The sequence below is a fragment of the Callorhinus ursinus genome, unplaced genomic scaffold, assembly GCF_003265705.2.
Source record: "Callorhinus ursinus isolate GAN/ISIS: 27379988/994484 unplaced genomic scaffold, GSC_fseal_2.0 scaffold7, whole genome shotgun sequence".
Classification (NCBI taxonomy): Eukaryota; Metazoa; Chordata; class Mammalia; order Carnivora; family Otariidae; genus Callorhinus; species Callorhinus ursinus.
The window spans coordinates 23631568-23775746 of record NW_027397069.1 but is presented as its reverse complement, the minus strand read 5'-3'; the positions used below and the strand labels follow the sequence as shown (position 1 = coordinate 23775746).

The following is a 144179-nucleotide window of genomic DNA, read 5'->3' as shown; positions in this document are numbered from 1 at the left end:
ATTTTTTATTCTTTACCCTAACAAATATAATTTTGTTTTGGTGTTTCTGGTGTTTTAATCATCAGTGACATTATCAGCACAATAGACCTTGTACTCTGGTATTTGTGCACAGGGTAGATGTATAGAGTAATGTGATTGCATCTACAAGTTGGACTCACCTCCCCCCTGAAAATTTGTCACTGGGCTATACCTATATTTTCTATAAACCAAGTAGGAGTTCACAGATTATCTACACAATTGAGCTTGACCATTCAATTATTAAACCCATCTATGAGGATAGATGTGAAAATGTAACATTCAGCATCTCCCATTCTTCTGAATGATCAAGCTGATTGTGCACATTAAAATACAACCAACCACAAAACTGCAGCTCAACCTCAAAAGATGGCCAATTAAGTTAGTGTAAAAATAAAGCCACTTCCCCTTTACCTATAGTTAGCCATGTTAACAAAGAAAAGCTTTCAAATCTTCCTCTAGTTTGCTTCCTTTCCAGTGGCAATTGGACTTGCTTCACTTCACTGAGAATTAAGTTAGGGACAGTAAGTAGGCCTTTTTCCTTTAGTCATGTGGACGTGAGAGGTAAAAAGAGAAGTTTCCTCTCTTGGGGCTTAAGAGTTTAGAAGTGGCCTAGAACAACATTGCAAATAACACTGTAACTAGTTAAATACCTAATAAGACAGAAGAGCTCATTTGGTCCATTTCCCTCTATCCCAACAAGAATGTTTTAAACAGGGCGCCTGGGTGGCTCAGATGGTTAAGCGTCTGCCTTCCGCTCAGGTCATGATCCCAGGGTCCCGGGATTGAGCCCCACATCGGGCTCCCTGCTAGGCAGGGAGCCTGCCTCTTTCTCTCTCTCTGACTCTCATGAATAAATAAATAAAACATTAAAAAATGTTTTAAACAGTCCCAAAAGATTGTAATCATTTACAAGAGTCTTCAAATCCTCAGAAGAGATACACTTAATCTCTTTCAGAAACTTTTCAGCCAAGGCGCCCATGGCTAAAGTTTCAACTAACTCTGAAGGACACTCTCTAAGAATCAATGAGCTCATTTTCCAGAGTTGTTGCACCAGTCTGCATTCCTGCCAACAGAGCAAGAGGGTTCCCCTTTCTCTACATCCTTGCCAACATCTGTTGCTTCCTGTGTTAATTTTAGCCATTCTGTTTATAGCAGCTTTATCAACAATAGCCAAATTATAGAAAGAGCCCAAATGTCCATCAACTGACCAATGGATAAAGAATATGTGGTATGTGTATATATATATTTGGTGTGTGTGTATTTTGGGATATATATATATATATATATATACACACACACATAAAATGGAATATTGCTAAGCCATGAAGAAGAATGAAATCTTGCCATTTGCAATGACATGGATGGAGCTAGAGAGTATTATGCTAAAAGAAGTCAGTCAATTAGAGAAAGACAATACCATGTGATTTCACTCATATGTACAATTTAAGAAACAAAACAGATGAACATGGGGGAAAAAAGAGAGAGAGGCAAACCAGAAAATAGACTCAGCCACAGAGAACAAACTGAGGGTTGCTGGAGGGAGGTGGGCAGGGGGTTGGGTTAAATGGGTGATAGGTATTAAGGAGGGCACTTATGATGCGCACTTAGTGTTGTATGTTAAGTGATGAGTCACTAAATTCTATACCTGAAACTAATATTACACTGTATGTTAACTAACTGGAATTTAAGTAAAAACTTGAAGAAAAAAGAATCAATGAGCTCATTATTTTCAGTCTTTTCTCAGTTTTCTCTTGTATCAGAGTCCATTGTCAGAGTTTTCCAAGTCCTGCCCATGAACGCTGTCCCAGCTCTTCACAGTCTGGCTGCATGAGTGACTCTTCACCAGAAGTCCCAATTGGATGAGCGTGATTTTAAGGGGGTTCCAAAAGGTCCACCTCCCTGCTTACCTAGGGCCTAAGTGTTCAATAAATGTCTATTAAATCAATGTATAACTAAATACACCTCAGATATAAACAAACTGGACTGAAAACCTTGCATTTAGAATCCAAAATGGTGGGACTCCTGGTGCCTCAGTCAGTTAAACGGCTGCCTTCGGCTCAGGCCATGATCCTAGGGTCCCAGGATGGAGCCCCACATCGGGCTCTCCCTGCTTAGCAAGGGAATCTGCTTCTCCCCTTCTCCCTGCTCATGCTCTTTCTCTCACTTTCTCTCTTTCAAATAAATAAGTAAAATCTTTAAAAAAAACAGAATCCAAAATGGTTTAGACCAAACAGGTGAAAATATTGTCACCTACATCAGAGCAGATCTACTTCATGGGGTTACTGTAAGCATTAAATGAGATTTCTGTGGGTATGCACCTCTAATAGGCAGTATCTAGAAGCAAAGAACCTTAGAGAATACCAAGACAATAAAACAGAATCACAGAAAATTGAAGCAGCTTGTGCAAGCCATCTGGCTCATGGGGAGAAGCAGTGTTAGAACTCATGGAGCTTCCTAGGCCAGTGCTCCACACTTGAGAATGTCACCACAGAACTCTAGAAATTCCATGGGACTTTCTAATAAATCAAAGACCTTCAGGGTAGTGAGCGACAACATGGACACATTTCAGTGGGGGATGAAGTGTGAGGAAAATAAAGCAAGAAAGAGCAAACCTGCAATGTACAAGACTTTTGTGCTAAATGTTTCCTTGCTTGTTTTCTCAATTCCCCAACATTCCTGATGTGTGCATTTTTAGCTTCATAAGGTAACTGAGGTTCGGAAAAATTAAGTGATGTGTGAAGGCAGAGAATTATGGTCTTCTGACTCCAAGTTCAGGGCTATTTCTGCTCCGTAGCCATACCAAGCTTGGGATGGCAGCAGGCAGTGAGCAACAGGAGTGGGTCAGGCTGGGAGAGGCCATACAGGGTGACTGGGCCTGGGAAGGAAGGTCCTTGGGAAAGGATAACACAAAGACAACGTCACCTGTATCACAGTGGGAAAGGCCCTTCTGAAACGAAAGCACGGAATGCAGCAACTTGGCAGTTGTTCTGTACAGGTCACCACATCTGTCCAGTGGCTCAGGCCAGAGAACTTGGTGTCATCCTTGATTCCTCTCTTTCTCATCCCCTGCAGCCAATCTGCTAGTAAATTCTCATGTCTCTCCCTCCAAATTATATCCAGACTCAAAACCCTATTCGCACCCCCAGAAGTACCCCTCCTCTCCAAGCCACTACCTATTCCCCTGCCTTATTGTCCTGGCCTCCAAATGGGCTCCCTGCTCTGCCATCAGCTTCTCCTCAGACCATCAACTCAGAATGAATCTTTCTCCCCCAACATTTTATTATGAACATTTTCAAACAAAGAAAAAATTTTTACAGTGAACCCATATATCCACAACCTTAGTTCTATCATGATTATACTTGCTTTTTCATGTTGTCTATCTCTCTTGATTCTTTCAAAATCTAACTCAGACAGATTATGTTGCTTCTCCCCCACAAGAACCTCCAATAGCTTCCTGTCTCCTTCAGAGGAAAAGCCAAACCCTTGTCATGACCAACAAGGGCCCAAATGATCTGCACCATCCCACCTTCTCTGCCTTCATATACTACTGCTTCTTGCCTGCTCCCCCCCGACATACACAGCCAGCTCTTTCCTCCCCAGCCAGAATTAGTTTAAGATACACCAGTCTCTGCACTGGCCGTTCCTGGCCTGGAATTCTCTTCCTACAGATTTCTATGTGACTCATTCCCTCACTGCTTTCATGGCTCTCTTCACATGCCATATTCTGGTAAGGCCTTCACTGCTCACTGTATTTAAAATTGCGAACCACCCCTTCCTTTACCTTCCTTCTTTCCCTACTTTTTATTTCCTCAGTAGCCTTTATTACCACAGCACTCCACATTTTAGTTATTAGTCTTGTCTGTCTCTCCCCATTATAATTTATTATTGTATGCGACATACAGAACACCACATTAGGCATTTTATGTTATGTTGACCTCATTTGATTTGCATAATGCCTCTCTGAAATAGAGATTCTTATCCTCTTGTAATAATAAGGAAACAGACTCAAGGAGCCTGAATAACTTGCCCAAGAGTGCCCATATATGCTGGAGCAAGAATTACAACCTAGGTCTGTCAATATCTGAGGTCCATTCTTTTTCACCATATGATATGGACTGTTTTGGTGAGACAGGTGGGGACCCCAGGCAGGCACCCTAGCCAGAGGCCACGGTCACATCCATTCCTCATTTTGTATTTAAATGGTTGTTTCTTTAAGATGTACCTACTGAAATTCTAACCCTGCAAGAGTAGAAATCTCACATCAGGAGTAATCAATACTTCTTTGGGGGTAGATTAGATGACAAATAAAAAGAGAACCTGCGCCACAAACATGGTATTTAAGGCAGGGGCCTGGAGTGTATACAATAGAAAAATCAAGGATTACAGAAATGCCCAGGGCACTGAGGGACACAAATACATGCATCACAACCTTCTCATTTCTCCCAGAAACAAACTAGAACTAATTCAAGGAAAACTATGCATACACCCCTGCTTCATTCCTCAATTATAGAATTTATCACATGACATAATAATATATCTATTGATACACTATTGTTTCTTTCCCTAGACTGTGAGCCTCTTGAATCCTGGGAATGCAATTTATTCATCTTTGAACCCCCAATGCTTAGCACAGTTTTTGGCACATAATGGAATCTTAATAGATTTTTGTCAAATTAGTTAATCAAGTGAGTGAGTGAATGAATGAATGAATGAATAATGATAAAAGACCTAGGAGCAAATGACAAAGGAAACTCTACTCAGCAGTGGCTGACTTTTTAAAGAATGCAAACTTTTTAAAGAACCTTTTATCTTTTCTCCTGGCTTCAAACACAAAAAGCGTCACCTTGAGTAACACAACTGCAATTTGAAAGTGATTATTACATATCACAATAACTAATGTTCCAATTTAGAGCCATGGGTGATTGGTTCAATACTGAAACAAGTGCATGAAATCCAATAGCTTATTGGTTAAATATTGGTTTAATCTAAATCTGAACCTTAGTCCATGCACAAGTTCCCCTTCCCCTTGCAACCCCTTTCTAGTTCTAGTATGAAAAGAAGAAGCTTCTAGCAAGGATAGTTATTAGAAATCTAGCTGAACCAAGGTGAAGAGATGTTTAGTTTATTAGAGAGGAATGAAAAATTTTTAGGTGTCTAGTATGACAGTATTTGTATCTGTGTCTGGGTACTATAGTATACCATAAATTCTTAAAATCAGAAACCATGGCTTATTCCTACAACTAAAAGAGCAATACTTTGAAGACAGTGGGCATTCGCACAATATTATTAAAAACTAATAGTTAGGGGCGCCTGGGTGGCTCAGTCATTAAGTGTCTGACTTCGGCTCAGGTCGTGATCCCAGGGTTCTGGGATTGGGCCCCACATCGGGCTCCTTGCTCAGCGGGGAGCCTGCTTCTCCCTCTCCCACTCCCCCTGCTTGTGTTCCTTCTCTTGCTTTGTCTCTCTCGGTCAAATAAATAAATAAAATCTTTAAAAAACAAAAACAAAAACAAAAACAAAACTAATAGTTAGATTTACTGTCTTTCCACCCTCTCCCAACTAGAGTGAGTGAGAATAGGCTTTACTACAAGTCAATTGGGATTACTAGTTCAAGCACATATCAGGGCAGACAGGCTACCAGTCGCATGGCTTCAGAAAGATCACATCAGACATACCACAAGACAATCTAAGGGGCCATGTACAAGAAAACAATTATCACTATTAATTATAATATGACATTAATTAGTATTGACATTTGCTATATGTCAGAATTCGTACTAATGTATTTATATACTTCAGCTCACTTAGTCCCCACAAAATTCATTATGTACAACTATTACCCCTCATTTACTGAATGAGCAAATTAAGCTATGGAGATATTGAGCAAATTTCCTAGGGTCATCCTAAGTGTGGAAGCAGGGAATGAGCAGGTTTGTATGGGCTCAAGGGTTCTACAGATCTATAATTTTAGCATTATTTTGATTGCTCTACTTGGAGTTTGGCTTTTGTGGGGGGTTTTTTGTCTCATTTTCATTTGATTTCTTTTTTATTTCATCAGGGTGTTCTTTAGACTTATACAGATTGTCTTCAAGTATAGGATCTGTAACATTTTCAGAGAGCCTATGGACCTTTGTAGGAGTTGAGAGAGTTGATTTCTTGATTACCCTGCACTGTTCTATCACTTACAGTAATAATTACAGAAGTAAAAGTGTAATAAAATGGGAGGTTTTAACCCATATTTTATGAGTCACAAATGGGCTCTTAAAAGCTGCCATTTTATTATTTCCTTTAGAGATACTTAATAGGTAATGTCAGTAGTAAAACTTAGTGCCCAACCAGCAATTAATACTCCATGCCTCCAGAATTATCAACCCTCCTTAAAGGAAGAATAATCAAAAGAGGTTTGCTGTGTGCGTGTGTGTATGTGAATCTAGTTTTATACCATCTAGGTTAATAACTCAAATGTAAAGGAGCAAGAATCAAAGAGCTACCATAAACTAGATGAGGCAATGAAAAAAAGTGGGAAAATAACCAAAAATGAGAATATTATCCAGAAAATTAAAATTGTATGTGGCTATACATATAGCATATACCACCTGGAAGAAATAGCCTTAAATTGTAGACACAGCATGAAACAGCCATTGCAGAGTAGGTTAGTTTCACATTAACTCATACAATCTGACCTCCTCTGACATAGTTCAACACCTAAAAATTTTTCATTCCTCTCTAATAAACTAAACATCTTTTCACCTTGGCTCAGCTAGATTTCCAATAACTACCCTTGCTAGAAGCTGCTGATTGACTTTTCAGCTCTTGCCCAACTGCTGGCTTCTTTGCATTTTCTGGAAAACAAATGCATATCTTTATATTTAGGCATCACTGGAAGTAGTTTGTCACCTCATAATTCAACCTGCAACAAAGCCTATTCATCCCCTTTCCCAACACCACCAGCCCCAAACTGTAGATACATCTGGCCACTACCAGAGTCTCTTCACGTGGAGTTAACCCACACAGTTGTTGTTGCTCAAGAGCTTACCAGAAGGATCCAGCATTTCTGAATATCTGAGAGATGTAGGTTATAGGTCAGAGTATACAATACTGATTCTTTGAAATGTGTGGAGACTTGCTTTTTAATCCAGTTCATGATCATTTTTTGCTAAGTGTTCCATTCTCAAAGCATTTGGTACAGTTTCTATTAGAATGTATATTCTCAAAGCATTTGGTACAGTTTCTATTAGATCAAACTCTTTACTGTGTTGTTCAAATTTCTATATCTTTATTAAATATGTTTTGTCGAATATGACAATGAGACAGTATAATAAATTTTTTACTATTACTAGAAGTCTGTTTTCCTCTGGTTCTATCAATTTTTGCTTTATAGGTTTAAGATACTTTGTTAGAAGCATATGAGTTTAGAGTTGCTAATCTTCCTGGTAATTTCAGTATTTTACCATTATTTAGTAACTCTCTATATATAATACTTCCTGACTTAAAGCCTATTTTATCTGATAACGTATCTGTGTCACTTTTGTTTAGATTAACATTTGCTTGGTATATTTTTTTCCATCCGTTAAGTCATTCTATGCTTTTATACTTTAGATGTAAACTAGAATATTTTTAATTTAATCTGATCCTCCCAGCCTTTAACTAGTATGTTTAATCAATTTTTATTATATTATTGATATATTTGGACTTGTTATCTTTTTTATTTTTATTGATCCCATTTTTAATGTTTCTTGACTCTGGGGTGGATTTATTTAATTTGTTCGTTTTTGTTTGTTTGTTACTTTGTATTGCACTGATCTTGTGTATTGCTTCAGAGCCTCTTGTACTACCTGCCTCCTATTTCAGCTCCTGCTGCAGTGACCATTTCTAGGTGGACTCCAAGAGCTTCACATAGGTTGCAACCCAATAGCACCTTGCCTCAGCCCTGTGGCATATGCTTCACACTTCCTGCCCTTTAGCTTCTGGGGGTGCCACATATGCAGACATAACCTAGACACTTTAGGGAGAACAGACAGAAGCAACAACGGATAAATGCTTTCCATTGTTTGTTTGTTTTGAAGGGCAGCCATAAAATGCACTTCTTACAACCTCCCAGCTGTATACCTAATGTGAGATCAAGCAACCCATTGATTGTGCCAGTGAAAAAGAAGAGGAGGAGGGGAGAAATTTAAATTAGAAGATCCTGACTTCTTACAATTCAAAAATTACTGGTAGTGGACAGATGTTGGCAAGTCATGAACCTCCATAGCTTTATAAAATAGGGACAATAATGTTTATTTATCTCGCAAGACTCTTGTAAGAATTAAATGTGTAATACAGATAAACCTCTATTTTGAAAGGGTACCTCTAATTTTAAAGTGTTATTTTATTATGAAAGAGTGTTATTTCGCATTGGCAGAATGCTTGGGGGTGATAAATTATCTCTATGATTTCTAAAGATGATTTTAATGCTGGGCAAAAGCAAAATATTTCTTACATGCTAACAACAGTGGACTTGCTATTGGAATTATTCCATTTACTTATCAATTTATTTCTACCTGTAGTATGCATCATGGACAGACTATTCAACGTCTTTCAGCGTCAATTTTCTTTTCTCTTCTTTCAAACGGTAACAACACCTACCTTGTATAATTATTGGACAGATGAAGACTAGCTGTTTTTACTGCTACTACTACTACTACATACAATGTGCTATATGACAATACCCTATTGAATCAAGGCATGTTCAGATAAGCCTTGAATGCTTCCTTAAAGAAGGTTTTAGAAAACACTTAAATCAGAATCAGGAAGGGCTTTGGGTTTAGATTGGCCTCCCCCTTGTTACCTCTTTTACCCCATTTTGGTAAAAAGGCTGTAAACAGGAGTAAGGGCTGCTGGAAGAAATTCACTATTGAATCCCTCCTGAATCATCTCCCAGCAATGAGGTACAGACTCTGAAATCCCCATAGTTGGGCTACGAGGGACAACACACATGTGAGTAATTGCCAAGACTTAAGTACTGAACCACTCTGGGAGAGTATTATTTATAATTAGTGCCAGTAGGACTAGACACCTATCTGTCCGCTCCAAAGGCACGAAATGCCCACGATTTCCCATCCCAGCATTTCATCAAGAAAGAGCAGCAGACACCTCTGTGCTTGAAAAGCACTGCAGAACAACTCCCTGTTGACCCCTGTCCAAGTTTTGAGTTGACGTAAAATTTCCATTTCTCTGGTTTTATCTGTTTTTTTTTGTTGTTTTTTTTTTATGGCTGGGATATGTTATCTAGATCTCTGTACTGTTCATATTAATGTGGTCTCTAAACACAAGTCAAAATTCATTCTCTGATCCCAAAAGAGTCTATAACTACTTTAAAGAATTTCTCTCCACCACTTCTTTTTTCAAGGGAATCGAGCTGACAGGCCTGAGTTATTTCAGACAGTTTAGATACGAAATTTTATGCACACATTTGTTTTTATATATACTCACAGGTGTTCACACATATCTTTCATTTCCTTCAAAATTTAGAAGGAATAAAAACAGAGCCTTGAGTAAATCATACAAGATCTACTGTCTGCTGGCACATCCTTTGTTCAGACATGTCTCCTTCCCATGTTTCTTTCCTTGCCTAGTCTATTTTATTCCATTTGAAGAGGCCAGTGTAAGTCTCTTCAGATTCTGCTCACTAAGGACCTTGCACTTTTGTATAACCTGGGAAAGTGATCTGAAAACCAGCGCTCTTTCAGGACCTTAGAAGTCCCAGACCATAATGAACTCCACAGAAGGAAGCAACTAGAATGGGGAAACAGACCAATACCTTACTCCCATTTCTATGAGGAAGACTGCCAAGGAAACTTGTTTACACATAAGTCAGTATACCCAGATATTCTTTATGTTTTCTAGGTAGGCTTAATATGGGATTACAAGATGAAAGGAAGCACTGCAGCAGTCAAATTATTTACCAATAAAACAGCACTCAGCCTGAAAGTGAATGTACAATTCCAGTGGTGCTGTATAGTCTCTTTGGCAACTACACTGCACAGTATCAATCACATCCCTTTATAAATTTAATTTCTAAATGGGGCAATAAATTTACATGGTATAAAAATATCACCATGTTTAACGTTCCCTATTTGTCCTGACATTTTTATTATTCCAAACATAAAGCAGTTTATATGTAAATTGCCATATGCTCTTAAGTTAAACTGATAGAATCTTGTCTGTGAAGGACTTGTCATTTTGGTGTAAATATGTGCAAAAACCCATTGCACAAGCAGTTCCAAGAAAAAGAAAAAAAGTGTCGCATAGAAGTAGCAAACAAACTTTGGGCCCAACTCAACTGGGTCATGAATAATATTTTGTGTTAATCTTTGATTATGTTCTAACAATGACCATGTTCTCTGTTTTAAGTGAAAGCCATTAGTTAATAAAATGCTATTCTTTATCATAATATTTAGAGATTAAATGTGCTGAATGGGCTGGGCAGAGACTGTGTCTTCCACCGTGCAACTCTCCCAGCTTCTAAAATATATGCACCCACATATGCACTCACATACATTCACTCACAGTTAAAGCACAAAACAGACAGCTGAGGTTTAAAGAATATTTTCTGTATGATGAAATAATTTAACTCAAATTTATTCCCCCCAAAGCCATCATAATAGAGTTTTGTTCATAAAGACTGTTTTATAGGAAAATCCATGCTAGCCATATTTTAAGTCATTTAATCATCTATTTATCATATACTTTATTCCATTATCCAGCACTCTAAACTAATATTTAAATAAATTGCATGGGGTAATAGAACAAATTGCATAACAGTAAATTTTTATATATTTAAGGGATCCATGGGAGAGTGGCTATTTAGGATGAGGCAGGAGGATAAAGTAAGCAGTGGTATTTGAAGAAACAATTACAGTATCCCAGGAGTGGGCTGCTTCCAAGATCATTTATTCATTCATTCATTAAATGGTTTACTAGCACCTTCTAAGTACCCAGCACTCTTGTAGACATCGGCAATATGGAAGTTGCTATAGACTGGATATTTGTGTCCCCTCAAAATTCATATATTAAAACCTAATCACCAGTATGATGGCATTAGGGGTGGGGCCTTTGAGGAGAGATTAGTTCATTGGGACAGAGCCCTCGTGAGTAGGATTAGTGCCCTTATAAAAAAGACCTCAGAAATCTCCCTCGCCCCTTCCCCCATGTGAGGACACAGCAAGAAAACAGCCATCAATGACAGAAAACAAAACCTCACCAGACACTCAATCTGCTAGGCTTCCCAGCCTCAAGAACGGTGAGAAATAAATTTCTCTTGTTTAAAGCCACCCAGTCTATGGTATTGTTGTTTTAGCTGCGCAAATGGACTAAGACAGAGGTAAACAAGACCAACAACAGTCCTTACAGTCCAGCATTAAAGTTTCCTTTTGGCAGTAAAGAAAGTAAATAGTCAAATCACCAAATAGTTATATAACGTCCTGTAGAGGTGAGTGCTGTGAAGAAACAGAAGGACAGGAAACTTTTAAGCAGAGTACATCATTATCTCATTTATACTATTAAAATAGCATTCTGGCTACCATATAAAGAACAAACTGCACTAAGACAACTACGGAAGCAAGGTGACTAGTTAGTATACTATCATCTTAGACAAGGCAAAAAATTAGGACAACCTGAATTAGAGTGCTAGTGATGAATGCAAGAAGAAGGGATTATATGTGGAATCTACTTTGAAGGTAGAGTCAATGGGATTTGCTAACAGATTGGATGCGGAGGGTGAGAAAAAGAGATACATCAAAGATGACTTTGAGATTTGGTGACTGAGAAATACTGAGTGCAAGAGGAATCATTTACAGAAATGAGGAACACAAAATTAAAAATTAAATTTTAAAAACAAAAAAGTAAAAAGAAAAAATGAGGGACAGTGATGGAAGAATGGCCGTGAAGGGGAAAAATCAAGAGTTTTATTGGCCATGTTAAATTTCAGAAGTCTGTTAAACAACAGTCAAGCTGTTGAGCAGGTAGTTGAAAATGCAAGTCTGAGGTTGAGAGGAAAGGTCAAGATGGAGAAACTAATGTTAGCATCATCAGTATATAGATGATATTAAAGCCTCAGAAATGGATGTATCATCTAGGAAATGAAAATTCAAAGAAAGGAAAACAGGGCTAGAGACTGAGCTCTGGAGCAGTCCAGTTTGTGGAGTCAGGAGGAGAAATGAAGAAAATCCACAAGGGTGAGCCAAATGCAGACAGTATTTTCAAGAGAAGGCAGAAACCAATAGAGTGAAATTTTGCCGATCTAGTAAATAAGCACTAAGAATCATCCAGCGGACTTGGCAGGGGGGTAATTCTTGGTGTTCTTGATGGAAGCAGTTTCAATGGGGTGCTAAGTGCAAAAGCCTGATTTGAAAAGATTCAGGAAATAATATAAAAAGAAAAGGGAAGAAAACAAATATAGGCAACTCAAGGAACTTCTCTGTAAGATGGAGGAGAGAGATGGAAGTGTAGCTAGATGAGGGATCAGAAGGCAGGATTTTTTTTTTTTATGGAAAATATTATACCATGATGTATGTTTATAGAAGTGATCCAATAAAGAAGGAAAAAATGATGATGCAAGAGTCTTCAGGTAGGCTAAAAGTTCAGGGATTCAGTGCCTCAAGATGGAGTTGGCCTAAATTAGGAGAAAGGACTGTTCATTCAGTGCTATAAGAGAGAATAGAAGGTGCTTGATTTGGACACAGGTTAGTAGATTTGATAGAAGGAAGATGTGGAAGTTCTTTTCTGATAGCTTCCATTTTCTCAATGATTTAAAAAAAAAAACAAGGTCATTAGTTTAGCACAAGTAGGGGAAAGAGAGAGTTAAAGCTGGAGGAGAGCAGAGTGAGTGTAAAATCATCATTTGGGGAAGTAGGAGCCAGGACCAGAGTAACACTTGGGTACAGAGGTGATCCGAGACTGGGAGTGACACAGAGACTGTGATTCACCAAAGGGAGAGCCCCATAGAGGAGGTGAGTGAGGTACAGGAAGGCTACCTGAGCACAAGAACAAGAAGCAGGGATGTCCTAGTGCTCAAGAGGTTGTCTGTCCAAGGACAAAGTCTTAGCTCTGCTTCCTGCAAGCAAAATTGTAAAAACACTGGAACATTGTTGGGCCCTATAGATGTGGTAAAATGAAGACTTAACATAATATTTTTCCCATGAAAAAGAGGTACTATGATACCACAGAGAATGATGAGGCTTGGGAGTCAGATGCACAGAGTTCAAATCCAATCTCAGTAACTCACCCATCAGATGAAGTTGAACCAATTCCCTATTTCTTCCGAAAATCAGATTACTCACTTACAAAGTAAAGATGCTAATATCTCCTTTGGAAGCTTGCTGTGATGATAGATACCTATAAAGTATCCTACAGAGTACAAGTAGAACTACTATTAAGTTAAATGTTTGGACTTCTCTTTAAACATGTCAGTTTTTTTTTTTTAAAGATTTTATTTATTCATTTGACAGAGACACAGCGAGAGAGGGAACACAGCAGGGGGGAGTGGAAGAGGGAGAAGCAGGCTTTCTGCAGAGCAGGGAGCCCGATGCAGGGCTCGATTCCAGGACCCTCGGGTCATGACCTGAGCCAAAGGCAGATGCTCAACGACTGAGCCACCAAGGTGCCCCTAAACATATCAGTTTTAAAAAAAGTAAATAAACAAACATGTCAGTTAAACATACGTATTTTATCTCCACTTCCTCCGAAGACCACACTAAAAACAATAAAGAATAAAAAGAAAATCATAAACCTACAAGGAAAAAGAGAACAGAAAATGAAAAGCCTTTAGGTGCCCTATCTCACTTTTAGGAGCTGAAATCTGCACATCCTTCAACAAGAAGCAAGCTGCACCAGTCACAGAGCCCCAGAAAGTCTCAATAATTAGAGATATCAAGTATGTATCAACTGGAGGCTAGACATGGGGATGAAAAAAGGTGCAATGGATGAAATGTCCAAATAACCCATCTCTACTATGTGACGCCAAATGACCATCCTTCCCCAACCCCTCAAGGGAGTTTATTGGAGAATCTGGTATCTGGGGAAATTGAATCAGAGAGGCTACAGGCACCATGGATGTCAGACTGAAAACAGACACCAGCCCTTAGCCCCTCGGTTTCAGATTTCTGGTAACAAAGTTTGTATTCCACACTTTTTACCCCAAAAAAGAAAATCAAGAATGTTTTCCCAAGAAAATCAAATTCCCCAGAGAAAAGACCCATAGATGCTAATGTTTAACACCACTCCTAAAAACTTTATAGGCTAGCCACAAAGTCACTCTTGAAAAACCTCACTATTTGATAAGCCCCACTCATACTCAGCTAATTGAACGTCAATAAAAACACATATCATCATAATTTGAGAAAGCCCTCCAAAATTAAATCTAGAATACCAAAAGAAGAAAGAAAGAAAAAAAGAAATGGAAGGAAAGTTGGAGGAACAAAGACCTTACTGGGAAAAGAAGAATAATGAAATAAGGGAAGGAAGGGAGGGAGGAAGACAAATATCCTTAGAGGAATGAAAAGAGAAGGTTGCACCTATAAAACAAAAAAAGATGCTATTTTTATAAAGATAAGGAGAAGGCACTCAGAGAACCTGAAAGTACCCTAGTAGGTAAAAACTGAGAGCATCTACAGAGAATGAGAACAAACTGATGGTTGCCAAGGGCGGGGGAAGGGATTGGGGGATGAGCAAATGGGTGAAGGGGAGTGGGAGGTACAGGGTCCCAGTTATGGAATGAATAAGTCAGGGGGACAAAAGGTACAGCATAAGGACTATAGTCAATGGGAATAGTCAACGTAATAGTGATGTAGAGTGGTGGATGGTAGCTACACTTGTGGTGAGCATAGCATAATGTATAGAGTTGTAAAATCACTATGTTGTACACCTGAAACTAATATATCATGTGTCAACTATATTTCAATAAAATAAAAATAATAGTAACAATAATAATAATAAAACTGTGTCTAAAAAGACCTCAATAGAAGGACTGGAAGACAAAGTTGGAGTCACATTCAAAAACCTAAGACAAAAATCAAGGTGGTGGATAATGGGACAGAAGAAATAAAATTTTTTTAAAATTGAGAGATTAGGCTAGGAGGCCCCACAACCAAATAATGAAGTTCTGAAGAGAGAAAACAAAGACAATGAAGAAAAGGAAATTATCAAAGAAATAATTAAAGGACATTTCTCAGGACTAAAGAAACAGGAAACTTCACATGGGAAGGGTCAACAAAAATCTAGCACGATAAATGAAAAAGACCCTCATGTCATTAAATTCCAAAACACCTATGAAACCAGAAGATTCTAAAAGTTTCCAGAAAGAAGACCACTTATATACAAATAAACAAACATCAAAATGCATTAGGCTTCTCAATAGCAAAGTTAGAAACTATAAGAACTGGAGGAATAGCTCTAAAATTCTAAGGCATGATTATTTCCAACCCCATATGCTATACACACTCAAATTATCAAGCAAGAGTGAGAGTAGGATAAAAATATGTTCAGCCATACAACTTCCCAAATCATTTATTTCCCATGTACCCTTTCCCATAAATTACTTATATACCCTCCACTAAAATGAGAGAGAGTAAATCAGGAAAGAAGAAGACATGGGGTCCAGGAATCAGAGGATCAAACACAGGAGAATAAAAGATAACTTAGGCAGACAACAAAGGGAGGACCCAAGGAATGATGACATTACATCAGGCGAGAGAATTCCCAGACTGAAGTCAATAGATGAAGGGCGGCAGGAGGGGTGTCAGAGGGGAGGCCAGGGAAAAAAAGACTTGCTAGATCATCAGATACATGTGATCGCTTTAAAGGGTCCCGGATTAGGAAAAATTCATGAAAATAACACAGAAAAATTAGCAAGAGAAAAATTGACAATTATTAGTACCAGGAAAATAACTTTAATTGGAAAAGAAATCTAGCCATAGTACATTATTTGGCCCAGCAGTAAAAAAAAAAAAAAAAAAAAAAATTGTCAGAACAATGTAAACACTAAAGTTTTTAAATGAAAAATTATGACATAACTATACTGAAAGAGGGTAATATAACTCTATTGGTATGGAGAGAGGGGAGAGTGAAGAAAAATATATCTTCACCTACCACAATAGCAAGTCAATAGATGTTTCCAAAATTGATAAATCAATTTAAAGTTCATTAAACCAATTTGAATAGAAATATAAGCATATTATCTAGAAACACAGAAATAAAAACCATAAAAAACAATTAAAAGACTTCAAGGAAGCGGTATCTGGGGAGCAGGACTGAGGAGTAAGAAAGAACACAGTAGAGAGCTCTCATATTTGTTGTAAGCCTTCATTAAAAGCCTTGACATTTTAAATTGTGTGTGTTCTTTTGACAAAAATAGAAAATAATTTTTTGAAATTAATATTCCTTTCCAACCATTCCATTCCTTTCTCCTTTCTTTTTCTTAAGTTCTAAATGCCCATAAACACATACCTTTATAATGAACAACACAGGGCAAGGGGGCAGTCATCATAATGGTGATCTCAGTAGGCATACATCAAATGTTTGTTGAGATGGAATGGGAATTATCTGCTCTTTTTAGATTGATGTCCTATGTGAGATACTTAAATTCATATCTGTATTTTCAAAAGATAGAATTAGGTAGACATGAAAGTTTCTACATTCCAAGTTAAGTTTTTCACATAATCAGGATCTGAAATACAACTGCAACCTCAATTCTAAAACTGGGTCTATTTGACATTTAATCACTCAGCTAAAAAACAAAACAAAACAAAAAAACAAAAATCCTAAACAGTTTCACAAAAGCAATAATGTCATAAGCACAAAACTCAACAACACCTATTTATAGAATTCCATAGGAGGTTATTTTTTATGAATCAATACAACCAAAAAGAGAGGTCTTTGTTCTCTTCAAAGGGGGCAGGGTGGGGAACAAAATAAAGAATAAAGCAATAGGTCCACTGTCTGGAATATCATTTCCTTAAATTTGAAAATATAAAATGCCTTTCGTGTCTTACACTTATCAAAATAACCTACTTTCAGATCTAGAAAACACCTGCCCATTCTTCCCACAAAGAAAAAAGTCCATCTTTGCCCTTCATCCTTCCTAGATCTTCTGGGGTTTTTGTTTTTTGTTTAGAATGCTAAATAGCATTGAAAATTGATAATAAATCAAGCCAGCCTAATATACAGTCTCAAAGTTAACTGACACTACATTAAATAGATGATCAACCATCAAAATTACTACAGCAGTGTTTATTTTCCAGATCATATTTTGTAGTCTTTGAAATGTCAAATATGCATTCCCACTGAGAGGCAAATGTGGATATACATATGCAAGGATGTCATCAACATGGAGAAGACTGAAAGCAAATTTACAAGGATTCATTACAGAACTAATCCTTCCTAAAATTCTGATTAAACAAGGGACTGACAGCTTGCTTGATTATGGGGGATTCGAGTTATCGATTACTGACATTGGAACTAGAACTCTTTATTGTCTGACTGAATGGAATTTCAGATGTGAAAGTCTGTGGCCTTCAAATAAAGAACATTCATTTACATTGTGCTTTATGGAAATTAACATTATATAGTCTCTTATGACCTATTAACAGAGTGAGATCTGTCACCTGAAGAATTACATTCCTTTTTATCACATTAAAGAGCAAAAGGCCACAAACATGCTCATTAATGAGTCTAAAAGTTCCTCAAAAATATATAAGCCTTTCTGAATAATGATGGGAAATGTTATACCAGATTTCCATGCCAAGCGCTCATCCCAAGCATTTAAATTTGCCTTTGCTTTCTGGCTTAGCCAACCTCCCACCCAACCTACCCCAAACACACACACTTTAAAAAGTATTGGTAAATGTGTTTAGCCATGACACTCAAGTGACTGAGTTCTGGCAGTGGCCATCTTGTCTCGATCCCAGTCACAAAAACACCAAGGCACTAATTGGGAACAATGTCTTTCCTTCAGATTCCTTGTGCCTTTGTCCTTACACTAGGTCCCAAAACAATAGCACAGACTTCCCTCTTTGAAGGGGTCACAGTTTATGCACAGAAACAATAGCCAAAGGGATCACTGCAGATAATGGTTGAGTGATGGAAGAAAGCATGAAGGAGGAGCCAAGGGAAGGAAGGTGCTCACTGGCTCCATCTGAGGCAGCATTTAAGCTTGGCCTTGAAGTTTAGGGGAGGAACAGCATCAGCAGAAGCTAAGAGCAACATTCCAGGCCAAAGGACAGCATCTGAACACAAAGGCATGCCCTGCAAGCACAGTGTTTTCAGAAACTGTAAGTGGTTTCCCTGTAGCTGAGACCAGAATGCACTGGTAGCAAATGTAAGAGAAAAGGTTGAAAAGACAAGTTTTAGGAGTAAATTACAAAGTGTCTAGTATGCTAAGCTAAGAGCCTTGGATTTTTCTCTTGTAGGTAATAAGGAACCATTCAGAATTTTTAAGTAAGAGAATATAGTCCTATAAGTTTCAAAATTAATCTGCTTCTTCATGTTTTACCACAAATTCACCTCAGATAAGACCCTGAAAAGGCTCTTATCTCCATTTTAGAGTTGAAAGGAAGATTCACTCACCAGCATAGATTCCCATAGTGCCTTAGATCAAGTGCCTATAAAAGGAGAGAATACATCTCCTCTGTATTTTATACCCCTTCTAATTTTGCCCTAAGCAAGGGGGCCTTAAGTGCATGCTAAATCTACTCCTAGAATTTCCTAATCTGCAGCTTTGAGTCTCCTACAAATAATATTCACCAAAGAAAACTTTCAGAAGCCTCTCATCTTCATTCTACATATTGCTTAGTTTTTTAGGACTGATGTCTCCCCTTAAAAAAAATTCAATATATTTGGATTTTTTGCCCTTTCACCAAATCCAGTGTGTGGTTATATGTCCTGACAATGCCTCCATTCCTTCCACTCCACCGCAGAAGCCAAACACCTGACTCTGAGTCACCTCTTCAACTTAAGTGAAGACCATTTTCTTGCATTCCTATGAAAGGAGAGCCTTTTTTATTTTTATTTTTTTTTAAAGATTTTATTTATTTATTTGACAGAGAGAGACACAGCGAGAGAGGGAACATAAGCAGGGGGAGTGGGAGAGGGAGAAGCAGGCTTCCCGCTGGGCAGGGAGCCCGATGCGGGGCTCGATCCCAGGACCCTGGGATCATGACCCGAGCCGAAGGCAGATGCTTAACCGACTGAGCCACTCAGGCACCCCAAGGAGAGCCCTTTTAAAAGCATAGTAATTGCTTGACTTGAAAGTACCACCTGCTAATTTCTAAGCAGATTAGAAGAGCAGCAGATCTCCAGACAAGGCCACATTCCCAGGACTGATCTAACCAGAGAAGAGAAAACCAAATCAGCACTAGATTTAGCCTTCGCTGAACTGCCAGTTAGAGATGGTTCTTTGAAGAACCAAGCTGCACAGTGCCAGATGGACAGATGTAGTTTATTCAGAAACTTCTCCAGGGAGCCCCAGGCTTAAAATTGCTACTGGAGCTCAGGAGAGGCCAGTCCAGGCCTGGAGGCCACTGGCCTGAGGCCAAAGCACACCACAGTTATAGCCTGGGCTTCTTACATGGCAGAGAAGTAGTGGGAGCAGAGGCCTACCTCCTGCCCCGCACTAGAACCCCCTATGCAGCCCTTCTGAGTCAGCCGACACCTGTAACACTGACCCCAGGCATCATGTTGATGGTGGTGCTCTATGGGTACCTTCAACACCTACAGACATGGCCACTCAATCCAAACATTGGTTTTTAAAATTTTTTCTTTTATGATTTTTAATATTTTTAAGATTATTTTCCAGCTTTATTATAGAGAATTAAACTACTTTCCAAAGCAGTTATGTTTATCCCGTACATACAACATACATAGCTCTTACAATAAATATTGTCCCTATTCTAGAGATGAGGAAAATGTGTCTCTGAGAAGCTAAGTGACTTGCCCATCACACAGCTTTTAAGCCATACAGCCAGAGCCACCTTCCAGATTTTTCTGCTCCCTTGGCCAAAGCTCTTTCACACTAATTCTTGGGGCTTGCTGAGACAAGTGGAATCAGTGAGAAATTCAGGGAAGATTGAAGATTTTCTCCAGGAGATTCAGGCGTGTGATAAAGTCCTGGTAGAGAGAAGGGGTTGAGAGGGAGGGTGAGAGACAGAGAACAGGAGGAGGGAGGGAGAGAAAGAGAAGAGGAATGGGAAGAAGGGGGCAGACTTGCTGATTTCCACCCCTCCAAGTAGACATTTTCATAGACTGGCACAAAATTTAGAACAAGTTTCATAAGTAGAAATATGTCCAGCTTTAGTCAAAAGAGCCGAGTTTACAAATGTGTTGAGCATTCATCTTTTGATTTGAGAGAGGTTTTTGTCAAACTAAGTGTTTTGAGTATTGAGTCCCTCTCTCTGCCGCCAAGCGTTGCTGCCCTATGTGCCCCAATGGTCATCCCTGACGCAGACGCAGAGGCATTAGGACACTCCATGCCGGGAGGCTACTTAAAGCCTTGACTGTTGTGCCCTGGAAGGGGGGCTTTAAAATGGCAAAGGGAGGCATTAAATTTACTTTCTACTACCATCTTCCTTTGCTACAGAATCTCATTTTGTTTTCCTAAATCCTTGACTATGAAAAAGCCCCTATTCTTCTACCTTTCCTCAGAACCCATGTCTTTGGATGTTGTATTTTTTTTTTTTTTTTTAGGGACAGTCTGACTGAAGAAATATTTTATTGAAATACAATAAGAAAGACAATCCCTAACTGTCCTTTACATAATAGAGCTTCTGGGGACCAATCTTAAAAACATCAAATTATAAATTGTAGGCCTTTTGATTACTGAAGTATAATAATTAAATTACAGAAATTTCCTTAACTGTAGGGTTGAAAGGAACAAAATAACTGGCAAGTGGTCTCACCAGAGTAAATAATGTCCTTCTTTTTATTTACATTTGGCTTTCCTATAAACTGCCTACTGGGTTGTGTGGAACTAAGAGGCTAGCAAAAAACTGAATCCCCATCCATCAGTATTAATCTCACACTTTACTGTGGCTCCATCCATTTATCTTTCCGACACAAATTAGAAATTCAAGAGTTTTAACAAATGAGCCTGCAAATGTAAACTTATTAGGCCATATATTTTTACTACACACTGTGCAGTGCCCTCCACAAAGCTGTCCCTTCAGAGAGCATTTTCCTATTTTGTGTTATTGATGGCAGCTAACTAATCACATTTTTAATGTTGTCTTTGGGGAGGGCTGTTTGAGTGAATGTGCAAGCTAAACTACCCAGAATAAATCTACCTTATTAAATGCTTGAAATTATGTGTCTTTTACGATAAAGAAACTCCCGAGCATTGTTACATTTGCTAACCTTCTTTCTGCAGGAATCAAAAGACTGGGATTAATTAAAATAATACATCAAAACTGGGGTGTTGTACAGAATGTGTCTATGTGTGAGGAAAGGCCAAGAAAAATTGGTTAATTGGTCTCTTCATCCCTATTCACTCCCTTCCATCTAAATAGCTTTAAGTCTTGCTTTCTGAACTAGAACTACAATCACATGAGCTGAGGCTCAGACAATGGCTGGTCCCCATCCCTACCTCCACCCCAGGAAATTCCTTCTGGTTTACATAGAGCCTTTCTGATTAACAGAGAACTCCAAAAAATTCATCCCTAGAACTAGATGCTCTAAAAGATGGAGAAAGTATACAAAGTATAAATTGTGGCCCCAATGTTGTGATTCATCTAAACAAAGATGTCCTGATTTAATGCCTCTGAACAATATCATTTATTAGAAGTCTCAAAAGAAAATGTCTGCACGTCACTGCTTCTCTCAAAGCCCAGGTCCTCCTTTCCTTTGGCTATGGTAGGCAATCTAATGATGGGGCTCCCTCCATATTGTGTACAATCATTTCATTATTCTGAGGTGGTTTAATTACTGGCAGGTCCCTTATTACTGAGCTCCAGTGCTAATCTGAGCCCTGAGTGCATCTGCTTTCCACCTCTTTGCTTTGAAAGTTTTGCACTCTCAGAAGCAAATGCATACATGGCCACAATTCTGGCTTGTCACATAAATTTCAGGGATAACAAACGATGCTTAAGCTTGAATAGAGGGAATGGAGATCATTGGGGAACCAGAGCTCTCAACAGAGCAAGTGGTAGAGACTTTGGAAGCTGCATCCATGCATGCACTTCAGGACATAAAAAGACAGAACAGAAATTTACCTAAAAGGAAAAAAAAAATGCATGCGAAGTGGGAGGTGATAAAGCAAGAACTCAATTTTTTGCAAATTATTTTCCAATTATTTGATTGTCCCACTTGAGATGTATGGCTTTTGTGAAACTGACATTTAAACGCAATAAGCATATGCTCTTTGTAGAAATTAAAGTTACAAGCATTTCAAGGCTGTGTAATAGATGGCTTTAGTGTTCCCCTGCAATCAGAGTTCCTCGCTATTACTTAGCTTGGAGGGGAAACATAAACTTGATTAGTACTTAACTAGAGTGTAATGGCTGATAAATTGGCCTTAATGTTTCAAAACTAGACAACTATGCTAAGGTTGCCTAGAATTTATTTCTTGACTACACAGATACACTCATTTTTCTCACTCAGTCACAGGAATCAACAATTTAAGGATGCAGTACCTCTCTTGAAGTGCATTTCTTATTTGTCTTGGATTCCTTAAAGATTTAGTTGTTCTCTCTAGCAAAGGTGCAATCCCAAGAGAGGTAAGGACTGATGAATTAAAAAGAAAGCCATGGTTGGCAAAGGTGAAACGTGCTGGGAAAGTGTTCCTCATCGGAACTTGGTTTGAAATGCAAGGTGTTTATTTAATCACTCAGCAAATACTTTTTGAGCACCTACTAAGAGCTAGGATCTGTGTCAGGTGCTAGAAAGGCAAAAGTTAATGACTCCTGCCATCAAGAAGCTAGTGACGAAGACAGCCATGTAAGCAGGTAATAAAACATGGTAAGGGCTATTATAGAAACATAAACCAAGAGTTTGGCAGCTCAAATAATCACCAAAGAAATGTCCCTGCCTATCAAATTTGTATTTGTTACAATACTTAGAATCTAAATTACACTTGCTTTCTTTGCATTCACATGCAGAAAAGAAAATCCATTTTGTTATTAATGTTAAATGGGAACAACATTCACATTTTAAAGCTACACTGTTACCTTCATTGTGAAACAGGTGAAAGTCCCCACTACAGAAGAGCTTCTAAAAAGCTGAGTTTACATAGAAGTAAATAAATATTCATTTCAATATTTCAAACAGTACATACTAAGGAATATTTACACTTAAAGAGCACCCTACAATTAATTCTTTATTTAAGCAAAGAACCCTTTTGCAATTTGAACAATCCCCATGTTTATTTGTAGTATAAGCCTGGATTTTCATATGTTAGGTTTGAATCACAAAAATCTTAGTGATGGGTCCTAAGGCAACATATTGTATTATCTTCTTAGGCCATGACACTATCTTGCTTGCAATGAATAGAACAAAAGGCATTAAAAGCACTAATCCCTCCTGCCCTCAGGATAAGGTCCAAACTCTTTAACCTTTCATGGATCTGGACCCCCTTAATCCTCCAGCCTCCAGATGAGTGATATAAAATAGTGGGATCTCTGTCAGTCTAGTTTCCTGAGTGACTGTATGGAACAGAAACACCTCCAGCCCCACCTCTGCCGCTACCAGTCATGTTAGATATATAATGTAAGCTATAAATAAATGAACCATTTTTCTTCAACTCCTGCATTTAGGAGTTGTTTGTTATAACAGTGTGGCCTAGTCCCAGCCCTCAGCCTTTTGGTAGCTATGGTACAGTGTGGCCTAGAACACTACTTTCCACACTTAAGCACCTGACTGCCCTGTTCACAATTTTTGCATACCCAAATACTATTTTTATTTAAATCAATTCAAGGGTGCCTGGGTGGCTCAGTCGGTTAAGTGTCTGCCTTGGGCTCAGGTCATGGTCCTGGGGTCCTGGGATCAAGCCCCGCAGGGGGCTCCCTGCTCAGTGGGGAGCCTGCTTCTCCCTCTCCCTTGCTGCTCCCCCTGCTTGTACTCTCTCTCTCTGTCAAATAAATAAATAAAATCATTAAAAAAAATAAAATAAATCAATTTAATTTTTCCACCTAGAAATATGTATTTTATTTTTTTAGAAATATGTATGTTAAAATAAAACTACATATTAAGTGGAAAATCAGTATCACTTCCAGTAAGTAGAAACTATACAAACCATAACTCTTAAAATATTTATATACTGCATTAAAATTGGTAATGTGCCACTAATATAGACCTAACACATTTTTAGAAATACTAGTGAAGAAAAGAAAGGCATAGGCCTTGATGTCTAACAAAATTGGGCATCATCCACCATCTACAGTGTGATCTCAGGTAATTTAACTGACCTTTCTGAAGCTCAGGTATTTTATGTGTTTTATAATGTGGAAAACAATTACATAAGCTTAATTTGAACATTAAGCGGGAAATGTATGTGAAATTCCAAGAACATATTTTTTAAATGCACAATTTGCTGGGTTTTAGTAAACTGGCTCATTTTTAATTGTCAAAAATATTAGATGTTATTGCTATTATTATCGGTGTCACATAATCACTAGATCGTGAGCTCCTTAAGGTATTATGCTTATTCATCTCTGAGTCCTCATACCTAGTATTTGTCCTTTCTGGGGGGCAATACACGTAGTATTTGTTTTTTGTTTTCCATTCCTGTATGTATAAAATCAACCATTAAATGACTTCTCATGGTTCAACTGTAAACCACTCTGACTTAGCAGTGCCTGATTCCCACCTACAGGCTAATAAAGGGTTCTCATCTTCACAAACTGCTGCTATTCTTCAAAATAATCTGGATCTTGTCTTTCAGTTCAATGATTTACTAATTAGCATAATTAGTAGCAGAAAGGATCTCAAGGTTGAAAGTTTGATGCACATAATTATACTACAAGAAAAAGCCAGGCTTTACACTGAGGAACTACAGGACCCACAACACTCAGACATTCAGAGCATAAAGTACAGCTCACCTTTTCTGAAGACGGCCAGAGGCCATTTTGCAGCAGCTAAGCACACAGAATCTAAAATCAGAGAGACTTGGGGTTCAACCTTGAACCCACCTTGGGCAAATTAAGAATCTTCTCTATCCTTAGTTTCCTCATCTGTAAATGACTAACAGAAGTCTCCTCTTAGGATTGTCAAAAAACGGCTAAACAGAGATGCACAGAGCTTACAAGGGTTTAGAATAGGCAGTGGCACACAGCAAAAGCTTATTATTTTTTTTTTTTAAGATGTTACTTATTTGAGAGAGAGAGAAAGCGAGAGACAGAGCACACATGAGCAGGGGGTGGGGCTGGCAGGGAGGGGCAGAGGGAGAAGCAACCTCCCCAATGGGCAGGGAACCCGACAGACAGACAGTGGGGCTCCATCCCATCAGGACCCTAGGATCATGACCTGAGCCAAAGGAAGACGCTTAACCTAACGAGCCACCCAGGTGCTCCAGCACAACTTATTAAATGTCAGTTCTTATTACCATCCTTTGTACATGATTATTGTGATTATAAAACTATACATCTGACAAAGTATAAGGATTCATACACTGAACTATTATAAAAATTTCAGGTAACTGAAGAGAGACCTTTCAGGCATCCTACAACTCCTTTCTTGTTAATATTTTTTTTTTCAGTTCAGTCATTTTATTAACAATGATAAACTAGATTATGCTGTGGTTCAAAAAAAAAGTCCAACAAAAGTTTCTCTCTTACTCTCCCCAACAACAGACGATAGACAACACTGCAGGGTAGCTCATCTCCACGTGCTGCCTTCGTTCTCACCTGCTTTAGCGGCTAGGCATCTCCATACCAGCCTGCATGTCTGTGGCTGATGGCAGTGGGAGGGATGAGCAGGCTGGGTAGCTGAGCCACAACTGACCCGCTGCTTCCACTCACACTCCTTGGCCAAAGCAAACCACACAGCATACCCATCCTCAGGGCAGCAGGTGGAGAAAAGCCACCCACCCATCTGCGGGAAGGTAGAGGAGAACCAGACAGTGAAGAGGAGTGCTAATGCCCACCACAGCTGTGAATGAGTATAATAATCACTTGTGCAGTGACTGGGTCTTGGCAATTATAATTCTCAAAACTCTTAATGAAAAGCTCTCATTACATTAAAAAATCCAATAAAACACTTAACAAAATTCCAAAGCAGCTGTTGAAGGTCACAAAAGAAGATTCCTGCTAAAACGTTTTTAATTCACACACAATTTCATGGATTTATGGTAGCTTCTTTTCCCACTCGAGACTCTGATCTTACCTCGTGCAAGAAAAAAGGGGGTTCCCCCTCTTTTTTGTCCGCAAAGCAGCAAAAAAGGAACCTAGTTCTCAGATCCAAGGAAATGTGGGATTTGGACTTCCATCAATATGATCATGTGATTTGTACTGGGCAGGGGACAACCAACAATTACCTTCCCATAGGAAAAAGGTGCCCCTATTTTCCTGGCCCCTTCCAGTTTCCCTCCCTTTTCTTGAAAAATAATAACTTTCTTCTAATTCTCCTGCTTGCTCAAGCTCTCTCCCTAGTTTGCCTTTTTCTTTCACTGTCAAACTACTAAAACAAGTTATATCCCCTGACACTTGTTCGTTATTTTCTATTTCCTCCTTCCATGTAACTTTTGAATTTGGTCTCCAAATCTACACCTCCAATCTCAATGAGATCAGCCAGCCAGCAACATGAATATCTTGAATATCTTGAATATCTTACTTCACAAATTTAGAATCGCATGTAGCATTTCTGCCAAAGCTAGCTCTCTTGGTTTCATTATTTTAGTTAATTTTCTGCCCAAGTTTGAATTGTCAATGAACTTTGATTTCTTCATCTTTCCTGGCTCTAAATTTTATTCTGGTCCCAGGCCTATTTAATTCTTTTTATGAAATCTTTGTTTTGTATGCTCCTCCCTTTCTGTTCTTTACCACCATGATACCCAGTACCTCACACTTGGACCACTGAAACCATCTTCTAACTGGTCTCCTTTTCTCTAGGGTTTTCTACCTCCAGATTTCAGCATGCCACCTGCACAACCATCCCAAAACATTACTTTTGTTAAGGTTAATCTCCAGGAGAGGGAAGAAGACCCTTCTATAACTTACCACTGCACACAGTATAAACACCACATCCTTTTCATCAGTGGAGCTTTCGTCATGGGCATGATTCCCTCCCAAATAAAAATCAAAGCACTCGCTGATTTTAGGAAAGATCATGTACTTTCTCTTTCTCTGCCTTTCCCTATACATTGTCCCTACCTAACTAGATATAACCTCCCATCTTCAAATCCCACTTGTCATTTAAAACCTGGAACCAATGCCTCCATAAAGTCTTCCTGAATCATGGTTGGCTCTGTAAATATAACAATTTGTGTACAAGGAGTCACAAAGCAGCATCCCACAGAATGACACTCAGATGTATTTTGTTTAGTCAACATTGTGTTGTTGCCATCATTTAAATTAAATTTTAATACTCTTAGGGACTACATATACTCTTCAGTTTCCTTACCACTTGAGTTTGAGAACCCTGGTCTATGCCATGTCATGCTGGTGGCATTATTTCATAATCTTTGCCTGTGATTTGTAAAAATATGTTTTGTTTATTTTTCCAACTTGTAAATTTCCTAAGGTCAGAGAAGTGTTTTTATACAATTAAAATTTTAAATAGGGCAAGATGAGAAAGCACTTTGTAAACATAATTAGCCAAAGAGTCATTGGCCGCTATGTCTCTTTTACCCCAAGTTCTGCCAGCACAACACCAGGAGGGTATCTTTGAGCCATTCAGGAACAAAAATGGTTTTATTTTTTTTTTCTAAAGATTTATTTATTTATTTTGAGAGACTGAGAATGAGAGAGAGAGAGAGCACATGAGAGGGGGGAGGGTCAGAGGGAGAGGCAGACTCCCCGCCAAGCAGGGAGCCCGATGCGGGACTCGATCCCAGGACTCCAGGATCATGACCTGAGCCGAAGGCAGTCGCTTAACCAACTGAGCCACCCAGGCGCCCCAAAAATGGTTTTATTACTGGGGAAGAAAAATGGTTCCATAAACATCTTCTCTCTTTTCCCGTTTCCCCACCCAACTGATAACTTTTATTTTCATATTAATTCACAGATTTCCTCAGCATTTTATCCCAATTGAAGTTTAATATTAAATAAAAACTTCTGTATGCAAAAGCATCCATTTGGGAGTTCTTCAAATCCCAAATAAGAGTAGTTGTTGAAGCAACTAGATCCAACATAAAGAAATGAGCAAAAATGATTTCAAAAGAAAAAAATATGGAAATTCGGCAAAGAGAGAAAAAGAATCTCAGTGTTTGCAATGGTTTGGAAATAAAAGAGGGAAAATATTATTTGCAGGAAATATCTTGAAAAAAAAGCAAAATTAGGAATAGAGTAGTGATTGAAAGAGTAAATTAACTAGTAATTATTGAGTAATGCCAGCCAAGATTTCACACGCCTTATGTATGTTACAGTGACCATTTGAGTTTGGTGTTGTTGTTCTTATCCTCAATGAGGAAGTGAAGTTCACAGAATTTACCTGAGGCTATACAACTTGGTAAATAATAGCATCATGATTCAAACCGGATCTGTCTGACTCGAAGCCTGCATTCTTGGAACTAGGCTGCACAGCCTCCTAATAAAATAAAATAGAAATTGTAGGCTTAGTAGATGACAATTGGTCCCAGCAGTTTATTTTAATTAATAAAAACTTAACTTTATTCAAAAAGAAGTAGAAGCCACAGAAGAAAAACTCTAACAGTGTCATAAGAAAAACAATGATTAAGAAGAATTATTCTAATGTGAAATGAATAAGAAGTGAGTGTCAGGCATTGAACTGCAAAGGAAGACCACAGCAGCAGTTTGGGGAGTCCTCTCACAGACAGGACTTGGAAATGATGAGCACACAAAGGCAGGAAATGCTAGCAAGATCAACACAAGCGAGGGCAGAGATTGAAGTTAACATTGTAAAGTGGTTCAGACTTTTTGGATGAGGATTTTGCAAGATAATTCAATATCCATTAAAATTTTCATGCCTTATGAAACAGAAATTTCAATCTCTAGAAACTTAACTCAGAGGAATGTGGGGTGCTGGGGGGAGAGGATCCTGAATGAACAGAGATACACACAGCTGTATCAATATATTTTTTTAAAAACTAGTAATAATATGAATATACAATAGTTGGAGAAATATTGGGTAAACTGTGATATATAAGCCATTAAAATGTTAAATATGATTGCTTAGAAACCTTAGAAAAGTATTTAAAATAGGTCAAAGGCAAAAAGAAAAGCATTAATCTTGTATGCACTATAATAATAGTGCATTCAACTGTGCATGGATTCAATTAATCCATGTCTTATGACCTACTATTCTTGAGCACTTACAGTGTGCCAAATTCTGATCTAAAAACATCACATGCATGAACTCATTTAAATCTAGTAACTTTTCTATGAGGAAGGTGTTATGATCATCTCCGTTATGTAGAAGAGAAGTCTGGAGGTAATGACCAGTTATGCCCCAGGTCACACAGTACTGAGAGCATGAGACAGGTTTCCAACTGATGTAGTCTGGTTCTAAGGCCCAAACAATTAACAACCACAGTGTTAATGCTGCCTCCATAATTATAAAGTCTGTAATTAAATGAATGCAAAAATGAAATCTATGTGGATAAAGATTAAGAACTATTACTGAAGAGGAATTAGCACAACTTGGAAGTAGAATGAAAGCAGGCAATGGAGTAGATCTCTCTGATAATGGCTTCATTCAATCTTTTCCAGAGGGTTAAAATTAATTCTGTGGTCCTTTCCAGATTTTTGGTTTAGAGACACTGAAATCTCATAATTAATATTGTTCATATGTAACTAGCCACATCTAGTTTAAATCTATATATACAGTCTCACAGATATTTTCACCCACAAAAGAAATTACAATGACATAAAAATAGTGAAGTATAAATAAAATGTAATGGGAATAAAATTATTCCTCCAACTCTGTCAAAAAAAAAAGTTACATTCTTAAATTTATCATGTATTTTTATTATGTTAATCACCATACATTACATCATTAGTTTTGGATGTAGTGTTCCATGATTCATTGTTTGCGTATAACACCCAGTGCTCCATGCAGAATGTGCCCTCTTTAATACCCATCATGTATGTTTTAAAGTAGTGAGCATTTCATACCATAATCTAATTTCTTTGAACTAAAATGTGATTAAACACTGTGATTAGTATACATTCAAATTTTCAAGTTAGATTTAATCCCTCAGCATCTTAAGGGGGTTATGGCAAGGAGAATGACACTGTTTTCTTTAGGATAGGACTGTATAAAATTACATATATTCAAATACTTCTTCAATTAATCCATGTCTTATGACCTACTAAAAATAAATCTCAAAGGAATACTGTCATACATGATGTTACATCCAACTTTTGCAAACCACAAACTGTCACTGTAATGTCACATTTCACTTCAACCCAATATCAAGAATATAACCCTCTAATTCTCAAAGGTAATTTAAGCTGTATTCAACTTTAAAAGGTTTCAACTTTAGTTAATGCCATCTTTGTTGTTGCTTGAAGATTACATACCTAAAATATTAGGGACAAGTTAACACAGTCAAGCAATCAGGGGTTTGTTCTAAACAAAAGAGACATTTTCTTGTGTGACTCCTGGAAAACAAGTTTTTTCACTTTGTAGACACACCATATGTATTATTTTCATGGGCACAAGGAAATCATCAACTTAACGCCTGTAAAAAGAGAATAAAGCCTCTGCATAATGAACACTGAACCAGACTATACATAATACACATACATATTTTCAAAACACCCATCTCACATACCATTTAAACAAAGCTCCTATGATTGAGTGTTGTAAGCAAAGGAATTTTATCCATTGTTTCTAATACTATTTCAAATGGAATCATTTGAAACCTTGATTAAAAATGTATACTGGCATGTCAGGTAAAGTATTAGGGAATAGAAATGTGCTTTTTAAGACCCATTATACAATTTTTGTTATTTGAGAAACAGAAAGTAAGAAACAAATAACACATAGGTTTCAAAATAACAAAGCTTGCTACAGCACCCATCCTCAATTTTCTCCTACCAGAGGTTATATAAAGAAATAAAATTATCAAGTGGAAAAGCATACAGAGGCATACACCAGTATTGTAAAAATCAATTTAAGAAGTGCAACTGCAGTTGTCTTTCCTGGGTTTTTAATTATGTGTTTGTTTGCCATGGTGGCCTAATTTAGTCAAGAAGATGAGCCAACATTAAAAGCTGGTAGGAGAGGTAAGTAATCCCCAGGGTGGGCTGCTTGTGCTCAAGAGTTTAAACGCTACATATACAGAGACAGAAGCCAAGGCACATTTGAGAAGGGGGTCCACATGACAAACAGTGAAAGGCGAGCAAATCAAATTTTTCACAATTAGTTGAACAACAACTGTGACAGGTTTAGCGCTTAGCATTTTCATTTGTGTGCTCAAATTTGGTTATCTGTCCTCTTTTATGCAAATGCGACGTGACAGGAGAAGCTGGGAGCGCTGGAGCAGGCCAATCACTCACAACAGGGGCTAGCGCTGCTCAGCTGAGAGGCCAGGATTAAGTGGACTGAATGCTGATGGATAAATGACAGGAGCTGAGCTGAAAGCCTCATGAACTGATTTAAAACTTCTAAGGGAGGATGCCAAGAATATAATTATGCTTTATGCTCCAGCCTAAACTGTCAAAAATAAAAAGATAAAAGAAGAATATAAATTGTACCAAATGAATATTATCAGCATTCATAATTTAACTAAACCCAACATGTTTATCCTACATTGAAAAATAGATAAGATTGGAAAGCTGTGTTCTTATACCACAGCCTTTAAGACTGAAGCTAAGTTTAAAAATTTAAAAGCGGAGCATAATGAAAGGACATCCAAGACATCACAGATTTCTTCTTAAAGGGCGTCCGTCTCCAGCAAGGCAGGGGCCCTCTCTGCAAAGGCGGCCCAGGCAGTCTACCTTCTACTGTCTCCCTGCAGAGAGCTGGAGGTTCAGGATGGTGTCTCCTTCGCGCCTAGAGCTGTGGAGCACAATCACCAGTACCTGGGAGACTGTGAGTGACATTTCCATGAAGCTGCACGCCGTCTGCATTCTGCCCAGCCAGTACTAACAGTCAATGATTCTATCAAGCCAAAAGGGCTGAAAAACATTAGAGCTTGTTATCTCCTTTGCTTCACGTAGGTCTTGTAATTTTATTGTCTCTACAAGTTCTTAATAGAATATTTTACAACACTAAATTTCTCAGAAGGTAGAGTCTCCTATCTGAAAACTGGGATGTGAACTATTATCCTCAGTTCCTTTCAACCTCTGACTACAATTTCTCTATTATCGCTACACACACACACACACAGCTTTCTGGGAAGACATCAATGATATAAGACAAAAAGACAGAAAAAGCCCATACATATGTACTTTATGGATAAATATATACAGAAAGGGAAAATATAATCTGAAGTTCTCTTCATAAAAAGGGAGGATACCAAGCAATGCCATTCAATGGGAAGAAACACAGAAAGTAAAGATGGTAACAAAGGCAAATCATGTTTAAATGAGCTACGTAATACTCATACGGAAGAAAATACATAAATTGAAAACATAATTTGTCCCAATCAATGCTATCAGCTAAGAGAAAATTTTCCACTCTGTAAGAAACTTTGACATAATTTGTTACCTTAGCCCACCTCTTAAAATTCAGCATTGTTTGCCACAAGATTAACTACTGTAGAGAATATAATAAAATTCAGAAAATATTCATCGCTACACATATGTATTTAACAAAAACAACAGAATAAAAGTACCAATTCTTATACAAAAGACTTGACCTTAATATGCTAAGAAGTAAGAAATAATTAAACCTATCTTTACAGGACTAGAATGATATAAATAAAACATTTATAACTAAACAAACCTCTTAAAATTTTTTATGGATGTAAAAATATATATGCAGAAAAGGGCACAAATCTTAAGTGTATATATCGACATTTTACAAAGTACTGTGTAGCCACCATCAGGATCAAGAAATAGAACAGCAGAAGCCCTTGATATGTCCCTTCTCGGTCATTAACCCTTCAAATGTAAATACTTTTGAATTCTGTCAGCACAAATTTCTTTTGCCTGTTTTTGAAATTCGTACAAATCAAATCATACAAAATCTACTCTTCTAGTCTGACTTCTTTTTTGGGGAGGTGGGAATGTCTGACTTCCTTACTCAATATTACATTTGGGGCATTTATCCGTGTTGTTGTGTAAGTGTAGTTTATACTTTTTCATTGCATAATATCCCACTGTATGTACAGAATATTCTACTATTGATAAACACATGGTTTTTTGCTATGAACATTCCTGTACATTTACTTTGGTGCATATATATTTTCATTTCCATGGAGTATATACTTAGGAGTAGGATTGCTGGGTCATTGCCTCTGCATGTATATTTTAATATGAATATATAGCTTTAGTAGATCCCGCCTAATAGCTTTCTAAAGACGAACAAAGCACTTTTTACATAGTAAGGAAATCTTACTATGCTCCACGAAATTTTCTTTTAGGTTACAAAAAAATTAGCAAGAAAAAAAAATTAACCAAAATTAAATACACATGCCACAGACACAATTCTCAGCCAGAAAATAATGTGCCTAAATTGAAACCTGAATTGATTTCCCTTAGCTCTGCCAGCCAATTGTTTATTATGCCTCACTGTGAGAAGAAAGGAGTGGCTAGCCATGGCTGCTAACTCTGATGCAGGCTGCTTAATGAGTTCATTGAATGTACTAGAAAATGATCAGTTCATTGAGTGGCTTCTCCAAAATTGTGCCATGTGGCTAAAGTTACATATATATACTCCCACAAATCCCAGTTGTATGTGACAGACACAGGACCTGCTCTAAGTCATTCACAACATGAGCCACATTTTTATTCATCTAATATACTAGTTTTATCCTTTTAGAACAACAAAAGCCTGTTTGATCTATAAAAGTGCTTTTTCAGTGGGTAAATGGAGGCTGCTCCGCCTCATAGCCAGTCTCATAAAGGTGAGGGCTTGGACATCACTGTAAGTCAATCATGATACTAGTGAGGCTCACCTGCTACCGAAATGGGAGCACACAGCTCAAGAAGCAAATCTGACTCCTAACTCTATCTACCAGCCATTCCAACACATCGTCCCAACTCAGAACATCAGCAACCTCCAAACAACATTCAAGCTTATGTTAGGGAGGCTTATAGTCTAGTCCACACTCACTTCTCCCCAAGTTTTCAATAGCTCATAAGGAGAAAGAGTTGAGATCTGAATCTCTTCCCTCCAAGAAGCTCCCTCATCTGAGACTTTCCCCCACTTTTCCTCAGAAACAATTATGGTCTATGGAATATTTTTTTCTATTTCGGGGGGGGTGTCGTTTATACATATTAAAAATGAAATCTTCACCCACTGGTACACAATCAGCTTATCTTTCCCTGGGCTCCACATAACCTTTCTTCTGGCAACTCTTGATCACCTGACCCTTGACGATGTTTCTCATAACTTCCTACTTTACCTCGCTGCCATTCTCCAGCACGAGGTACCCTTTCCATCCCTATTTTCCTAGAGAAGCTAGGTCCTTTCCTGGGAAGCCCTTGATTTCAGGCCACCCCTTTCCAAACCTTTATACAAATTCCCTTATGAGCCCCTCCAATCCCCAGCCTCCTTTCCAGCCAGTGTGCCTTCTCCCATTCTCTCTGACTCTCCAGTTTTGATCAACACAGTTCTGTCCTCTCTGCTTCTGAGCCATTTCTTGGTGTTATCACCCAGAGATCTTTAAACTTCCATCTGAACTGCCTCATTCTTCCTCTCTCAGGCAGTTCAAATGACATTTCCAGGCCCACGTCATTGGACTAAAGTTTCTTAAACATGAGAATCCTCATTAACAATTATATTTCAATTTTCTAGACTCCACTTTAATCAAAACAACCTGAAAATAGAAATAATTTGTGGGGAGAAACTCTTTTTCAAAAGTGCCAACATACCTAAACCATCCTTCTCTACTAGACGAGTTTTTATTCATCCATTAACACTCAGCTTAGATGTCATCTCTATAGAACCTGTAGCAACTCCTTGAGACAAAGTTAGTCATTTCATTTTTTTGAGCTTCATAAGACCATTACAGCATTTAACATGTTGTATTGGAATTACCTGCTAGGATGTATGCCTTCTCCACTGGGCCATGAACTCCACAAGAGCAAGGGCTGTGTCTATTCATCTTTCTATCCCCCATTTCAATTCAGCAAATATTTAACATGCAGCACTGTGTCAATTTCAAAGTTGGTACTCAATAAATATTTCATGAGAGAATGGAAGAGTGAAGGGAAATAAATTTACATTATTTTAAAACTCTTTCAGAAAGTTCCAGCAGAAACTTCCTTTTTCATTCCTATTTCCAAAAAGAAAAAGTGTATTTTTCCAAAATCCATATTTAGATCAGGGAACCTTTAGGTTTGTTTTTCCAGTTTGTTTTATGTTTATAAACCTAAATTTATGCGATGAATAACTTGAATTATATGGCATAGTACAAGTGGCCTTGGAGGTAATCTAGTCTAGGGTGACAGCTAATATATGGCCCTCTCAGTGCCGCTCTCCACCTCCTGCACCCATAGCAGACAGCACTAATCGATCATGGCACTCCTTCTCATTAAGCCCAGACTCAGCTTTAGAATTCTTAACTCAGCACTTAACAAACAGACTGCTCTCTGGAGTCAGTGGTCAAGATGAATCCTGCTTGTCACTCTTGGTCTATTCTCTCTTATTACAGATAAGCAAAGTGAGTCCCAGAAAGGTTAAATGACTTTGCCTAGGTCACAGAGCTAATTAGTAGTAGAGGCTGAACCAAACCTTATCACCGAAGACTCTTTCCACTAGAATATACTTCGTTGATCAATAGGAATGAATACTTCATAGAAAATGTTAGTTTTGTTTATTATATGTGCATGCGTGTTATATATTAGATTATACATTATATATAATGGTTTAGAACCCTCACTTAGTATTTCTCAACCAATGTTGTCACCAGGCATAAAGACCTCAATTGGTATTTCGTACCAATCCAATCTTCCCTTAAAGCCATGGAGGCATAGTTTTTCAAAACTAGTAACAGCTTAGTTCAGCTCACTGGAATAAATACACTAAAATTATTTTGTAATCAGAAATGAAGTACCTCTAAAAGTTTGCCATAAAAGGTAGTAAACACAAAAAAATACAATGAAAAAGAAGCACTGGTCAGTTTAATTGGTATCTTTCTTATAGCATCTTAGGGTATCAAACACATATTTGAAAAGATAGCTATGGAAATTAGAATATAAGCAAGACTTATCATCTATATTAGTTTTTCAACTGGTTGTCCAATTAGTAATTTTTAAACTTTCTCTGTATATTCACATTATCCTCTTCTACCCAGGTGTCACTGCCACCGTACAAGTGGGTGTCAGATAGGACCCCAGAACTTCATAATAGTGTTTTTTTAAAACAGCTCAAATGCTATAGTTGTCTATCTTTATCATACATAAATGCTTATTATGTGTAAAAGAGTATATGTAAAAGAAAATAAGAACTATATTAAGAAGTAAGTACAAGCCATTGTTTTCTTTTCCAGAGCATAAGATTCAAATTCTCCAAAGGGGTGGACTTGTTTCTTCCCAGTGGGCCAGCAGAGGTATAAGAAAGAAACCGAGAAAGTTGAAATAAATTAAAATCTCAGATTCCTCAGCCTCTTTTTCTTTGAGTAGCAAACTGAAAAACACTCTCAAAGAATCAACACCCAGGATACCTCATTACCAGAAGTAGAGAGGCAAATAAGAAAGAGAGTAGAGAAAAAGCAACCCCACAGCCTGAGAATAGATAAAAGAACACAAGGTAAGTTCTTAGACATGGAATCACACAAAGGTTAGCCATTTGAGGAGAAATGAAATAAACTATTAGCAAATAACAACAATAATTTGAGGGGATAGGAAATGTCTGATTTTTGTGGATCAACAAAAAGTGGTTGTAACTGACCTCTGGTTGATATTTGGGCAACATGTTTCCATTTATTTCAATGCATGACTTACAAGGGTAGCAGATTTTTGACAGTGGTCCTGTAGACACGCCTCTTCAGAGATCTGAGGTATCAAAGCAAAGCATTAGTAATCTTATTTTTGCAACAATCCCTAGGAGAAATAGTGATGGCAGCTATTGCAGGTACTTACCTAGTGCTTCTCAGACCCAGTCCGACCCTTCTACCTCTCTGGCTCTGATTGTGTATCTGCAAACTACATTTCCTAGACTAACTGCCAATGGGAGGAGCTGTTGGGGGACTAGCAGGGGAAGAAGGGGAGAAGAGATGCTCCCACTTCAGGTCTTGTATGCATCCTTCCAGCATCTTTTATCACTTTCAGAATCAGCTGTGTGATCCCCTTATAAGTCCAAGCACCAGTTGTGAGTCAGTCCCTCTTCCCTGACAGCTATCTGTTCCCTTCTATTCTTTGCCCCTGAAAGAAAAATGACCGCCTCCATCACTTTTAAGCTGGTGTAACTAACACTCCATTACCCATTTTTATAAACTCTTACATGAATTTATCCCTGGGAGACAAGAAGGCAACACAATGACATGCTTTGCTATACATGTGTGAACTGAATAAAAGATGCACAGTGACCAATCACAGACAGATTCTGAAAGAAGCAATGTGATTGTTCACTGACCATGATGCACATCTCTTATTTACACAGTGATTTGTGGGCTTAAGACCTAGCACTGAAGTTTATACTTTAAGCAATCACAGTTAATATACTGTGGTAACTGACTCTGAATCATAGTGTTGTGGGACTGGTGTTATTTAAGCAAACTGTGGTAAGTGAAATTCATGTACATTGGGGTAGTCTAGAGCAAAGACTGCCTGTAGTTATTTGTATCAAGACTCAACTATTTGAAGATTCACAAACTTCATTTCTTTTGAATCATAACTCATTCATTTCAACAAATATACCTCCAGACTTGACTAACCTTTACTTTTGAAACAAATTCATGGTAAAATGTTATGAATGAGGGCTATCTAGTCCCCTCTATGCTCTATTCTCTCATGCTATTGACACCTTTCCTAGTGTTCACACACCGGATAGGAGTCATGTGGGTCACACCCATTGACCCGTTTTCACTATAGGCTGCTCTACTCGGCAGACTTTTGTTAAATACAGCCAAAGATTAGATGAGAGTGGGCACCTGATGCACACATAGATTATAGTTGCCCAGGACAAAGTTTGAATCATTGTTTACAATTCTTCATAACTTCCTGTTCTAGAATTCTACACCCATGCTCTTTCCCATGTGACATTGCTTTATTAGACTAAGAAGAGTATATTTACTACCATATCAGTGGCTTTGGCTAAGTGCCTTGCTTAAGCTGATGAAATATGGGTAGATGTGAAAATGTGCCAGACTGAGGTCTCAAGAGGCATGACTTGCTCGATTATCCTCCATAGAAGCTGATGCTCCTTCAGCCTGGGCCCCAGAATGAATGTACATGAAACAGAGCTAATGCCAAACCATAGCCTCAAGCAAAGCTTCCCAGTTGACCCCAGTTCTAGATAGGTGGAATCACCATCAACCTGAGGACATGCAAAAGAATAAAAGCTTATTGTAAGCCACTGGGATTTTTTTTTTATATTTCCTTACACATCTGTGGGTTTTTGTTGTTGTTGTTGCCGCTGCTGTTGTATTTGCAATAGCTGAATAATATAGGACAGCAGAGTGCATTTATTTAGCTAATTAGAAAATCTTCCCCAAAATGTATACTGGAAAGTACAGAAAAGAGTTTCTATCTAGTAGAGAGAGCAGAATGGAGTAGAGACACAGAGAAGGCTGAGATATTATGGAAAAAGAGGCATGGAGTGATTGTTCTCAACCTTGAATAATTTTGGAATTCCAGGCCATATATACCTCTGAAGCCAGTTTTCCCCAAGACATTGAGCTCATAAGAGGTACTTGAAGCAGCCTGAGTTCTTGGCAACACAAAGAGATCAATTTTCACTATTCCACAGTTGCCATACCTCCTTAGATTAGGGTTTCAGAGTATATTAGAAGCAGGTGGAGTAGAGAAGGGGAAATGGTTAGCCTTCCCCAGGATTCTTTGTATCTAAAGCAGACCAGGTCTGAGGGTAAATTCAATTACTATTTCTGAAAGAGGCACTGGGAGTGGGTGGTGGACCTACACTGCATCCATTTTCCTTAAAACGATCTAGGCCTTTCCTTTTCCCTAAGATATGGAACCCACAGGAAATATTTTCCATTTCCTGAGCCATTCAAGTAATTATGAATCCATTGAGCCATTACCATATCCCAAGAAAATCCTTAATCCACATAATTTCATCAGATTTTCTCAATAGTGAGAAGGGTACCAATAGTGAGAAGGTACTCTTTTTACCTCCATTTTACATGTGAGAAGACTGAGACTGACACTGTAAATTATTTGCTTGAGGTCACACAGTTTCTTTAAACCCAGGTGCTCCATCTCCCTACTCCAGCCATTTTATGCTGGTTGTCTTTAGGAAGTAGTGGCAGGAACCAAAGTACCAACTCTGATTTTCATTACCCTGGCATCAAGATACAGTCACTGAAAGAAAGAAAGTTCTGAGGGGAAAAGAACATTTTTCTTTTACTTGCAGCAAGCATAAACAAACGTATTTTTCCTTACACTGGGTGTTTTTATTCTGGTATTAGGCTTTGTTATTACACCTTTCTTCCCCGGGACTCTCCCTCTCCTCGATACCCCTTCCTACACTCTTTTTTATTTTATAATTTTCCTTCTCCCTTCCCCCAGAAAAATCCAGGGTAACCCAATCCATTTATTTCACAAACATTTGGGTGCTTATTATGAGCAAGTTATTTATGCTTTGTAAATAGAAATTACTATGTTTCAGTTGTGTTAAGATTTCTAGGGATTGGGTAAAAACAGCCATCTACATACCCCAGCATGTCACAGCTGCCTTGAGTTCCGAGCAAAAGAACTTTCTATTAAAACTGATTTAAAATTCCATTAGCTCCATGCATTTCTGTTGGCATCACACCTGGGCAGTCCTCAAATCATCAGGCTGTGGTGACCATGTTCTAGCATACCCTATCACTGTTCTCACAACTCATTCTGTCAGCCCTTTCCATGGTGCACCCTGAAATATCTATCAGTTATAAACAACTTCTCTTACATTCTTAATCTCCTCCTTCCCATTGATTCTTTCCCTTCAGTCTAAAAAATACAGACCTTTCCTTTCATTTACCCAGCAAAGTCTTCAAGCTACCATACTAAATTTTGCCTTCTGCTTTGAATTTCCTACATTCAGTCTCCACCAAACATCAGTCTGATTCCTCCTTCCATGAAACTTCCTATGTACTTTTATAAAAATTTTATTTTATTATGCTAGTCACCATACATTACATCATTAGTTTTTGATGAAGTGTTCCATGATTCATTGCGTATAACACGAAGTGCTCCGTGTAATAAGCCTATGCACTTTTGAACTGGCAAATCCACAGGTCCTTTCCATCTTGATCTTACTGACTTCTTACTTTATCAAGCCCCCATTTGTGATGTTCTCTCCTTCACTGGCTTTTGTAACATCCTTTCAGTTAGGTCTTTTTTTTTCTAGCAACTCTTTTTCATCTGCTTCAAGGGTACCCCCTCTTCTATCCCTTGCAAATATTGGGGTTTACCATCCTTAGTTTTACCACTTTGCATGCTACATGTCCTCACTGGGGAATCTCACTCATGTAGTATATATGGTTCTTAGACTTGTATCTGCATCCCAGACTCCTCTCCTACACTTCAGATAGCAGACATCTGCCTAGACGATATTTCCATTTTGATATGCCACAAGGCCCTAAAACTCAACATGTCACACATGAATTCGACTTCCTTTCTTGTCCTGCAAACTCCTAATCCCACTGGCCCAACTCAGCATATGACACGACCATCAACTTTGTTGCTCAGCTTAGAAATCTGGAGTCTCTGCCCTTGTTATGTCCAATGTCCTCCCTGCCTCCAGTACATCCTCCTCATCACTGCAAAAATAATCACTTCACATTTCCCTGCCCTGCTCTCTGTCCTCCTTCTACTCCATCCCCTTCTTTCTTCTAAACTTTCAAACCGTTCAGTGCCCCCCACTCCAACACCTCAGGATGAAGTTCAAAGTTCTTACCATGCTCTGAACCTTCTTTCCAGACTCCTTCTATCCTAGTTTCTATTTCTTTTAAAACCCTTTATATTCCAATTGCTTCATGTTCCTGGCCATCCTCTCAGTACCTATTTTCATAAATTGATGTTTATGGGAATTTCTTCCCCCTCAATACCAGGAGAGTAGATAGAGCAGAAAAGGATTATAAAAGAGATGGCAAGATACCTGTTTATTCACTGGCTTGAGAGGGCAAGAAATAAAAGGAGCTGTATTAAAAGATGCTATGCACTGAGTCCCAGGAACAAAGATTGATAGAGTTGAAGAAGGATCATGGACTTCCTCAGACTGCAGTGCAGCTTTGCTGCCCTGAAGGTGTGGTGTGGGCAGGGGAGAGGGACCGTGAGGTTTGGGGGTATCCAGTAAAGCAGTGTTTTAACAGAGGCCGCTGTGACCAGCAGTGGAGGCAGTGGTGAAGGGTCCAGTTGAGTCTGGCGTAGAAGAAAGAGAGGGGACTAGTTAAGGCTAGATATTTAGGGAATGTTCAGGTATAACTGGGAAAGATGATAAAGGTGGGGCGGGAATGCTATTTATAGGGTGGAGGCTATGCAGCAAATGATATTCCTAAGTAGCTGCAAAGAAAATTGAACTAATCTAATGGGAACTCTTTGAATTCTACCACCAAACTTTCTAAAAACATGAAATTTTCCTCCTCTCCTTACTTGTCTCTATTATCTTCTAAAGGAAGTTCTAAATGTGCATTGGATTTTTTCTTATTCCATGTTTTTAGGCCCCTTAAACTATCATTATTGTTCATTCTACCTTATTAGAACTTTTCTGTAAAGATTTAAACATGATTTTCTGGCCTCATTTTATCCCACTTGCCTTTCAAAGTACTACTCTATCTCTCTTCTACCCTTAAAAATCTCAAAAAACCTGCATATACTGTGTTTCTATATCCTTATCTTCCTCTTACTCTTCATCCTATCCATTCTGGCTCCCAAATCCATCATTAAAAAATAAGCAAAACAAAACAAACAAAAAACCCAGATAAAAGCATCTTCCAGAGTCAATGACTTTCTTACCCTAAAATCCAATGGACATCTTTCACATTCCCTTTTACTTTGCCTTTTAACATTTGACACTTTATCACCACCTCCTTCCTAAAGCTTTTTTTGGGGGGGGGTGCTGTCTGTAACTACCATTCCTGGTTTTGTTCCTACTGCTTTAGCTGTCCTTTCTAATTCTCCTTTGCCGAATCTGCCTACATTATCTGGATTAAATGTAGACCTCCTCACTCTCTATGTGATGTCTAAGAATCTCATTCTCACCCATAGATTAAGATTTCTGTACTAAATAATTCTCAAATTGTTTATCACCACTGCATTGCAGTCGCATTGGGCTTCTTTCTGCCCTCAGATATGCCACACTTGGTCTTGCATGGTATTTTTGCACAAAACTGTTCATTCCTCAAGAATATGCTCTCCCTCTAGTAAGCTCCTGCTCAGCTTTCAGATCTCAACTAAAAGATCACTTTTTGTTGGAAGACTTTCCTGACATCAGAGGTAGGGTTCGTTTGCTTTATACTTCCATAAAACTGTTTCTTTCCTTCAGAGCATTTAATTTATAATTTTGCTTTTGTTCTATGTTCTCTTTCTCTTTTGGATGATTTCAACACCCCCCTCCCCCGAACTATGGTCAAGGGCAGGGAAAACAAGGTAAGCATCAGTTGTTTTAATCTTCACCCACCTTTTCATAGGTGAGCTCTGACATTTCTCAATATGAAGTCTCTTTCAGGCAGCAGTGCTGATGGGAAGAATAAAAGAGTCACCATGTATGCAGAACTGCCTCATTTACTGGCACTGGGTATGTAACCAGCGGGAAAAGTCTGCAGTACTTGCAGAAATACCCAAGCGTGCAAACTCAATTGATTTCAAGGACTTCATTCTTTATGAGAAGCACACATCTTTCCAAGACGTTTCCCCAGATTGTGCCCTAAGATGGAACTAGATTTACTCTCCCTTTACTTTTTTCTAAAATTAAGCTTTTTGAGATAACTTAAATTCATATGCAGTTGTAAGAAATAAAGATCTTGCGTATCTTTTACCGAATTTCCTCCAATGGTAGTATCTTGCAAAAACTATAGTACAATTTAACAACCACCTACTGATAGTCAAGACAATATTTCCATTACCTTAAGATCTCTCATATTGTCCTTTTACATTCACACCCACCACCTCCATAACACCTGGCAACTAGTAATTCCCCATCTTTATAATTTTGTCATTTCAAGAATGTTATATAAATGGAATCACACAGTAAGTAGCATTTTGGGATTGGCAGGTTTCTTTTTTCCCACTCAGCATAGTCTCTGGAAATTCATCCAAGGTGCGGCACATATCAATAATGTGGTTTTTGTTCTTTTGTCTTTAATGCTGAGTAATATTTCACGGAATGAATGTATCAGATTAATCATTCACCCATTGGAAGACATGTAGATTACTTCCAGTGGTTTATTATTGTGAACATTTATATACAGGTATTCGTGTGAAAATAAGTTAAATGCCCAGGAGTATAATTACGGGTTGATATGATAGTTGGTTTAGCTATTTAAGAAACTGCCACTGTTTCCCAGACTGACCATACAATTTAATATTCCCACCAGCTATCTATGAGTGATTCAGTTTCTTTTTTTAATTCTTTTAGAGAGAGAAGGGGGGCAAAAGCAGAGGGAGAAAATCTTGAGGCTGCACGCCCAGCGCTGAGCCCTGTGCAGGGCTTGATCTCAGAACCCTGAGATCACAACTTGAGCAGAAAACAAGAGTGGACACTTAAATTATTGAGCCACCCAGGTGCCTCAATGAGTGATCCAGTTTCTATGCATCCTTGCCAGTATATTTTGTTTTGTCCCTCTTTCTTTGGCCATTCTGGTAGTATGTAAGGACACCTTATAACGGTTTTAATTTCCACTTCCCTAATGGCAGAAGATGTTGAATATCTTTTCATGTGTTTATCTGCCACCTGAATATTATCTTTGGTGAAATGTCTTTTGCCCATGTACTAGTTGGATTGTTTGCTTTTTATTAAGCTTTTAGGCTCAGGTCATTCTCCTGGAATCCCAGGATCAAGTCCCACATTGGGCTCCCTGCTCGGCAGGGAGTCTGCTTCTCCCTCTGACCCTCTTCCCTCTCGTGTTACCTCTCTCATTCTCTCTCAAATAAGTAAATAAATCTTAAAAAAAAAATTATATGTTCTAGATACCAGTGCTGACACATACTAGACGTGGCTTGCAAATTTCTCCCACTTTGTAGTTATTATCCTTGTAACAGATTCTTTCAGAGAGCAAGTTTTAAATTTTGATGAAGTCCAATCTATCATGCCATATGGATATTTTTGGTGCCAAGTCTAAGAACTTTTGCCTAGCCCTAGATTCCACAGATTTTTCTTTTTCTTACAAGTTTTGTAGTTTTACGTTTAAATCCTTGATCCATTTTGAGTTAATTGTTGAATGAGGTGGGAGTCTTAGGTCAGGGAGAGGGGTGTTTGTTTTTGCCAATGGATGTCAATTGTTCCAGGATCATTTGAAAATTTTATTTCCTACATTCAATTGGTTTTGTACCCTATCAAAAATCAGTTGGGCATATTTGTGTGCATCTTTATGAGATCTCTATTTGTTCCATTGATCCATGTGTTTATCCTTCCCATGAAGATCCCTCCATTATAAACAGTCTTAATTACTATAGCTTTAAGTCTTGGATAGACTGATTCCTTTTACTCGTCTTTTTTAAAACTGTTGTGTTCTGATTCTTTTGCCTTTCCATATAAATTTTAGGATAATCTTACCTATAAAAAAACTTACTGGGATTTTAGTATTAAATTAAATCTGTGTATGAATTTGGAGAATGAACACATTTATGATGGTGGGTTTTCCAATCCATGAACTCCCACTCTCCATTTATTTAGGTCTTCCTTGATTATTGGCATTTTGTAATTTTTAGCATTCAAGTCCTGTACATGGTTAGATTTACATTTAGGTGCATCATTTTTTTTTCATGGTTGTAACTAGCATTGCATTTTAAATTTCAGTCTCCCAAATGTTTGATGTTAGTATATAGAAAAAAAAATTAGTCCTCTATGTTTATGATTCATAGTAAACCATAGCTAGAATTGCACAGAGGAAGGCCCTAAGTGTTTACCTTTTGGAAAATTCCCAGGTCCATCTGGGCAAGAGCAGTCACAGGTAGGTTACTTAAGTATATAGCACAGTGAAAATCTTAGAAAATTGGGGCACCTGGGTGGCTCAGTTAAGCGTCTGCCTTCGGCTCAGGTCATGATCCCAGGGTCCTGGAATCGAGCCCCACATCGGGCTCTCTGCTCAGCAGGAAGCCTGCTTCTCCCTTTCCCACTCGCCCTGCTTGTTTCTGCTCCCACTAACTCTGTCAAATAAATAAATAAAATCTTAAAAAAACAATAAATAAAATTTAAAAAGAAAATCTTAGGAAATTAAACTTGGTTGGGCATTAGGTCTGAATGGTGTTGCTTATACTTTATGTGGTAGTATAAGTTGTGCTGAGGTGCTCTTGTAGGAGATAAAAAGGGTGGGTCTTTTTTTGTGAGGGGGATACCTTGGAACTCATTCAGGTTGCTGTCATCACTCCTATATTGAGTGCTTCCCCATGAGGAAGAGAAGAGGGACCCTGTATAAATGTATTCTTGGATGCATGTTTTTAACATATTTTTTTAAGTAGGCTCTATGCCCAGCGTAGAGCCCAACACAGCTTGAACTCACAACCCTGAGAGCAAGACCTGAGGTGAGATCAAGAGTCAGACGCTAGCTGACTCAGCCACTCAGGTGCCCTGATTGTGTATTTTTAATAAATTTTATATATATATGATGCTCAATAAAGCTTATCAGTTGGGGGGAAAAGCCAAAAATACAAATGCATTACTTGCTCGTAGGCTGCTTTCTTTTAATTAGAACTTTAACAAATGCCAAGACTAAATCTAGTCTCCCCATCTTCAGCACCTTAAAAGGCTCTCTTCTTTTCTGAGTACTCCCAATTTGAGGATTCTCGCCTCTTTTTCACGGGTATCTTGATAAAACAAAATTTAAAAACCTATTCTAGGGCGCCTGGGTGGCTCAGTTGGTTAAGCGACTGCCTTCGGCTCAGGTCATGATCCTGGAGTCCCGGGATCGAGTCCCACATTGGGCTCCCTGCTCAGCAGGGAGTCTGCTTCTCCCTCTGACCCTCTTCCCTCTCGTGCTCTCATTCTCTCTCTCTCAAATAAATAAATAAAATCTTTAAAAAAAAACCTATTCTAGGTTAACCAATCACTGGTTAGGATGCTATTTCGTTTCCAGTATATGTAGTTTTCATCCATTTAGTATTACAAATATGACATATGTGAGGGCTATCAGGGCTAACAATCAGATCAGTACTCAAAGAATATTTTTAAGAGTTACCTGTTTGATGTTTAAATTCTTACCTCATTCAGACATGATAATTGCTAAGAGCCAGAGATCTTCTTTTCTATCATTCTTTAATCTGTTAACTCTGAATATTAACTTGATAAAAAAATAAAATGTGAAATTGGCAGATTACCTACTGGACTTACCACACAAAAACTAAATACTGCATTAAACTTAGTACAAATTTGACTGCTATCCATTTCTAACTCCAGAATTGCAGACATCTCTAAGTATTTCTTCCTGACATCAACTTCTAGGAAGTGATGACCATGAAGTCTTAAGTCAGAGATTTAAAAAAAAAAAAAATAGGATGGTAACGTCCCTGAAACTTTTTATTTAAATGAGATCTTTGGAATAAGCTAACACTTTAACATTAAAAATGTTTCAAAAATGTGGGAGATTTTAAAAGCTTTGTGTGAAACTTGTACCCTATCCTCCCTGAAGTCAGAAGTCTTTTTACTAACTCCATTTCCTAAATTCAAAATCCTCAAAACAAATACACTACATACTATCTTTTAGACAATCAGAATCATGATTCTCAGCACTGAACACAAAGCGCATTCTTGCATACTTCAGTAACACATTTCTAGGTTTAAGAGGTCAAAGCCTGGCAAGAAAACTCCGCCACAACACTGCAAACCCTCCAATATTGGAATTAATGTCATACAATGTAGTGTATTAGATAAATATCAGACAAAACATCACCATTAAAATAGCTCAGGAAAATGTTCATGGTTTGCAAGGGGTTTTATTCTTCCCAGAAGAAAATGGATTTTCAATTTTTTTTTTGCTTAGGACATAGAAGGAAAATATATGGAACCCATCAACTTCCCACTTCTACGTAATTTCCTTCGTTCAGTCTACTTCATGCTTTATGTTTCGAAACAAATGTTCATGAATTTCATGGGGAGAACACATCATGTTTTCCTGAAGAAAAGCAGTTTGGAGAGTTGAAATAAAAAAATATGGGGAGTTTGTCATTTCTATAAATTATGTGGTCTTTGTGCATTCTTCTAGTGCTTGTGGTATTGAGTAATGGAAATTCCAGTCCTGATTCTGCCATTTATTTTATTTAATAAAGATTATCTGTCCTTTCAATACAGACTAGTTTGAGACTATAAAAAAAATCTGGTATGGTATACAAAATCCTGGCAACATACTGCGGAAAATACTAATAGTGTCACTATTGCATCAGAGCTAAACTACTCTATCAAGCATAATTTGGTTGGTTCCTGTAAAAATATGAATATAAATTGTTTCAACACGTGCAAAAAACTGAATTTATGCTGTTCTCCAAAGCCAAATTATTAAAGTACCTACATGTTTATATATCTCTGCTTTGTAAAAGATCAAACTGAAAACGTTATCATGAGTTTTAAAAACAAGTATACTTTAACCCAGGAGTTTTGAGAATGTATCTTGAAGGAATAATCAAAGATATTCAAGGGTACATAATCATTTATATTAAAATAAGGAATGGAAAGGAAGGCCCTATGCACCCAAAATGAGGATTTAATACATTATGATTCTTCTACAACTGGAGGGGCTTTAAAAAAATGGTATGAACCTATTATCATAAATGAAAAAAGACTATAAAACAGTATACATTATATAACCCCATTTTTAAATGTTGCATCATTTATAAATAGGCTATCATACTGTCTTAATTTTTAGCTTTTCTACAATACACTATTACATGTGATTTAAAAAAAAATTTTTTTTTTAAAGACCAAATACATTCATACTTCGTGCAGAAATATTTTTTCAGGTTAAGTGAAGGTTGACAATATGCTCAATAATCTGCAAATATTCCACAGGTGCTGGATATGTAAAGTATATACTATATAAAGTACGTTTTAAAAATAATTTTACCCAGTACATTATTAACCAAAGTCCTCCACTATTTCATAACCAGATTTCTTTAACTAGATTTTTATCGAGACTTATGCACTTTGAGATAATGTGTTTTCTTGTAGAAGCAGTGTCACAAGTGGAAGACAGGTTATTACCAAAGCTTATTTAACCCACGTTATAGATGATAGAAGGTATATCTGCAATGAAAACAAAAAAATACAGCAATATTTCAATCAGTGAAATTAAATATGAAATGAGCATGCTGAATGCTGAAAAAGCAGGTCAAATCAGGAGAACAAACACTGAGGTGAAAACTGAAAATTATAGAGGGAAGTTCTGGAAACTTTCAATGGCTTTGGAGGTTGACAGCATAAGCACTTTACACCGAATTTCACCTCAGAATATACAGCAGTCTTTCTTTGACATCACAATAGTATTTTATCCTTATTACTCATGGTAAGGAGAAACTTCCTGGCCCCCAAAGAGAATAAAGAGATAAATCCTAGCAGTAAAGAGGCAGGAATTACGGAGAAGGGTATGGAGGACTTGTATATATGTTAGAAAAGGAGTCATTAGGCCAATAACACAATGGTACCAAAGGTGAATTAGAACAATTTAAAGTGGGAATGGATGGTAGAGAGGCAACCTGGAGGCACTTGTGTGTGTGTATATATATATTTATATTTATATTTTCAGAATTCTCAACTGTGCAACGCCTGAGGGCTGCAAATTTTTCTTTCTATTCCATATTAATATAACTGATGCAAGATGCAGGACAATTTTAAAAAGTTAACAACTGTTTTTAGTAAGACTATTTTATTTAAAAATTTTTCAAAATATAAAAATAATAAACATTATGGATATTTAACAAACAAAACATAATTCAACTATAAATAATAAAAATGTTGACAACCCCACATAAACATATAATACTATAAACATTCTAAGCATACAAGAGTAGTTTTCTAGTTCAAGTTTTACCTTTTTCAGTTCAAGTTTTATTATCACTTTGAAAAATAAACAAACAAAAAAAAAGCTGCTACAGCTTAACCAATTACTTTCGCTCCACTCAAAGAGCAGGGAATTTTTTCCCCATGCCAACACACATTCGTGAAATGGGATACTTATGGGCACAGGTATTAAAAACTGGAACAATCCAGTCTCCAGACAAGAAAAGACTCCTTTGGTGTTTTTAGGTTCAACAATCCACAGAAACTGAGTAAAACTAAACCACTTATTAAAGGAAATCTTGTGCCAGATAACATGTTCTGAAGTAATATCACACCCAAAACAGGTTCAGGATTCTGAGAATCAAAAGTAAACATCTATGAATGCTTTGCTGATACTTAAAAATTGTATCTTAAGAACATTCACTAAGGTGCTGGAATGAAGTCTTCTAGATGTAGAAAACAATCTACACATCAACGCAAAACTTGTGCAACGTAAATAATACATTCCTTTACAACTCATCAAATGTTCTATTAATACGTAAGAATTACCCTGCCTCCTATTCAGTTAAAGACAGATGGGAATTTGAAGCAGAGTAGGATTACACCATATTTTAGGACTAGAAAAGTTTTCCACCTGAAATTTAGGAAAACTGAGCCATGCTGAATGTATCATTTTTTTTTTTTTATTCTAGCCAGATTAAAGTTCCTCTTACCAAAAGAGCTAAGGACAAACTGAAGAAATGATTTTCTTTTTTGGAAGCTGGGCACAAATAAGTATACTGTAATTCTGTACCATATCTTTAAAGTATGGGGTGTTTCTAACAGGCTGGGCTCTTTACCTGACTTACCACAGACCACTTTTATAATTATGCTGCTAGATTAGAATAAGTAACAAGTGATCATACATTAAAGCCTAGAGAAATCTAGATAACAGGTTCAAAAATGATATTGAAAGGTTTGTTTTTTTTTTTTTAGCACCAATAACTTTTTCCTAAGACACTTGGGCTGCATCACTTTAAAGTATTATTTATCTTGTAAACAAGACCAAAAATATTCAGTTGATCTGTATTTTGAGCATAAATATTTATAAACTCTATTAAAAAAAAACAAATATAGCATGACTAGAGCTGCTAATAGTGTAAAATCTAAGTATATTGAAAAATATAAAGATATATAAAAGGCTTCCATAATGCAATCGTGCAGAGGTAAACCACTTCATTCAATTACACAAAAGTGATTCTGTACAATTATCTACATATAGCTCCATGAGAATCCTACTCAGGGAAATGAAATAATGAAAATCCTTATCTTTAATTAATCAACATATAGGAATTTAAATATATAACTGACCTATTGGCTCTCACAGAAATTTTCCAAAAAGCACAATGATCTTAATGAGAATCAAATCATCTCGACTTCTGATTCCCAATGGCATGTTTAATTTTGTTTTGCTTTATTTTGTTTTTAATTTAAAAGCAAGGGAAAGAAAAAGAAAGATAACAAAGTAAAGTTGAGGGTGCTGGTATGTGGTCCACATCCAAGAACCAATCAAAATTGTTAACAAGTATGGTCTCTTCAGACTATGTTCTTTGGGTTTCTAACCTAGCAAGTAAATCACTATCACGGGGGAAGAGAATCTTCTTTCCTTGAAAAGAAAAAAATACTGAACTATTCTGGGAAATATCTTTGAACTCCTTGTGGCTATATGCTAGTTTGCAAATACGAACTAAAACAAAAGTCTAATTTTAAAAATGCCCTGTAGGTTACTGGGTCATAATTATATTAGAAGACCTTCCAAAATATGTACTTTTCCTTTAAACACAAGCCTAATATTAACCAAGCTATTGTCAACTAACGTGGATCAAAATAATTTACGTTATGATTGATGTGTTCATTCTTTTTATTTTTCATGAAGACAAATGCACTGCACACTCAAGAAAAAGAAGTGTTTGCAGAATAGTCAACTTTGCGCAAAAAAAATGTGAAAATATGAGCATGGCTGACAGAAACTAAAAAAACAAGGGTGAATAAAATCAAGTATAATTTGGACTTTTCTATTAAAGTATAACTTCCAAATTTCTCAAATGCCTCATGAGAGTCTATGAAGGACTACTAAGAAATTAATTTTCTGAAAGCTTCTTTATATGACGCTCATTACAAAAAGGGTATTTGGGGTGAATATTTAGAATCAGATTTAATCGCTTTCTTTATAAATAATTCTAAGCCATACTGCTTATAAATAAATATTATGAACATACACCTTTTAAGACAGGAAAACTATAGTCTTTAACAATGTTAGACACACAACACAATTTCCCCTTGCTTTTAAGATTGTCTTTGATGTCTTGATTGCAAGTGAGGAAAATATGGGAAAACTGCGTAAATTAGACATTTAATAGATATTTCTCAGTATTTATAATCCATAGATCATCCTGTATTACTTGAAAAGAAAGAAAATTATTCTCCTTGTTGGTTGTGAGGAGCTAAGAAATTTTTTTAAAAAATTATTTGGGTAAGTAGCCTTGGTAACAATTTCAATTAAGTATACTGAGAAGAAATAGGCAAGTTATTACAGTGTATAAAAAAGTATTTTACCAACTGTTCAAAATCTTTTAAGTGACTATCCTAACCGCAGAAATGTATCCTAAAACCCAGAAAAATTAAAAACAGACCCATGCTTAACTTTTTAATCATTTTCTTCATTCTAAATTGTTCATGCTAATGAACACAGTATCATGGCTTTATAGATTTCCTAGACACAATTTTCAACTTGGCTGCGACTGAACTTATCTCATTTTAGGAAGCCAAGAGGTCTTTTTCCTTCTTAGTGTTTAAAAAATAAATGGCTATAAAGTAAGGGGAGAACACGTTTAAGATAAGAGCAAGGTCAGACAAAGCACACACTCAGACATACTTCTGGACTCAGATGTAGCAATTAGAGAACTGCGAAAAGACAAAAGGCGAATTATAGTACATGTAAACATCTATTCAAATTGATAAAGAGGAAACATAAAATGATAGGATGATACTCTAACAGTCGTCTCCAGACAGGAACAGGTCTTGCTGTTGTAGTCACAAAGCTAAATTCAGGCAATGATGATCTCTCTCTGCTGGAAAAAGAGAAGACTATTAAAAAAAACTTGGAAAATATTAAATAAATCTAAAAACTGAATCACACCATAAATTGATCTCCACCTTTTCTAAACATTTAAAAAAAAATCTATTTGAGAAAGGAATCAAAATAAAGTTGCAGACAAATTTCACAAAGAATCAGCTTTGGGTTAAATGACTTTAACAAAACCTCTCTGCATCATGCTTCCTTAGAACATTAAGCCACAAAGATCACAGCGCTACAACACGGCTGTGATCTACAATTTCTGCTCAGGAAATGCAATAACTGACAAGACAGTCAATTGTTAAAGAAGCGTGGGTAGGCAAAGTAACTTTAAGAAATCATGAACAAAATCCAAGATAGTGTATATATAAAAAAAAAACAATTTTCTTAAATTTCCCAGTGATTTCAAAGTAATTGTGAGGTGTATCTAATTTCCTTAAACTCCGTATGATAACCATTTCATTCTTTAATTACACTATAGGACATAAAATTCTGTACTAAGCACAATGATTAAACAACCAAAAATAAAAAGGAACACATCAGAATGAGACAGTGCTTGGTATACAAAGGAAGACCAACTTTGGATGATGGGAAGTTAAGTGGATGGATGAAATAAAGCAATAGGGAGGGAGGAATTAGGAACAATAATAAATCGATACCAAAAAAAAGTAAAACAAAAAAGTGCTTTCAATTACACTACGTAATGAATACATATTACTGATAAACTGCAAGAAAGTTATTTACCAAACTCAGAATTTTCCTACTAACCCAATATGATGTTTTCATTAGAAAACAGTGAGAATGGCAGTCATTTCACCAAGATTTCGTTCGTTCTTAGAACTTTTAGGTTGCTAGTTTGGAAGATCATCTCTTGTCATGATCAGAGAGAGAGAGAGAAAAAAAGCTACTCTCCTCTAAAAGCCTGTATACATACCTTAGAGCAACTAGCCAGTTCAAGAAGTTAACAAGAACAAGGTAGTTCCTGAGAACTGGGAAAAGGAAATTTTCTCTCTGCCTTACAAACATCATTCACTGATGACTTAATCCTAAATTTGTGTTTTTACTTATAGGGCTTTAGAAGAATAAAAGCCCTGAGGGAAAAGACCAAAAAGTAAACTAATTTAATTAACTAGAATTTCATGCAGGACATTTTTGTTTTAAAAGATTTTTGTGTAAGGGAAGAAAAAAAGCTTATAAATATTTCTACAAATTCTAGGAGGACTAAAACTAATTTTCTACAACTGGTTCACATTATGTGTAAGGGGAAGAAAAAAAGAAAATATAGATTGGTGAAGTTTGTGTAACACTCTAAAATAACCATTGATATTTCAACATACCAAACAAGCAAATGTTTTGCTTTCTTATGTAACCCTTAGAGCCAATGATTAGTAGTGTTCCAAGGAAGAGTGGAAATACAGTCCCCATAAAACAGTTCTAGTCACAGGAAATTTCCTAGAATTAAGCTCAACCATACTTTCTACAGGTAATCAGTCTAAAACACTGAAGTTTTGTCTACTGGTTGATACACTTGATCATATTACAATAAAACAAGAGCTATGGAATACTCTCCCATTCCTGCAACATGATTTCATTAAATGGTTGGGCATCAATTAAATACTAAAATTAATTTTTAAAATCTTACAATTATTCAATAACATTTAAACAACACTGTTTAAGTAGACATAAAATATTGAGTGAAATATGAAAAATGACAACTCAACCATCCCTTGAGGTAATCCTAATCAATCTTTTAACCAATAATATATAATTTCCCTCATTTTTTTTCCTTTAAGTAGCAGCTACCTACATTGTTCTGAATCCTTTTTTCACTTCAAACTCAGCCCAGATCTGTACTAAAGCAAAGAACTTGTTGGGAGAATTGTAGAATTAAATATGTGTTTCAAGTAAAGAGTTTTAGACTTTGAGTTTAGAAGCAAAAGGAAAAGTAAGTAGACAGTCTACTAAGTCTAGTGACAGGGAAGTTTAGCTATACTTTAGAGGTTAAATGAATTTTGTGCCAGAAAAGCATTTGGGAACACTATATACAAAACTGTACCAAGACATATTAATACAGATTATCATAACCAAATCTAAGTTGTTTCCATTGATAAGATGACAGAAACAACAACAGCATCAACAGGTAGGGAGAACTGGTACAGATATATTAAACTGTTTTAGATCAAATATACTACCAAGAAAACTACAGGTGTGAAAGGGACCTTAAGATCATCTAGTCCAACCCCTTTCATTTTACAGACAAGGAAACACCCCTGGATAAGTTAAGAGACTTGTCTAAGGCCAGAGAGTTAGTTGCAGAGCTGGGACCCAAAGCTAAATCTCTTAACTCTCATCTGGTAGCTCCATGCTAGGTCATCTTTGGCTATAAAAAAATTAGTGGGATGGACTAGATTGGTGGCTCTTGGCATTTCTTTTCTTACACTGATAGGTTAGTTTACTCCTGAAACTGATTGCAACATTTAATACTCCAAATTATTCATGTCTTAATTAATTGCTGTGGAAATTCCATTAAGACTACATGTATATTCCTCCATTAGTATTTGTAACCCCACTGTTACAATACCTAACTGTTCAACTGTTTAGCAAAATGGTCTCAATAACGGAGAAGACCTTCAGGAGAGATTTTTGAAAAATTGATAAGAATTAACAAGGGATGTAATTGTCACTCCATTATTGGAGATTTAAATATGCATTCATTCATTAATTCATCCAACAAACATCTGAGTGCCCACTATGAGCCAGGTTTTGTGATAATCACTAGAGATAAAAAGATGAATAAGACATGGTCCCCTTCCTAGAGGAGCTTGTAATTTAGTGGGGAAGACAGACATATAAACCAGATAAATTATATTACAACATAAGTACTATAACAGAGATATGAACAAAGTGCTGTTTAGAAGGGAGGGTAAAGGTATGAACTGGCTAATGACCAAGAAGTCTACCAATTCTGTGCGAGAACTACCACATTTACTGCAAACACAATCTCATGCTCAATCAATAATTAGGAAGGAGTAGCAATGTAGAGTTAAAAAAAAAAAAAAAAAGTTGGCACCGAAATCAGAATGCCTGCACTCAAATCTAGTCCTTTCACTCGCTAGCTGTGACTTTGGGCAAGTCACTCCATCTCTATTAGCCTAAGTTTCCTTATCTGTAAAATGTGAATTAGCAACTACTTCAAAGGGATACCTTAAGTTTTAAATCAGAACACATGAAAGTACATGCAGAGTACTAGTATTTATAAGCATATTCATTAATTTCAAAAATCCAATCGCAACCAAGTACTAATATTTATAGTTAAAATCATCTTAATGATAATAAAAATGTAATTGTGAACCTAATGAATGTCTGTAATATTTAATCCTCATTCTTTGGGACAAAATAGAAACACACTTGTTTTCTGATTCATTCAAAGCAACATGGTTTAAAACATTTTAATTTTAGGTTTCTAGAGAATTTAAGACTAGGGAAACTGATAAGCTATTTATGGATTTAAATAAGTAGGAGGTAATTTCAGTTACATTGTAAGGGAATTTTACAATAATTTTTAAAAATCAGGCTAAAATTTACTAGTCAAATTATAAAGCCAAAAATCAGCATGGAGATTTAACTGGCCTTTGAAAGATTTTCTTTCTTTATAATACCTGTTTGGTGTAAAGAGAAGAAACGTGAGCCTCTGCCAATTTGGCACCTTTCACGACTACTAAAAAGAAAAGAAAACAAACTTACCTAATGAATCAGAATAGCACATAGTCAACATACAAGAGACTACATAAAAATATATCACAGATCTAAGAAGTTTTTGAGTAAAGTCACTATTTTGACAAAAGAAATCAATTTTGAAATTTTAAATATTAATACATGTACCAATTGCAAGCCAAAACATTCCTATGAAATAGTATTACCATCAAGAACATATATACAATTTTAACCCTAAGTGTGGGAGGAAAAAAATAAAAGAGGAACAGAATCCATTAGTTACCCCACTGACAGAGGATTATGGTGTTGGAATTACAGTTTGTGACTGTGAGGACCTCAGTATGGGAAGAAAGTGATTTTTTTAATGTGACATTGAATATAATCACTGTAATCTCAAGAGGGGCAAGAAACACTTGCAACTGAAATGATGAATTTTGAAAGATAAATATGTAATCTCCCACCCCCTCATTCTACAAAGAATGCATTTATTTCCTGAAACTGCTGTATCAACTTTCAACGATCACGTTCATTTGCCAGAGAAATCCACTTAAAAATCACAATACTGTTGCAAATGTCAAAGATTTTTATACAAGTATAGGAAATGCACACTTAAAATATCAGACTGGAACACTTACCAAACAGTGTTTTCCTAAAGTAGTATCTATAGTACATTTCTTTATTCATACATCTTCAAATGGTCAAGTTTTCTTTCATATATCCAAAATGTAATATGATGTTTTCTTATTCACCAAATGTTAGCTCTACTTGAAGTCTGGTTCCAAACTAATCAGCCTGCTTTTAAATTTTAAGACATCTGTTGAAAATTTATAGGATCAAACCAAACTGAAGTGGTATAAATTTTTAACATTGGATTGTACATTATTGTAAAGGTATCAGTAACCATTATTAATAAGTTAGTGATTATAGCTCCTTTTGTGATAATTGGGGGGAAGGGTAGATCACCATCTGGAATGGTCTATTTATTTTAATTTTTTTTCTTTTCTTTTCTTTTTTCTTTTTTAAAATCAAGGAACATTGTCTTGGCCTTTGTGGGTTTTTTTTTTTTTTGTCATTGCCTTTTTTTTTTCTTTTCTTTTCAAGAGACCATTCCACTTTATTTTTAACATCTGAATGCATAAGGACTCAAATGCAAAGCAGTCATACACCGTTATCATTAAAACCCATATGGTAAAATACATACACAAGTCCAACAAAAGGCTAATACATAGTAAAGCCTAAGCATACTACTATGTAATATTATGAATACATAACTTGGAGACTTTAGTTAGAGTACTATGTTATCTATTCATTTTTGAAAACATTCATTAAGATTTTAAATGCAAATTCATTCCTTATTTGGAGTAAAACAAAATCCTCTAAGTTATAACAAGTATTGGTCGTAAGTTTTTAGACCTATTCTTTAAATTACAAAGAACCCAAAGAATTCCGTAATGTTCAGTAGAAGTATGTAATAAAAACATTGCATATGTTTCTAGTGTGATGTCTTTAGCAATTGTTTACTGAAATAAAATGCAAACATCAATCTTTCAAAATACAGGATCAGAAGGTAGTTTTCTTCTCTTTTGTCTATTTGTGAAATCCATCTTCATCACATTTTACCAAAAAATTGTTTTTACAAATATGTAAAAGTACATTAGATAATACTAATGAAACACAGGTAGAGTTCTAGCATATGCAGATCAATGATCAGTCAAATCATCTTCTCCAAGAACGAGATTCATTGTCCTCTTCTTCTTCATCATCATCTTGAAGTAATGAGTCATCCACCAAAGACTCTTCCTGAAACTTTAGGTTAAAATGCATTTAGGAATTTACCCAAAAAAAAAGAAAAGAAAAAAGGTGACACTTTTAAATACTGATTTCTCTCAACAGAGGTGAATACAAAAGGTATTTCTATAGCTACAATACTCAAGAACAAAGAAAAGCAAACTTTATCCACTCAGTGGCTTCTCTACAGTATCTATTCTATTGCTTATATCAAACAGGCACTAAAACAATATCCAAGGAAGCCCTTGTACATGCCATTTCTCCTGCCTCACTTGATTAAATTATGCCATCTTCTACACCTGCAGAACAGTGCTCAATACCTTTAGTGCTTAAAAAAGAAAACATCAATTTAAGTCTTCTTTGACTTACCCTGTCTAACCCTGGACACTAAATCAACCAATAAACTTGTAGAAATGTCTATCAAGATTTATAGATTTATATTTTTTTCTGCTATATGTAACAAACATTTCTTTTATAGCATTCCTTGCTTTTCCCCATTCCCTTCATAAAAGCTTCTCAGACTGCTTTTCAAACTTTTCAAAATACCTAATACCAGGAGCTCTCCTGCTTTTCTCCCCATTCAATTCAAACTCATGGAAGGACAAAGGTATAATCTAAAACATAAAATGACAAATCATGTATATGAGTTTCAAAATACACATTTTATTCTTGCATTTGACTACGGATATGTATAACAGCCTTGAATGCTCTTCAAACAAAATGAAGTGCCATTACGAAAATCTAACAAAGGTAAAACATGGAATCATTGTTTCCCCACCTTACCTTTATTTATTAACCTCAACTTTTTCCTACAGCTTATTTCATCATCAAACAAAATAGAGTTATTTTTATGTTTATGATTTCAAAGGGCTCTCCCACTTCATTGTTCTTTATGTTCACACCTCTCAGCCATCATACTAATTGCTGTACCCAAGAAAAATGGACTGTTCCACACCTATTCCTCTTCCACACCTAAAATGCCTCTCTCAACTCTATTTCCAGTCCCAGCTCTTGGTTATGGAAAGCTTTTTTTATCACTTAGGGTTCAGCTCCACTGTCACCACCTTCTTCAAGATTCTTCTGGACAGAAGTAATTACTCCTTCCCCTGGGTTCCCACAGCGTATTGTTCAAATCTTTATTGAGCATATCACTCTGCCTTTCATTATAATTAGTTTCTTATGTGTCGTCACCACCCCCCTTTCCAGATTATAAGCTCCTTGATGATAGGGACCGTGTCTTATTCATTTTTGTGCCTATCACAGTATCTACCATATAGCAGGCATTCACTCTAATGAACTAAAACAGTATGAATTAAAATAAAGGAAACCTGAAATGTTAATAAAGCAAATGAGTAGGATATATACTCTAAAATTTAAAATATTACAAGATTTCCTGTGGATAAAAATCTAAAGAATAATTACTGTCTTCTAAGAGTAAATGAAAACTGAGTATATATATGATTTTCTTTCTTTCTTTTTTTGGATTAGCAATCCATAGTTCTCATTAATCCAGAAAATTTAAAGTTGTCTGCATTTATCTGACATCCCCTGCCTGGAATATGGCTCAGGAATAAAAGTTTTATGTTAAAATCACAGCCATAAAATCACATTTCATATAAAAATGTGAACATTTAAGGGCCAAAACAAATTAAAAAAAAAACAAACATACTTCCTCTTCATCAGGTTCAACTTCTTCTGTTTCAACAGCTGAAATATTAGTTATTGGTTTATTCCATGCCAGTTTTAGATCCTGCCCTTTGAAACGAGCTCCATGAACTGCAGCCTAAAACAATTAAGAACATTAGAACGTAGAACATTAATAATTTCTGAAGAAAAAAATGAAATGTTATAGTACCTAATATTTAAATTAAATTAGTAAAACAAAAGTGAAGACACCTATCCATTTATTTTGTGGTTATTTATTTCGCCATTTACTATTTATTATTATAATTTATAATTTACTTTTAATGGTTATTTACTTCTAAAATCAGCTTTGTGGTTGGAAATACTTTTAAAAAGAAAAGAAGAACACTTTCTCATGCTTGAGCAGAGCTATTATACGAATGCCCAGCATCTGACTATAACTATGGCTGCATGTTTACAATACAATGATAATGGCTACTGGAGGTAACAATCTCAAGGCAATTCAAGATTCTGGCTATAGGTTCTGAACTAACATCCAAATTAGGATCAATAGGCTAAATGTATTTTATTGCATTTTAATTCTTGTTAATTTATGAATGATATATATAGTAACTACAAACTGGAAACCTTTAATATAAAAATAATTTTGCATGTGTAAGGTATCACATTTTAAAATTACATCAGTAGTTTAAAGTATCACATTGTATTTAAATATACAATGTTTGACATGTATCAACCCTTATGAAATATAAGTATTTCCATGAAGAAAAAACCCCTGAATGTTTCTATTGAAACTAATGTACTTCCTACAAAGCTTTCAGAACTACATAAAAGTTAAACTTAGTATCTGCTAAATTAAACGGCTGGTTAGGAAATCATGCATTCAAATTAAAGTAACATGAACTGATATAAATCAATGTTAGCAACATACCAGAATAACTCGTAGTCACAAAAGATTTATAGCACAACCTCAAAGTATAGCATGTGAAATCTAGAAACAATTACATGTTCAATGACACCTGACCATGAGTTGTGTGATATTAAAGTCTCCAGGTATAAATTTTAAATCTGAACATATAAATCTATGATAAATTTAAGAGATTTTACACCTATTAAAATGCAGTTCAGGAGTTTTTAGTCCATGGCCTCATCACAGTGTCATGTAACTAAAAAAATTTTTAAGTACTTATATATGATATTTAAGATTAAAAACTTAGTTTTTTAAAGCTAAAACTATTACATAAAAATACATTACTATAAGGAATTCTAATAGTGTCATACCAAATATCTACTCATAAAGCTCTTTTCATCCAGTTAAAAAATTTTAATGACATTTTCTATAAGTTCTTGACAAACATTTCTGATGACCAAATATTGTAAATCTCTATATTTAGCACATATACCTTCAAATTTATAAGGTGAGTCTACAACCCTCGAAAGTTTTTATTTTAACATTTTACAGGATGATTTTCAAAGCTAGGTATATTTAACATTTTATCAACATTCTCCATTGGAAATTTTTGATTATTTGGCTGTATAAATGTGAGATAACTAAGTTCTTGCTTTTTAAATATACAAATTTATTTTATATAATTTGCAACATAAAATCTTTAAAAGTTTAAAAAAAAATACAATCCATCCATTTTATTTTTTAAAAAATTCAAAAATTTCAGGTTACATAATGTAAAATATCATAATCCATGACTGTCCCATCCTGAAGAGATAACCACTATCCTATGAAGAATTTGGAAAAAAAAATCTTGCAACACATTAAAAAAAGTCCTATGCACATAGTAAGAGGCTTTATGTATATACATATGTAGGATATGTACATGGGAACATACTTTACTGGTCTGTACACCTTCTTTCTTATATTATTAATCCAATTATTTCACAGAATTGTTTTCATAGTCATACCAATAGATTTTTCACTTTTCTTGAATGGCTATTTATATACACATACACCCACACCAAATATATTTAAACTAATTTCTTGAGTGGAACTTTGTCCTATTTGTTTGGCAAACTATTCTTTTCTCAACTAGATCTTGATTTTGTTTACAGTGCATGTTTTTATTGAAGGGAAAGGGGTTGCTGCTGTTCTTTTTGTCATAAATAAGTTTACATTCTCATGTACTGTAATTTATCAGTGTTTACCTTTACGGCTTCCAGATTGTGCCAGTCCTTTAAAAAGCCCCCTCCACACTAAGATTACTTTTAGGAATCCCCTAGCTTTTTACTAATCATATGTATTGAAAAAAGAAAAAACTTTTATGCACCTTTGATACCAAAAATAAAGGCATAATGTATAATTTTTTCCTAACACTCAGTTGTCCTAACATTTACAGATTAGTCAATTTAAATTTCCTGATTTAAATAAAATATCTCCTTGTAATCCTCTACAATTCTTTTATATATTTAGGTCTTTTTCTGAACTTTATTTTGTTTTATTACCTGTCTATCCATACCATTACTATATTATTTATTTCATAATGAATTTGGTATCACTATTCATCCTTTTCAGAATATTCTTGGTTATTCTGACATTATTTTGTCCTGCTGACCTCTGGAATTTTTTGGCCAAGTCCAGTATCATACTGTCTTACTATTGCTTAATAGTATAATATCAACTAGATCAATACTTTTCAATACTGTGGCAGTTGCTTCAAGAGTTCTGCAACCATTTTATTAAAATGTATATTAAAAAATGAACCTCGTAACTACTTATAAAATGTTAATTGTTTAAAAGTATTCTAGGGGCACCTGAGTGGCTCAGATGGTTAAGCGTCTGCCCTCAGCTCAGGTCATGATCTCAGGGTCCTGGGATCGAGCCCCGCATCGGACTCCCTGCTCAGTGGGGAGCCTGCTTCTCTCTCTGCCTCTGCCTCTCTCTGCCTCTCTCTCTCTCTCTCTCTCTCTCTCTCTCTCTCTCTCTCTCTCTCTGACTCTCATGAATAAATAAATAAAACATTTTTTAAAATAAATAAATAAATGTATTCTACAGGATGCTTATTTGAGCAAGGTGGTAGTGGTTATAAAGGTGGAAGTGGGGCTAAATGTAAAATTATACAAAATAAGAAAGGAAAGTGGGAGAAATAACTTCAAAAGAAGATAAAATTAAATTTGCTCATCTTAATGAAAACAGTTGATAATCTAAATGAAAAACTACCAAAGTAACAAAGTAAAGCCAGAAAGAAAAAAATATATAGGGACGCCTGGATGGCTCAGTTGGTTTAGCATTTGCCTTTGGCTCAGGTCATGAACCCAGGGTCCTGAAATCAAGTCCCTCATCCATCGGGCTCCTTGCTCAGTGGGGAGAGCCTGCTTCTCCCTCTGACTACTGCTCCCCCTGTTTGTGTTCGATCTCTCTGACAATTAAATAAAACCTTTAAAAGAAAAAAATATAAACAAATCCTTTCTGCAGAAAAGAAAAAGATTTTAAAAAGATACATGGTCAAAAAATCAGCAGACCCTGATATTTTCACAGATAAATTCTATTAAACATTTAAGAAAATATATCTCCAACGTTACTTAAAATTAACTCAGAGCACAAAGATGGAAAACTTTTCAATTACTTTTTATAAAGCCAGGTAATAGTGATACCTGATGAAAATATTATACCCCTCCCCCAAATCTACAAACCAATCTTACTTCTGAAGACTGAATTAAAGCTACAGACAAATACAAGAATAAAATCGGGGCGCCTGGGTGGCTCAGTCGTTAAGCGTCTGCCTTCGGCTCAGGTCATGGTCCCAGGGTCCTGGGATCAAGCCCCACATCGTCGGGCTCCCTGCTCAGCGGGAAGTCTGCTTCTCCCTCCCCTCCTGCCTGCTGCTCTGCCTACGTGTGCTGTCAAATAAATATATAAAATCTTAAAAAAAAAAAAAAAAAAAAACCTTGTCATTTGTGACAACATGATGAATCTGGAGGGTTATTATGCTAAATGAAGTAAGTCAGGGAACGACAAATACCATATGATTTCACTTATATGTAGAATCTAAAAAAACAAACACTCTCAAATACAGAGAACAGACTGGCGGTTGCCAGAGGGGAGATGGATTGGGGAATGGGCAAAATACCTGAAGGGGATTAAGAGGTACAAACCTCAGTTAAAAAACAAGTCACATGGATGAAGAATATAATAAATATAATCAATAATATTGTAAAAATGTTGTATGGTGACTACACTTATCATGATGATAAGTGAGTAACGTAGAGAACTGTCAAATCACTATGCTGTACACCTGAAACTAATATAACATTGTATGTCAACTATAGTTCAATAAATTTTTTAAAGTAAAAATAGATAAAAATAAATAAAAAAAAAAGAAACAGACTTCAGACTTCAGGGATTTATCAAAGAAAAATACAATACAGTGGGGAATCTGTACCAGAAGCAAATGGTTAGTTCAGTCTCAGGAAACACTATAAATAGATGAGGGAACAAACCCCCCGTATTTCTATAAATACACAAAAATTATGATGAAATCCATTTCTGATCAAACCCAAAAATCTCTACAGCTTTCAAAAAACAGGAATCATTTGTGTTCTACCTTAATCTAAAAAGCCAGCATCATATATAATACTAAAATTATTAGAAATTTTTTCATTCATTTATTTTCATTCACTTCACAAGGAAGACAATGAATGTCATTTCATGAGTAAAGACACAATTACTACTACTGTTATTTAACATTTTTCTAAGGGTATTAACTAACAGAAAGTAAGAAGTTATAAACATTAAAGATGGATATGATTACCTGAAAAACCCAGGACAACAAAATTAAAAATCTATCAAAAGATAATTTGGTAAGATGGCAGCTACATATTTAATAAAAACAGACAAATAGTTTTTCTACATACAAACAATCAAGAGAAAATACAGTGGAAAAAAAGACCTCATTTAAAGTAACTAGAAGTTAAATGACTGGGGGAAAACTAATGTATTTATTTATATAAAGGAATTATACATATGTTATATATATTTTACATTATATATTATATACTACTATATTATGTTTACATTATATATTATATATTATGTAATCCGCAACATATGTACATGACCTATATCGATTTTATATATATATATATATATATATATATATATATATATAAAGTCTATATAAAGAAAACCTCTAAATGCTCCTAGAGAAAGAATAAAGGGCTGAAATACAATGATGTTCTAGAGGAATATTTGTATCATAAAGATGTTAATTCTCCCATAAAGTATTCATTTTAGAACCTGCTATGTTTATTCTAAAGCTTACGTAGAAAATAAATATATAAAATCTACCAGGAAGATGGTAAAAATGAATAATAGCTGGGCATAATATGAGGGAATCCAAACAACAGCCCTGACAAACTATTAAAATATAAAGTTTAGCTTAATTAAAGCCACGCAGAAGAGGCACATGGATAGAAAACTGATCAATGGAAGAGAACGAATCCCCAACATAACCCAATAAACACAGAAAATTTTTACATACTAAGGGTATTTCACCTAAGTCTGGGAAACTAGCTTTTACTCAATGAAATCAAGTAGGCTCCCCATTTCACACCTTACACCAAATAAAATTCATATGAATTTTCATTAAAATGTTTGGAACTTATAAGCTAATTTTCTAGAAAAAAAATCAGAAAAAAAATCAGAAGAGAACTCAGCAAGATAGTAGACAAATGACATTAACAGTTGACAGAAAAAGAAATAAAGAGCATTTAAACAAATATGAAAGTGTTCAATTTTAATATGAGTAAAGTGTATATTAAAACTGAAATGAGTTGCTATTTTTACCAAAATTAAACTGATACCATACTGCAGCTTAAGTACCCATGTATTTTATATAAGCAAAGCACTATGCAGAGTACACACTATGGCAAGTGTGTGGGGAAAATGCACCCTCATACATCTTTGGTGGGTAAGCAAATGTGGTACAACCTATATGGGGGTGGAGGATGAAGGGAGCAATTTTAGAACTCTCCATCAAAAATTTAAATGCACATATCCTTTCATCCAGCAATAATGTATCAAGACTATATCTTATAGTCATATTTACATATGTACACAGAGAAATATGCACCAAGAATATTCACTGCTGCACTGTAAAAGAATAAAAACAATTTAAAGGCCATCAACGTGGTTGATTAAATTTGGTACATCCTTTCTCACTTTTCAGTCATATATGAATGTCTCAAGTACCTTATCTTGTACTTTCACTTTGAAATACTGTGCCATCTATTGATTACAGAAAATACAGAGACATTCATTCGCTCATCTAGGACAACGGTTCAGAAAATAAGAACAAAGAAATATTTGGAAATAAGCATTAGAAAAGGTTGATAATTTTCTTTCCTTGGGAAAGCCTATCATTTACCTTGAATTTATAATCTTTGACATTTTCAGTGTTAAAATTTTCTTTATTTTATAAAATGATGGTGACGGTACATGAAATCTATTTTGTCTTTTTTAAGCATTCTTCCTTAACGAAATTAAAAACTGGTGCCTCTATGTCAAACACTAATTTTTAAATTACCAAACTTCAATGGTCCCTGAAATCCAGAAGTTTGAAAACCAATGCTTTAGCCTATATCCTGCTTGGAGAAGATAAGCTTCAACTTAGTTTTCTATTCTTTTCTACAATAGAAGGTTACAAAATTTTAAGAATTTTTTTGGCTTGGGGCGCCTGGGTGGCTCAGATGGTTAAGCGTCTGCCTTCAGCTCAGGTCATGATCCCAGACTCCTGGGATCGGGTCCCGCATCGGGCTCCCTGCTCCTTGGGAGCCTGCTTCTCCCTCTGCCTCTCTCTCTGCCTCTCATGAATAAATAAAATCTTAAAAAAAAAAAAAAATTTTTTTTGGCTTAAGGAAATGATTATGGATTAACAACTCCTATAATTTAATTCCAAATGTTTATCATAGCAATGGTAGTTCCTCCTTTCAGGCTATTAAGTAATTCCAACTAAACTTGTATTTACTCTGAAAAGATAGTTCTTATTAGATCTAACTTATTTTGTCACTTCTTCAACCTCCATATAATTCAGTGTTTTAAAGTCTTTGTCATACATTAATCTCAGTCTTTTGAATTGATTGCTATTCATTTGGAAAACATATGCATTGTATAAACATACATATATATGGACATATAAATATACACATCTGAGGTGGAAAAAGCAACACCCAAGAAAGAAGGTATATGTCAATAAATTTTCCAAAAGCCAAACTTTCAAAAATTATTTCAGAGGTAAAAGGTTTTTTTTCTCTCAGCCACATAAGCAAGAAGTTTTAACAAACATTTAACCATTTGTACAATGACAACTAACCACTGTTTATGAGAGTTTTAAACTCCCATCAGTAACATTTTTTACTCTCAAAAAAGATCTTTAAAGTGAAAGATTACCCAAAAGTAGATTTAAAAAAACAAAACTCTAAGACCAGGAACTCCTATTCTATAAAACCATCCACCTCCTACACCGCTAATCTTGACACTAGTTATTACAAGCCCCAGTTGAACACTTACTGAGACTTTTCAGACCCACAGTCTTTTACTGGTTACAATGCTCCAAGAGCAACTCCTACCAGGCTAGGCACCACTGTGATAATCAGGAAGTATTCACTACAAAGAGGATAAATCAATTTAGAAAGTTTTTAAAAATTTAGACCACAATCCACTTAAAACTTCTGAAAAGCATACTACTTTTCCATTCACATTAGGTTAACTGTTTGGAACTCTTACTGCATTTTTCCAAGGACAAGATGGTACATCTATTTCTCTACAATCCTGAAGAAAGAACACACAGGGCTAAAAATGTTCCTATCAAATCTCCCATACTTCATACCCATTTTCCTGTTTAACCTGTTAAACCCAGATGAAAGACAAGGTTGCATATACTCATTCTTTATAAAGACAATTCAAGATACATGGTTTAAGACAACTATATTAAAAGGACCCTAAAAGCTAGAGCAGTGTTATCATGCCTTGGGCAAAAAGTTGCAGAGGCTTAGTTGGGGATATGCTGAGCTAGGGACACATTAGAGTTCAGCCTACTGGGACTAGGAAGTAGCATATGAGGGATGCTTTAGAAGATCCGCCATCAGGATTATATCTCAGCTTCTACCTTATCTCTCATCACTCTTTCTGCCAAAGCAGACTTTGTTCTGGGCCAGCTGAGAAAAAGGCTAATGGAAAGTCAGGTGGCCCTATCCCCTGTGAAAGAGAAAGGAAGGAGAACTGCCAGTGTCTCAAGACAATACAACTTTATATTCAACTTGGTGACTATTCTAATTACATCATGTTATAAGTAGAACTGCCTAACTGCTCATTCTTTGTGGCCATGAATTACTTCACATAATCTATCTACTGTTGAGGTGTAGTTATTTAGTAAGTTAAAAAAATTTCTTTTATATTAAGACAAAAGCAATACTTATAAAACATTTAAATCTGAACTTTCAACAAATCAGATTTCTAATACTTACTGCTTCAGCTTCTGCTCTTGTCTTGAATGTAATTACTGCATGAAGTGAAGAGTCATCAATCTGACAATCTTCAATTTCACCATATTGCTTTAAATTAAAAAGAAGTATTTCCTCCAAATAAATATTTTGAAACATCCAAAATCCTAATGGCTTTTAAAATACCCATAAATGTAACCCAGAATATATAACAATTCATGGTGATTAACAGAAAAAAAAATGATGAATAATTCATTTTAGTACTTGACATTATAAGATAAAGAATGGTCCTATTTACAATTCTATACTTTTTCGAATTAGGGAAACTTATACTTGAATGATTCTTTAAAAAAATGAAACAATGGTCATAACTGGGCTTCCTTAATGTCCTTCCTTCATTATTCCAATCCTAGAATATGCTAAGTTCTTTCTAAAACGGAACATTTAATCCTCAGGATATTCTATGAGTTTTTTGTGTCATTCCCAATTCGAAGATGGTGCAAAAAAAAAAGATTCAGAGGATTTAAATAATTTTCCCAAAGTAATTAAGTTAAATGTCAGGAGAGTCCAGGTCTTTTAACATTCGAACTGACCCTGCTTTCACTCCTATTACATACTCCTCTATACTGCACACTCTTTAAAAAAAAACTAAGCAAATTAAATTATGCTTGCTTTTGGTTTGTTGGATTTTATTTTTTCTGTATGTAGGATTTCTCCTTTATATTTCCCTTAAATAGCAATCTTTAGTATATAAAATTCTAGTCCTTCATTTATCATTACTCATACCTTCCATCTTTCTTAGCCAAAAACAAAATAACTATAATCTCATTAAATACACACACACACACACACACACACCTATTCCCCATATCGAAATTTCTGTAAAGATAATGGACTCTAGCATCAATCAGCTCCTTTCAGCTGTCAGTTACTAGCTGTGTGAACTTGAACAAGTTACTTAATCTCTTCATGCTTTATCTTCATCTCTAAAGTGAGCATAATAAAGGTACGTACCTCAGAGTTGTTGAGATAACTCATAAGATAATTAATTATATAAGGCACTCAGAATAATACCTGCCACAAAATAAATGCTCTATAACTTTTAGCTATAATTTTTATTATTAATACTACTGGTTCCAGTATAAATTAATGAAGGCATTTTGTTAATCACAATTTATAACAGTCAATGGTCCTATAATAATGGTTTGTCTCTGTTACTTGTCCCATGTTCAAATCCCAGGTTGAGACGGAGAACTAAACTTTAAAACTGCATTCTTAAATGATTATTTTTAAATGTGCATTACCATTACTAACTTTGAAAGGAGTTCAAATCTCTAAATGTATGCAAGAATCTCCATTTAGAGGCTCTGAATATTTATAAAACCAAAACCATCCTAGTCTCACTAAAATACATTCACAACAAACTCACCTGGTTTATTTGGATTTAGCATATTCTTTGCTAGTTTCTTGATTAGCTGTATAACTGTATGCAAAACACTTAATTATTTGGATCTCCTTTCCTTTGTGAAAGGGGTGGGGGAAGCTGGGGTGGGTAACAGGCAAGAATTGGGCTAGATTATCTCTAACAACCTTTCTAGCTCTCTGATTCCTTTCTTTCTCCCTTTGAAGCCATCAAGCATAGGACTTTCCAGACTCCTCATCCTTAAATATTAATCATTTTAGTTATTTCTTAAATATATACAATTTCTTTCAATAATTCCCTATGTCCTGACAAAGTAGTTTCACCTTTATAACTTCTGTTAACAGCCTAAAATATGATTGGCAAACATTTAAATCTGAATTTCCAAAGGATTCAATCATTTGTGTACCTATCTATAAGTTTATTGATCCCTTCAAGATCTAAGCTCCAGTTTTCCTACCTCATGAAATTCTCCTGTATTATTCCTTTTCCATCATATGCCTGTGTGAAAGATACTTTTCTAAGTTACTAAGTACTTACAGTTTTTAATAAATTTACCTTGATGACGTGATAAATTATGTTTGCAGTTTACTTTAACTGCTTTGTGTTAAAACAATATATATAAAATCCTTGAAGGTAAAGAACTGGTTATTTCCTTCCTATCTCCAGAGCAGTTACTACAGTCCTAAAGGCAAGACCGATGCTTAGTAACTAACCTTTGGGATACCACTAAGAATCACAACATTTAAGTTGAAAAGGCCTTTAGGCAAGTGTAACTTCCATTCTGCACACGAGCCCAATAGATCCCAGGAAGTCCAAGTTAAATAATGGGTTAGCCAGGACTAGAATCTCATTCTCCTTTCTCATAGGTCTATATTAGACTGACTCCCTTAAATTATATCCTGCCAGTGAATAAAGGCAACTTCAAGATCATATATCAAAATTTTGTCTTATTTCATTTCGAAGGTCAGCTAGATCAAGAATACAGTATTAACAAATAAAATTCCATCTTAATTTAAAAAAATCTGGGTGGCTACATGATGTGTTAAATTTTCTCTTCAAAGTATGTATCAAATGAAACTAAACTACAGGACATCCCCTTCTGAAATAGCAAAACTTAAATCATTCCTTTCATAGTATCTGAAGGCCTATACCAATTAAACAAACAAACAAAAAAAATCCCTGTTTGTTTTTTAAATAATTAGCAAAAGATCATTATGGATTAATCAAACCCTTTGGTCAGATTAATGGGTTTGAATTACTCATATTTTCATAATTTCCCCTTCAATATCCATCATCCCCAACAATGCTTATCAGTATGTGTTTTGTTGGACAGTAAGAAAGTACCGCAAAATGAGGAAGAAGATCTTCTCGATCACTCTCTGTAAATGCAGAAATCTCCAATGCCCTGGGACGATGATCCACCACAGCATGACCAGGCACACCTCGACCTCGACCTCGACCCCTGCCTCGGCCATGAGCTGCACCTCGGCCTCTTGAGTGAATTCCTCTACCCCGACCAGATGAAAGAATCCCTCGTTTTGCAGCCTTGAAGAGATCAGACACACAAGTTAAACATCACAAGCCACGTTATATATATTCTGTCAGAGGAGTAGATCTTTTTTACAATTTGACATCATATTCAAATGCTGGCCTATGAAAGGATCTCATAATTTAAATTAGTTTTAGTTTTTAAAGTGAAAGCAAATTTAGGTAGCTGATGAAATTAGAAAACAAAAGAACATTAATTTAAACAATGTTTTGAAATTATTAAATGTAACTTTTTCTAAGTTCCTACTTTCCAAGATAATCAGACTGTATCATAAAAAGACCAGCAATTCTTGATTTCCAAATATAATGTTAAAATGTTACTTTAGTTTAATACATACATAATACACAATAAATTCATTTTTCCACTTATAACTTTTAAATAGTGTGTTTGTTTGCCTGTTGACTTCAGTAGGTATAATTATCTCAAATTCATCATTTTAGTCACTTATACTATCATTTTACAACCAAGGTAGCACAATACCTTATATTCCATCACATTGTTCTATATGAATAGTATACCATTCCTTCACTGCACAAATATTTAACAAACACTTCCTATGTGCAAGTCCTTACCTTCCTGAAACTCAAATCCTAGAGGGGTAAGAGACATTTAGCAACCAAGTTACTTAATAACATTAATGAGAAGTCACTCAAAGAATAAGGAAATACTTTAAAGACTTGAAAAGAACATTAAAGATTGGCAATGAATAAGATACTAGAATGAAAGCTCCACGAGGATATTTTTTACTTGTTTTATTCTCTACTTGATCCCCAGCACTTAGAACAGCAGCTGACAGAACAGATATTTAATATGTGTTCAATGAGTCAAAGAAGAAACAAAGAACAAAAAAGGTAGGGGTGAGGGGTGGGGGCTACAGCATGAACAAAGGAATCAAGGTCGAAAGAAACACGGTACTTCTAAAAATACAGGAAATCCAGTGCAGCTGGACCACATGGGATGAAAAAATGAAGCTAGAGAGATAGGCAGAACCAGATGATGAAAAATTTTAAGGACCACAATTAAGGATTTTTAATGTTATCCCAAGGGCCGTGAAAATCAGTTAAAACATTTTAAACACAAAAGCATAGTGATGCAATCAAATCGGTATTTAACATGTTGTTCTGACTAGTTTTAAGAACACAGTAGAGGAAAGGTAAAAACAAGCTGGGAAACCAGTTGGTAGGCTACTAAAGTAGCTCCAACAACTGAAGATGGAAGCTTCGTCTACAGCGGTGGCAACACAGAGAAGTAAACATATTTAAGATATATTTGGAGGTAATATATATAAAACTTGGAAATTAATTGATATGGATAATGAAGGAAAGGGAGGAATCAATAAAGATTCTCAGATTTCTGGTTTGGGTAACTGTGTAGATGGAATTTAGGAGCAAGACAAATTCAATTTTGAACAGGTTTAGTCTAAGGATGTGAGATATTCAAGTAGAAATGTCAAGCAGGCACCACTGACAAATCTCTTCAAGTATAAATATTTATTTCTTCATCTCAAGACAGTTCACCTTAACACTTGCTAAAATAATCTAAAATCCAAATAATAAACTTCATAGGTCAAGGATTAATGTTCATAATGGAGCAGCATATACAGACTTACGCTCTGAGGAACACCGTCTCAAAACGTTCCCTGAAAAAGGGGATCCATGGACAAATAAATTTGAGCAGTACTGAATACTGAATATGTATATTTAGGGATTCAAGAACCAAAAACCTCTAAAGAAGCCCTATGGCAACAAGCATGTTTAATACAACCTTTTCCAAATTTATCCGGCCTCAAAAGCTTTTTGCACTAATAACCTGTCAACAAAAAATGGAATTGGTGTTGTCAATGACACACTCTGGGCAACACTGCATTACTGCATAGTCCAACGGTAACTACAAACTAAAATTTAGCCATCATAAAAGGAAACCAGAAAAATGCCATTCGGCATTTAGTTGTATCATGATAGAGAAACCAAGCGTGGACTAACAAAGAATACTGGTAGAACCGTTATTTATTTATTAAAATTTCTGAGCCAAATTTTTAAAAATAACTTGTTTTTTAAAGTGCCACCAACACAGGCAAGTAATCTCCATAATAAAGAAAATACAATTTCTATATTAACATGAAAGAAATCTATGTTTTTCAAAACCTGTTATCTCGGCCAGGACACAAAGGCAACCCTATCAGGTTTCCAGAGAATGCAAAATGTATGCAGGTTTAGAGACCATCCTATGATTTTCTATGACAGACAAGATAGAGACAAGCACAATGGCTGCTAAATGTTAAGTCTTTAATACTTGGATGCCAGTACTAAATTCAGAATATGTCCTATTAGAAAAAAATCATCAAGGTGCTAACAAATTTAGGGAAAAAAGCGTAATTCTCAGATGAAGGCAAAATAATCTAAAAAATAAAAAATTTTAATTGTGGCATCAATCATAAATGTAGACAAGTACCAACTGCATTAATGACATTAATGTCTCTGTACTTCAAAATGTAATTCTGATTTTTAAACATCTTTTTGCTAAATATTACAAATGCTCATTGTAACAATCAATTTCACTAGATTTTTTCTTGTATAATCATGCAGCTAAATTAGAAGTAGTTTATTTTCTTTTATAAACATCCACAGCACCATCTATAGGCAAAACTTAAGTAAGCATGTTTTTAATACAGTTCTCCACTGAGGTCTGATCCTTACAGCAACTCAATATAATATGCCTATATATGCACAGAGTATCTCTGTAAGAATACCTGAAAAGACTTTAATAGATTTTGGTCCCAGGGAGAAGGAGACTAAAATTAGAAAAGGAACCAAACTCACTAGAAGTGGAAGGACCTGGGTGTACAGGCAGAACTGCTACCACCCCTCATTAAATAAAAGATTTTCTCTACCAGCTTTGAAAAATTTGCTAACTTCTTCTCTCCTTTCCTATATCAACTCCCAGTATGTATGTCAGAGACTATCAACAATCACTGACTAGAATGAGGGAGATCTATTTTCAAATTGACCACCATGACTACATCTGCTCCTCTTTATCGTACTGTGTAGTTGTGGTGAAACATACTTCCAGCTGTAATTCTGTATACTTTCTCCGAAGTTCAGTGACTTCTTCTCCAGCTTGCATCTTCTTATATAAATCCAGTTCTGTGTCAAGCAATTCTTTCTGCATCTAGAAAATGGTAATTAATAATTAAGTGACAATTAATATCCTGCACTTATAAAAAACTTTTTTATACAAAGGACTTTTACACATTCCTGTTTAATCCACACATTCCTTCTGTATCTCCAGTCCTACCACCCTAGCCCAAGCCATCAATCACTTCTGGTCTACACTACTACAGTCGCTTCCCCACTGGTTCGACTTCCACTCACTTCCCTATAATTCATTTTCCATACAGAAGCCAGAGTGAGATTTCTATGGACTGATATGAAGTAATTTTCAGGAAATAACTGTGAAAACAAACAAACAAGGTGTTAACGAGCACTATATAGTATGCTTTTGCGCTGGAAAGAATACACACACACACACCAAGAGGGAGGGAAGAATGGGGAGAGGGTCAGAGTGGCAGGGATCAAAGTGAAAAGGTCTTCTATGTTCACTTTTTTAATGTAATTTAACTTTCAAATCATGTTAATGTTTTATTTATTCAAAAAATAAAAGTCAGCAAGAATGAAAGGGAGGGGGACCCAAAACTTACTACAAATAGAAATACATTTAACTTTATCAAACTGATGACATAACCACACAAAAGGGAAAAAAAGTAATCCTAGGCCACAGTTCAGACCCTATGCCCTTAGTTGAATATATTGTGAGCTTGTAAAGAATACAAATAAATCTGAACCTCTTGTCAGAAGTGGTATTGTTGTAGTAATTTGGGAATACGTGGAATGTATTAAATGACTGCAAAAGAGTACTGTACTGACGTTAGTGGGAAGCAAGCTGTCAGTATGGGAACGGGAGACAAAATATGGAGTAAGAGGAGGAAAAGAAGAACCCTGTGGTACTGGATAGAATCAGAAATATCAATATGAGCCCATAACTTTATATATATACATACATACACACAAGACCAAGTATAAATACTGTATAACTGGAGGTTTTTAAAAATCACTTAGTACCACAAGAAATTCTCTTCCTCACTTATTCACATCCAATGGATTCATCTGCCTGAATTTCCCTTTTAATCAATTCTATATAACGTTGTCAAAATGTTATTTTTTTTTAAGATTTTATTTATTCATTTGAGAGAGACAGAACGAACAAGCAGAGGGAAAGAGGGAGAGGGAGAAGCTGACTCCCCACTGAACATGGAGCCCAATGAGGAACTCGGTTCCAGGAAATGGAGACCATGACCTGAGCCAAAGACAGATGCTTAACGGACTGAGCCACTCAAGTGCCTCCAGAATGTTACTTCTGTTTATTAATCTTTTATACTATGAACTCCTTATAAAATAAAGCTCAAACTCTTCACTTAACTATTTATCAAGCATTCAAGTACCTGTATCACTTTGTCCTCAAGCTATCTTTTCAAGATTATCCATAACTATCCTAATTACTGACTTTCCAACTGTAATATAAAGGATTTAAAAAATTAACAGAGAAAGGATTTAAAAGATTAACAGAGTTTGCTTGTCTGTATATATTTACTATTAATTAATGAAGGAGGGGAAAAATGTTAGCATATAATAGTCAGATTTTAAGCAAAGGACATTACCTAAAAGGAAAACAATCTTAAAACAGTGTAGCATTTTAATGTTTCTTGGTAAGCAGTAAAATGAAGAACAACACAAAATAAAATACCTGAGTCTTGGTTTTTATACTTTTTGGAAGACAGCGTCCAGGAGAAGCAGCTTTGACCTCATCTTTCAACTTGGTAATATTTTTTGTCAAAACCTCTAAAGTTTTCATTATTTCTGCTTTATCTTCAGACTTCATTGATTTGTTTTTCTCCAGTTTTGAAATTAACATCTGCCAAATTTTTTAAAAAAAGAGAAAAAGATACTTATTCCTCCTATTATTAACAAAGCAAACACAGCAAAATAAATATAAAAATAAGTAACTACTAGTTTTAGTTTATATATTCATGGCAAAGCTTACAACTAACTACTAAGCAGAATAACAGATTTGGTAGTACTATCTCAATTCAAGTCTTAATCTTGGCACACTTTGTAAAGAATTACACATTACCACTGGTCTTTCAGAACATAAGTTCAAAGCACACAACCCTAAGAAATTCAATCTGACCACGGAAAAGTCAATTTGAAGTAATATCAGTAATTTTATTTTCCAATCCATTTGTGGATATTACTGGCTCTAAGTATTCCTACTCCAAATGTAGTCTGCAACCCAGAAAGAACCAGAGGAAGTTTCATGGTTTCCTTCACATAATGAAATCTTAAAAAATTAATTACTTTGTTACAGGGAACAATAACTGGCTGGCCTAAGAACGGTATCCCCAACATGGACAGGAATCAAAAGATAAACAAGGCAATACGGGGCAGAAGATACCACATATTATAGGTTTTCTGAGTCAAGGTCGTTTCAGTTTGTGGTATAAAGTACTGTAATTTCTCTTTGTATCTAAATTTAAATTAGAAATTATAAGCAAAAATGTAAGAAGTTTCTGTATTTTCAATAGTCTGAAATGTCATAACCTTTATTACTAGACATAATCAAAAACTAACACTAAATAGGGGCGTCTGGGTGGCTCAGTCGTTAAGCGTCTGCCTTCGGCTCAGGTCATGATCCCAGGGTCCTGGGATCGAGCCCTGCATTGGGCTCCCTGCTCAGCGGGAAGCCTGCTTCTCCCTCTCCCACTCCCCCTGCTTGTGTTCCTGCTCTTGCTGTCTCTCTCTCTCTCTGTCAAATAAATAAATAAAATCTTTAAAAAAAAAAAAACTGACACTAATTAAATGTCATAGAGCAACCATGTACAAAAGAAATACTGCAAACCATGCAAATAATTTTACATTTTTCTAGCAGCCACATTAAAAAGATTTTAAAAACCCAAACCAGTAAACTAATACTGTATTTAACTCAATATATCCAAAATGCTATATTTCAACAAAAATTATTGAGATATTTTACTTTTTTCCTTTGTATTACATCTTTGAAATCTGGTACGCATTTTATATCCATAGAGCACATATCAATTTGGACTAGACAGATTTCAAGTACTCAAAAGTTGGATGAAGCTATTAGCTACCATACTGGACAACACAAAACTAGAGGATCCCAAGCCAATTAAAGAAAGGTACGTATTTCAATACTGAGAAAAATGTTCCAATTCACTATCTGTTGATAAATTACTGTGCAGCAACATATCTGGATAAATACTCCTTATTTTCACAAGTCAACCACCCCAGTTCCTTTAAACCACTCCAATCCCCAGTTCACCATTTAATGCTCTTCATCCCCAATACGTTAATCAACTGATATATACCTTATCAGTGATAAATATTCCAGTTTTACCCTTTTCAATTACATAAAATATATTTCTTAGGATTAGCTATATAGTGTGAAATTAAATTTACTTAAAATTATAACACCATAAATACATTTTGCCAAATCTAACTTTAATATTTTACCTTCTGTGTTTCAATGTGCTTTTCTAAAATTTCTTGTTTCCTTTTCCTTACATCTTGCTGAAGTTTCAGTGCCTCCTAGAGAAAGAGACCAAAAATATCATTAGAATATTTACTGATAAAACAGATATTCCAGAGGAAAGAAACGGTTGTAGATACAGCAGCTTGGCAACAATTAAATGTAAAGTTTTGCTATGTACAAGTTAAATATGTATGTAAGTTTCAAAGATTAATCAAGAGAAGCTTTTGTTCCCCCAAAATTAGTATTTACTGCTAAACTATGAAAAATAAAAGTTCACTGGACCCAACATACACTTTTTTCTTTCAGTTCTATTTTGTGATAAGCCTTGAAAAAACACATACATGCAGAAAAGCTTTCCTACATGCACATTTTGTATACTATTATCTGTATTTACCTGTTTTTTTTTCTGTGCTTCATTATTGTCAAGGGCAGAGGTGGAAACAAGTAAGGTTTTCTGTGCAGCCTTCAAAGCAGCTGGATTATACACTGTTTTAGTTAGGCCAGTAGATGTAGACAACACCTACCAATACAAATTCAATTTCTTAAAAAATGTACCAAGCATTTGTGATTACCTATCTTTTCTACAAAACTCAATTTTAAAACACTTTTGTCAAAAACCAGTACACTGAAATAAGTCTATTATATACATATAATAACTAAATCACATTTAGTGATTTGAAAGGAAGGGTATGACTGAGGCATAAACTATAAAATAAAAAAACTAAATTAACAGCATATATCTATAGAAAAAAAAAGAACATACAAAAACTTGAAATAAAGAAAAAAACATTGACATCACTATATAACTGAGAAAATATTAGTTGCTAAAAACATTTACTTAATATTCCTAGTGACTAAAGCAAACACAGTACACAAAAGCATGACACAGGAGGAAAACGGATACTGTCCCTCAATTTAACATGATCATTTGCAATTTATAGTTCTGAAATTAACCTTTCTTAAGAACTTAAGAAAATGCTTTCTTCCTCCATTCCTTTGCTTGCATTGATCCCTCTAAGTGACCTTATTCCCTTAAACCCAGCTCAGGTTCAGCACCAAACAGTCAAGACCTCCACAAAGCCCTAATCATTTGTTTCTTCTACCCAGATCCTTTCATGAAATTTTATTCCTACAGCTATTCAAACATTTAATTAAAATGACCTAATGGATATATTAATTTACATGTCTCTCTCCTTGTCTACACAGTAAAGCCAACAAAACCATTTATTTCTCCTCTTTGTGCTTCTTCTACTACCTAAACCTTGTTACCAACTAATTGTGAGACCCTGGGTAACTTCAGGCACCTTTTCTGGGCCTCAGTTTGTTCATCTGAGAATGTTTAAGTTGATGGCATCTAATGTCCTTACAAACTCAAAAATTCATTCCATGAGCGTAGGGATTTTTTTTTTTTTTTTTTGGCTTCGGTTACCACTCTATCTTCAATGCCTAGAAAGTGCCAAGGCATGTAGTAAATACTCAACGAATAGTTTTGCACTAAAGTAAACTGAAATGATGATAGATTGAAGTGTACAATCTACACAAGGGTCAATTCAAAAAAATAAAAGTGTATAGGCTACCTTTTTTATTCTTCAAAAGCAAAAAGTTGTAGGTTCTGTGGCGTGGTTAGTTAACAGTTCTTAATAAAGGAGTCCAGAGATCCCTTAAGGGAAATCTATGAATGTTATAAAAACTAAACATGGAACCATATGTGTGAACAATGTAACTTCCCTGAGGAAAAAACATAGTTTTCCCAAGTGTTAAGGGAGTTCCCTACCAAAAAAAGGGGTTAAAAGAACTACACAAACAGAAGATGATCAAAGAGAAAAAGAGCCCTACTTTTTTAGCTACTAAAATATAAACATATGGGTCTATCAGAGAAGTATCAATCAGACACCATTTTCTAATGTTCTATCATGAAGTTAGATCAGGAAACATCACAAAGATTAGACAACTCATCACTATTCTAAGTATTCAAGAATGTTTTAGCCTCCAAGTAAAATAAAAACCTAGAACACCATTAATTATGCTGGTTCCATACAATGCAACTAATGTTTAAAAATAAAGGCTCTTTACAATACTTGATGTGTATCAAATCTGACTGATAATTTTCTTCAATAACGAAAAATAATACCCAGATATCACTAATGATGAAATGGCTGCATTCAGTAAAACATGGAGTAAACACAGATTTACTTTGCAGTCTAACTTCAGTCACCATTCTCTGTAATACCAGAAAAAAATTTCTTCTATGCTACCTTACCATACCACAAAATGCTAAACTGCATGATCATACAAGTATAACAGAGTAACTTTATAAAGAAACACAAGATAATGTGCTAAAAACAGTCTGAGTGTCTCATAAACGGTTTTCTTCATGAGAGCTCCATAAAAAGTTGAAAAGTTGTGACCAAAAAGATTTCTATACTAAGTTGGAAATAACATAAATCTACTTTCTAGTTTCAAAATGCGTTTTACCGTAAGAGCTGTGAGAAGGCCTGAAGTAAAGAAACCCATGTAATTTGTTTAATTTGGCATTTCTTCAATTTCATTGAGAAGGGAGCACTCCTTTTCAAAGTATACTTATTAACATCTGATATCAGACTAAGGAGTGCTGATTCAAAGTGAATAAAACTATATGACAAGAATGAGAAGACTCCTTTACTCCTAAAAGCATCCCACTTCCTTGTTTTATCCAAGAACTGCCTTCTATACAAACAGAACATTAGCTAACATATTTCACTGAGCTCAAAACATCACTATGAAACACATTATCACAATGTACCCCTACTAGAGACATAAAGGTTGCCACAAACACCAATAAGATGTAGCCTAATTTCAGAGGTGTTGAAAGGTGAAAATAAAATGTCTTAGAAACAATGAACTATTAGTCACAAATACTGCTCACTATTTGAATCTATCCGGTTCTAGAGTTTAGATAGTAAGAGTATGAATAGCAAGGGATGTCTGTATTTTCAAAAGACAAGGATGGAGTTGTGATAAAAGAGAAGAAAATCTGTTAAGAATGAAACCAGTGGAAAGAAACGACAAATCCAACAGAAAAGAACGTGCTACAACTCCTAAGAACAAAGTCAAAGCATAGGTGGTGGTCTTTCAAACAACCACATCTTCTCTGTTTTCCAAACAGGTTTCGGCATGTACTGTATTTTTACATACTGATCTTATGGCATTCACCTATTAACGCCAAAGGCTGGTGAATTCTTTTGGATTTTTCACATACACTATCATGTCATCTGTGAGTAAATATAGTTTTGTTTCTTCTTTTGCCACCTTTTCACCGTTTATTTCATTTTCCTGCCTTACTATACTGGTTAGGCCCTACACTAAAAAAAAGTGATGAGAGTGGACATCCTTTCTTGTTCCTGATCTCAAGAGGGAAATCATTCACTATTTCACTATTCAGTATGTTAGCTGTAGATGTTTTATGAAGATAAACTTTATCAAATTAAGGAAGTTTCTTTCTATTCTTATTTTGTGTATTGTTTATTGTGACTAAGTAATAAATTTTATCATACGCTTTTTCTACTGAAATAATCATAGGAGGTTCTTCCCACCCTTCTCCCCCTTAGTCTGTTAATGTGGTGAATTTTCAAATGTTAACTCAATCTTGCATTTCTGGAATAAATTCTACTTGGCCAGGTCGTATTATCTTTTTTCATATCACTGAGAATTTGTTAATTATTTAGCTTAGGATTTTTATGTGTACATTCATGAGCTATTGCTTTTAATTTTCCTTTATTGTAGTATAGTTGTCAGGTTTGGTCTCAAAGGTCCGTTGAATTCAAAGAGTGAGCTGAAAACTATCATATGTGCTTTGTTACTAAAATGTACATCACATCACTATTACCTCTCACTTTCCAAGACAAAAGTCAATTTCTTAACAAGATAGAAGTTATAATCCATTAACACCTCTTTATCTTATTTCCTATGTAAAATATTACCAGCCATAACTACTACTAGTTCTTGTAAAGAAAGAGAAAAACAGATTTTTCTCGTGGATAAGAATGGAAGGGGGGAAAAATTATCTTGTAAAAAATTATTAAAAAAGAACTTGGTTCCCAGAAAATTCAGCATATAAGTTAATTTTACAGAAATCATCTCTCTCCGTAAGAAAAACAATCCTGGTAATAATTCTGACTAAATAATCCAAGTAATAATCCTGAGAGAGATCAATGTATTAAAAAAAAATCAAAAGTAGTCAGTAACAGTTATGAAAAGAAACTCATAAATTCCTTTACTGTTATATTTAAAGTAGCAAAATTACACAACAAATGCAAATTTAAAAATCAAAGGGTTACTTAGATGACTGCATTTTATAGTTAAGGAAACTAAGAGAGTAAGATTTGTTCAGGATCATACCTAATGTCAGCTGCTATATCAACAGCTGAAGTCTCCCAATGACTTGCACTGTTCCTTCAGTATACCACACAATTTTCCTTTTAAAAGCTGCATGGTGCATATGTTAACATATCATATTGCAAAGAGACCGAGATATATATTTTTAGATTAAAAAAAGGGGGGCGGGGAGAGAAAAAAACTACTGCTAAGCTGCTAAGGAACAATAACATCCTGTATCACAAAAGTCTAATACACTTGAAACTAATAATGATACACAAACATTAAATATTCAAGTGATTAATCATTTTACCTTCTTAGTCTTTAAGAAGGGTCTTAGGGAGATAATTTGGACAGTCTTAAGTCTTTCTGTAGACTAATCAGATGCCACCTTTATTCTTGATAAATCACTCTATCTTGAGAGGTACTCAAACATCATTTCACTGATCACTCTTTCCAAATAATACCTATTTAATAGCTACCACAATGCCTTAAGATTTAGCAGTATCAATTAGGTTTTAAGTTTCCTCTCTCAACCCTCTCACAAAAACGACTTTTAGAATAAAGAAGAATCACTGAGGGGTTTACTCAGTGTTGTTGAGAGGAAGGGGAAAATCTTTACATTTTTATACTTACTTGCTTTAATAACGACAGAAGATACTGTACAGATACTAGTTTTGAGTATTTCCCAGCCTTCAATTTGATGATGGGAAACATTCTTCTATCCTTCCTAAGACTTCTCTGAATCACTAACCTCTAAGGATTCTTCAGCAAAAACCCCTATAAACTTGGGGAATGGGAACAACCAAGAATAAGCAAAAACAAAATGCTATTCTATAAACAGGTTCACTGAAGATGACTGAAAGTTACACACTTGTAAGTAACTGCTTTCCTTAAAAGATTCTTTACAGTATTTACAGTATTTTTTCATGAAAATACTACCATTAGTGATTTTTCAGTTAGTGGTAACTATATTAGTAAATGTATACTATCAATTCCAAATTTGTATCCCTTTTATCCTAAAGCTATATAAAACACATTAGAAAAACAAAAACAGAAGCAAACATACCAGAAAAGTGCTGTAAAAGCTATAATTAGTAACATCAATTTCAGAGTCTAAATCTTGACATAAACAGATGCTAAGCATAAAGTTTTTAGACCTCTCCAGAATTGGTCATTACTACACAAAGTATAACAGACTTTTTTATTTTCTTTATTCCTTAGTTACTTATTATCAAGGTGGATAAACCTAATCAAAGTAAATATTTAGATAGTGCTAAATTCAGTACCATAGACTAAGATATAGACAAATTCAGGGGGAAAAAGGAAGGCATCATATGGAAAAAATGTGAAGATTTTATAGAATAGTGTAAAGAGATTTTCAATCTTTAAAAGAATGACTAGAATTCACTTAGAGGAAAATGCACTCCAGGAAAATCAACACCAAAAAAAGAAAAAGAAAAAGGCAGGAATGAGTGGGGAACAATGAGCAGTAAAGGGCCCGCTAAGGTAGAATGAAGGACTAACACGGAGATATGTGGCCCAAATAACCGAGGTATGATGAGCTATGAATCAAGCAGTTATTTAGTTGATGAAATGAAAGTTTCTGTAAGAAGTTAACATTAAAATAAGGCTGGGATTTTTTACAATGGTGATATATAAACTACAGGACAGGCATACAGCTAGGACACCACATCTAGAGGCCTGGAAACTGAAGGTGGTGGAAGAAAAAGAAGTGGATGACAAATACAAGTGAATGACTGCACAACTTGGTAAATGGTGGTATTAACGTCCAGAGGTTGGGTGAGGAAGAGAGGTTAATTTATGTGGGAAATCGTCATTTTTTAAGCACATTATGCCTGAAGTAATGCTGAGGTGCCCAAGATAAAAATCTGAAATACAGAATGAGATTCGGATTCAAATTTCTGTAATTGCCATAGTTTAACATGGTAAATAAGGAAAAGAATATACAGAAGAACCAGTGGAGAGAGGTTAGCCATCTCATGGAATGCTCTATGTAACATATGGAGTCAACTTCCTACATAATCTTAATAATGGAAAGAGCCACGGATGTAAAATAGAGGAGACCCACCTTCCAGTCCTGACTCAATTCCTAGTGCATCCACTTGGGCCTTACCTTCTTTTTAAAGTGAGGACAGAGAAATGAGAAAAATTATCTAATCCTATTCTGTGATTCCATATACCCCAAATAAGACTAAAGACCAGAGCATTCACTCATACCTAAATAGAAAAAAATAAATAACACATCTATATAGAACTGTAAGACAGGTCCATGAATGGTCTTAATCAGTATTTACCCCACCATTTAAAAAAAGAAATGACAAATGACAATTGTCAGGCTATGTACAATAGCTGTTAGTAATAAATAAAAAATTTACATTTACATCATCTTTTCCAATTAGAAAACACTTCTAAATGAATCATTTTATTTAATCCTCACAAAACCCTGTGAGCAACACAAATTTACAAACATCATTTCACCAATGAGGAAAAAGAATCAGAAAGGTTAAGAGCACTGCCCGGTATCATGCAGTTAGTAAGTGAAGAGCCAGAATTCCAACTCCGGTAAAATTCCTAATTTGTGGCCTTTTCCATTAGGCTGCCAGAGTTTTCAAATTAAAATGCACAATATCTAATATATGGTGATTAACATAACAATAAAAAAATTAAAAAAAAATAAAATGCACAATATCTCTAAAGAAAATATAGTAAATAAAAAGAGAAAATGAAAAGAAGGAAGCACATGGACATATAGTGAGAGGCAAATATTAAAATGCTGATGCAAAAAGTAAAAAAAGTATAGGCAATTATTTTTCTTTTTCAGCAAATGGAAAGCAAAAAGGCAGGAATAAGAGATACAGATACTATTAAGAAGCAAGAGTTTAGAACTATAAAAAAAATTAAAAAATTAAGATGCCACCTGAAAACATGTATGAAGCCAAGACAAACACATCATGCTATTATTCTTCTTACCTTTTCAGTTGCTGAAACAGATGGCTTTGATACAAAACCCAACCTGTCCTTCACAGATAACTTAGTTACATTCTAAAAAAATTAAAATGGACATATTCAGTGTTTCCCCAAACATACAGGTCTGTTGGGATTTTGAACATTCGGATTCTACTAACATATACTGACTCATTAAGTATACAGATGTTAATCACACAAACTTGGGCCTTTTTCAAAGACAGAGACAGAAAGAAAATGTGTGTGGGAAAACAAACAGTATGCAGTATTAATCATAAACAATTATGATGTAAAGTAAGGTCTGAACCAGGTATTTACTAAAGTCCCCTCCACTGATACAGAATCATCAATTCTTAGAATCCTATGTTGACAAGTAGAAAGTGTGACCATTATAAATATCAGATTTGAGTCATTAAAATATGTGCCTGCTTCTTGAGCTTAAAAAATAAAAGCCATTCTTTCCTAAAGTATGTTTTTATAGCCAAATGAACTGTTTCTGGTGATGATTTGAGATAACAGGATGGGGAATTATTATTGTAATCGGGGTTTTTTTAGTAACTAAGAATTTATCAATTTCCATTCTGCATGTTTTCACAGAATCTCATTATCTTACTCTTCAGGACTTATCTAGGAAGACTATTTTAATAAAACAGCATCCTAACTATATCCTAACACTACTTTAAACAGCAAATGCTGAAACATCTAGAGACAAAAGAAAGCTAAGTTTCAGAGACTGAGAGGGCAGAAACAAGAAACTGCCACTCAAGTGTGGAAGGCAGTGGGAAGGGAATGACTTGTGGAGAAGAGAATCTGAAAGTCAGGAGTAAGTGATGCCAAGTTCTGAGAGCTGCATAAGTAACCTGAAACAGTATTATCAAGCATGCTAAAACCTGATGGCTGAAAAGCCTTCCCTTCCCAAAAGCTTCTGGTGCAGTCTACTGTATCATTTTCTCTGGAACAGAAATCTAGTTAAGTTAAAGATGATGGGAAAAATAAGATTTAGTGTACTGAACTTCATTTTTCAGGCAGTTTTGCTTGAAAATAACTCTTCCACAAAGTGAAAGGGAACTCAAGTATTAACTAGAGAGAGAAGAATTTAAAATTCAAATACTATAGGAAAAGCAGAATGTGAAAATCTTATGCTAATGGTAAAAAGAAAATTTACAGGTGGAGTTCATATATGCATAGACTATGATATTTCTGTATAAAATATATACAATTAACTATAATTCAAATCACAAGGGAAACTAATTTGCTGAGAACCTATTATGGGACAGACAGAAGGAGAAGACTTTTCATTTACCTGAGGAAGGTCTGAACTGGCACTCTGGGCTTCTGCTGGTTCAACAGTATTTGAAGGTACTGGACCCAACCGCTCTTTGACCGACTGCTTCACAACAGGTAAAATGGGCTGCTGGACTAACGGCTGCATTACCTCAGAACAAGAAAAAATGTTAAACAAGAGGATTAGTTCATGAAAATGTCAAGTAACCTCTGTTATTTGTTATTAAAATGCCCATGCAGTTTTAAAAGCACAGCTTATAATCAAAACCTATCTTCCAAATTCCTTCACACACATATACAGATGTTTTTCTTTGCATAAATTAACTTATTTATCAAGTAAATAATGAACAGGAGGAAATTCAATCGAGAAACAAACTGCTATAAACCCTCCTACAAGCAACTGATCTAATATTACTTAGTGACTGGTTCAGTGACTGAAAAAGAGAAAGGGAAAGAGGGAGGGAGAGAGGAAGGGAAGGAGTTCCAAGATGAACACACAGTCTGAGTTTCTGGAATATGCACAGCTACCACATACTGAGTACCTCCTATCTACCAGGGACTTTTCTATATGCTTTACATCTTCACATTCTATAACCGTCTAAACTAGGGAATTAACTTCACAATAAAATGAGAGAACAGGTTAGGGACATTAAGTAAGTTCCTTCAGCCTTTACAGTTAACAGAGTTAGAGCCAGAATCTGAACTCAAGTCTACCTGACTGCAATACACCTGCTCTTAAACACTATGCTGAGCTAAGAAAAGCAGTGAATTTCACACAAATCTCTCTCTTACCTTTGGAGAAGTAGTTTGTAACTGCTGGGTACTTCCTTCTCTGTGCCAATAAACCTTAATAAAGCGGTTGTTTAGTACTGCTTCTGTACTTGATATAGCTTTCTTTGCTTCTTCGTATGTTGCAAACTGGATAAGAGCACCTTCAGGATCACCATTGTAAGCAACCTAAGATTTAAAATATTAAGAATAGTGAATTCCAAAAGAATCCACTGCTTCATCCAGTAAAATTCCTCAAGAGATGAAATTCTGGTCCCTCCAGGTAATATTCTATCTTTACCCTTTCTTATACCTACATTATTTACCATAGTTTACTTTCACCCCCAAAGAAATGTTAACTAAGGACTGTACAAAATGCAATCTGAAACAATAGTGAGATACCATGTTTTGCTCCTCAGTTTTGGCAATTTTCCTAAATTAATTTTACCAGGGCAGTTAAATTGTACGAGGAAAAGAATATTCTGAAAACTTTTTTGTGTCTCCATCTAAATGTGGTAGATAAAACTGAATTGCTATAAAAAGATATTCAGAGATATTTAAGATTAGGTAACTATGGGGTAATACGTGTACCACAGGCCCACATATTTATTTATGTGTATGTATATATATATGTTTATATATATATATATTGTGTGTGTGCTAACTGGTAAGTAGATAGACACAGAAATAAAAAAAAACTAGAATACATGATATATTTTTAACAATAATAGGATTATGAGGATTATGGGGATATATGGGGAAAGGAATGAGAAGGACACAAAGAGCTGAAGGGGAAACATTTCCTTTAAATTCTATACAAACTTCTATTGCCCCACACCAAGGAAGCATGCATTTTTTCATGTTCTTTTTATATCATTTTTTAAATGTCAAAAAAGCAAAATTTTCCAAATAATCAACTTCAGTTGTACTCTCTAAAACTTATTTTTATCAGGTTATGGGAAATAATTATTTTAGTTTAAAAGAACATCGTACAAACTGGAAAAAAAGCCCAACATTATTTCAACATTTCGACATATCATATAATGTAAACTCAACACTAAATAACCTCACAAATTATGTATACCCAAGCCAAAGTCTAATCATAGGTGAAGTCATATACAAATACTATTTGTATTTGTATCAAATATATACTGATATTTAATCCCTAAGGATGTTCAAAAGTGACAGAGGAAAAAGTAAATGTTTAAACTAATTAAGGATCACGTGGTGTTTGGGCCCCAAAACTATCTGTTAAGTGCTTCCCACTATACAGGCAGCGAAAACAACCTGAGAAGCATTCTGCTGTAATGCTTCAGAGAAACTAAGGAAATGAACACTATTAAAGATTAGATTTTCCGGGGCACCTGGGTGGCTCAGTCAGTTAAGCGTTTGCCTTTGGCTCAGGTCATGATCCCAGGGTCCTGGGATTGAGCCCACATCAGGCTCTCTGCTCAGTGGGAGTCTGCTTCTCCCTCTCCCTGTCACTCTCCCTGTCTGTACTCTCTCTAATAAATAAATAAAATATTTAAAAATAATAAAAAATAATTTAAAAAAGATTAGATTTTCCTACTCTGATTCAAGTTGCTAAAATTTTATAATAACTTATATTAAGTAGGAGGCATATAATAATCAATCAAAACTGCCTTCTGAAAGCAAAACACTTACTCAAAATCACATACTGTTTCAAAAATAGTTTCATCTCATTCCAATTTTCCAAATTTAGAATGTCACCAAATTTCCCGTATTCCTTTATAAAAGTATTTTTCTTACTACATTAAACTCCCTCCCTAAATAATTAAGCAAAGACGAGAATTACTTCATAGCTCTTACCTGTAAGTTAACCAAGGTTCCAAATCGACTAAAATGTTCATTAAGTTTGCTTATATTATTTAATTCTGGGGGAACTTTTCTAAGTTCAAGTTTGGTATTTTCATTTCCAAACTGAACCTTCTTCTGGAAACCTGGGCTGTTTGTTCTATTAAAATTTGGCCTGTAACAAAAATCAAGTTGATTAATACATTTATTTATAAATCCTGACCCTATCAAGCACAAATTAATAAAGTTTTACAATTTAAGTTCAATTGTTTTTTCAAAACTGAAATTACTGGTTGATAAAGAAAATTTAAATTTTCTTCCAAAAACTGAAATTTCCAAATTAGTACCATACATATCTTTCATAGAAGCTAACTGAGAAGGGTTCTTCTATGCCATTTATTATGTTCCACTTCAAATCCATGCCTACTTAAGCAGGAAAGGTCCAGTGCTCTTTTAGTAAATTTGCATATACAATTTTTGTTGCACTTCTGCAAAAGCTAGCTTACTGAAATGTATCCTATTCTAAAACACTGATTAAAAACAAGGTACAACCGTCTCAACCACTTTCCAACTTAAAAAAAAAAAAAGTCAAAACTGTAAACCACACATTTGGCACTTGAAAAAAGAACAAAACTGTGGCCCAGAGAGGTTACACTGTTTGCCTTACATCACAGAATTACAGGCAGAGCCAGAACTAGATATTATCCATTATTAAATGATGTTAAGGCTCTGAAAGTGTGATCCTCCTTCCCTCCTTTAACTTGCAAATTTATAAGAGAATCATCACATGCATCCCAACATCTTTGTGCCTTCCCTCTTTCTCTGAAGCCCTTCCCTGACAACTTTAAAGTCTATCCAGCCTCCCCTGCTCCCCAAAAGATCACTTTCCAGCTCCTAATAGGACTTGGCCACATGCTAAAAGCCTCCTCCCAAACCTGACCCAACTCTAATAGTGGGTTCATGACTATCCTTTATACAGGTAGTTTTCAGTGACATCTCTAAGTTCAGCAGTGTTTTTTTCTGGAGGTGGCGAAAGGTAGAAAGAGGAAAAATTGTGTCCTTGCCTACCACACCATTTCTATACGACAATGCCTTCCAAGTACCAATTAACTTACAAATATTTAGAAATCAATGTACACTATAGTGTGAGACTGCTTATAGAACAGAATTATACAAAGCTCATTTTGAAAAAGATTACTATACTGCCAAATAATATTCCAGTATCCTAAAAATCACTGTACAATAAAATTCCTCAATTTTCCCTGCCAGCTTACTTATCAAACCAGGTCTTCTTTGTAGGAGCTCCAGGCTCCCCGGAACCAATGGTTCTTTTCCTTGATTCTGAATCCACTACTATCCTCATACTGCTTTTATTAGGAGGCTTTTCTATTTGAAAAGAAAAGAGAGCACAGATTAATATTCTGTTTATCACAGCTATTTCCTTAAATGCATACTGAAAACAAAGTTCTGGCTTTTTGTCCAAATATACATTTTTAAAAGAAATAGAAATAAATGTAGATTCAAATATAATAATCTAAGGGATTTTAACTTATTCTGAATTCATTTCATACCTAACTAAAGAAGACTCAGTAATTCTTACATGTCAAATTACAATATGACTCTGCAAGCCACTTGTTTTTGAGGTGGGGGGGGAAATCCACGTCACTGTTTCCATTTGCCATGACCCTCCTCAAAAATAAATGTCCAAATAAACCATCTTGAAGCTTCGAGTTCACAGTTTTGAAATCAAATGCACAATTTAAATTTAACATTTATTCAAATTTAAATTTATCCAAAATTTAACATTAATACAATGACCTTTAGGAATTGATAACTTAAAAAAAAAGTTGTGACTGAAGTAAGTTGCCTATTTAAATATCAACAGGGTAACACAAAGCATACTTGATTTTTTTTTTTAAAGATTGTATTTATTTATTTATTTGAGACAGTGAGAGAGGGAACACAAGCAGGGGGAGAGGGAGAAGCAGGCTTCTGCTGAGCAGAGAGCCTGACACGGGGCTCGATCCCAGGACCCTGGGATCATGACCTGAGCCAAAGGCAGACGCTTAACGACTGAGCCACCCAGGCGCCCCAGCATACTTGATTTAAAAAGGTATTCAAGATTGAAATGCAGTGCAAAAGATGTGTGTGTGTGTTACTTTCAACACTTTTCATTTACTTAGTTGGAATGTGACAAACATAGGTATATTTAACCTGTTATTCCTAAACTACACTAAAGCTTAAAACATGCAAACTTTAATCCACATAGAAAAATATAATTTTAAATTCCTTTTTAAAGATGGATAAATTGATTGCATATATCTTATTCTTAATATTTCTAAACATACAACTAACCAAAATAACTTAAGGTGTTTCAGCACAACCTCTCTCATGGATGGCTACAACTCTGATCTCCATCAATCTCTCTACTGCACATGAACTCTGAGAGTCAGTCCTCAATTTCTAATTTGTCGGTTTTCTCTGGCCATCTAGTTCTGAAAATCCTACAGGTTTCTCAAAACTCAGAGTACTTACAAAGTACAAATTATCTTCATATCAAATGTACTTTTCAAATCTTTCTTAAGCATTTCTATTAATGAAACTACTATTTGATTTCTGAGTGCCATGGCCACATCCCTTCAATTCATCTTGCATAGATTTCCTCACATTTCTGAAACAAGCTTGGTACAAACTTGCATTATTTTTCACCTAGTCTACTGAACTTTCTGGATTCTCCTTCCAGCAACTCATCCTATATAAAGAACTAGCAAAATCAGTGCCCCCGAGCTCTGCTGCTTTCCTTCCTCTTCAACCTCTTCCTCTAAACTGGCACTTCCCATCAACATTTAAGCAAGCTCAAATTACCCCATTTTTAAATGAAACCTCGTAAAACTACTTCCCCTCCAGCTACAGCCTTCCCTCTCTCCCCATCCTCACAGCTATTTCCTAAAGAGATGTTACACTTGCTAACTTGCTTCCCTACCACCCATTCACTAATCCTCCAAAAACTGGCAGCTGCTCTCATTACTGCATATAACCTGCACATCCTAAATTTGCTGATGTTCTAAAACTTGTTGCTTAAGCTTATAAATACATCCCAGTCCTTCTCTTACTTGACCTCTTGATCATTAAATGCTGTTGATCACCTTCCTCTCCTATCTTCTCTTATTTTTCAGGACTTCTCACCTCCCTGCTTTTGTCTGTGCCTTTTTGACTTCATTTTCTCAGTGCCCTATGTAAGCTCCCTCTTCTCTGCCCACTGTTTCAAATACTGGCATTCTCCAAGCTACTTACTTGGACTTTCCAATCTCACTCTACACAATCACCTTAAGACATCTATTACCATGGTTTCATTCATCATTTTTAGTGATTCTCAAAGGGAAGGAGAGTATATCAGAAACACATGAGAAGGGCTTTCAGAACCTATGTCAGTCAGGCTTGCCGATTTGCGTATGCCTCATTCCATCTCCCTGTACCTCCCACAATTACTAATGGCACAGAAGAAAAGATTAAGAACCACTGTTCTACACACTCATGATTAAAAATCTGTATGTTCTAAACCATCTGTATCTTATAGACCTGATATCCAGACCCTATCTCCAACTGGACATTTCTCTTCAAATGCCCCAGGACACAACAAATTAAATACTTCCAAAACTAAATTTATTTTCCTACCAAATCCTACCAAGTTCCTCTTGGTATACAATTAGTAAATGTATTTAATAAATACATTTAGTATTTCATTAAATAATTAGTAAATTAGTGTCTATTAGTTATATATACTGAGTTTACCCCCACAATATCCTTTTAATAAATTGCTTTTATGCTTAAAATTTTCTAGCACTGGTTTTGTTGACAGCAAATGGAAAACCACTTAGCCCTTACTCCTACCTATATCCAGTCAAGGAACATCTATCAAATTCTTTACCCTCTTAGAAATCTGGAAAGAACAATTCTCAAAGTCTCTCAGTCACTTGCATTAGTAATTCTATGGTATCAATGGGCCTAAATTTTTTCATATGTTTAATGATGATGATTCCCCATCAAGTTTAAAGTACGAAACATAACAACATAATTATCACATAATAGTCTATGACAAATTTAAATTAAGGCCATCATCTACAGACTATAAGAAATGTACACTAATTATGTAATAAATAATATTAAAAGCTTTTAATTATGTATCTGTCACCATCCAGGAAAATAAATTTCAAACCAAATAGGCAAAAGATGAAAACATTTTGGCAGGAGGAAGAATGAAAAAAGATGAGGAAATAGAAATATAGGTTCTACTCAATTTAAATGGGGTGCTAAATCAGTTCTGTGGTACATAAAAACAATGTTATTAGTAGAAAATATATTCCTAAACCAATTCACAAAAAATATTATGTGATGTATATGAAGAACAGTCCTAAAATAATCACTCTATACAGTGATTCTATAGGAAAAGGCATTCAGATTTCTAACCATACATACTAGACATTTTTCTCTCAATAGGGCCACTTCCTGTAACTTGTAACTACACACATGTGGAGCTGAAATTGCCACAACTGCAACTTCTACATGGTAAGATTTATATGCAAAGAGTATGATCCCTCTTCCTTTTCTTAATCACCATCAAAAAAGTTTGCCTGGCACTGGAATGAGTCTAATAAATACTGATCTGCAGTAGCATATATTTTTGCCACACCTAAGCAGCAAGGTAAGAAAGAGATGACTTCATGTAGGAGGTTCCAGTAAAAGCAAGGAGTATTGGTATGATGAAAAGAAAGGTGCTAAGTAGTGACTCAAAGAAAGGGGTTTTCTCTGAACTAGTCAGCAGAGACTTGGGAGATGAAGAGCTACAATTTTAAGTGGCTTATAATTTTCATTTATAAACAATCTTACATCCTTTATAAAAAACTCTTAAAAAATATTTTTCTTCTGTTGTTGTTAATGATAGCTATTAGAATTCCTCAATGAGAATTTAAAAGGTGTGAGGGAAGAGTGGCATCCACATGAAATGCTTTCCTGTATAATGAAAGATGATATAAAATAGGGTATAAAGGATAATGTTCCTCACACCTCTATAACAAAAAGTCCTCTGAACAATCAAGTTAACAGATGCAGAATTTGATAGTTTCAAAGAACAAATAAAAAAATGCAAAGTATAAGTAATCACAAGTTTACTAAACCACCTTAGGTACTATTATTTAACAAGCTGGACTTTTATTCATGATTGATGAGGCATGATTTTTTTTTCCCCCCACTAGAAAAAAAAGATAACAAGGCAAGACCACAAAGAAAATGGGATTTAAAAGTTAGCTGAAGTAGTTAGGAAAAAAAAAATATTTTATTGGCCTACATGTATTTTCCATTATGGATGACAACCCCTCACTTCCTGATATTTGCAGCCAATGCTCCCTCTTTCAAATTATTGTGAGCTCTCTCCCTTCCTCTAAACCTTCATATCATTTTGCACCTCCAAGAGAGCAGTTTTGCTGCCCCAGCTTATGATTTTATCGTCTAAACTCTTATCTTCTCTCATTTAGAAATTTTAGCAAAAAGTCTGTCTCCTCTAAGAAAATTTTAAGAGCGAATGAATCACTTCCTGTAACATAAATCCTTTTGATTAAAATATTATAAGCAAACCAATATCAAATTCTTATATGTAAAATACATATCAAGCACAAGTTTATTAAAGTTTGTATAAACTTATTTCATTATCCAAACTACAAAAAAAAATCTTCAGGAATTAAAGCATTACTCAATCCGAGGACCCCAAGATCACCACCCCAACCAAAGGCAGACACTTAACTGAGCCACCCAGGCACCACTTTCAAGAGTTTAGGGCCGCCTGGGTGGCTCAGTCATTAAGCATCTGCCTTCGGCTCAGGTCATGATCCCAGGGTCCTGGGATCGAGCCCCGCATCGGGCTCCCTGCTCCGCGGGAAGCCTGCTTCTCCCTCTCGCACTCCCCCCGGCTTGTGTTCCCTCTCTCGCTTGTCTCTCTCTGTCAAATAAATAAATTTTAAAAATCTTAAAAAAAAAAAAGTTTAAATGAACCAATTAAGACTGTAAATGACAGGGGCGCCTGAGTGGCACAGTTTAACATGTGACTTCATTTCTCTTGATTTAGACTCAGGTCATGATCTCAGGGTCGTGGGATAAAGCCCCACGTCAGGCCTAGCACTGGGCATGGAGCCTGCTTACTACTCGCTCTCTCCCTCTCTGCCCCTCCCCCCTAAAATAAATAAATAGATTAAAAAAAAAAAAAAGACTGCAAAAGATACAAAGTACCCCCAAAAAAGCTACCTTAGAAAATATGTATTTTTGGGGTGCCTGGGTGGCTCAGTCGGTTAAGCCTTCAGCTCAGGTTACCCCAAGGTCCTGGGATCAAGCTCCGAGTGGGGCTCCCTGCTCAGTGGGGAATCTGCTTCTCCCTCTCCCCCTGCCTTTCCCTCTGGCTTGTGCACACATGCCCTCTCGCTCGCTCACTCTCTCAAAAAAATACAAGTCTTAAAAAAATAAATAAAAGATTTATTCTCCTTTAAAAAAAAAAAAAGAAAATATGTACTTACAGGAAATTCCTTTCCCCTTGAGTGACAGAACAAAGTGTCACCAGTAACACAAATAGAGAACCACACATTACCTTTTCTCTTAAGAGAGACCAAAGGATCAGAGGAATAAACTTAATCACCATCCCTTACTCAACCCCAATAAATGCAGGACCATATTCTTTATAAATGTTTGCCACTCTTGATATGAAAATAAGAAGAAAAGATTAATGAATAGTACCTCTGGGTGGCAAATCCATATCCCCTGATGTTAGTCCTATCAAGTTAGGCCTTTGTGCGTGTACTCTGTGTCTATACATAGGTCTGGAAGTGTTTGTTATGCTTGGGGCTTCAGGATTGTAGCCATCTGTGTCATATGTATCTGGTAATACAAAAACTGTAATTAAAAAACAATTATAAAACGCCATTTGGTAATTTTTTTATATTGATAATAGAAAAAGTAAATTATATAACATTACTAATACAGAGCTAACACGCTATATATATAAAAAAGAAAATTTAGTTTTATAAAAATAAGTTAAATAAAAAATATAATTTAGTCTTATAAAAATCCTGAGGACTTACATTTAATATACATTCACCATTTCTACATTTTATTCTACATGATTTTAGTGAGAAAAATAAACCTAATAGAGCTAGTCACTCTAAAAATTTTTAAATTCCTTATCTAAACTCTGCTCTAAAACCTCACTACATTATGAATATAAAGAGGGGCAAAACTGCACCTGCAGTAAAAAGAGAGGGTGGAGCAGGTGGAGGCTGGTGATGAATGCCAGTTGTTACTACAGTAGGAACAGAACTGGTTGCAGAGTTTGGGGGAGCATCCATGCCAGATGGCTGCAAAGGAGGAAGTGGAGGTGGTGGTCCTGTCAAAACCAAAGAATAAGAAATATCATCTGAAAGCAAACAAATAAAATAAGTTATTGTATATCCAAACATGATATTCTCATTTATCAGCAAAATTATAATATCTATAAACTCAAGTTCTTACAACTGTATTAGTTTTTCAGGGTAAAATATCCTTTTACTATATTCCAAAACAGGTTTGTCTTAAGCTATAAAGAACTACTGAGAGCTGGGATTCATCAGGGATGTGCTAAGTCAGGGCCCCTCCATACCACAGTAAACCATAGGTTTGGCAAAGCCTGCAAAGTGGGGATATATTCTAAATAAGAGTATCTTGCCCTTGGTTTCTAGCAGGCATCTTTAGGATTATTTTAGGTATTTTTAACAAAAGCAAGCATCAAACTATTAACTTTTAAAAAGGCTATGAATGGACAGATAATAGGTACTGGCAAACAAATAGATTTATTTACCTGTGACAGGTGGTAGGCTAGGTGGTAATGGGCCTGGTGGTGGCACTGGGGGTCTCAGATTCACAGGTGGAGGTGTAAGAATTGGCGGAGGTGGGGGAAGCCCAGGAGGAGGTGGTCCTTCAACAACTGGCGGCTGTGCTGGGAAAGGCAGCATGCCGGGAAGATTCACATCTTCTACAACTACAGGGTCACTTCCATGGTCAAAAGGGCACATGTCTCCTCTCATACAGAAACCCTTTTCTGTAAGGAAGAATAATGAGATACATGGAAAGTGTCAGATATATAAATTTTCTGTAAGTTAACAAAGGTAAGATGTTTAAAAATAAGAATATTTTTAATATTGGGCCAGTATAACTAACCATAACACAAGAGCTAATTTCCAGTAACATAAAATACTTACAAAGTAAATATAGCTAACATACACATTAAAAAAGTATATCCACAAATTAAAATGAGTATACCTAGCTAGCAAGAGGATACAAAACTTTTACATATTTTCTGTCATGAGAAGCATTTCCTTATTTTTCATTTCCTTTATTTAAATCTCACTTAAAAGGGGCGCCTGGGTGGCTCAGTCATTAAGCGTCTGCCTTCGGCTCAGGTCATGGTCTCAGGGTCCTGAAATCAAGCCCCGCATCGGGCTCCCTGCTCAGCGGGAAGCCTGCTTCTCCCTCCCCCACTCCCCCTGCTTGTGTTCCCTCTCTCGCTGTGTCTCTCTCTGTCAAATAAATAAATAAAATCTTTAAAAATAAATAAATAAATCTCACTTAAAACTTTCAGAATATTGCAACTGTAGTACAATTTACAAAAACTTTTACAGTAAAACTTTGAGAGTCTTCATCTATAAAATTCTTACAGGTGATACTCACATTTCTAGGTTCTAATTACATGCCAATGACCACTGATTTCTAAAGAAGTGAGTTTTGTCAAGAATGTTTCAGTAGCAGATTCCCAGATAAACAACTCAGTAGATACTACTCCTGTTTGTAAATTCCAAAAATATATTAAGACTTATGTGTAAATAAGCACTATCTTTAGATGGATATACAATAGTCAGTAGTGACTAATGAAGGTTTAAATAATACTGAGGAATTCAAGAAGTGCCTAAGACTAACTTACCACCATTAACTGCGCCTTCTATGAATAACTGCAACCTAAACTTGAAGAATTTAGTCAACTGGAAATACTAATTCAGTACTTCAGGAAACAGAAGAAGACTTACCATCATAGTCTCTACACCGTTTCTTTGGCATTGGTGGTCTTACATATGAGTTATGGTCCACTTGGTCTTCATGAAATTCAGACCAACTTTCAGTAGTGTTATTACCATGATGAGTAGGAGCAATTACTGTAATAGTGCTGCTCAAAGTAGGTACAGGGTAGTGACCAGATGAAATATTAGGTACCGAAGAGACTGGAGTATAATTGTTTTCTAGTGGATCTGTCCTATCCAGGTCGTATTTAGGTTTTACTAGATCCCTTTCTGCAACAAAATATAAATAACTTATAAAATTATACACTATAAAAAAAAGTCCCAGATCTACAAAACAGTGGTATTTTTGCTAAACAGAGAGAAAATGTTCAAATTGTACACAAGCCTCCTTTTCTTTTAAAAACTACTAAATGAATACACAATGTTCCAAGATAAGCTATTTCTTTTCAATATGACCTGAACTATAAAAATCACACAAAATTTGCTGTACTTAATGAGCTTTTTTTTCTTGGAGGGCTGTTTACAGAAAAGAGATCTTTTATTTTCTTCACTGTAATCTTAGTATGCATAACGTCAGCCCACAAAACAAAATATACAATAAAAGTATGGTTATTTTTTCTGTGATGAACATTTAGTTGTAATCGACCCAAAGATCCTAGCATGGCTTTTTAAATAAATAGTATACACTATCAATAGTATTAAATAGTGAAAACTATTTGTTGAAGATGGAAACGGATGAGCTAAGAGGAAGGAAAAGGAGTTCATATTAAACATGAATAAAACCATTAACTGGGCTGTGTTTGGTCCCAAGGAGAGAAAAAAGGTATGAAGAAGATTAGTTAAGTGAAGCAATGTGCAGAAGGCCTAGATCACAGAGAGGGAAAACTCTAAGAGTAAGAGAAGTATAAAGCTTATACAAAGCCTGTAAGTATTATTTCCCAAAGACTAAAGGTGACTACAATAAAAGCTAAAAGAGTAGCAAAAAATCTAAGTTTGAGTAAAGGTGTTTTACTTGAAGTATTTTAGTTGTTTTATTGCCTCTAGTATCTTCCTTTAAATAACACACATTCGAAGAAAAATTATACATGTTGGAAATGACATGCTCTTGCAAATATACTCATCTGAAATGAGAATTTTAACTGCTTTCCTAATTTTAAAATATAACTCTTATATAATAAACTGAACATATTTATACAATTTAATGAATTTTATCTATGTATATACGTGTGAAACCAATCATAACCAAAATAATATAGATACATATTCATGACCCCCAAAAATATCCTTGCACTCCTTGATAATTCTCTGCCCTTTATTCCATCCAAGGCAACCACTGATTTTTTTCTGTCACCAGAGATTAGTTTGCATTTTCTAAAATTTTATATACATGTATATTCTTTTTTGTCTGGCTTCTTTCACTCGGCATTATTATTTTGAGATTCATCCTTTTGTGACATATATCAAAAGTTCCATCCTTTCCTTCCACTGTATGAATGCATCAGGTTATCCATTCACATGACATTTGGGTTGTTTCTAGTTTTTGTCCATTTCAAAGGAAGGTACCATGATCATTTGAGTACAGTTCTTGTGTGGAAATACACTTTTGTTTCTCTTACATAAATACTTTGGAGTTGGGATGGCTGGGTCATTTGGTAGGTGTAGATTTAAATTTAAGATACTGTGAAAGTGTTTTCCAGAGAGTTCCAGTTTATCTCTATCCTTACCAATATTAGATAAAGTCAGCCTTTTTACTTTTAGTCATTGTTAATGGGCATGCAGTGGTGATTGTGGGGTTTTAATTTACATGAAATAAAATTTTTAAAAGAAATTTTTAAAAAAGCATTCATTTGGACCACAAAATACATCAAAATAGAAAAAATGAAGACAACACTGACAAAAATTAAAAACCATTTTTAAAACCCTCAAATACAGCATATTGACAACAGAAGAATGCTAATCAGAACACACATATGTATGGATTATTTACCCCGGCTTCGTGTTCTGCTTCTGCTTCTAGTCCTGCTTCTATCCCTATCCCGGTCACGAAGCCTCTCTTTACTCCAACTTCGACTCCGACTCCTGCTGTAACTTCGACTTCGGCCTCGTCTTCTATTGTACCGGTCTCTATATGAATCTCTTCGAGGAGGGTTTCGATCATAATCTCTTTTGCGAGAACGATCATCTTTTTTCCTCTCATCACGACTTCTAAAAAAATAAATGATCACTTTTAGGAAAGTAAGTGGATACAGAAAATACTCATTAAATGCAAAAGTCACATTTAATTCCTGTAAACATCATGATTCTTTATTCCACCACATATATAGGAAACTCAAATTGAAAAACTGAACACGATCTGCTCAAGAACTCTAAAACCCCTTTTAAGGAAAGTCTCAATCCCTAACCTTATACACAAAGACCTCTATACATCTGCCATTGGTACATCACGTCTCCTAGCACATGCTGTCCTGTACACACACAACCTCATACTTACAGGCATGTAGCGCATCTACTGCCCACACTATTTTTCCCACTTAAGGCTTCAAAAGCATTTAATTTATTCACACTAAAGGGAAACTTCATGTAAAAAAAGGTCTCACATTAAGATTTCACTGGAATTTAAAGTTAGGAAATAAATATAATAATAATATTTGCCAAGCACTATTCTAAATCTCAATTCCAGGACCTACAAATGTGACACAGATAATCTTAGTAAGAAAGGAACTGAGTTACACTTTCCTAGACCAAAAGAAGAGTAGACATTACTTGCCCCTAGGCGAAAGATAATCAAGTCTAAGCATTCATATAAAAGATATCCAATGTCTAAGCACTGAACATGGTTCAATTAATCAATCACCTATTTTCTCTGTATCGGGAACTTGACTGGGGAGGACTATGATTTAGTCTTCTGGAAAACTTCTTCTCTCGCTCTTCCTCCTTTGTGATCTGATATACAAAGAAAAATTTGCATTAAGTTTAGCAAGTTATTCCTTGCCATGTTACTATCTGAATGATTTAACTGATATTAAAATACAGACGTGAAATTGTTCTCTTCTAAAAGTATTAAAAAAAATAAATCTCTTCTAAGTACAATCATTTAATTTAACCATAGAAGAAAGGTTTGCTGAAAGTTGAAGTGAATGCTAAAGAAATTCAGAAATGTTTATCTTAGATAACAGTGGTGAGAAAACACTTAGGCAAATGTCCTCATTTTAACATTATTAGTAGAAAGTCAATTTTAGTTCTTCTTTCAAAAGTCCAACATACACTCATGTTTTGGTTTCACGGATTTGGCCAGGCACCACACACATCGGGAAATAGAGCAGAATGCATTAGAACTAACCAAGTCAGAAAAAGAGATGTAAGAGAAAATGATATGTAAGGTCAAACAGTTCTCCAGTTCTCAGCAGTATGGCAGCTATATATTCCTCTTCCCTACAAGGGGCCTCCATTCGTATTATATTATTAATAGAAAGCAGCCCTGGAAAACATTCCCTTGATCAGTGCGCTACTTTTCTGAGGCCAGAATTTTCCACACTATACTGTCTAGAACACCGTTATATAGGACATTAATAGGTGTTACTAGAAAAAAAAAAAGATTTAGAGGATAAACAAATACAGGAAATACTGAACCTATGGCTTCTGTAAATATGATAGGACTCAAGATTTTGCATTGTTAATAAGAACTCTAAGACAATCTGATGCAGACAGTCTACAGGATAATAAAACAGTGCCCCAGTTTATGCCAGTTGTTCCAATACCCCTCTGGGTAAGAGTCTCTTACAGTCAGAAGTGTCCAATGTTGGGTGATAAATTAAATGGAAATCCTATTAATAGGCCAAACTCTGAGAAACACTGCTTAAAAGCCATTTTTTTTAAGTCTTTTTCTTATACTTTCATTCTCCTCTTCCCACCCATTTCGACCCTTCCCCACCCCCAAAAAAACAGGGTACAATGCACCTTTTCCCTTCTACTTGCTTCAACACACACTCGCAAATAATTTATGTTGACAGATCATCATATTCCACAGTACATGCTCAACTGGGAACTTTTACTATACCCACGGTATTTTAAATCCAGGTTGTCATCTGACATTTTGACAGTTCTGAAAGATCAGGGATAAATATCCTTCAGAATTGGTCAAGAAAACTGTGGAGAAATATTATTATGCCCATAGACGTTAAGACTTAAGGTTTTGCCACTAACTCGTTTTGAGGGAAGACTTCTTATTGCTTCTCAAATCCAGAGAAGACTACTTAAGATTTTCTAAGAATTAAAATATGATTTGCAATAGCAAAAATCTAGAACTAACCCATCAAACTTCCATTGGTGGGCAAAACTTAAATAAATTATTGTGCATCTCTACGTGGTGTAAGCAGTTGCCAGCACAATAGCAACTATCCCTTTCTTCCTTATTAATAGAATCCCTACTGTAAGGTATGAAATATGCACAAAATTATTTCTGGTCTTCTCTCACTGAGAAGTGATAGGGGTGTTTTATGGGCATGTCTGTGTAACTATATACATGTGCATGTGTGTAAATATGTTCAGATACAGAATAAAAATATGAGAATTACTATGTAATGTTATACATATGTTTATATTATTACATAATAAACAAATATTAGTTACATAATCTGTAAAGAAAAAAAGAGTATGAGGGGGAAAAACCCAATCACATCTTCTACCACACAATCTCTCAACAACAATAGGAACTGCCATTTATTGAGAACATACTATGTGCTACACACTACGCCAAGTGCTCTATAGACAACATTTTATTATTCCTCACAACAACCCTACAGTGTTTCCATTTCACAGCTGAGTAAACTAAGGCTTGGCAAAGTAACGTTTTCAAGGTCATACAGCACTGACTGATAAAGCCAAAATTTTAACCAAGATTTATTTGACCTAAAGCTAGGCCAACTGCAGAAATATACCAGCTTAACTGTCAATTAGTTTTGCTCGAATTACAATCTTTAAACATCAAATTAAGAAGATCTGAATTTTTATGATTATTAAGAATGGCAATCTGGTATAAAAGGTGAATTCTTCTAAAACTCTTAAAGTTTTAGGACCTGTCAAGGTCCTTTTACGAGACTACCTTAAAAACAGCCCCCTACAAAATTCAGGCAGGACAGAAGCAAAGAGATCTAATGTCAATCTAATTATTTTCACAGAACACAGATAATGCGAGTCCACAGCTGTAAGATACTATACAGAAAAGAGTTGAAAAGTAAGTCTGAGACTGTCATCCTTAGAAAGGGCTGCTTATTATAAGGTAGGCCCTTGGCTGGTGTCTGTGAAGTTTGATTTCTGGAAGGTTCCCATCATTCCCTGATAATAATAGCTCACTATATGCCTGAATTATTTGTGTCAACGGTATGGTTTTATGCTGAACACATGCTTTCCTCTGGGAGTTTGGAATTTTGGTACCTAGTAGACAGAAGGTGCATCTGTGACCAGCCCTCAATAAAAACCCTGGACACTAAGTCTCTATTGAGCTTCCCTAGTTCAAATGTGTTGAAAACTACTTGTTACATGCATCCTTTGTGACTCTCCTAGGAGAAGCCTCTAGAAGCTTATGTCTGTTTTCCCCCAGACTTCGCAACACCTACTTTTTCCTTTTGTTGATTTTGCTGTAAAGTCATAGCCATGAGTATGACTATGTGTTAAGTCCTATGACTGCTCCTAGGGATGGTCCTGAGGATTCTTGACACAAACAAAGCAAGTAAACCTCAGTTTAATTATTCTTTATATGTTTTTAAAGAACATCTAAAGTTTAACACAAATCCTTACCTCCTCTTTTTTTATATCTTTTTCTTGGTGCTGAAAAAATTCTACCTTTAAGCTTCCTGATGATGGCTGCTCTGGTGGAGGTAGGTAACTCTTTGTATTCACAGCATCAAAAAGCTTTTCCACAAATATCTGCGTCTCTAACAAAAAAAAAAAAAATCAAAAAACCAAAAACCCGCAGATTAAAGACATTTGCTAAGATATGAATTCTCCCCTTCTATATATCAGAGTTCAATATGATGAAATACACACTGACTTTTATAACTCTAGAAATTAAACTAAGACCAACAGCTTCCCAACCAGTGTGTCATGACACAAATCCTATGGTAATACTAAACCTATTCAATTTCAGGGTAGTGGAAGTAGGATGGCCAGAGCTTCTGGGCCCGTGGCTTCCAGCCATGACTATTCTCCAGGTACCCTGCGCCCAGAGTGCCAAACACAAATATTATCATCTAGATGGTAGCAAAGTGAAAAAAGTTAGAAACACTATCTAGACAACATCCCAAGTAGTTTCTTAAGCAGTACGATTTTTAAATAAATAAGCATTCATTTACTTAATCTTTTAAGGAGAAATATTGGCCTCCTTTAAGAAAGAGAATAAAGATATTAATGAAAAAGGTTTTCATTATAAATAAGCTATAACTATAATCAGTAATAATACTGTTTATTCAACTTTGCTATAATTAGAGTCTGTTCTCTTATTGAGTTCCTTTAATATTATGGAAAGTCTTGCTTTAAAGGATTTATTAAAATAAACTACTATTTTTAAACCAAAGATCTTACCTTTTTGAAGAAATACATCCAGTTGATCAATACATAATGCCTTTAACTCTTTCTCACTTTTGTCTTTCTTTACCAAAGCGAGAACATATTTTGCTAGGGCTGATGGATCTGCATCACAACTGAAGAAAAAAAGCAATGTTGAAGGAAATTTAGCCATAAACAATTGCACATTCTAAAAATTCCAGTTACAAACAGACTTAGTTGGTATGATAGTTAATTGAATTATATGTAAAAAGCACCTACCCCATGGAAGGCAATGAAGAAATATAAGTTCTCCCTTATAGTAATATATTTTACATGACATACATAGCCATTATTCCGTATTCTTCCACATTTGTACTAATGTATGTATTAAACTCGGTAGGCTTTATTATTATTAAAAAGAGAAATTATAACAAACTAAAAACAGTACCAGAGCATCAAAAACTATTAGCGTGGAACCAATAAAAACACAAAAAGTGCCCTCCCCTTTCCCCTACCCCAAGAACTAAACAGCTAGAAAACCCAGACAGAGAGGGCACTAAAAGAAAACGTGAAAACATACAACTTTAGAAACAGACCCAAATAAGTAAATATATGAATTTTGATTTTATAAAGGTAGCGTCCAAGTCAATGTGCAAGAGATGAACTATACAATAAATGATATTGAGACAAGTGGCAGTTATTAAAAACTAAGTTGGTTCTATAACTGATTCCATACACCACGATAAACCTAAAACTGAAAAATATGAAGCCACTAAAGTATTAGGAAAAAAACAAGGAAGTTATTTTATAACTCTGGAGTAATGAAGGCTTTCTGAATAATGACAGAAATCTGTATTACAAGAGTAATTTGATTATACAAAAACAAAGGCAAAAACTTCAGAATGAAAAGTCAAAAGACAAATAAAAAAAGTTCAAATAATTTAACCCATTCCAAAAAGTGAATTCTCCTAATATGTAGTTTCTATCAATCAGTTAAGACCAAAATCCTAAGGGAAAGAAGATAAAGAATATGAATAGATACTAAAGAGAAAAAGTAAGTCTAAATATGAGTAAAAATACACCCTCATTCGTAAGAGAAATTCACTTAAGCTATATTGAAATACCATTTTTCAGCTATAAAGCTGGCAAAATCTAAAGATATGAATATATATTCTGCAGATAAGGTATGGGGATACACACAGTTTTTAAACACTGTGGCTGCTGTGAGGAGACTGGTAGCATACAATCACAAGTGCAAATGACCTAGCAATTCTATTTCTCTGAAGTTACATTACAGACATACTTACATATTCAAAGTGACACATACACAGGTCATTGTCACACTGATTGCAAAATAAAAAATGTGCAAAATGTCCATTTACAGAGGACTGGAAAAAGAAATTATACTAATCTACACAAGGGAATGGAATACAGCAAAAAGACAAAAAAAGAATGAGGAAGTGTTCCAATCATAGAGAAATTTTCCTTATCAATTTGTTATATTCAAAAAGCAAGGTAGAGTTTATAGCAGCAATGTCCACAATAGCCAAACTATGGAAAGAGCCTAGATGTCCATCAACAGATGAATGGATAAAGAAGATGTGGTGTACATATGCAATGGAATATTACGCAGCCATCAAAAAATGAAATCTTGCCATTTGCAACGACATGGATGGAACTAGAGGGTATTATGCTACGTAAAATAAGTCAATCAGACAAAGACAAGTATCATATGATCTCACTGATAATGAAGAATTTGAAAAACAAGACAGAGGATCATAGGGGAAGAGAGGGAAAAATGAAACAGGACGAAACCAGAGAGGGAGACAAACCATAAGAGATTCTTAATCTCAGGAAACCAACTGAGGGTTGCTGGAGTGGTGGGGGGTGGGAGGGATGGGGTGGCTGGGTGATGGACACTGGGGAGGGTATGTGCTATGGTGAGTGCTATGAATTGTTTAAGACTGTTGAATCACAGACCTGTACCCCTGAAACAAATAATACATTATATGTTAATAAATTAAAAAAAAAAAAAGCAAGGTAGAGAAAACCGGCTATCATGTTACCATTTGTGTGGGGGAAAGAGAAGAAATTATATATTTGGATTGGCTTATATGTGAATAATAAATATGTGGAAGTACAAACAAGTAATTATGGTTATTGCTTTTTTTTTTGGATGGGGGGAGATAGTGGGGGCTAAGTGAAGGCGGAACAGAGTGAGCAAAGAAAGTTTTTGATGCCTGAGCCATGCCCAATCCTGACAAAAAGCCAGATAATTGTTTTTCAACTAAGCTAAGATTGTTACCCATGTAATTAATGGTCATTTTACAAGTTAGGCTAAATAAGAATAAAATAGTAGCAACAGCCAAGCACTAACATCTATCCACCGAACACCTAGTTTGTGCCATGAACTGTACATACTGTATTTATTAGCTCTATTCTGTAACAGTTCTACAAAAGTATAGCAGTAACCTAGGTCACTGAATCAAAAAGTACATCTTTAAAAAGACAATGAAGAGGGCGCCTGGGTGGCTCAGTCGTTAAGTGTCTGCCTTCAGCTCAGGTCATGATCCGACGGTCCTGGGACTGAGCCCCACATCGGGCTCCCTGCTCAGTGGGAGGCCTGCCTCTCCCTCTCCCACTCCCCCTGCTTGTGTTCCCTCTCTCACTGTCAAATAAATAAATAAAATCTTAAAAAGAAAAAGACAATGAAGAACTTTGGTTGCACAGTAGAAAACACCTATAGAAAAACCTGACTGCAAGTGAATCAACAGGCGTAATTCAACCATTTGTGTTTTGCTTTGTTGTATTATAAAGGCTACACAGATAAATTTAATACAGCGTCAGAACTGACAAATAGTCTATTAAGGAACTAGTATAGCATTTATCATATGTTCTAAGACTTCCTAGTCTACATTACTGTGGTCATTAAGTACGTCTTCCAATTCTTCACTCCTCCCTTTAGAGGGTAGAGCCTGATTCCCCACCCTTTGAGAGTAGGCTCAATTTAGGGACTTGCTTCTAAACAAACAGCAGAAGTGATGGTGTCTACCTTCCGAGACTAGGACATACAAAGTATTGTGGCATCATCCTTGCTCTCTCTCTGGAATCACTTCTAGAGACAACAGCTGCTATGTTCCAAGCACACTCAAGCAGCCTTATGGAAAGCACCATGTGGCAATGAAATGAGGGTTCCAGTCAACAGTCAAGAGGCCTGAGGTCTCTTGCCAATACCCATATGTGAATGAGCTTGGAAGCCGATTCTAGTCACCGTAGAACCTTGAGAAGACTGCAGAACCATCTACAGCTTAACTGCAATCTCATGATTCAGAGCCAGAAATACTCCACTAACCTGCTTCCAAATTCCTGACACAGGAATGATAAATGTCATGAGGGGATAAATGTCTGCTGTGTTACTAAGTTGCAGGATAATTTGTCAGTAATCATACTTTTCTCATAGATCTATTTCCATTTATTTACAAAGACTTGAAATGGGCTATTAAACAAGAAACAAGAAAAAATTCTACTTTAATGGTACATGAAAGATTTTTGTAAAGACTTTTTCTTTGAAATTTACTTCAATATACTTAAACTAACCTTTTAAAAAAATACAGACAAAATGATTTATGATTTTTTCATGTTTTATCATAATGAGCACAGAAATACTTACATCTGTGATGAAATAAGCACAAAGAAATGGGACAAATATAACCTCATGATGATCTATAGATATACTTACATCCAGCAATTTGGTAATACTGCATGACAAATCATGAAACAATGCCTATTCAGGTTAGGTAATCTGAATAAGCACAGTCAACTAAACACTTAACTAGACATCAAGCTAAACATACTTCAGTTTACTGAAAAATCACTGTGAAACATAATACTACCACTATGTTATACCTTTTTATTGCAACTGCTGTTAATAAACAAATTTAGAGGGGCGCCTGGGTGGCTCAGTTGTTAAGCTTCTGCCTTCAGCTCAGATCATGATCCCAGAGTCCTGGGATTGAGCCCCACACCGGGATCCCTGCTCCACTGAGAGCCTGCTTCTCCCCCTCCCGCTCCCCCTGCTTGTGTTCCTGTTCTCGCTGTCTCTCTGTCGAATAAATAAATAAAAATATTTAAAAATAGATAAATAAATTTAGAGTCTCCACATTGAGTCCAAATCCTATAATTTAATTCAACATTGGTCTTATTGTGAATTTTCAACTTAATAATGGCCTTGCTAATGACTTAACCGTGACTTTACATTTCTCTTAACTAAACACCAAATCTATTCCACTGCCACTCCGTTACTTTTCTAAATATGATACTTTAAGTCAATCAAAATTTTAGCAGTTAAAAATATAAGGGTGCCGCGGTGGCTCAGTCGGTTAAGTGTCCGCCTTCAGCTCAGGTCATGACCTCAGGGTCCTGGGATTGAGCCCCACGTTGGGCTCCCTGTTCAGCAGGGAGTCTGCTTCTCCCTCTCCCTCTTCTGCTCCCCACTATTCGAGCTCTCTCTCACATAAATAAAATCTTTATAAAAAAATGCAGAAAAAGGCCTTTGTGATTTCTGTATTTATTATGGTTTATAGACCACAGTTTTATAAAACAAGACAGAATCATTCCTGAACAATCACTGCTCAACATCTCCTATAGGAAGCTACTGAACTGAATAAAAAAAATAAAATAAAATCACAACCACCACAGCAAATCAACTACCATACACAAAAATTCTAAATCCTTGACACAGTCTGAAAGGGCAAATTACTCTTTAAAATTTGTTAAACTGCAAATTATACAGTAGAAACAAGGTTTATAATTTCACATTTAATGGCAAAATGGGTGAATTTACATTTGAGAGGCAATTTTTCTTAAATCCGATAAAAAATCATTTCATATTTAATATTTTTAAAAACAAAAAAAGATATGTACTTGTAAATTACAGCTGAGTAAAAGAATATCTGAACTATAGAAGTTTAATAATATGCCACGTTATAAATTAAGGAGAAAGGGTAAAATACGCGTTCTCTTTTCTACGTTTTAATTAAAAGTGCCAATGCTACTTCATCTGAACACCCAGCAACAACCTGTTATGCAAAATTAATGCAGTAAAAATGTTTAAATTACCTAATCAAAAGAAAATTATATTAAGATAGTAAGGGGTAATTTAAAAAAAAAAAAGTCTCCATGGCAAGCAAGACTATTCATACAGTACTTTACGGCACCAGTTGCCACTGCTGATGATAGGTTTGCAGTCTGAATGAACAGATCTTGTCAGAGCTAGACTTTACCCTATGCTATGTTACTAGCATTCTAGAAACAGTTAAAGAAAAGTGGGACTGAAATCTTTCAGATCAGAGAAAGAAAGGGGACAGATTTTGAAAATGTTTAAGTACAAAGAACACTGAGTGACAGACTTCATCCGTATCTAAGCAAACAGGCTGAATTCCCACTGATTCTATGTTCCATAAAGACTTCTCAATCCAGTAAGTACAGAATCTGCCAATAAAGCATCAAACTAACCACAGAGTGCTCCAACTCCAATTACGTGTGTGTGTGTGTGTGTGTGTGTGTGTGTGTGTGTGTGTGTTGGGGGATTGAGAGGGTTGGGTGGGCAAAACAAACTACAAAATAAGGCCGGCATGAGACACGACTTGCCAACAGCATTTGTGAAAGGCGGGGTGGAGGAGAAGCAACTAAGTATTTTAGTATGTCAAATGAGATAAAGTGTGAAATGGTTGGGGGAAAACTTAAATCATAAAGATGCAATAAGAAAACAGTACTAGAGAGGAAACAGCGCAGCAGTTCCCAAGTCGTAGGGAGAGCCACTGCTTTCACTTCAAGGTGTCACCTTTTACAAATACATAAGCAAACTCAAACAGATTCCTGGAAAATGACCAGAATGGTAAATGGATATCAGTATCAGAGAGCTTACAAGGGATTCTCAGCCTGGAAAATTGAAATGTCAGAGAGAACTTGGTAGGTTTTCAAATAATTGAAGGGCTATCACAAGAAAGATTACACTTATTCAAGACATCCTCCACGGGATATAATTAGAACCAATAAGTGGAAGGAACAGATTTTGGCTTAAAATAGAGATGAACTTTTTTAATAATCAGAGGCCTCCCAAAGGCAGAATAAACTGCCTGAAAGAAAAGTGCATTTTCCATCATTAGAATGGTTTCAAGCACAGGCTGAACAGCCCCTGGCAGATAAGCACTGGATTGAATAGTAAATCCCTCACAAACCTGAAAGAGTATAATCCTTAGGTTTAATTTTGTTTGTGGAATACTGTGCCAAATATATGAAATATAAGATAATATAGTATTCTTTTCAATTATTTTGTAACTATTAGCAATAAAAAAATTTAAGTGACCTGGCACTACAGATAAAATACGTGCTATATAAGAGAGTTTTATCAAAAACATACCAAAACCCAAAAACAGAAGTTCTTACACACATGTGTAGCCTCTGGGCCTAACACAGTACCTAAGAGAGAATACAGAGAAAGAGAGAATATATACAAATCTATCTCACTAGATCAACAGCTCACTTTTATCAAGGACCCTTTCTTTTTCATCTTCATGAAGTACTTAGAATAAAATAAGTTGATTATCTTCCAAATATCACATTCATCTTTCAAAAATATTTAACAAGCACCTACTATGTAAGGCACTGTTCTAGATCCTGATGATGCAACTTCGAAAAAAAATTCAGTCCTTGTCCTCACAGAATTTACACTGGGGCTGTTGAAGCTCCAGTGGAGGAGACACAATACGTACATAGATACACACAACATATTGACATGTAGACAAGTGCTCTGAGGAAAAATAATGTAAAGCATGAAGATAAAATACAGAGTAAAAGGAATGAAGAGAAGGAAAGAGGAAAGAACAAGAAAGAGGAGAAAAAAATGAATGAATATATATTAGATGAAATCATCAAGGAAGAATCCTGATGAAGTAACCATTTAAACAGGGATCAGAATTTAAACAGGGATCAAAATGGAGTACAAGCAAGCTTTGGGCTATCTGGAAAAAGGACAGCCCAGGCCGAGGGAGCCCAACAAAAAAGGTCTGAACTGGACACCTACTTATACATGAGACACAGGAGTCCAGTGAGTTGGAGAAAACAGAGTATTCATGAACAGCTGGATATCTAATCTCTCACCTCTTTAAAGATTTAAAATCAAATGCTCAATGAGCTTTAACAAATTAAATGTCCAGATCACCATGAAGTCATTCAAACCAATGATTTTAAAGGCATAAAAGTAAAATTTTAACAATCTCTGAATTTGTGTTAAGGATATAGTAATAATAATGAAAAACATTAGTAGGGGTAACCATCTAAGAAGGTCATTCTTTTCCAAAAGTATCTGAGGAGGGAAGTACATATGCTAAAAAAGTTGGAGAAGCCAAAGCAATGCAGAAAATCAAATGTTAATAATAAAATAAAACCTCCCAAAAGAACTGACATGAATCAAATCACTCTTAGATATAAAGATTGTAAATTAATCTTCCTAACACACTCTTCATATTAGTTTTTACTTTTCAATTTAGGACTTTCAAAATAGTAATGACAAGGAAAACAAGAAAAGCTAGCCTTCCAGTACATTCTTTCAAAAAGAAGTTTGTTTTGCTTTGCTCAAGTTTCTTGGAGGCTTTAGAAATTCAGTGGAAGATAACTGAAGGAATTTAACCCAAGCTTCCATTTTTGGTAATCTTGAGAAGGTGTAGCTGGAGGTGGCAGTGGAAATTAAAAATTAAATTTAAATATGTTAACTCAGTAACTTTAGAACACGGATATACACCCACATCTGTTCCTTCCAAATTTTCACTTTATATTCAAGAAAAATATCTAATTTGCATCAAAGTCATAGTTCTATTATTCTGTACTTAGGATTACTCTTTTAAAACTCCAAATCCCATTACAACAAATATAATACATACACTGAAAAATTCAATTGCCATTGTTTACTATACAGTTTCATTCAATTCAAATAAGGAAGCAAAAATGGATTATTTGTATGTAGTAATTAGCTACAGCAAAAGTTATTCATTAAGAATTATCATACCCACTTCATATCTAAACATGATCCATCCATGAGCGTAATACAAATCACTTCTTACCACTGCAAACTTAACCACTACATGTAATTACATGTAATTACAACACTGAAAACTATTCAGTCAGTTCTCTCATTCCCTGTATTACCCAAGAAATAGCAGCAATGCCTTCTTTCCTTGAGAACAGTAGTCCTCAAACATTTTGGTCTCAAGATCAATTTACATGTTAAAAACTATAGAGAACTCCAAAGAGTTTTTATTTAAAAGGGCTACATCTACCAATATTTACCATATTAGCAAAACTGAAAAAAATTAAATTATTTAGTTTAAAATAACAAATCAAATAAATAACAAACCTACAATTTAACATAAGAAGCCCTTGGGGGGGTGGCATTCAAAAGGAGGAATTTAATAAATGGAGACTCTAAGGGTGTAAGGCTAACTTTAGGCACAGCTGGATTCAGGAGTTCAAATGATATCACCAGGACCCTCTTTCCATTCTGCTTTCCCTTGAACTCATTTCATTTTAAGCAGGCCCTCTCCACATGGCAACAAAAACAGCCCTGAGCAGCTCCAGGTTTACATCATTCTGATAGCTAGTGAATCCAGGGAAAGGGGACTGCTTTCCTCTCCTCCTGCATCATATTGGTCCTTGAAAATTACTCAAGAATCTTCCCCAGTTTGGGTCATTTCCCTACGCAGGGCAATGATGGGCAGAGTTCCATGAGTAAAAGCCTCCCCTGAAACTAAATACCCTATTTTTTAATGAAAAAACAATTATATTTCTACAACAGAATAAAAATCTGGTGAGAAAACTGACAATGTGTCACAATTTTGCAAATACCATTAAATGTCTGGCTTAAAAGACGACAGAACAATTTTAATATCTACTTTTATATTCAATCTGTTGGGATATACTATTTTGGTTGAAATGCATAAAGAAATCTGACCTCATACAGATCTATAGTTAGAAAAGGGAGGACTTCACAGACCCTATGAAAGGTCTCAGGAAAGCTCAGGAGTCCTCCCATCACACTTGAGAACCACGGTTTTAAAATTCATTTTAAAAGTATCTGTTAAGTGATTCAAAGACAAAGTCAATCCTCATCTTCAAAGACAAGGCCCACCAACTCAGATTGGAAAACTCTATGCTGTTCACAGCAAATAACAGTAGCCCAAATGGCAAACTGAGCACAGACAGGTATAGTTATAGTATCATGTCACAGAACTCTCTCTTAAAAGTGGGACTGGAGGTGAAATGCTGATATGGCAGCCCACAGCAAAACTGCACATTTAGTACATGTTTTATATTCCAATTCAGAGAAGACTGGAGTTCTCTGGGAAAGGACTCTGGCCTCCAAAGGCTACCTCTTCAGTTACTCATATTCACATTTTACCTACTTATAAACCAGAGCCGAGGTATTTCATCCTTTCAGTTACTAAGAGAGAGAGGAAGCCAGGAACCATTTTCTTTCATGACCAAGAAGAGACAGAATTATCCAAAAGAAATAGCACTAAGACAAGAAGTCTGAAAAAAAAAAAACTTAGCTAACTGAACTTTAAAATAATTCAGTATGTAACCTGAAAATAAAAAGAAATTCCCCCTACCTGTTTTTCAAGAGCCACAGAATCCCCCTTTCTGAATACTCATGAGTAAATTTTAACCCTTTGGAAGAGATAAATAACAAAATTCAACTAAGTAGAAACATTCTATAAATTTTTCCTGAAATGCCAGACCTTAAGATCTGTAAGCATGTCTGTCCTGTAATTGTTGCTATGGGTATGCTATGCTTGTCTGTTTCCCCTACAGGGATTCTAGGTAACTATGCCTACCTTTTCCCCAGACCCAACTACAATGTGTTGAAAAGTATCAACTAATTATCATACTATGTAAGAGCACATTAAATCAAGAGTATTATCAACAAAAACTCACAAAAAAACAGCTCTTAGTTTAGGTCAAAACCAATTATGACAAGTTCAAGACCTGTCACAGATACAAAAAAAGTCAATAAAATGTCTCAGCATACTGACAAGTCTTTCCTCCTTGCCTTTCCTCCTCATATATATTCAGTACACAAGTCCCAAGAATATTGCCATTTCTTCTCAATCTCCTGCCGAAGTCCAAATTCAGGCATTTCACAACTCACTCTTAAATCTACAAGAAAAAACTGCTAACTAATCTTCTTTGCCTCCAAAAACGCTATATAATCAAACATCTACACACCCCAGTATCCTTTAAAAAAAAAAAAAAAATCTGATCAAGTTACTACCCAGATTTAATTTATCTTTCCCAGTATACCACAAGCTAGTCCCCAAAATGTCCAAACACTTCAGCATGGCAACAAAATTTAATCTAACTCTGAAACCAACAAAGGCTGCTGGAGTCAAAAGCCTCTTCCTAACCAAAATGAATAGTCCTAATTCCTCACAGAAATGTTCTTCCAATTCTGGCTATTTAATGTCATCAGAAGCTTCAAACTTTAACAGAATCCAATTTGAGAGAGTGCATGAAAAACTTCAGAGACTGGTCACTGCAAGTGTATGAACAGTTTTCAAATGGGATCTACCTCGTTCACTATTATAAAGAATGAAACTTTATAAAAGGTAAAGTAAAGGGGCGCCTGAGTGGTTCGGTCGTTAAGCGTCTGCCTTCGGCTCAGGTCATGATCCCAGGGTCCTGGGATCAAGCCCCGCACTGGGCTCCCTGTTCCGCGGGAAGCCTGCTTCTCCCTCTCCCACTCCCTCTGCTTGGGTTCCCTCTTCGCTGTCTCTGTCAAATAAATAAATAAAATCTTTAAAAAAAAAAAAAAAGGTAAAGTACTAGAGATATGAAAATAATATAAACCTATGACTATAGTCACATTGGCAATCTCTTATAAAATGCCCCCCAAAAGGTCTTGAAGTACTTATTACATTTAAAACTATATTACAGACATCAGCATCATTGCAACATGACTCCTTCCCTTTTTCTCTCCTCTCTGATTTACAACTAATTAGATATCCATAACTGAAGAGGGAAAAAAGCACCTCTGCACAGGATAGCAGAACACCTGAGAGATCTATCCATCTGTGCACCTAGAAGTGAGTGGACTGGATCACAGAGGCTATAGCAACAGCAGACAAGGTGGTGCCTGGTCCAGCAGGAAGCCAGCACAACCTTTGCAGCAGAGGAGGTGGTGGGTAAAGGCAGAATAGGGCTCTGTCTGACCATGCATGCTAAAGCTACAAAAACCAGCTGCTCTCTCTGCAGAGAGACCACAGTGACTGGGAAGAGGGGAAGGAAAGGGAAGTAGGCAAAGAGAACTGAAGGAAAGGGTCTCCTGCTATCTGCCCTGGGGGGTAAGAGGACCACCCATGGACCTCTGGTACCCCCACCACCACCACCAACTTGAGGATCCCCCGCAGACCACTAGCATACCAAAACCCTGAAGTGCTAAATATACACCTCTCCCCAAGCTCTGCAGCCACCCTTTGGTCCCCCTTTTTTTTTTCTTTTAAATGTACCTGCTGAACAACCTTAACGTGAGTCAGCTCTGGTAAGAGAAACCAAAAGCTTGTACTATAGTGCCACCTTCTGGGAAACAAAATGAAGGCTCCTAATTACAAACCTGCTGAATTGTTAAGAATCAAAGCAAACAAAACCTTGCCTAAAATAAGAAAGATGTTTACTACTTCAAATGGCGAAGTCGAAGCACTTCCTATCAAACACCATTAAAAGTCACAGTAATAGAGTGTCACAATAAAAAATGACAATTTTCCAGCAACTGAACCCAAAGACATGAAATACTGTGATCTAATTGATAAGGGATATAAAACAGCTATTATGAAGAAATTCAATGAGTTACTAGAAAACTCAGAAAAGCAACTCAATTATCTCAGGGATAAAATTAACAAAGAAAAGGAGTACTTTACTGGAGAAATTAAAATTGTAAAAAAAAAAAAAAACCCCACAATTCTGGGGTGAACTCAATATATGAAGAATGAATTAGAATGCACTGGAAATGGAGAAGATCCTATGGAAGAGAGAATTAGCACACTCAAGGATAGAAATATAGAAATGATTCAGATGGAAGAGGAGAAAGAACTAAGATTTTTAAAAAGTAAAAAAAACCCAGGGCACCTGGCTGGCTCAGTCAGTAAAGCGTAACATTCTTGATCTCAGGGTCATGAATTCAAGCCCCACAATAAAAGTATCTTAAAAAAGAAGAGTGGGAGAAGGGAGCACAGAACATATTTAAATGATAGTTGAGAACTTCCTAAACCCAAGGAAAGAACTGGATATACAAAACCACAAAGCTAACAGAACACCTTATTATACCAACACAAAAAGACCTTCTCCAAGATACATTATATGAAAACTGTCAAAAGTCAACAAGAATTTTAAAGCCCAGGAAAAAAGAGAGTAACCTACAAAGGTACTCCCATAAGGCTATCAGCTGACTTCTCAGCAGAAACTCTATACTCCAAGAGAGAATGGAATAACCTATTCAAAACCCTCAAAAGATAAAAACCACCAGCCACTAGCAGTTATTTTTGAGATACAAAGGAGAAAAGAGGTTTTCCCAGACAAACAGAAGTTGAGAGAGTTCACTATCACTAGACATGCTCATAAGAAATGTTAAGGGGTGCCTGAGTGGCACAGATGGCTAAGTGTCCAACTCTTGGTTTTCACTCAGGTGGTAATCTCAGGGTCGTTAAAATGAGCCCTGCATCTGGCTCCATGCTCGGCATGGAATCCGCTTAAGACTTTCTCTCCCTCTTACCCTCCCTCCCATGCTTGCTTGCTCCCTTTCTCTCTAAAATAAATATATCTTCCCAAAAAAAAAAAGTTAAAAAGAGCTCTTCAAGCTGAAATGAAAAGACCAAAGTACAGAAAACTCTGATTAAGGTAATAAATAGAATGCTCAGAATTAAAATACTGTAACTCTTTTTTAGAATAGTATATCAAACTCTTTAACTATGGCACAAAGGTTTAAAAAAGCGTATCAGAGAGGCACCAGCTGGCTCAGGTGGTGGAGCATATGACTCTAGATCTCAGGGTTGTGAGTTCGAGCCTCACATTGGGCATGGAACCTACTTAACATAAAAAAAATTAGAAATTTTTAAAAAGCACATTATTAAAAATATAGCTACAACTTGATAATGAAACCACAATATAAAAAGATATAACTTATGGGGCGCCTGGGTGGCTCAGTTGGTTAAGCGACTGCCTTCGGCTCAGGTCATGATCCTGGAGTCCCGGGATCGAGTCCCACATCGGGCTCCCTGCTCAGCAGGGAGTCTGCTTCTCCCTCTGACCCTCCCCCGTCTCATGCTCTCTCTCTCTATCTCATTCTCTCTCTCAAATAAATAAATAAAATCTTTAAAAAAAAAAAGATACAACTTATGACATCAAAAATATAAAAGGGGAAGTTTAAAAAGATGGAATCTTTATAGGCAAATGAAGATAAATTTTTATTAGCAGAAAAAGGACTGCTTGTCTAAGAGATTTTTTTATGTAACCTCATGGTAACCACAAAGCAAAAATCTACAGCAGAGACATGAAACTAAAAAAATGGGAGACTGAGCAAATCACCATGGAAAACCAACTTACAGACAGAAACAAAAGGAAAAACAATGGAAAAAAAAAAAAACAAATAAAAGAACCAGAAGAAAAAAGACGAAATAGCAGTAGTAAATCCTTACATATCAATAATCATCCTAAACATAAATGAACTAACTCACCAATCAAAGCAGAATAGCTGGATGGATTAAAAAGACAGAACCCAACTACATGCTGCCTACAAGAGACTGATTTCCACTCTAATGACACACACAGGCTCAAAAGTGAAATGATAGAAGATGATATTCATTCGAAGCAAACAAAAACAAAAAGGTGGGCAGAGCCATAATTACATTAGACAAATAGACTTCAAGCCAAAAAAGGTAACAAGAGTCAAAGAATGTCATTATATAATAAAAGAGTCAATACATTAAGAAGATATAGCAATGTTAAATATACACACTCCCAAATCCTGAGCAATGAAATATATTAAGCAACTAAAAAAGATCTTAAAGGAAAAACAAACAGCAATACAATAAGTAAATGTAGGGGATTTCCATACCCCACTATCTGTTATGGACAGATTATCAAGGCAGAAAATCAACAAGGGAACATTGGAATTGAACCACATTTCAGAACAAATGGTCTTAACAGACCTATATAGAACATTCCATCCAACAGGAGCAAAATAAACATTCTTCTCAACTGCACATGGAACAGTCTCCAAGACAGAGCACAAGATAGGCCACAAAACAAATCTCGGCAAATTTAGGAAGACAGAAATCATACCAACTATCTTCCCTAACCACACCGGTAGAAACTAGAAATCAACAAGAGGAAAGTAAGAAAATCTACAAATACGTGGAAACTAAGCAATGTACTTCCAAACCACTGGGTCAAAGAAGAAACCAAATGGGGAATAAAAAATTATCTTGAAATAAACACAACATATCAAATATTGTGGGATGCAGCAAAAGCAGTTCTGAGGAAAATTTATAGCAGTAAGTGCATATATTAAAAAATTAGAAATATCTCATATAAACAACTTAACTTTACAACTCAAGGAACAAAGAAAAGAATAAATTAAGCCCAAAGTTAGAAGAAAATAATAATGATTAGAGTAGAAATACATGAAATAAATACCAGATAAACATCAGAAAGGATTAACAAAACTAAGAGCTGGTTCTTTGAAAAGATAAATAAAACTGATAAACCTTTAGCTAGACTAAGAGGAAAAGAAGTGAACGCTCCAAAAAAAAAAACAAAAAATAAAATCAGAAATGAAAAAGAAGGGTGCCTGGGTGGCTCAGTTGGTTAAGGGTCCGCCTTCGGCTCAGGTCCTGATCCAGGGTCCTGAGATCAAGTTCTGCAACGGGCTCCCTGCTGCTTCTCCCTCTGCCTTTGCCCACCCCCATCTCTCATGAATAAATAAAATCTTAAAAAAAAAATGAAAAAGAAGGCATTACAATACAATAGCTATTACAGAAATACATAAACTCTTCAGGTACTATAAATAATTATATGCCAACAAATTATATAAACTAGATGAAATGTATACATCCCTAGAAACACACAGCCTACCAAAACTGAATCAAGAAGAAACAGAAAATCTGAACAGACCAATAATTAGTAAAGAGATTGAATGGGTAATCAAAATCTCCCAAAACAAGAAAATGCCAGGACTAGACGGCTTCAGTGGAGAAGTCTATGATGCATCTAAAGAATTAACCCCAATCATCCTCATAGTCTTCCAAAATAACGAGGAGTAAACACTTCCTGACTTCTTTTATGAGGCTAGCATTACCCTGACACCAAAACCAGATAAGGATACCACAAAAAAACTACAGACCAATATCCCTAATGAATACATATGCAAAAATACCCAACAAAATATTAGCAAACCAAATGCAAGAACACATTAAAGGGAGTATACATCACAACCAAATGGGATTTATCCCTGGGATGGAAGAATGGTTCAAAATATGCAAATCAACAAATGTAAGACATCATATCAATAAAATGAAAGATGAAAATCACACGATCTCAACAGATGTAGAAAAAACATTTGACAATATACAACATCCCTTCATAATAAAAAACCTTAACTGACAGACCAGAGCCATAACCGCAACACAATAAAGGCTATCATATAGGACAAACTCACAGCTCACATTATACGCAATGGAGAAAAACTGAAAGCTTTTCTTCTAAGATCAGGAATAAGACAATGATGCCCACTCTCATCTCTCCTATTCACTATAGAACTGGAAGTCCTTGCTAGAGCAATCAGGCTAGTCAAAAGAATAAGAGGCATCCAAATTGGAAAATAAGATGTAAAACTATTTCCCAATGACATGATTTTATTTAAAAAAAAAAAAAAAACCAAAGATTCAACCAAAAAGCTTTTGGAATTAATCAATGATTGCAGTAAAGTTGCAAAATACAAAATCAACATACAGAAGTCAGTTGCATTTCTTTATGCTAATGATGAAACACTGAAAAATAAAGAAAACTATCCCTTTCACAATACCACCGAAAATAAGAAAATACCTAGGAATAAATTTAAGCAAGTGAAAGATCTGTACAACAAAAACTACAAGACTGTGAAAGAAATCAAAGAAACAAACGGAAAAATATCCCATGTTTATGGAGCGGAGGAATTAATATTGTGAAATTGTCCATCATTGCTCAAAGCAATCTAAAGATTCAGTGCAATCCTGATCAAAATTCCAATAGTATTTTTCAGATAAATAGAACAAACAATTCTAAAACTTGTATGGAACCATGAAAGACCCTGAATAGTCAAAGCAATCTTATAAAAGAACAAAGCCAGAGGCACCATACTCCCTGATTTCAAACTATATTACAAGGTAATTAAAAGTGTGGTATTGGCATAAAAACATAGATCAATAAAACAGAACAGAGCCCAAAAATAAACCCATGTAAACATGGTCAATTAATTTATAACAAAGAATTTACAATGGGGAAAGCAGTCTATAGTCTCTTCAATAAATGTTGGGAAATTTGGAAAGTCATATGCAAAAAACTAAAACTGGACCAAAATCTTACACCATATACAAAAACTAACTCAAAATAGATTAAAGACTCAAACTTAAGAGACCTGAAACAAAGGTCTTAAAGAAAACTGGTGGTAAACTCCTTGACATAGGTACTGGCAATGAGTTTTTGAAGCGGACACGACACCAAAAGCAAAAGCAAAAGCAATAAAAGCAAAAACAAGTGGGACTACACCAAACTAAAGGCTTCTGTAGAGCAAACAAATCCATCAACAAAATGAAAGACAACCCGCAGAAAGGGAGATTTTTGTAAACCATAAACTGGAAGGGGTTAATATCCAAAGGATATAAAAACTCCATCAACTCAAAAACAAACAAAAGGAAACATTCCAATTTAAAAAATGAGAACTAAATAGCCACTTCCCCAGAGAACATCAAAATGGTCAAGAGACACATGAAAAGATGTTAAGTATCGTGAATCATCAGGGAAATGCAAATCAAAACAACAAAGAGATACTGCCTCACACCTGTTAGAATAGCTACCATCAAGACAAGAAACAACAGATGCTGGTGAGGATGTAGTGAAGAGAGAACCCTCATACATTGTTGGCGGGAACAAAAAGTGGCCCAGCCACTAAAAAAAAATAACATGGAGGTTCCCCCAAAATTTTTAAAAGATCTATCATTCAGTGAACAATTCCACTTCTGGGTATGTACCCAAAGGAAATGAAAACAAGATTTTAATGAGATATATGAATTTCCATTTTTATCACAGCATTATTCACAACAGCAAGATCTAAAAACAACCCAAATGCCCATCAACACATAAATGGATAAAAAAGATGTGGTACATAAATACAATGGAATATTATTCAGCCACAAGAAAGGAAGATACCTTTCCTTTTGTGAAAAAAAAGAAGGACCTTCGGCACATTATGCTAAGCAAGATAAATCAGACAGAGAAGGATAAGTACTGTATGAATCACTTACATGTGAAATCTAAAAAAACTTAAATCTGGGGCACCTGGGTGGCTCAGTTGGTTGAGCGACTGCCTTCGGCTCAGGTCATGATCCTGGAGTCCCGGGATCAAGTCCCGCATCGGGCTCCCTGCTCGGCGGGGTGTCTGCTTCTCCCTCTGCCCCTCCCCCCTCTCATGTGCTCTCTCTCTCTCTCTCATTCTCTCTGTCTCAAATAAATAAAATCTTTTAAAAAAATAAATAAAAAATAAAAAAACTTAAATCTGTGAAAGAGAGAGTAAAATGGTGGCTACCAGGGATGGGGGGGAGGGAGACAGGTGTCATGGTGTTTAAGGGTGCAACTTGTAATGAGTAGGAAAGAGGCCTTGGAGACCTAATTCACTGTATTACAGACACTGACAATAATATTGTACTATAATTATGTGATAAATATCACTATATCGACAATCATATTAAGATACATAAATGAATTAAAGTGACACACTTTACACCTTAAACTTATACAGTGTTACTCAGCAAATTTATTCAATTAAAAAAACTATATTACAAAGAGCAACAAATGATCTGCTGAACAGCGTATTTTAATGCTTATAATATGTAGAATCTGTAATCATTCAAGTATTTTTCACTTTTGGTAACTTTAAGATTTGTATAAATCTTAAACTTGTAGAAATGCTTTTTCATAACTTTTAAATTGCCAGTAAGCAATGGAAAATTAATAATTGGAGAATGTGGGCAAAGCATCAGGGAGTGTCAGAACAGCAGGATGCAGAAAGTTATAAAGTCAAAAACAGACCAGAATTTATACTGACATACTCTCTCTCCTTGTCACTTTTTAAATGGCTCTCAGACAAGAACACTAGAGAAATTACTTGCCACAACGCAGTACATGACTTCAAAAAACAAGTTTATCTGAACTACCGGATTTATTAAACAATCACCACCAGGGGGCCTGGGTGGCTCAGATGGTTGAGCGTTGCCTTCGGCTCAGGTCATGATCCCAGGGGGATCGAGTCCCGCATCGGGCTCCCTGCTCAGCAGGGAACCTGCTTCTCCCTCTGCTTCTCTGTCTCTCATGAATAAATAAATAAAATCTTTAAAAATAAATAAATAAATAAACAACCACCACCAAAAGCACACCTGGCTGAGCTTTCAAAACACACATCTTTTAATGTTAAAAAGGCCTCCAACAACAGTATTAGCTGACATCTGGAAAGTAATTCCTCTCTAATGAGAACTGGGAGGGGGGTGGGAAGGGGAGGAGAAGCAAAAAAGAGAAGGAAAGGGGAGGGAGAGATATGGAGGGAGAATGAGAGGGAGGGAAAGAAAGGAAAGAAGGAAAAGTTAGAGAAAAAGAAACTACATATGGCAAGATGTTCACTGCAGTTATTTATAAAGTAAAAAAAAAAAAAACCCTAGGAAATGAACTAAATTACAAGTAAAAATATGATTTAGTAAACTATGGTAGAGCTACTCAAAACTGGAATCAGCCATTTTAAAGGTATAAAGACTACATATTAATATTAAAAGTGCTAGGGTAAGAAGTGTGAAGGACTTTAACTTTTCATTTCAAAGTCTTCTGGCAAGTTTTCTTTCTTGTAACTATGTGCAGGTATTTAATACTTTAATAAGCTAATTTTTTTTCTACAAAGTAGAAATATATATAGTATATTCACATAATGTAATACTACGGAGCCACTGGGAAGAACAGGAAACCAAAGAACGGTATGGGAGGATATGTACAGTGTCTGTTACCCGTATCAGTTACAGTAACATATGAACAACATGATCCTATGTTAAAAAAAATTACAGTTGACCCTGGAGCAGTGCAAGGGTTAAGGGTGACAACTCCCACATAATCAAAAATCTGTGTATAACTTCTGACTCCCCCAAATCTTAAACTCTACTAGCCTACTGTTGACCAGAAGCCTTACCAACAATATAAACAGTCAATTAACACACATTTTGTATGTTATATATAATTATATATTATATTTTTACAATAAAGCTAGGTAAAAGAAAATATTAAGTTATTAGGAAAATACATTCACAGTACGGTAAAACATTCATGTATAAGTGGACCCGTGCAATTTAAACCAGTGATATTTAAGGGTCAACTGCATATACCTACATAAACATAGTACATGTATGTTTATTTTTATAAATATACAATTCTGTATTTACATATGGGGATCAAGAAGGGGGTTAGGAAGACTCACTTTTAGTTTATATTTCTATACTATTTGAGTTTTTATTAAAACAAGTACGTACTATTTTCAATTAAAAAGAAAAAGAAAAATTGTGTTAACTAGTCGATACTAAAAAAAAAAAAAATAGCACTGACATTATTAAAACTACATAGCATGCATTTGACAATGGAATACTACTCAGCAGTAAAAAGGACCAAACTACAGATATATGTAACAATATGGATAAATCTCAAGCACATTTTCAGAGGGGCTCCTGGGTGGCTCAGTCGTTAAGCGTCTGCCTTCGGCTCAGGTCATGATCCCATGATCATGTTCCGGAATCGAGCCCCGCATTGGGCTCCCTGCTCAGCGGGAAGCCTGCTTCTCCCTCTCCCACTCCCCCTGCTTGTGCTCTCTCTCTCGCTGTGTCTCTGTCAAATAAATAAATAAAATCTTAAAAAAAATTTAAAAAAAGAACATTTTCAGAAGTAAAAAGAAGTCCTGCTCAAAAGAGCACCTATTCTAAAATTTCATTTATATAAAGTTCCATAACCGGCAAAGCTAATATACACTGGGAAAAAATCAGAACAGTGCTTATTTCTATGGGTAAATGGTAGCACAGGAAGGGGAATGAGGAAACTTTCCAGAATGATGGGAATGTTCTTTATTTTGACAGGGAATTGATTTACAAAGATGTACACATTTGTCAACTCATCAAAGGATACACTTTAAGATCTGTGTACACTACTGTATACAGATTATATCAAACTTTTTTTTAAAAAACTATAAATACTGAACTCTAATGATAGGCATAAATACTTAGGGGTAAGTTCACTAACATCTGCAATTTACTTTAAAATACATCAAAGGGTAGGGGCAAGTACACTAAAATATTAACAGCAGAATCAAAGTGATGGGTATACACGAGTGTGTCATGTGGTAAATATATACACTATAGTACTTTTTGTCCCATTCATCGATACAGATGGTTAAATTATGGTATATCCAGTAAATTAAAATACTATGTAACCTTAATAAAAAAGGCAACACTTTTATGTATTATGTGGACATCCAAGTATGATACCAATTATGTAAAAAGGAGAAAGAATACATAAACGTATTTGCTTGTGTGTCGGTAAAAATATCTCAGGAAGAATCACTAACAGATCTCAAGCAAATTCCATTATTTCACACAAACACACAATACTAAATATGACCCCAAGTTAAAAATAAACTTTCACCTGTTTGAGAAGTTACTACTTGTAGATTGAAAAGGATTTTTCCACAGAAATGAGGTAGTGGGAGTAAGTGAGTGACTAAGTTTGGTAGGAAGGGATTATACCATCCACTCATTTCTCTCATTCTCTATCCTCTGGGACTAAGGAAGCAGGAGGAAGAAAAAAATATTCCTAGAAGCTTTTTAGCTCAAGCTTGAATTAGTCATTCTTGATGTGTAGACACCAAACACTGGAATACCTTACTTTCTGTTTTGCTCATAATAGTATCTCTTTTGATTTATATGCATACAAAATTATTTGGGAACTATTATAAGCCAAAGACAAGGATATGCTAAAACATATAGAAAATGCTAAATCCATTTTAACTACTCAGCACTCAGATGAAAAAGTCAAATAAGGTTGCAGCAGTGAAATGTGGTAATGAGTCAACTCAACAAAAGTTAAAGGGATGAAGAAGGTAATGAAAAATATTTTAACCAATAATTAATTACAGAAAAACTCTTCTACCAGCTGTAAAATTCATCAGACTAGAATTATCATTTGGCATTCTTTTCTGGGCAGCTCCAAGGAGGCCAGCAGCTTGCACATAACAGAATTCAAAAATACTTTGAGTAAATGTTATTAATATTTTTCAGTGTCCTTTCCCCCCTAAAAAAAAAGTCACTTAAGCTTTACATAATCTGAAGGTGCTATGAAGTAAAAATAAAGAGAAACAGACCCAGAGATTAGTGACTTTTCAAATTGCTCACATATCTGCTGCTCTGAAATAAAATTCTCATTACAGTATGGTAGATTTTAGAGTTTACACTTCTCTCTGCTTAGGTTATGGTTACACAGACTAGAAATTTCAACCACTGCATTTGATATACTACACACAAGGCATGTGCTGGGTGCTGTATACAACAGGAAGATAGTTAAATCTAGGATTTGGAGTCCACTTTCAAGGACCTGAGATTCTAATAATGAAGACAAAATAAATGAGAATTAATTACTAAACAAGTATGCAAGTGATGAATGTCATAACTGATGCAAACTAGTGCTATGAGAGAAGAATCATGTCACTCCTTCCAGATGGATGGATCATAAATAATACTCTGGAAGAACTGGAATCATCCTTGACCTTTGATTTCAACATATATAAAGGAAATGGAGAAAGGCAGTATATTATAGCGCACAACAAAGCTCTGAAATCAAAATGTCTTGTTTTGAATCCTTTCTCCATTATTTACTAGCTATGAATGAACCACATTACTTAATCTGCCTATGACTCAATTTCCTCATATTTAAAATGGAAATAGCAGACTCTAGCTCACACTCAATGAACACACAATGATTACAATATAAGCAGCCCTCAACGAATGTTACCCTCTGAAAGATGCGAAAGGGGACAGGATAAACAATGGGATACAGAAAAAAGTTCAGCTTTGCTGAAATTAAGACTCACAAAAAAAGTGGGAAGATAAAACTAGAAAGATAAACAGATTATACATTTTGAAAGCTAAGTCAAAATGTATGCAATTTATTTAGGAGTGCTGAAGATTTTGGTCAAATCAAAGGATATAAACAAGGCTGGGCATCCAGGATGGAACTAGAAGGGAGAAAAAAAACTGCAAGGGTTTGATAAGGAATGTGAGGCCCCTACTGAGCAATGTCATTAGTAAGAATTATTAAAAGAAAGAGATAGAACTCAATGATTAACTGAAGGGGGAAAGGATGAAGGGAGGAAAAGCTAAAATTTCAAGCCTGGAAAATTTGAGGAAATGAAATGCAAATTAGTAAATTCAGAGAACATTTATTTTCAGAAATGTAGTTTGAAGTTCATGTGGGAGAACCAGGTAGAAACACAGCTAGCAACTGGAATAAGAGCTTAAGGCTTTGAAGAGAGATTAAGTCTAAACATACATACGTGAAAAATAATGTAGAGACTAGAGGTTCTCTTGAAAAAACTCTGAAATTCAATGCAAACTTATATATATGCAATATTCTAAGGAAGGAAGTCTTTAATCAAACTTTCAAAGACTCCAACACACACACACACACACACACACACACACACACACACACACACACAGTTTTTAAGAACCACTGGAACAGATTATAATGGAAACTATCCATGGGAACGAATGTGAATGAGATGACAGGAGTAGAAATAGCTGAGAGGAAAAAAAGGCATGGAAACAGAATTTGAAAAAACATAATTAAAAGGCAAGAAAAAGAACTAAAAAGGACAGAGCTGATTTGAGAAGAAAGGAAGCAAAGTATTAGGGATTCAAGATATAAGAAGTTAAAAAAAAAGGCAGCATCAACACTGCTTTATGTTATACATATAGGATAAATATAAAATTTATATAAAACCTCTACATTTAATAAATTCATTGGTAACACTGAGGTAAGCAATTTTGTTTGTGTATAAGGAAAAAGAAACTATATGACAAAGGATTAAGAACTAAATGGTTGGGGACAAAGGAGTGAAAAATTAAAGACTGACTACTATTTCTAGATTTACTAGTGAAAAGAAAAGCTAGCATGAAAATGACTGGAAGAAAAGTATGATTTTACTTTTTGTTTTGTTTTTGCTGCTATTGTTGCTGAGTTTTTCTTCCTTAAGGACTAGAAAATTGACTTTTTATGCCAAAAGGAGTCTGTAAAAAGAGAAAGATCAAAGAAGGGAAACAGGAATAAAGTTCAGCAGTGAAAAGATCACCTTTCAATTCTTCCTGTAAAACAGGAACAAAAATAATTTTACTGTGGTGAGAAAGGTATAGTTAACAAGTGTGGGTGAAGGGAGAAAGAGACTACAAAAACTCTGAAAAAGTTTCTTTCTTAAACTGTAAAGCACTGATAACCATGATGCTTTCGAACTTTATTCCTTTATAACTGCAGCTAGTATTATGAAAACGTAATAGTAAAAAAGTGCATACAGTAACAGGGCAGAATACACTATATTGTGTGGTAGTAAATTAAGAACATGGCTCTAGAGGCAAAAAAGTAGAAGTTTAAATTACTGTTTAGTCACATGCTATGGCTAGCTGTGTGACTCTAGACAAGTACCTTAAATTTGTGCCTCAGTGTCATCACTTGCAAACCGGAGGTAACAATCCAACTCTCAGAACTGGAAGTAATACAAAACTTTCAACAATGCATACAAATGCAGGTGGTAGTGGCAGCAGCAGTGGTAGTGATAAGAGTTAACAGTAGCAAGTAATGTAACCTATTTATGTTTAGTCAAGCAGTATTTAAGGACAGAGGGAAGGGCTAGGCTCCTAAAAATGTGACTCAGGGGCCCCTGGGTGGCTCAGTCAGTGAAGCATCCAACTCTTGGTGGCTCAGGTCATGATCCCAGGGTTGTGAGATGAGCCTGCAGGGTTCCAAGCTCGGCAGGGAGTCGGCTTAAGATTCTCTTTCTCCCTCTCCCTCCCCACACCCTGCACACTCTCTCTTGGGGCGTGGCTCTCTAAATGAATTAATTTAAAAATCTTTTTAAAAAAAAGTGTCTCAAATCTTTCAACTACAAAAGTAATTAAGTACAGGGGCGCCTGGGTGGCTCAGTCGTTAAGCGTCGTCTGCCTTCAGCTCAGGTCATGATCCCGGGTTCCTGGGATCGAGCCCCGCATCAGGCTCCCTGCTTGGCGGGAAGCCTGCTTCTCCCTCTTCCACTCCCCCTGCTTGTGTTCCCTCTCTCACTCTCTCTCTGTCAAATAATAAAATAAAATCTTTAAAAAAAAGTAATTAAGTATAACTCCCCCTATTATACCAATAAGGAAAGGGGAGGTTCATTTGCCTAGATTACTCAGTTAATAAGTGGCAGGAATTAGATGTGAACATTAGTTTGTACGGTTACAAAACTTGGCTTCTTTCCACTACACGTTACCGCCACACCACTACATAGCAGCAGGAGCACAAAACTATGCATTCTGTTCTTTACTACTAACCTCACAAAATCTGGGCACATCATTAAGTCTATCTGCCTCTCCATTTTCTGAAAAATTAAGGAGTTTTTTCAAATTTGATTTTGAGGTTTCCCTCCAGCTAAAATAGTCCATGATTTTACTAAGTTACCACATTTAGTGATGTGTAAACTCATAAAAAGTTTCAAAATACAGCAGAAAACCTTTTCTGTTTAGAAAACAAAAACAGAAAAAGTGAACATCCAAAAAAAAAAAAGCTTAAAATTGTTTTTCCAGGACTTCACATTAGCAAAGAGAATGTTAAAGAAAAGACCAACATCTAATTTCATTTTATTACAGCAAGTATGACTAAGCAAATGTTTGAGAGAACAAAATTTCAATCTTAAGTATTTCAAGATGCCAATTTTAACACCTACATTTTCAATAATTTATGGGGAAAAAACCCCACAAAACTCAAGAGCCCTGACACATCGACAGACCTTATAATCAAATAACAAGCAGATTTACCGACTTTCATTTCATGCCAAAACACTGCAACCAGGCTGGGTTTTTGTTTGTTTTTATGTCAATCTGAAAACTCTCCTGCCCTAAAACCCTTCACTGGCTTCCCACTATCCTTCAATTAACATCCAAAATCCTTAACATGACTCAACAAAGTCTTGAATGATCCAGCTCCTCTCTCTGGAGCTATCCACTGCTATTCCTCCCTTTGCTCTTTTTTCAAAAATTTCATTTTCCCCAAGATATTTTTTTTCTTTCATTTTAGGGCTTTCATACAATCTGTTCTTCAAAACCTAGAATGCTTTCACAGCTCTCCCACCCTTTTGTCCTAGCAAACTGCTACTCATCCTTTTAAGTTAAGATCAAATGTTATACCAGCAAAAGCCTTTCCTGACCTTCCAAACATACATTTTGACAGCATTCTGGACTTCATAATACTCAAAGGTCTTAAAATTACTTGTTCAACATCTGTCTTCCCTGCTAAATGGTAAACAATATGAAGATAGTTATTGCAGCTTGTTTCCCAATATTCCCAATATCTAACACACTGCTCAGTACAGATTAAGTACTCTATGTTTGCTGAATTAACATATTCAAAATGCAGGGGAAGTCCCAAACCATGAGATACTTTACTAGCACAAGTAGCTAGAAAGTTCCATACAAGTTTTGAGTTATATCCTACCCTTGGTCCTTCAAATGTTTCTCCTTCAAATAGGTGCTATTTAGCAATTATACTTTTAAAGTAAAGCAAAAAATCCCTTTAGATAACAAACACATCTTAAAGCTTCACAAAACCAAGGTTAGAAACCACAAGTCTTAAACAATTGGAATCAGCTTTAAGTCATCGAGAACTCACCTGAAATGCAATGAAAGGGACAGGAACTTGAATAAAGTCTCAATTTTACCACAGCAATATACATTATGAAAGGACCAATCCCAATTCCTACCACTGTCTAGGCTGTACTAGCAGCCTTATTTATCCTAACAGTAATGACTGCAGTGCTACAGTCATCTAAGTAGGCTATGATATCTGAAACATGCTTTATTAAAACTGAATAAAAGTCACAAGCATACATACTACATAACTGTAAGTAATCTTCTTTTAGGTTATAGCATAAAATAGAAATGTTAAACCACTACCTTGTGTAACTGCAGCTAATATAACGTTGTTAACTATAACTCAAAAAAATATTTTTTAGAAGGAGTGCTATTTAAACTCAAAACTTTTTTTTTACGTTTTCTGTTCACCTAATATTTATTGAGTGCTAATTACAAACCAGGCAGTGTCTAAAGATTCTTAATACATGTTTATTATTTCCCCATACAGATGAGGAAACGGGAGGCACTGAGTTAAGTAATTTACCCAATATTATACAGCTGGTAAGTGGCAGAGGCAATATTTAAAGCCAGCCATTCTGACTCCGGAGTTCGTCCTCTAAATCTCTACAGCCACTGTTGCACGCTCTCTTCTCCATCCACTGAAATAAGGTTTCTATCTGGACCACCTCACTTCAATAAAACTATTTTGCTAAGGTCACCAATGACTTCTACCTTTCCAAACTTAAGGACCACTCATCTGACTCCACCTTTTTCATCCACTCTGCAGCATCCCATCAAGTTGACAACTCGCCTCTCTTGCCATATATTTTTCGTTAGTAACATAAATCTCAGTCTTCTACCTCAGATGTGGACTCTCCTTTCTTACCTAGCAACACATTCTTACTAGGAAATCTCCCACAATTCCATGGTTTCAAATACTCTCTGTGTGACTCTCTAGTCCTGCCCAAGTTCTAGACTCAACCCAACCACCTCTTAAATATCTAACTTGGATGTGTAACAAACACCAATTACCTTTCCACCTCCCTTCAACCTGTTCTCTCCCAGCCTTCTCTATCATCATCCATCCAGCTGTTCAGGCTAACTTCTTAGTCATTATCCTTGATGAGCCTTTCCCTCATCTCCCACATCCAATCCATTAGCAAGTTCTATCAGATCTACTTATAAGACATATTTCGTTCTGTCTCCACTATCACTATAATATAAACGACCCACATTTCTGCCTACAATGCCCTTCAGAATAGTCTACTTTCATTCTTGCCCCCTTAATCTCCACAAAGCGAGCAGAATTAAAAAATCAAATCAGTCCCTGCCTGCTTTAAATTATCTAAGGTCTCACTGTATTTTCAATAAGATCCTAGCTCTTGACCATGGCCTCAAAGAACCATAATAATGCAGCCCCTGCCTAATTCTCCAACCTCATGTTATTCCATTCTCTCCCCCATCACAATGTTCCTTGCAGCCAGTTACCTTCCTTCTCTTCCTGGAACACACTGTAATCGTATCTGCCACAGGGCCTTTGCACTTGCTGTTCCTTCTGCAAGGAACAGTCTTTCTCCAGACTGTGACCCAGATGGTTCGTTCTCCCCAAGTGTTGCTCAAATGCTACCTCCTGTGAGAGGCCTTCTAATCATTTATATGACCCTCTATTATTACAACCACCACTTCTATTTTAATCTGAAGTTATCTTACTTCTTTAAAACTCATTTATTACTGTGTTCTCAACTTTGGAATTTAAAAGCTGTCACCAAAGCCTCCCACAATATACAGCAGGCACTCAATAAACTTATTAGATGAGTGGATTTAACCTTTTTCATTGTTTACTGTATATCAACTAACTTTGATATAGCACCTGGCCCACAATATATTTTGTATGTATTAAAAGATAAATCCTTAAAACACTATTTTTTCCAGTATAAAACATTCCAGCACTCTGAACACCCCCTCCCCACAGTCCATCTACAGCATCCCACTTAAAACTGCCAAATATCCCATATGGATAAATAACATTTTCTTCCTCCTCTCCGAGCTAACAAACGTGTAAGTAGGAAAAGGGAATCTTACTGGGCACCTTGGCACCTGTTACATCTTCAATCAGTTAAGAGAGGTGCGGGTGAGCCAGATAGCACATGGGAAACGTGGCCTTTCTTTCGGGGACTGTATTTAGGTAAAACGTGAGTGGCTTACATTAGAACTGCCCTAATCCCTAATACGGGCCATTCACTTCATTTAAAGAAACAAGGTAAAAATAGTCTGGGCAAGAGGTAAGGCTCGGATTCACTAAAATAAAAGAAACCGATTTGGTGGCCCTCGTCAAATGTGTGTGTAGGTTCGAGTCGGTCTACATATAACGGGAAAACGAGAGAAGAAGGTATCAGTTCAAGGACCAACTCGGCGGTAAGATAAAGGTCAGCTCAAGCTCTCTGGAGTCTCCTGAACCTGGAAGCGAGGGTGGAAAAAGAAAAAACACAAAACCCTGGGATCTCTGTTCACCGCTTCGGCCTCCATCACAGGCACTTCGGGAACTGTGCCCGCCTATCTCCCACTTCCATCCCTGCAAGGAGATAGCCCCCGGATACTCACATGGGCTCGAGAGTCTTGCTGAGCCAGGACTTGAGTGCCTCGAAGTTTTCAATGATCATTTTAGAAACCATCCACAGCGGCCCCGAGGCCCGTCACACTCCTCCGCCCGCCCAGGTCGCGGCCGCTACAGCCGCCGCTGCCCCCGCCCCCTCCTCCGCGCGCCGCCCGCGTGGGCCGCGGTGGGAGGCGCCGGTGGCAGGTTCCCGCGAGCCCCGATCGGCGAACAGCTCCGCGGGTACCGTCGCAGGCCGGGAATCCACGGGGTGCCAAGAGCTCCCCGTCCCCGGACGCCGGCTGAGGCAGCAACGGTTTGCCCGGGCCCTCCCCCCTTCCCTCCACTCGAGCAAATCTTCTTGGACCGGGAGGGCGACACACGCCTAGATCCGGGCTTTCACTCAGCCTCGGGATAACGTGGTGTCGGCAACGCAGAAGAGGCAAAAGTGAAAAAAGCGAAGACGAAGGGCAGCTCAATGGGAACGATTCGGGGGGTCTTCCCGGCTCCTAGCACCCCCAATAAGATGGCTGCCGATAAATCTCGCGAGAATTGATGAAGTCTCGCGGTAACTCCCAGAGCCTGCTGGGAAGAGACGTAAGACCAGCGGAAAGCGCGCTGGTCGAGTGCGGTACTTCAATTTTTTGCTTGTTTGCGTGGTTCGTGGCCTTTGTGCTTTTTTACGACTTGGCCAGCGTACGGAATAAATTTTTCCTTTTTTTACAAGAAGGCAAAGGCCGCTGACTCCAGAAACAGTGGGAGTCCCACTTCGTCCTATGTAATAGACGGCCATGGCGCATCAGTTGGAACGAACCTCCGGACTGGAGCGCTCCTTGAGAGCGTCTACACGTTGTGCGAGGACGCACGGCGGCCCGTGGGTTCCAGGTGTGCTGTACTGCCTCCTCCGTTTATCTCAGTGTCCTGCAGTACCATATTTTGTGCTCTGTGGTGTGGACAAGATTGGGAAGCACAGGCTGGTGTAATCTAACTCTCTGAGACTTCAGAGGATTAGTGTCTTGTCCAAAATTAGTGGATTCGATCGCAGAGAGGTAATGATCTAGGGATGCCCCCAAAGAAAGGTGAGATAACCTTGACGGTTCTGAAATAGTTTTCAAGCATCTGAAACTTCGGAGTTTTCCCCAGCTAAAGATAAGGACAGTGTGTTTTTAATTCTCTTCATTTAGAGCCGATTCAACCACAGATCGGAAATTAAATAGTATCAAAAGAGCCTTCATATCAGGTCCTAAATAAACTTCCGTTCTCCTGGGGAAGTTTGAATCATGCCTGTGTTTTATTTGCTATTATTTACTATGGTTAAGGTACTAGGTGGGATTTTGCAAAAGGTCTAGTGCCTGTAAACTATAATGAAATGAAAATAATTAGCAACATAAAGACATTTAGAGTAAGTAGACCAATAAAAAGCTCTCGTGGTAGGCAGTGGTAGACGAAATTGTCCTTAAGAACTCTGAGTTTATAATTTGCTAGATTGAAGTGTCCTTAAGCAGTAAGTGCGAAAGATTGTCAAGTAAGAAAAGCTAGACGTTTGTTTTAAAATATAGCACGTAGAGTAGAATGAAATTAGAATTCAGTGTGTTGATTAGCCAGGGTGTTGATTAAAGTGATTTAGCTAAGTGAAATAAGTTAGAAGCAAGAGGACAAATACCATATGATTCCACTTATGAGGTACGTAGGGTAGCCAAACTCTTTAAGAGGCAGAAAGTAGAATGCTTGGGTGCCAGTGGTGGGAGAGCAGGGGAGCATGGGGAAAGAGTTTTATTTGGGATGTTGAAAAGTTTCTGGAGATGAACAGTGTTGATGGTTGCATGGTTAATGCCATTGAATTGTACACTTAAAATGGTTAAAAATAGTATATTTTATGTATATTTTACAACAATAAAAGTGATATTTTAATGTTGCTATGGGAAAAGCAAAATCCTAATTGTTTAGCCTGTTTATTTAATAGACTTGTCTCAGGCTGAGTTTTCAACTTCATCACCAACTGTTCCTTAACTGGCCCTCTGCTCCAGCCTTCCAGAGCTAATCATCGTTGTTCTACCAAATATTGTATACCCCAGGTAAACTGATTTGCTCACCCTCCACTTCTCCAAACATTTATCTACATCATTTCCCTGAGGAACGCCTCCACTTCTTTCTCTGGCTGCTCAAACCTTACCCATTCTCTCCTAATACCACTACTACTGTATGTTTGAGTCTTCTTTGATTTTTCCTAAGCAATAGCAACAGCCTTTTAATCTCTCTGCCTCTTATGCTGCCCCCATTATCTGTTCATCTTCGGTTGCGTTTATCATCATTGACTTTAATAGCAGTCATTGTGAAACTTGGATGTAATCATGTCACTTCCCTGCTTACAATCTTCATCAACTCCCACATCGTCTTCAGGATAAAAGTCAAATTCTTCCAACATTCTATAAAAGGCCTTTCGTAATCAAACCCCTACCTATTTGCCTTAGAAAGTTCTTTCACTGCCTTTCAGCCTTTGCTTCAGCTATCTCGAGCTATTCCATGTTCCTTGGAAGAGGTGTGTTCTCACACTAAATGGGGCTATTGCAGAAAATTTTTTCTTCCCTTTCACTAGATGAAATCCTATTCATCCATCATAATTCAGTGCATACAGCCTCACCTTTGGAAAGCCATCCCTGACCTCCCTGCTCTAAACCAAGAGTCACTCTGAGGTTTTCTCACGTCAGCCTATGCTTGCCTCTTATAGCAATCTTGCTTTATTTTTTGCAAGTATCTGATTATCTGTCCCTTAGTAACTATAGTTTTGAAGCTCCTGCTCCAGCACAGCCCCTGATATATTCAGTCAGCTCTCAATTTTTTTTAATGATTCAGTGAAACTCTGCCATTTCCATGAAATCTTCCCTGACCAATGAAATTGACAGCGACCTCTTCCTCCTCTAAATCCATTGTACAGTGCTTGTTATTACTCCACGTTTAGTCATCAGTGCTTTGTAGCATGCTTGTTTCTTAACCGTTAACATTTATCGCTTATCACTTCAGTACTTCATCTTTGGCTTTGCCTTCAAAAGTGATAATTAGCTAGTGTGATCATCAATGCTGCTAAGAAAAGACTAAAACAACCTCTGTAGAATGCTTTCTGCATTCAGTAACAAACGTTTCAGAATGTTCACTATTAGGTTACCTACTTAACATTTTCCAATACACCATGCTCTTTCAAAGCCCTGTGACTTTGTTAGTGATGTTCCTTTTGCCTGGAATGACTTTCTTCGTTGCTCAAAAACCAGCTTCTCACTGATGCCCTAGGCAGAGATAGTTGCCTCTTGGTCCCTACCTGTAGGATATGAGTTAAAACATCTTATTTAGTTTTCTCCTCTTTCTCTTTAACTAGATTATGAACTCTTTAAGGACTAGGACTCAAGCTTATTTATCCTTTTACTTCCTATGCTTAGCACAGTGTCTGGAACTAAAAAATGTTTACTTGCCTAATTTTAAATACGAAGGAAGTGGAGGCAGGGAAAATATTTTGGACAGGCGAGTCATAATGATACCTCCTAATAGACTTACATCTCCTCGTGGCTTACTTAGCTGCCCTGATCCTAGGAAGATTCTCTATAGTGTAGTTAACTCCTTCTTAGCTTCTCCCAGTTCTCTCTCCTAGCTGATGGATATAATCTTACTACTCTCAGTGGTGCCTTTGGGCTCTTGTTTAAAAACTGACCTTGCATTTTGACATCTCAAAGATATTCTATGTGTTCTATTTCCTTAATAGTTCATTACTCTCCAGAGAATCACATTTAGATCTTTATTCTCTCTGGAACGCATTCCTTTATTTGGTGTAAGGTGGGGAGCTAGCCTATTTTTTTTCCAGATGGCAAGCCAATTTTTCTCTGAAATTCTACACAGCGGTCTACCCTTTCTCATTGGTTTTTGGTGCCACTTTTATTATATATTGTATTTCCATTTATATATGGCTCTGGTTCTGAACTCTTCAGTTGGTCTCTTTGTCTATGACTACACCTGTCATAAAGAATAAAACCTGTTATTTTTATTTACCGAAACAAAAAAACCTGTTGTTTATATTTACCAACATCTTATAGACTATCTTAGTACCTAATAGGGCAAATCCCTCCTTTATGCTCTTTTTTTTTCACACTTTACTTAACTTAAACCTTTGTTTTTCCAAATACTTCCTAGAACAGGATTGTTGAGCTTGTAAAATAAAAATCCTTTATTGAATTTGTAGATTAATTTGGGTTGAATTGGCATCCTATAATGTGTGGTAGTCACAGTTGCGCTTCTCAGATCTGCCTTCAAGAAAGGACTCAACGCCCAACTGAAAGCATGTAGTTAGCTGACAGCCTCCAGCTGTTAACTCCTTCTAGGTTCACCTGAGCTTTCAAGCTGAAGGTACACTATTGTCAGGGCAGCCCCTTTCCCCCCATGCCTGTCCTCAGCCAAAGATGGAATCAGGCATAGTATAAGGACATACTCAACATTGGTGATAGAGGCTCTCTCAGATCTTGCATGGCAGTCTGATGGCTCTCCTTACCCAGTCCTGCTTCCTCTCTTTCCCTTCCACAAGTGCTACTCTGCTCTACTTCTAACTCTAACTCAACATCTCCCCAGAGACTCCAACTTATGACACAAGTTATCTGATTCATTCTATTTTTATAAATTAAAGTCATAGTTAATAACAAAATCTAACCATAGCTTCTGGCCCAATCACTTCTTTGAAACCATCCCTACCCAACTCAATTTAATAAGATCCCTCCCAAGACATACATTCTACAACTTTCTCTGGCCATCATTGATTTAGTACCTATTGTTTTATTTTTTGGTGTACATATACTTTATCCTCCAACTAATGTTCTGAATTTAATTCCCTCTGGCCTCCCTGAGTACCTTGTTTCATCAGTTACTTCCTAATCTCCTGTTTTCAACCCTTGCACTCTGCTGGGCCTTTCCAATGCATTGTTGAAGCAATGTTTCCTGAAGGTCTCCTCTGTTTTAAACATTACCACTACTTGCTGAAAATACAGTGGTGGACAAAAAAAGACACTATATCTCCTTAAGGAGGCAGACTTCTAACAAATAATCATACAGGAGAAAACTTACAAAATATATTATGTATTATAAAGAAGGAAATATGAACCATTTTAACAGTTTAGACTAGAAATGCTCAAGCATGGTTTCTCTAAGGATATGATATTTAAATGGTTAAGAAAAGGGAATAATGAGTACAAGTTAGCCATGTGAAGCAACACAGAGACAAGAACATTTCTGGCCTATGTAATAGCTTGTGGGATGTTCCTGAGGTAAGGAAGGGCCAGGACTTAAAGGTCAGAGAGGTGAGAGTGTGTTAAGTCAGGAGGAAACATAGCTATAGGCCAAATTAGATAAGGGACATGTTAAGATTTTTGAACAACATTTTATTTAAAATATGATGTGCAGGGGCACCTGGGTGGCTCAGTTGGTTAAGTATCTGCCTTGGGCTCAGGTCATGATCCTGGGGTTCCTTCTTGGATTGAGCCCATGTTGGGCTCTGTGCTCAGCAGGGAGTCTGTTTCTTCTCCCTCTGCTACTCCCCCTGCTCGTGTGCTCATGTGCTCGCTCTCTCTCTCAAATAAATAAAATCTTTAAAAAATAATAAAAATATAATGTGCAGCCATTGAGAGGTTTTCAGTGTGGTGAGCTGAACGTACACACTTAGAAAGCTTAATTAAATTTGGGAGTTTTTAAACAAAAACAAAAAGGAAGCAAATCACCTTTAACATAAAAATGCTAGGATTTTTATCTCCCTAGCAGTAGAATCAAGATCATGTTAATAAAAGGAATATAGTTTTTTCATCTGAGACTAGAAGCCAATAACTTGGGAAGAGAAATAATGTTTTGCTGCGGTGAGGTATGTCCTTAGGTAATTCAAGAGGAAACCCTTCAGCAATTGTAAATAGTGTAAAATAGGATCAGAGGACATACTATGATTTTCCCCTTAAAAAGATCAGAGTACTTCTGGTTGCAATAAAAGAATTTGAAGGACAATCACCGATTCTTTAGTGGGCACTCCATTTATACCCTTAATTGGTTATAATGACTCCCTATAGCAGTACTTTAATGGAAGGAATCTAAAACCTAGCAGAACAGTATAGAGTAAAAGGACTAGGAATTGTGCTATTAATATACTGAGCTTTTTATTTTATTCCACATAAGGAGAGGAAAAGTTCTTCCATTTTGGGAAAGCACGGTCCAATAAAAATATAATAGGAGCCACGTATGTAATTTTACATTTTCTAGGGGCCATATTTTTTAAAAGCTAAAAAAAAGGTGAAATTACTTTTGATATATTTTATTTTGCTCATAGTAACTAAAATACTGTCGTTTCAGTGTGTAATTAATATAAAATTTATTGAGATATTTCACTTTTTCTAGTTACTAAGTCTTTGAAAGCCAGTGTGTATTTTACCCTTGTAGCCATAACAATTTAAGCACGCCACATCACAAGTGCTCAATAGCTACACATTGCTAATGGCTATGGTATCGGACAGCACAGCTTTAAACCTTTAGAGAGTGTCTCGTGGGTATTTAATTGTGGCCGATGTTTGTTGTTTCAGTGTCATTGGTCATTTTCCTCTGCTCAGGTACTGGCCTTCAATAAAATTGGGCTTGAATTTCAAAAGCCCTAATTAAGGTTCTATATCATTACTTTTGTAACAGATATTTTTGTCCTAAGGCTATTAAGGAAATAACTAAATGTAGAGGTGAACTTTCTTCAAAAGATGGTTCATTTCTCCCTTCACTTCTTACTAGCCAGAGAATGAGAGGGGAAGGGACAAAAGGGTATACCCAGTTTTCTTCTGATTCTTGGCTTGAAGGACAGAGATAGCTCCACAATAACTATTTGTTGGGAAAAAAGCAATGAAAGGAAATGATGACAAAGTCCCCACAGAGGCTCTCTGGGGATCATATGCATATAAGCTTGTAAATACCTACTTCTCATGGAATTCCAAAGTGAAGTTTGTCAATCTGCTTTGCTTTCTCTTTGGGTGTGTTTTTGTTTTTGTTATGAGGCATTAATAGCTAATGGAATGTTATTTGTATCATGAAAGATGAAGGGAACCCCAGGAGTCCTGACTCTGAGCCTAAGCTGTAAGACTCTCACCCAGGTTATAAGTCTCGTTTGCCAGTGTTTATTCATTCAACAAATAATATTATATTGAGAGCCTATCATGTGCTATGAACTTCTCTAGGTCCTGAAAATACAGATGTAAACAAGACAGGCAAGGTCCCTGCCTTAATAGATTTTTTAAAAGTTTTTTTTATTTTGGAAAAATTTAAACATACAAACACAGAAAAGAGTATAATCTTCCCTATCATCCAGTTTCAACAGTTATCGACTCATGATCAATCTTATTTCATTGATACTCCATACTCTCCTCTTACTCTTTTTCAATTTATTTTGACAACATAAACATCACGTCATTTCCCTGACAGAGGGTTTTAATAATATTACAGATTTTTTTCCTCTGGATACTGAGATTTATACCTGTCATCATCTATGGCAGTTTGTACAAGGGACTTTGTAAATGTGTGCGTATGTGAATATGAACATGTAATGTGTGTGTGTGTGTGTGTGTATACACACACATATATATGCATATATCTCTTCAACCACCATCCAATTAATCATTAATATTTATTGAATCTTCCTCATAAGTACACCTAGAATCTACTCATTGTCATTCAGCCCAGGCTATACACTGCAGCCAAAGAAATCCATAAAATCCCATGCTAATCATGTCACACTTTAAAATCCTTTATTGGGGCACCTGGGTGTCTCAGTCGTTAAGCGTCTGCCTTCGGCTCAGGTCATGATCCCAGGGTCCTAGGATGGAGCCCCGCATCGGGCTCCCTGCTCAGCAGGAAGTCTGCTTCTCCCTCTCCCACTCCCCCTGCTTGTGTTTCCTCTCTCGCTGTGTCTCTGTCAAATAAATAAATAAAATCTTTAAAAAATAATAATAAAATAATAAAAATCCTTTATTGACTCCCCATTTACCAGGCTGAAGTACAGATTTACTCATGATAATATCTAATTGAAATTTAGTGTGTTTTATGGTATTAAGCACTGTGCTAAGTGCTTTATATATATATTATGTTAATCCTCACAATTTAACAATCCCATTTTATAGCTGAGGAAATTAGAGCCTTGAGTTGTCTAAGTACATTCAGGGAGTACTCAAGCATGGTAGAGCTCGAACTCAGATCACTCAACAACAACAACCACATCTTTAACCACATTTTACTAAATCTTTCATTAATTGGTGTCTGTCTAGCTCTCCAACTTCATCTCACCTTTTCACCTTTCACACTCTATGGTGCTGCCATACCGAAGTATTGGTATAGTTCCCCAAATAAACAATACTCTATGGCGCAATAAGCTAACTGGTATATGCTGAAGAAAACATAAAAATAGGGGATGCCTGGGTGGCTCAGTTGGTTAAGTGCCTTCAGCTCAGGTAATCCCATGTTGGGCTCCTTGCTCAGCAGAGAGCTTGCTTCTCCCTCTGCCTGCCAATCTCCCTGCTTGAGCTTGCTCTCTCTCTCTCTCTCTCTCTCTCTGACAAATAAAATCTTAAAAAAAAAAATCAAAACAGGAACATGGATATATTTTTTAGAGAATTTGGGAATTTCTTTTATTAAAGTATCCAACTAAACATGATAAGAAAAAACAGAAGGAATTTCCTACATGTATTTTGTCATGAGCATTATTTTGAATTTGACTTTCGAATGGAACAGCATTATAATATTTTTGATGCCTTAGGCCTGTAAAATCCTCAATCTATTCCTAGCTGTCCTTTATTCTATTCCAAAACACACTGTCCTTTATTCTCTTCTTTGCACAAGCAGACCCTGCTGTTTAGAACATTGACCACGCCCAACCCTATTCTGTACTTAACTCTAAATCACACTTCAGGATTTATCTTAAAAATCACTTCCTCAAGGAAGTCTTTTCTGACTGGACTGAGTGTTCACAGAGTGCATCCCTATTATAATTATATCAGCCTGTATTGTTAATAGTCGTCTATCTACCACATTAAAAGATCATGTTCCTTGAAAGCAAAAGCTTTTTTCCATTCACTTGTTTTATTCCCAGTACCTAACATATAATAGATAGTCCTTTTCTTTTTTCAAATTTAGGTTTATTAGCTGGCTGCTACAAGGGAGAATGTACACTATGGAGAGTTCAACATTTCAACAGGTGGCCAATTACAGAAGAATACCTATATAGACTTTGTAGAACCAGAATTAGTCATAGGATGGCCTTGGCAGAGATTGCTCCGAATTTATAAACTAGGAAGTTACTGGAACGATCAGTGGTTTTATCTTTAGGACACATGACTTTTTGTGGAGTTATTGTTAGGTTGGTCTGTCTGTGTGGTCTTATTCAGAATACCATAGGTCTGATGAATTGGTGTTCAGAGTCTGAAAACAATTTGTCTTGTGTGTCATGGTTTTTTGTACAGTTTTTCTATTTTGTGAGTGATAATATGGTTTTACAAGTTGTGGTTTTTGTTTCAACTTTCAGTTCCGTTTTCACATCCTAGTTGCCAGCTGAACCGGTTTTCCCTTTATCCAAAGAATAATAACAAAGCTCCTGTCCTCTCAAGGAGTTCCCAGTCTGGGCTATTATAATATAATTTGATATAATAAGACATAAATAAAGCATTATGAGTTCAGAAGAAACAACCAACTTTTTTAAACTACCATTTTGTTGAAATCCTGCCATATGCAAGGCTCTACATATGATAATGTACTAAGCAAATTACATACATTATTTTATTTAATCCTCAAAAATAGTATGAAATTGATATTATTTTTCTTATCCTCATTTTAAAGTCAAGAAATTGAGATGCAAAATGGTTAAATAACCCATTCAGGGTCACCTAGCTAAGAAATGATAGATCTAGGACTTTATTAGGCAAATATTTGCTGGGTACTATTCTAGGTGTTTATCTACTTTCCAAAACAGATCTTTGATGTAGCTACCACTCTTTATCTTATTTCACTGTTGAGGAAACTGATTATGGGGAAGTAAAGTAACTCATCTAAGATCACAGAGCTTGTGACCACATTGTAGAGGCAGGATTCAGACCTATGCCACTTGGCTCCATGGTCCACCACCTTGTCTGCTGCTTTCCTTGAACCCTATTCTTGCACGCTCACATCTTTTTACTTAACCACTGTGCTAATGTGCCCCATTGGCAGAGAAGAAGCTTTACAAAGGGGTTGAATGTGAGCTGGGGCATGGCAGTTAAGTAGGATATTTCTGGCTGTGCCATTCTATTCAGGGGGAGTAGTCCATCCAGAGTCCTGGGAGCAGGGAAAGGCTCTGCTTGTTCAGGAAATGGTGAGGTTTGAGGAATTCTGAGTGCCTTGGACAGGGAGCTGTGGCAGGTAATAGAGCTGGACATGTGTATTGGGACCAGATTAGAACTTCACAATTGCCCCTCACATTTAACCGAAAGGATGCCCCTCTTAATACTGCACTTGTCTCTGCTTGGCCATTCTTGTCTAATGCATCCCCAAAGGAAAGAGATTTGTCACCACGAAAGATACTCATGCTGGAGGCAACTTCAAAAGAAAAGTTCCAGGAATGTG

General features: G+C 36.1%; 1 protein-coding gene across 16 annotated transcripts; it reads right to left on the bottom strand.

The window, feature by feature from the left end:
* Nucleotides 1-49427: 49427 nt before the first annotated feature.
* RBM26 (RNA binding motif protein 26) lies at nt 49428-134193 on the bottom strand. 16 transcript variants are annotated; one of them, XM_025874703.2, is made up of 24 exons: nt 133553-134190; nt 104739-104857; nt 103956-104092; nt 101014-101102; nt 100147-100364; nt 98169-98429; nt 96947-97186; nt 96356-96526; nt 95851-96006; nt 90348-90459; nt 89089-89248; nt 87283-87447; nt 86510-86641; nt 85213-85284; nt 78260-78385; nt 77847-77921; nt 76060-76227; nt 74323-74427; nt 71055-71255; nt 68312-68398; nt 59865-59978; nt 57043-58213; nt 56353-56411; nt 49428-52688 (listed from the first exon to the last, which is right to left on the bottom strand). In XM_025874703.2, exons 1-22 carry the CDS (start codon nt 133621-133623, stop codon nt 58124-58126), a joined length of 3069 nt encoding a protein of 1022 aa, XP_025730488.1. In that variant the 5' UTR covers nt 133624-134190; the 3' UTR covers nt 49428-52688; nt 56353-56411; nt 57043-58123. The 16 variants fall into 16 exon arrangements, with proteins under 16 accessions (XP_025730488.1, XP_073750506.1, XP_025730489.1 ...); XM_073894405.1 differs by having other exon boundaries at nt 49428-52685; XM_025874704.2 differs by having other exon boundaries at nt 56353-56408.
* Nucleotides 134194-144179: the final 9986 nt, after the last annotated feature.

Excerpts from the sequence above, each read along its gene's own strand:
- RBM26 (XM_025874702.2), bottom strand. The coding sequence starts at position 133,623 with ATGGTTTCTAAAATGATCATTGAAAACTTCGAGGCACTCAAGTCCTGG. Across the intron at positions 96,007-96,355 it reads ACCCTCTCTTTTTACTGCAG|TTTTTGTATTACCAGATACA; the intron begins GTGCAGTTTTGC and ends TTTTAATTACAG. Across the intron at positions 74,428-76,059 it reads GTATAAAAACCAAGACTCAG|ATGCAGAAAGAATTGCTTGA; the intron begins GTATTTTATTTT and ends ACCATTTTCTAG.